This window comes from Nyctereutes procyonoides, unplaced genomic scaffold (genome assembly GCF_905146905.1).
Source record: "Nyctereutes procyonoides isolate TBG_1078 unplaced genomic scaffold, NYPRO_anot_genome, whole genome shotgun sequence".
In the NCBI taxonomy this organism is placed as follows: Eukaryota; Metazoa; Chordata; class Mammalia; order Carnivora; family Canidae; genus Nyctereutes; species Nyctereutes procyonoides.
The window spans coordinates 2,858,996-3,003,174 of NW_026575049.1; positions in this window are offsets into that span (position 1 = coordinate 2,858,996).

Sequence of the window (144,179 nt, forward strand, 5' to 3'; positions counted from 1 at the left end):
TGGTGCCCATGAGACTTACAAAAAATGCCTTAAACTTATAACACCTTATGATAATAACTGATAATAACCGAAAATAGCTGATAATAATTTCAACATAATTTTCAAACTTTACACTTTTACTTCTCCCTCTCACATTTTAAGTTATTGCTATTATAATTTACATGTTTTATGTTGTATAACTAATATTATGGTTATTTATACTACATTTTTTCTCTTAATTTTAAACTAGATTTGTAAATGAATTATGTACCACTATTACCATATTACAGAACCTAACTATGATTATGTATTTACCATTACTGGTAAGGTTTACACCATCTTTTATGTTTTTATGATGTTAATTAGCATTTGTTTACTTCCACTCAAAGAACTCCCTGTAGCATTTATGTAAGGCAAGTCTGGTGGTAATGGACTCCTTCAGCTTTTGTTTGTTCAGGAAAGTTTTTATCTCTCCTTTGTTTCTGAAGGACAGCTTTGCTGGATATAGAATTCTTGGTTAAGAATTCTTTTCTTTCAATATTTTGACTATGTCATCCCATTCTCTCCTGGCCTAAAAAGTATCTGTTGAGAAATCTGCCAATGATCTTATGAGGCTTCTCTTGTGCATGCCTACTCTCTTTTCTCTAGCTGCTTTTAAAATTCTACATTTTGTCTTTGACTTTTGGCAGTTTAATTATACTATGTCCCATTGTAAGCCCTATTTGGATTCAACCTCTTTGGGATCCTTTGGGCCTCATGGATTTGGATGTCCAGTTCTTCCCCTAGGTTCAGTCATTATTGCTTTAAATATTCATTCTGTCCTTTTCTCTCTCTTTTTTTCTCCATCTGAAATTCCCATGATATGAATATTGGGTTTTTTTTGTTTATTTGTTTGTTTTGTTTTGTTTTACTGTGCTCCACAATTCCCATAGGTCTTCTTCACTCTTTTCAATTCTTTTTGCTCCTCTAATTAGCTCCTTTGTGGTGTCCTATCTTCCATGGTGCTGATTTTTTTTTCTTCATGTTTGAGTCTACTTTTGAAACTCTATTGAATCCTTCAGTTTATTTTTCAGGTCTAGGATTTCTGAGGTTTTTTGTTTTGTTTTGTTTTTTGTTTTTTGATTGCTATTTCATTGTCAAACTTCTCATTTTGTTCACATGTTTTTTTTTTTTTTTCTTCTTAATTTTGTTTGGTTGTCTGTATTTTCTTGTAGTTCACTAAACTTCCTTAAGGGGATTATTCTGAATTCTTTGACAGTTCATAGGTCTCCATTTCTTTAAGGTCACTTTTTGGAGTTTTATTAGTTTCCTTTGGTGGTGTCATATTTACCTGACTTTTTATGATCCATATATTGGCATCTATACATTTGAATATTTGGTCTCCTCTTCCAGTCCTAGCAGGTTTGCTTTGGCAGGGACAGTTCTTCACCAGTTTGCTCAGTTTGGGTTTCTGGTTGTGTCTGTTGGTAATGTCTTTGGGTAGATTGGGCTTCCTATTGTGGTCTATTTTTGGTCAAGGCAACTGTGCAAGATTGAGGATAGGGATGGAGGGTGTGCCACTGGCTGAGAATAGTTGGTTAAGATTGATGGTTTTGTTCCCAACCCAAGTGAATCTGTAGGACAGGCTCTGAGGTTGCCTGGATTCTCTGATCAGGCTCACTAGATGGGACTGGGTACTATATTCGGTAGTACATGGGGCTATGAATTAGCTTCCTTGACTTGGCAAGTCAGCAATTCAGTACTCAGGGCCTGTACAGCTCATTGTTAGGGGATCCAAATCAGGCCAGAGTGTGCACTGAATTCCCTGGTCAGATGAGGCCACTGGTTTTGCTTTGAAGATGGAGGAAGCCTGTGAGCTCTACTCTTTGTTCAAGTGCCATTATGTATGTATGTACATATGTATGTATGTATGTATGTATGTAGGGCTTTTGGATGTGCTACATGGCTTCCCATGTACTCTGGTTAGATTCCCTAATTGGAAAGGCTGAAGGCTTTATTCAACAATGAGTGGGGCTATGAATTGGATTCCTTGCCCAGGTGCAGTGGGAGAACCAGCTCTAAAGCTGGTAAAACTGCCGTGTTGGGCAGCCCGGGTGGCTCAGTGGTTTAGCGCTGCCTTCAGCCCAGGGCGTGATCCTGGAAACCTGGGATCGAGTCCCATGTTGGGCTCCCTGCATGGAGCCTGCTTCTCCCTCTGCCTGTGTTTCTGCCTCTCTCTCTCTCTGTGTCTCTCATGAATAAATAAATAAAATCTTTAAAAACAAAACAAAACAAAACAAAAAAAATCTGTGTTAACTCAAGCTGACCTGTACCACAAGTGTTCTGACTGAACAAGGCCACTGGCTTTGTTCTGCAAACTGTCAGCTCTGCCTACCCACCCCTTAGCTCAAGTACCACTGGGCTGTGTAGCTTCCAGGAGTTGTCACCAGCTCTTCTGGTCAGATGGGGTGGGAAGACATTCTCCACAGTGGATGGAGCTGTGTCTTAGCTTTTTAGCCAGGGCAGGAGAGGGAGGAATTATTCTAGACTTACTATCAATTTCCCAAACAGGCTTTCAGGTTAGAAAGGGCTGGGAGCTACCCTCAGCCTTGGTTATGAATTAATCCCCCCACCTGTGTGTAGCAAGGCTTTGCTCTGGGGGCAATCACTTCTGCCCACCTGTTTCTCAGCTTTTTTTTAAAAAAAATATTTTATTTATTTATTCATGACAGACACACAGAGAGATAGAGAAAAAGAGAGAGAGAGAGAGGCAGAGACACAGGCAGAAGGAGAAGCAAGCTCCATGCAGGGAGCCCAATGTGGAACTCGATCCCGGGACTCCAGGATCATGCCTAAGCCAAAGCAGACACTCAACTACTGAGCCACCCAGGGATCCCCATCTCAGCTTAAGTGCCACTGGGCTGCTTTGCTTCCAGTTGTCACAGTCCTTCTTGTCAGATTGGGGTCCAGTGATACTTTCTACAGCAGGTGGGCCTGTGATTCAGTTTTTTTGCCTTGGTATTGGCACACCAGCCTCTGGTGCTGTCAGAAAACCTCATTTGAGGATCTAAATCAGGCAGATCTTCACCTTACTGAGTTCCCTGGTTGAACTGTGCCACAATTAGTTTTATAGATGAGCAAAGGCACCAGTTGGCATTACCCCTTGAGCACTGCAGGTATGTATGTGCTGATTGTTGCAAACTCTTACCCTCTTCTCCATTGTAGTCAGATTCCCTGTGGTTGGGTCCCTCAGATTCCCCTGCATTCCTGTGGTATGAGATCAGAATGGGGCTCCCATGAATCAGCCCACCGTGCTGGGGGGAGGGAGTTGGTTGTCCAAGCAGGTTTTTTTTTTTTTTTTTTTTTTTTTTCCCCCCACTGGAGGAATTGGAGGCCCAGGGGAGACTCCCTGTGTGGTGCTCTGGGGGAGGGAGAATGCAGTCAAGATGTAGCTGCTTCTCTGACACTTTTAATGCAGTCAGTTTTGGTCTTTATGGTGCAGGAAGTACTTCAGCCTCAGTGCCATGTTCTGGGACTCCCTCACTGGTAACCAGTTGTTACTGGTTCTTCTTGTGAGGGAAGAGTGAAGTCAGAAACAGCCTATGACATCTTGATGATGTCACTCATACTAATGTACTTTTTGTTCCATTACCCAGCTCACAATACCACATTGCATTTAGTCACCATGTCTCTTCCAATCTGTGGTAGTTTCTCAGTCTTTCCTTGTCTTTCATGATGTTGCCATTTAAAAAAAAATAGTGGTCAGGTATTTTGTAGGATATCCCCCATTTTGGATTTATCTGATGTTTTCTTATAATTAGACTGGTGTTATGAATTTGGGAAAGGTATACCACAGAGGTGACACAATGCCCTTCCTGTTCCATTGCAATGGGACCTTTGTAAGATTTTTGAAAATGTTATTTTCTCTCAATATATATATTTAAGAAGATACCACATGACTATTTGCAGTGCTCAAACAATCCTTGCATTAGGCAGGATCTTTGAGACATTTTCCAACTCTAAAAATCTAAAACTAATAAGTGTACATCACAAGTAAAATAATCACACATATGAGATGAATACGGGATTTGGGCAGAGTTCAAAGACTGGAAAAGGTCAGCTCTCCAAAGAGTAACCTCCATCTTAGAGAGTAATAGGGTTTTCCTACATGAGGACTGAATTCAGAATGTGATATCTCCATCATACTGGGGGCTTCCCCCCGTATAAAGGCTATATTATAGCCCTTGAAGAGGCATCTGTAAGTACATCTTTGCTGTGTGTAATTAAAGCCACTGAGTTGATCTTGTGGTTTTCCTCTGTGTTACTAAAAATTAAATTGATGTGTAGTTTAGTGGAAAGCAATCTAATTTGAAAGAAAGCAATGATCTGATTCTATGACTGTGGTTCGGCTATGTTAAGTTACCTTTTGCTTAATTTCTCTAACTGAATCCTAATTCTTACTGAAACTTATTGTCTTATACTTGACTCAGAATGTATCTCCAATAGCAGAGGCTCTGAAAGTGATGCTTGGGATTTAACCTATAAGCACACACTTTCCTGTCTCCTTTCCAACTTGAGCTTGGAAGTTCCTTTGCACTGCTCAGTGAAGAAAAGCTACTTTCTAGTTGTTTGATAGGCCCAGGATTGGGAAGGCAAAGGTTTGTGTACAATGGTGCAAACTTCCTATTTCCTTCCTTCTGGAACGTATGACGGATCTAACTAGCCCTTGAAGGCATAGGGTGAAGAACTGCTATCAGGAGAAATTTCCTCAGAATTTTCCAGAAATGTTGATATTTGAAGGTGTAGAAGTACCTTCTGGGCTGAGGTTGTGACCAACCATAAGGAGCTTTATTGTCATGCACCCTCTAGATGCATTCATTCTTTTTAAAACCAATGTTTCTGTTCTTGGTTCGCCAGAAGTGAATGGAGTTATTATCTCTTGCAGGGCAACTGTGGAAGATAAATACTGGTAGCATGGAAAACAGAACAAAATAAAACATATCTCCAGAAATATGATGCCTATCCCTGGGAAATGGGATGTAACATGGCTAAATTAAAAGAGTTAATTTCATATTATAAAGTATAATTTCATTATAAAGTATAATTTCAAGAGCAAAGACACCAGGGGCACCTGGGTAGCTCAGTCAGTTAAACATAGGACTTTTGATTTCAGCTCAGATTGTGATCTTAGGGCTATGGGATCCAGACCCAAGAAGGGCCCCATGCTCAGGGTGAAGTCTGATTATCCTCCTTCTTCTCCCTTTGCCCCACCCTCTGCTCTCTCACTCTCTTGAATGTGCTCTCTCATAAATGAATGATTGAATGAGTGAATGAATGAATGAATAAATAAATAAATAAATAAATAAAATCTTGAGGGAAAAAAAAAAAGAATGAAGAGACCAAGTAAACTGATTTATTTGAAATGTACTAAAGTTTGAAATGTACTAAAGCCATTGATTCTGTATTGCTATTATACCATATGTAAATATACTTAAATTCCTTTAATATTCAGGAAATACTTGATGATTCAGTTTTCCAGCTTGAAAAAGTGATTTGTAAGTATCTTCACACAGTTTGATCATTTCTTTGAAAAATTGATATATTTTAGTTTTTGTGTTTCTAAACTAGATAAAATGACTGCTTTAATCCCAAGGGAGAGAATAGTTTAATTATGAGATTTGAATATTTGACATAGGAAATAACCTTATACATAATATATAAACAATTTAATGAGTAAATTGTCTATCTGCCAAGGATCTTCTAAGTTATTTTATTGGCAAGAAAATGGTTAAGTGTTTGGAAAACAGTTTCATTGTGATAAATATAATCAACACATTTCCTGTACTATAGTTACAGACCTGTTCATAAACAACATTAAAAGAAAAATAAAATGACATAATGTCTGGAAGAGAATTCTCTAATATAAACAGACTCAAGTTCATGGTTTGTGGTTTTGCAAGTACACAATTCCTTTCAGGAGGCCCTCTTTTTGTCCTGATCATAGGAATATCCTGTAGCTCCGCACAAAGGTGGGGTCATTCCACAGTGGTCTGTTCCAGTCTGTTATCCTTGCTGACCAAAGAGAGAGAAGCAGATTACCCAGTCAAACTCAAAACTATACTACAAACTTCCTAGCTTCTCCTTCTGGGACTTTTGCCAGGTTTAACTAACCCTTAAAAGCATAGGGTGAGATACATTTTAAGGATCTTTAATGACACCGTCAGTAAATCCCCCATTACACTGAGAAGTAAATGGGTTTTCTGATGGGCCAGATGGATAATAAGTACACATGTCACTTCACATTAAATCGTAGTCTGAGATCAATCCCAACTTTAAAGTTAATTGCTTTAGGGGCTCCTGGGTGGCTCAGTCGGTTAAGTGTCTGCCTTCAGCTCAGGTCATGATCCCAGGGTCCAGGGACTGAACCCTGCATTGGGCTCCCTGTTCAGTGGGGAACCTGCTTCTCCTTCTCCCTCTGCCTGCCACTCCCCCTGCTTGTGCTCTCTCTGTCAAATAAACTCTTTAAAAAAATAAAATAAATTGTTTTAAAAAATAATGGGGAATCAAATTCTTCATTAGTGGTTTTCTATAATGGTCTTAATGGTTTATAATAAACAAAATAAAATAAACATGTGGACTGCTTTGGTGATCACTTTCAAAGTCAGAATGGTTGCAAACTATATAGGAAATAGCAAAGTCAGACATTTTCAACAGTATATTTGAAACTTGTCAGCACACAGTGAATACAGATACCATACTTCATTGTCAGTTGTATGATAAAAATTTAACAGCTGGCTCTCCAGAGAAAAACTCTGATTTTTGCAGTGTTTGCCCATGTCTGTGGTGTAAATATTTCCACCATGGCCGATGTCAAACTACAAAGGTTACATATATGGAATTGGGAGGAGCTGTGGCAAGGTCATCTCTCCTGAGCCAGTACAAGCAAGCTTTATCCCAACACTGATGAAGCCTGTGACATGAATGGAGAACAAGGAAGAACAAGGGGCAAAGTTAGGGCCACGGGTTAATGAACAGAGAAGAAAATGCATGTTTCCCAGGTTCAGTCAGAGAAGTGCAGGAATTTCACAGACATCCCTGTGTATGTACTTCAGAAAATTGAGAAAAACTTTCCTTATAAAAGAAGATTAAGATCAAGATGTAATTCTTTTTTTGATAAAGGCTTTTTACCACTGTTTTATAAATCGGATTCTTAAGAATTGTGTGTTAAAAAAAAGAATTGCGTGTTTTTGATCAAAATTATGTGTGTAAGGGGCTTCCCTATAAGAAGTTAGAGAGTATTCCTAGGCTATTTGGCATACCAAACCGGAGAAACCACAAGTGAAAAATGAGTGTTCTATTGTTCAAACTCTGAATGAACACAACTCTGTAAATCTTAGCCAGTTCAGCTTCTTATAACTTTGAAGAAAATAAATTTGGGAGCCAGGACGTTGCTCCTATGGGCTGTGCAAGGTGACTTGGGTGCCTTCTGAGGTAATGTTTTAACATAGTCTAATCCCCTCTCTTACTCTTGGTCCAATTAAGCCTCATTTCTATGTGTGTAACCAAAGAGGAGCTAAAACCACTATCCTGACATTTGATAGGAAACACCCTGAAGACAGAACTGATAATGGTGACTTAGTAGTCTTATTTATGAGAGTTTGCATTTCAGTGTTTTATGGTGTTTGCTATAATCAAAACACATATAAACCTGTTTGGATTGCTGGTATTCCTTAAGCGTCTGCTTAAAATACCTCTTCTTCAGACCAAGGATTTTTTTTTCTTTCTCATTTGTGAGAGGGAATGAGCCTTAAGTGTTAGTTTCATGAATTTTTTTTAAAGATTTATTTATTTATGTTGACAGAGAGAAAGAGAGAGAATGTGGGGAGGAGCAGAAGGAGAGAATCTTTCAAGCAGACTGTCCCCTGAGTGAAGAACCTGAGGCAGGGCTCTATGCCACAACCCATGAGGTCATGACCTGAGCCAAAAGCAAGACTCAGAAGCTTGACCAAATGAGCCACCCAAGTCCCCCTGCTTCACAAATCTTTTAAAGATTTTCTCCTGTTTCTTTCTTCCCCACTCCTTTCTGTCCTCCCTCCCTGCCCCTCCATCACCTCTTTTCAGAGAATGAGAAGGATAAACCTAGAAAATGAATTATAATTGAAATACAAATACAGGAAATTCCAGGGTTAAGCTTCATATGGCAAAGTTAACTGGGCCACCAGTATGCTGCGTTTTTTATTCTTCTTATGTACTGACTACATTAGTATAAGGTAACCAGATGTCCTGCATTAGGCAAGACAGTGTCTTAGATTTCAGGGTTTTTTTTTTTTTCCTCATGACAATATTTCTGCACAAACATTCCTATCAGGGCCAGTCTGCTGAGTGGCTTATTTTGATTACAGCAATCCTAAAAGCCTCCCTGACCAAAATTGTCTTCTGGAGTCCTTGAACATGGACATTTGATCTGAGATAAACTGTAAAAGTCTCAAGAAGCAGCTGTAGAGAACTAAATCATTCACTAGTAAGATCTCTTCATCTACTGGATAGATTACCACTTATTGCCATCTAGCAGAGAACATAATCCATAACAAAGGACCAGGAGTTTTTTTCTCTAGAAGGGGGAAGTAAAGAAAGGTGCTTTGCCTGAGCAGCGTCAGGGCAAACAGCAACATGAGGCAAGAGAAAACCTAGATACAGGTGGAAGTAATCACCTACAGGAGGGCAAGGGAAGTGGAAAAAGCAAGAGGCTACCTGTGCACCCTTGAGTTTTCTGACTGCCCCTTAGTTCTCAGAAACTTCTGGTCTTACCCCAATTCCCTGATCTTCCTGTTCTTCACCTTTGCCTTTCTTCAAAATTTATTTGCTTTTGCTGTTCAGGATAAATTTATTTGCTAATCTTTAGGGCATTTATTTCTCTAATTTCCATAATTAAAGAGAAAAGCCCATCCATCTGACTTGATTCATTCTCCATTCTCTGATGATGGTCATTTACCAATTTTACACATCCTTCCTGAGATGGATCTTTTAACCCAGCATACTCCTAATTTGCAGAGAGCATGCATCCCACCCACATCTATGCTAGGAATCTCTAAATCCCATCTCAACATATAGTGACTTTATGCTAGTGACAGAATTCTAGGTTTACAGTTGTGCCATCACATAGTTAAGGAAATAGTGTTTGGTGAAATCCTGTGGAACTTGCAAGTCGTCCATGAGCTGACACACTCTTACATTTGTAGTCTGACCTCCTGTTGTTATCTCCCACTCCCCAAACCTGCGCTCCCAACATCACACTTAATCACCAATGTGTCACATTCTATTCTTTCTGCACAAGCTTTTCTCTTTACTGGAGTGTACTTCTCCCAATGTCACACTTCTGTTTGAAATATGTGTGCCTTTTCATAATGAGAAAGGTAAAGTACAGTTTTTATTTTAGAATGAAAGTATGCTAAATATTATTTAGTAAAATAGGCGAATAAAAACCGGTAGGAAAATTTTGAAGAAGAATAGCAATGGAGCAGTAGTAGGAAATAGCCCAGTGCTATCAGATATTAATAATGGAAAATTAATGAATTCAATTAATTAATTAAATGTTATAAAGGTTTAGAGAGGTAGATCTAAATATACAGAGACATATAATGATCAAGATATAGAGTCTTAATCATGAAACAGCTGTGAATTCTTCCTAAATTAATTTCTAAAATAAATACTATTTATATTACAATTTCACAGTTGTTTTTTTCATCGAAATCACAAACCAGATCTTATATAGAAAAGAAAATGTCTAAGAATTGACATTTTTTTTAAAGAAGACTAAAGAAACACTTACTCTACAATATACTGAAACCTATACAAAGAGTTAATAGTAACTAAAACAGTGTGGGGCTAGACAGATGAATCAGGGAGATACAAAGAATCACCAAAATCGATAATATGTATATTCAGTTTTGATATATGATAAATGTGGCATTTCAAGTATTATGGAATAACTCTACTTTGAAAATAGAAGCTGTGTTTCTATTTCCCACACTTAATAAAAATACAATGTATTAAAAATTTCAAGAAAAAGATACAGAATAGTATCAGTGCCTCAGGCTAGTGAAGGCTTTCATAAAGAAGTTGAAAATCAATTTAAAAAATAAATAATAAATAAAGTTAAAAAAGTGAAAGGTGGGATAAATACATGTAACACATAGCAAAGAGCTGTGGTGTCTATATTTTAAATTTTAAGAACTCCCAAATTTCACTAGAAGACTAGCTGGTAGAAAAATGGACACATATATAAGCAATGTATAGAAAAGGAAGTATAGAAAGGTAATAAAGACATAGAAATATTTTTACTTCATTAATAATCAAGAAAACACAAAACAGAAACTAGCTGCTACTTTTAAACTGCCAGAAGGGCAGTCTTTAAATATTTGCTAATAGCATATTTTAAGAAGAGTGTGGGGAAATGGACACTCACAGCCGAGAGAGCAATGTGGCTCCATTTATTAACATTTAATTGCACATAACCTTTGAGCCACCAGTTTTACTTCTCAGTAGACATCAGAGAGATTTGAACAAGGAAACATTTGCAAAGATGTTCACTGAGCAGTTAATTGAAAGACTGAAACTATTTTATCAGTAGGGGAGTGTCTAAACATAAAGGAACTATAATGTACTCTAGCCATGTAAATCCATCCATGATATATGATCACGTGAGGATATTTAAGTAAGAATAAATTATATGATATTTGATTAAAATGCATATATACTTGGTGATTTCATATTTGTATGCAAATGTATAGGAAAAACTTTGAAAGGATCTACACCAGATTGGTAACTTGGCTAAGGGGACATGCCTTGGATTGGGAAGGTAACTGTTCAGCATTTATCAAAATAAATCCTCTCCTTTTCCTGAAACAGTGGTTCTGGCAATAGGCTATGATGTCTCCATGGAAGTTTATCTTTGCACTTTCCATTTCCCTGCTCAGTTCAAAGGGACAATTGTCCCTTTCACCAAAGCTGTAGGTCCTTCTTGTTATCGGTAGATGCATGTATTGGCAACGCAACCTGGTGGAAGCCCAGAGAGTGACAAAAAAGGTCCTTCTGAAATATGTCCTGTCCTCCAACCTCTGCTACAAGACATGTCAGGCAACAATCTTATAGAGTTTCTCCACTACAGGATCTTCCTGTAAGACTGGGTGACTGCCCTGCTGCATGTCCTCTGAGGAGGCTTTGCATTGAGGGAAAACCAGCACTAACATGAAACTCATATTTTGGGGAAGCTTTTTTTTTTTTTTAAATTTTTATTTATTTATGATAGTCACAGAGAGAGAGAGAGAGAGAGAGAGAGAGAGAGAGAGAGAGAGAGGCGCGGAGACACAGGCAGAGGGAGAAGCAGGCTCCATGCACCGGGAGCCCGACGTGGGATTCGATCCCGGGTCTCCAGGATCGCGCCCTGGGCCAAAGGCAGGCGCTAAACCGCTGCGCCACCCAGGGATCCCATATTTTGGGGAAGCTTAAGCATGAGGCAATGCCATATGGTTAAGGTTACAACACAGATTTGCTGTTATGTTTATTGGTGCATCTCTGAAGGGAATCCTTGCTTTCAAAGTGAATTTTTGGGACTGGACAAACTAATTTTTCATTCCCTTTGCCTTGTCATTCTTTGTGTCTAAATGGGTGCTTTGGGAACATCCACTGAGGCTCCGTGAAGCTATTGTGTTCTTCAAATGGCTCCATAGCGTTCTGAGCCATTGAAGCCCCCCCCCCATAAATATATATATGTATATATATGTATATATATATATATTCTCTATATATAGAGATAAATATATATTTCTACCCCATTGATCTTGAGAGAATCAACATTTAAAGCTTTAGCCATAAGGGATCCAAATAGCCATGGTCTTTGGTCTTAGAAGATTATTTTTAAGCTTCTTAAATGTTCTGGCTTTTTGTTCTGTCCTTAAGTTGATCAGGTGGCTGTAATTACTTGGAAAGAGGTAGGTATAGATAGTTGTTCATTTGGAATAATTGGTGGTGACTAGGAAAATGGCCACATGGAGATTTCTCTCTCGAGGATCCATGTGAACACTGAAGGCATTGAATGTCTGACCCACATACACACGTGGTTGAGATAGGCTTGAACCTAGTTTCTGGGATGTATTCTTCCCCAGACTCTTCTGAATTTTCCAGTAAGTGCTCTGATGCCTAGTTTTTCTGTGTTAGTGGAGACCTGATTTTTGAGGTAGGAGATAGTTATGGCCTCTTATTTAAGGTGGGCCTATTTAAAATGTCAAAAAAGATGCTGTTTAACTTTGGAGTCCTCAGTTCACCTAGGAGAACGATGAGTAACATCATATTTGTTGGAATATTAGTACTTTAGTCCACAAAATAATATCACATAAGAATCCATTATAATTTATATTGGCTCCAGGTTATATATTACGTCAGGGATATTTAATTATGGTAAAATTTCAAATAATTTATTAAGAATGAGCCAGTGACCAGCACCACAATTCTGAGGGGCTAGTTTATGTTTAGTGTGAATTGAAATGTGTGAGGTGAGAATAATAAATTAATTAGTTTTCTAATTTCTTGTTTCTTTAGTTTTCTACTTGGCTTGGTAAAGGTTAAGAACTTGGGAATGAATGGATTTTTGTGTGTGTTTTTGTTTCATCATAAACATCAATTATTTCCTTATCTTTATGTAATAGTAGTTTGTTTCTGCTTTGTCTTTTTTTTTCCTCCTACAATTTCATCTGACTTTGCTTGGGCTTTTATAATGCACACTGCTTATGATTGGATGCTGTGTGGAAAGAGCATGGACTTTGGTATTAGGGAGGTTGAACTTCAAAGTCTATCCCTGACACATACTAGCTTACTTATTGTGTGACCTTGGGCAAATTATTCTTAAGCTTCTTGTTTAATAATAACATGGAGTATTGCAAGGAATTTATGATAATTACAGAAAATTTCATTCGTGCACTAGTGCATACACATATATGTGCAGCTGTGCATATGCATGTGTGTATGTACTTGTGTTTACAACACACAGGACTCTATAAAAGATGAGTTTGTTCAGCATAATATGTGAATTTCTTTTCATGTGTGCATTTGTCTCTACCACTGGAGTCTAATTTGAAAATAGCATTAACTATGTATTATTTATTTGACAGTCTTCCCACAGTACTCAGTGTAGTGATTTGCACAAATTAGGTACCCTTTAAATGTTTGTTACATTTAATTTTTGAGGTTCTTTTTGTAAGAATGAGCTTTATTGAGACCTGAGAGCTAAGGTGCTTGTGAATTAATTTTCAAAAATAAAACACTGTGATGTAATAGCATCTTTTTCTTTCCTAAAAATGAAATCAGCTTTCCTTGTTAAGTTACATGGCTTCCTTTTGTGATTTTTGGGCCAGATCAGGGGCTGGAAATCAAATGGATGACAAGAAAACACAATATACTGAACTATTGTGGAAGGAGTCTCAGCCATCCTAGCACCCAAATGTTTGCAATTTTTCAGCCTCGCTTCATCTGTAAGTGATTCTGTTTCGGAGACCAGGAAGAGAGAAGTTAAAGGTCAAGGGAATCCAGTTCACTGGGGTAGTTTGTAACAATCAGGAGAACACAGAAAGCTGAGGGAAGCCGAAGGTCTTCCTGTCCTGGCTGCATGTACCACATGGAAACTGATTTGTACTACAAAAAGGGGAGTGGTGTAGGGAGAGACCCAAAGATTATAAACAAATTTAGTTTGAAATTATAATGAGAAAGGGGAAAGCAGAAATACAAAGCTAGCAAATACCAATAATAATTTGCATTTGTCTCTAGGTCGATGTTTTGAACCTTGCAGTCTTTTGAAGAATGATCTAAACAAGGGTATTTTTATGCTTCTAATTTTATTTCTTCTAATGCACTTTATTTCTTGTTGGTATAAAGACCTCACTGATGTGAACATTCACTCACCAGGGGTAATTTGTAGCAATCCTAGCAGCTTCATTTGCCTAATTAACGTGATATCAAGGTTATGTTACTGTGCTAAGTTCATGAAGTCACAAAGGCAAGAAGGGGAAGGCTCTGGTTTCTTACATATGTACAGATGGCAAAAGCCCCAGCAATCTTGGATCTAAGTATGATATATGTATGTACTTATATGTAATATAACTTATTATCTGTATTATGTATAAATATGAAAGAAAATAGTCTTTAAAGTATTATTCCTGAATTTTCCAGGGTAAATATTCCTCTTAAAATACAATTTTTACAGTACAGAAATGAGCAAGAGTAGCCAAGGGCTGCATGTTTCATTCATGCAACTATTTTTGAGTGGCTACTACATGCTAAATACTATACTAGGGAAGTAGCATTGAACAAGCAGTATCTTTTTTTTTTTTTTTAGGGTTATTTATTGATTTGAGAGAGAGAGAGAGAGAGAGAGAGAGAGAATCTCAAGCAGACTACCACTGAGCATAGAGTCTGATGTGGGGCTCAAACTCGTGCCCCTGAGATCATGACCTGAGCTGAAGTCACAAGTTAGACCCTTAACTGACTGAGCCACCCAGGCACCCCTGAACAAGTAGCATCTTTATAAAGCTGATAGTTTAACAGAGGAAGATAGTATTAATCATAATACTAATAGCAATATTAACAATTATAAACACATTGTAATAATATTTATAGGGTGTATGCAGAGCACTTTAGTCCATCTACCTGGAAAAGATGGAAAGCTTGGCTGAGAAAAATTTTTCATTTTTATTTTATTTATTTTTTTAAAATTTTTATTTATTTATGATAGTCACACACACACAGAGAGAGAGAGAGAGAGAGAGAGAGAGAGAGAGGCAGAGACATAGGCAGAGGGAGAAGCAGGCTCCATGCACCGGGAGCCCGACGTGGGATTCGATCCCGGGTCTCCAGGATTGCGCCCTGGGCCAAAGGCAGGCGCTAAACCGCTGCGCCACCCAGGGATCCCAAAATTTTTCATTTTTAAAAAAAGATTTTATTAATTAATTTTGAGAGAGAGAGAGGGAGGGGGAAGGGAGAGTAGAGGGAAGGGCAGAGGCAGAGGGAGAGAGAGAATCTGAAGCAGGCTTCCCGCTGAGCATGGAGTTTGATGAGGGGCACAACGCTGAGATCATGACCTGAGCTGAAATCAAGAGTCAGATTCCCAACCAACTGAGCCACCCAGGTGCCCTGAAGAATTTTAAAGTTTAAAATTTTAGCTTTGAAAGCTGCTAAAAAGCAAAAGAACGTGATCAAATTTGCAGTTGGTAATCTTACCTTTTTTTTTTTTTAACTATTCAAGAACTTTATTGGGGCTGCTCTGAGCCCCTCACAGTGTTACAGGAGCCCATAGGTCTTGATGTTGCCTTAGCTCCCTGGGGATTCGGGGGGAGGGGGAGAAGGCAGGAGGACCAGCCTTTCTGGGAGAGAGAAGGCCCTTTTTGGGGGCTAAGACCAGATGGTGGAGCAGTGGGAGACTGAGGATGAACAAGGCCTGTTGGGAGCTGGAAGGGGATGAGGCCCCACTTTCTGGAGTGTGGAGGTCATAGACTGTTGGCTTTGTCATGGGCAAGTGGCAACGGGAGGCACTTGAAGTCAGGAAGAGCAGATGGGCACTGAAGTGTCTCCTGGGCACTGAACATGTGCACCACCCAGGGCACAAGGGCTAGGACAAGGCATGGCCAGAGGGTGAACTTGAGGAAATTGAAGATATAGAAAAGGCTGATCTGAGGAGGATGGCCCAGCCAGTCCAGGGGGCCCAGAAGCCCCATGGCCAGCACAAGGCAGGCTATCTTCTGGCCGTGTCCCAGCTGTGCAGATCATCCTGTGGAGAATAAATTAGGTTTAGAGGTAGGGTCATGCAAGATGAAGGTGGAATTTTTCCTAGCTCTTTGGTTGCAGTCTTCTAGAAACTCTGATCCTTCCAAGCAGGTGCAAACACATCAAGACACTCTGGAAATGCATTCCAGGACTGAATATGCATGTGGGAGTATAGGAAGCAAGATGATTGTCAGGCCTTGTTAAATCCAGGTCTGTGGAGAGTCATTGACTCATTGCTAAGCAGGTAAGATGGAGAAGGCCCTCCTCCTTCGGTGCAGAGTGACCAGGTGTTGGGAGTTCCTGAGTGTCCTCCCTGCCAGCAGCGTGCCTCACCTGACTTGTCCGTGTTTTGACTTGTGATCAGTTTAGACCTTGACCCAACAAACATAACTGTTTTTCCATAGGAGACTTTGCCTCTTGTTTTGCTGCTTCGGCTCATGACCCTCAAGTCTCTAAGCAGGTTTATAACCCATTTGCCAGTTGTAGAAAATTGCCTTTGTGAAATCTAACTTTCTAAATGAAGCTTTAGGATTTTAAATTGCAATGCATCTCAGAAAATCTTGAGAGAAAGTTATTAAATAAAAAGCAAAACAACTTGTCTATTGAAGTAGAAATCTGGACATTAGTGAATTAAATATTCTCTCTAGTTATCCCATTGCCACCCCCATTTTCAAATGTACTCGTACCTCTTAACCTCTTCATTGTGTTGGCACTGAACCTGGTTAGATGCCATTTGTCAACTGCAGATTAACTGCTGCATTGCAGGTGGGCGGCGTATTTCCTCTAGATTATAGCACATGCATGACTAGACAGCTGTTGCGTGACTTCATGCCTAATCCTCCATATGTGCACTGTGGAAAAGCAATATGAAGGGAGCAGAAGGCCACTTCATTCCAGGAATGTCCTAATCCTTAAAGCTGAAAGTGATCATTGAGTGAAATGAGTTGCTTAAAATGGAACAGAATTTAGATATTCTGAAATTCAACTCTAAATGTAAAGTCAGACTTAGGACTCATCATTGAGACTATACTTAAATGCTTGAAAAGTTCTTGCTTTGCTTTATAGTTCTTGATGATCTTTGATACTCGGAGTCACAACGAATTACACTCTAATCACATGTGTACTGGGAGAGAATGGTTTCTCATGCATGCTGATACAGTTAGATTTGACCTTTTTTTCTTTTGGCACAATACATACCATAGTAATCAAAATGTTTGCTCTAATTTTACTTGCTGTGTTTCCACATTTATTTTATTGATAACTGGCACATGATTTATGAACATGTGTACTTTTTCTGCACATATTATATGCTCCTGTTTCCTTTCTTTTAGCTTTCTTTCAGTAAAAGAGCAATTTTTATTTTAAATTATATTCTGCATATGTAGGGCAGAGTTTATTCTCTTTGATAATCATTTTATAATTGCTAAAGTAAGTTGTAAAGTCTTTAGTGGAATACTATGTGAAATTCATAGAATTTTGAAATCGGAACCTCAGTAAGCATTTTTACCTGATATAGAATGATTTCACTGAAAGCAAACTTCTACCTACATCTGTAAACCTGCCTTATTTTCTTTTTATCTTAATTTACTTAAAACTATTGAGTTGTCTGGGGAAATTTATTGCGATTTTTGGTTTTCAGTAGTTTGTTTTGTATAGGAAACATATATAGATTTTTGGCATAATCTTCACACAGTGTTTTTAGATTATGCAATGGATGCCTTTGGGAACATAAGTGCGTATCATTTTCGGACACAAAACCATTTGTAAAGTATATGAGGAACACATTCGAATCAATGCTGCCGTAGAACCTTTTGCAAAGTAAACCATGACTGTTGACTGTCTGTTGTATTTGTTCTGTCTTTCTGGATTCTTCCACTTAAGGATTTTCATAAAAGAGGGCTGTTTTCTTCCAGGAAAGGAGAGACAAATGCCTCTCCTCCCTCTCAGTTCAAGCTGTGATTCTTCAGAAGCATCGTTCCCCGCTCGCCATCTGGTAAAGTAGCCTCTGGACAAGAAAGTATCTCCTGCAGGGAACTCAGTTTTGGCCTCTTCTTTGTAAAGAGGACTTTGGATGAAGCCAGGCCAGGCTGAGAGCCACCCATCCATTTTAAGGTAACCTCTGCTGAATTCACCTGGGGTGACCTTTACATTTATTTGCAAGGGAATTGGAATCTGTTGTGCGTTAATTGTGGTTTCTGAGAGTCACTTCTCTGTCTTCTACACTCTTCTCTTAATATTATTTTCTCTGAGCCAGCCTGTCTAGCCCAGTCCTGAGTATAAATAGCTCCAAGTTTGCATTTCTTGAGCACTAATGCCTAATGCCCTGTGCTATTGCTGGGTTATGTGAAACCCTTTCTTATGTTGAACACAAGAAGCCCATGATTATTGGTACCACAGATTCTCACATTCTTAATCAGTTCCACCTGGCCAATAAACAGTAAAGCCAGGACAGCTTCTCTTCTGTGTGGGTTTTCTACTTTATGGGTAATAAAACTGTCCTCGGTGTGATTTAGGAATCCCTTTGATGCCTGGTCGTTTACTGTATTGATATTTCAGGGGTGTTGGCAGTTCCTGGTGTGACTCCACTGCTGGCATACTCACACCATGGTGGTGAGATGGTGTGGGCAAATCATCGGGGACATCCCGCTGGTAATGCATTATTTTTTTTAAACTTAGGTCCATCAAGGAAAAAATTAGAAATGGTCTCGTCGAAGCAAGCAAGCTTAAAGGTTACTTCTCTGTCTTCTCCTCTCTTCTCTTAATTTTCTTTGAGCTAGCCTGGCTAGCCGGGTCCTGAGTATAAATAGCTTGAAGATTCCTTTCAAACATGGGGAAAGGAAAGAAGGAAGAAAGGGAAAGGAAGGGAGAGAAAAGGCGAAGAGGAGATGTAATGTCGTCTCATGAACTCCATGAAAATTCCACATTGTTAAGTTGCAATGGTATTTTGTTAAAATAAAACCATTGCGAGAAATCAACTCCTGGCCTACAAGTTAAAGAACTGGGCCTAGTTCTTAGCTTTTCTGTATCAAATTAGCTAGTGAGTCAAAGTGCTCTCTGCAATTTCAGGGAAGAGAGAGGTATTAAGAACATTCTCTCTTGGCCCTTTTCCAGCTCCAAGTTGAGGTCTTTCTATTTTCAAAGCCTGGTTTTGGTAATGTGTTAATGTTTCCTGGGGAGGGGGAGGAGCGTGTCGTGGTCACGGTGGTGGTGGTTTTTATGTTTTTATTTTTGTTTTTTTCTGGCTGATTTGTATGAGATATTTGAAGTGGGAAAGACTAACTGGTGTAGGACTTTAACTCACATCAGATCAAGAGAGGCAAACTGATGCACTGGGAAAAAGTGGATGCTTTGTGAACTTTTGTTGGTCGACACTATTTCTTTTAGCCACATTAAGCAATAACTGTTAAATTGAGAACTCCTTTGGACTTTGAACTGGTTGTGTTACATTGTACCTATCCTTATATTAAAATTACCTTTTCCGGTCTTTAAGAAATTATGTAAATCACTTCTTGAATGGAATATATGCCATCACCTCATTACTGTCCTCACCACGTTTTAATCATAAGCAGTATTAATTGGCTACATCTCAGAGAGCTGGGGAAAGTTCTATAAGATACAAGAGAGAACTCTCCTGTGAGTGCCTAGTGCCCAAGGGGTATTTGTCAAATGTCAAATGATAATTGTCATCATCTCTGTATATTTTAGAAGATCCAGGTTTTCTCCTGTAGTACTCCCCCTGCCAAAATCAGTTAATGTACCTTAATGAATATTTTCAAAATATCTCTATAGCTTTCAAAAGATTCTACTGTAAATACTAATCCACTTTGCAGATGGCAAAATAAGCAAGCTACTAGAGACCTCATAAAGCACGTTAAGAATGAGCGAGCAGGATATGTGTGTGAGACCATTTAGCCCACATCTGCTAGATACCATAATAACTGCTGGAACTAAAAAAATAAATAAGGAAGGCATAGTCCCTATTTTTGAGAATGACGTACTGTGATGGAATGATAGATTTTAAAATCAATAATTGTAATAGAAAGGGGCAGAACTGAAATAGAGGCTAATTTTTGTCTGGGGTTGTTGGTCAAGGCCTGGAAGAGGTAACTTTTGAACTGACTTCTAGTGATGAACGAGGGTTTGGTAAAAGCAGGGCAAAGAATATTGCAGATAAAGAGAAAAGTCTAAAAAGGCGTCCAGGAGTGAAAATCCATGATCTTTCTGGGAAGAGCTGGAGTATGGAAAAGAAAGACAAGAATCAAGCAATGTAACTTCTTCCCTCTGCCTAGTTTTTACTTGTTAGCTGCTCTGACAGAAAGTTTATGAGGGAGGAGGTTGACCCTTGTGATCAATGTCCTACGGGTATAAATAATTGAAAGTATTTTAGAATAGAAGAGTGAAAAACACAGCGATAATTCTACACCAAAATGGTGGAGCCTCCAAGCCGCACCTCATGACCTCATGTCTAATTCCTCCAGGACTATTATGCCTGGTCATACGGATTCTTTATGCATGTGTGCACTGACTAATAATGTATACCTAGTCTTTTAAAAAGTATTTGAAATAATAATGATTTGGTAAGTTTATATTATTTGATCACAATTAACACAGGAATTTCTTAGATTTACGTAAAGTCAGCATTTCTAGCTGGTTTTAAAGAAGACAACTCATCATTGATAAAACTGGGTTTCAGTAAATCTTGACTATGAGGGGAAAAGACTGTTTGATTTCAGTTTTTTTGTCTGCCAGGGTTAATATTTATAATACTTTGCCTCAATTTATTTAAATACTAATAAGTTAATGTGCCCTCCTAATTGAAGCTTGGCAAGTAAGAGATGCTCAGTCACCCTCCCCACGTCCTACTTGCCTCTTTCACCCTGGACGCATCCAAAAAAGGAAACGTCAGAATATCTTTCGAAATGCTTATATTTTAAAAGTTAAAATAACACAGAATAGATTTTTGGTGTAGGAAGTGATGTGGATATAAGTCCATCAGAGAAAGATGATTATCATGTGATCTCACTCATATGTGGATGATAAGAAACAAAACAGAGGATTATAAGGAAAGGGAGGAAAAAAATAAAACAAGGCAAAGAGAGGGAGATAAACCATGAGAGACTCCTATTCATAGGAAAAAAACTGAGGGCCGCTGGTGGGGGGTGTGAGGGACAGGGTAACTGGGTGATGGGTATTAAGGATGGCATGTGATGTAATGAGCACTGGGTATGATATAACACTGATGAATCACTGACCTCTACCTCTGAAACCAGTCATACATTATGTGTTAATTAATTGAATTTAAATACATTTTTTTTAAAGGGAATGATGTGGAGTATTGCTGAAAAATACCTTCCTGGACAATTAGAGTTTTCCCACAGAAATATAGTTTTCTATTAAAAATTTAAATATTTAGCCTATATTGCAGTATAGGAAAATTGTTTATAAAAATACAGAATATTACTCCATTTTAAAAAAGAAGGAAATCCTGTAAAATGCTACAACATGGATGAACCTTGAGGGCATGATGCTAGATGAAATAAGACCATCATAAAAAACAAATAGTACATAATTCCACATATATGGAGTATCTAAAGTGGTCACACTCTTAGTGCTAGGAAGTAAAATGGTGGTGCCAGAGGTTGGAGGGAGAGATGAAAGGGGGAGTAGTTGTTCAGTGGACATAGTGTTTCAAGTTTGCAAGATGAAAAAGTTCTAGAGATCTGTCGCACAACAGTGTGCATATAGTTAACGCTATTGTACACTCAAAAATAGTTGAGATGGTAAATTTTATGTGAATGTATTTTTTACCAGGATAAAAAAAAAAAAACACAACAAAACAACAAAAACAAAAAGTATTCATCCTACAATGAAGATTCACATTGAAAGGAATTTTGAGATGTAGCTATTTAGATTCTTGTAATCTACTGTGGACATAGGTTTGAGGCTCTGCCTGGGCACATAACATTTTAATTTAGGTCAGTTAAAATACATTAATTAAAAATGTAATTTGTGATTCATGATATGAAACTTTGCTTTAATTCATTCTTTCATTTTACAGTTGAGCACTTTATAACTTGTAGATGTTGTTCCTTGCCAAATGCATTGTTTCATGCATTTGGGCAGGAAACCATTTCCTTTCCCTGAAATCACAATTCATTATCACCCCATATTTCATACATGGGAAAGGCCTATTCTGACGGCCTTGCATTGCTGCTGGTTGGGCGGGAAAAACCAGGAATGAGGAACCATAAAGGCTCGGACTGTGAGAAGCTCTGGGCTTGCCCCTGAGCAATGCTTCCTTACTGTGTGATTCCAGAGCCATCTCCCCTAAATGGTTAGGGGAGAGATGGTGATGAGACCACCCAACCCGGATGCCGTGTTTTGTTTTTTCTTTACAGCCATGAGGATGGAGCAGTTACAAGTACCCAGAGTTGTACTTGTGATTGTGTTTTCCTGGGCTGTGGCATTTCCTGACCCCACAGGGTGGGTCGGGGTGATGGAGTGTTGAGGTGCACTTAGGAGAGCGCTTCCAAAGGAGTTTTCAGTCAGCTGTTTCCAAAACTATCCTAGTCCCTCCCCCGCCCTGATGACCTCAGCACTAAAGGAGGCAGAAAACCCACAGTAGTTTGCTGATGTGTCCCCTAAGGGAATCCTTAGGAATTTTCACAAGAGTCTTAGTGAGGCCAACCATTTTCCCTGCTTCTTCCCCCACTGTCTTACCTTACAGGGTGTTGCTATTCACCTCCTAACATACTTATTTATTACGTTTTTATCTCTGTTCCTCCAGTCCTTCTAGGAAGATAAGCTCCAAAAAGGCAGAGATCATTTTGTCTGTCTTGTTCACTGATGTATCTCAAGCATCGAGAATGGTGCCAGGCCTGAGTAGATATTCTCTCAATATTTTTGAAATGGAATTGGTCTCAAATTTCAACCTCAAAAGATTTAAAAAAATATGTTCCTTCATTTGACTATTACCAACACACCAGTGACTTACAGATCTCTACGTCTTGTCAGAACTCTGGCCTGATGTTTAGGTTCTTGTAACCAACTACAGGGATGGTTTCAAGGACGCCTAACAATGGGCTGATACCCTGTAATTCAAATGTAGAACTAAATAGTCTTAAAAGCAAGACCATGCTATCATATAGACATGGAAGCCTATAGGTTGTATAACTCTGGATACATTATTTAAGTTCTCTGAGACTCAGTTGTTGTTGTTGTTGTTTAAGCTATAAGAGTGGTACAACAATATGTAATTATTGGGATTGTTGAGAAGAGTTAAGTGATCCTTTGTGCCTGACACATAGTAAGCTCTTAATGAGTGATAGCTGCAAGGAAAAGGAATAATTATTCTGGTAGTTGGGCCTTTTTCTATTACAATGTTATTGAAAGTATTTCTTTTTGTTTTTTCTTTTAAAGATTTTATTTATTTATTCATGAGAGACACAGAGAGGGAGAGAGGCAGAGACACGGCAGAGGGAGAAGCAGGCTCCATGCAGGGAGCCCGATGTGGGACTCGATCCCGGGTCTCCAGGATCACGCCCTGGGCCAAAGGCAGGTGCTCAACTGCTGAGCCACCCAGGGATCCCCAAAGTATTTCTTTTTCCAACATTGGAGTAGGACCAGTGTCATCCTATGGAAAGTCAGTGCAGGGGTCACTTTTCTCATGATATCTTTCACTGGCAGTACCAGGTAGGACCTTCCCAGAATAACGGTTATGCTTTATATAAATCAAGGATCAGTTTGCTATTTCTTATGAATCATCAAATGAATCCCTTGAGAAAATCCAGCTCGTTGTAATGAATGCCATGGAAAAGAAGGAAAAGGCAAGAGTATTTTTTCTACTATTTTACATTTCAGGCAAATTCATAAATGCATTTGAGTTCCTTGAATAGAATTTATGGTAAATAACCAATTTCTTGACAGATTGTTTCAATCATTTTAATTCCCCTAATTTGTTCTCAGAGTGAGTTGTAAAGGCTCTACTTTTACATATGGGACAAGAGTATATACTTTGAGGGCCTTGTGTGCTGACGAGGAGATCCTAGGCTAAAAATGGCATTCCTGTGTTCTTGAAGCCACCAGCACTGTGAGAACTAGTTAGACTATTTCTGGAAGTGACTCCCCTGGTGCTGTCAGTAGTTGCTACATGATATCGGGCAAGTCATTTCTCTTTTTTGAATTATATGATTTTTAATATTTTTTTCATGGTTAAAAAATGCTTTCCCATGGAGCTAGTGTTTAGTATCTCTTTGAAAACTTAATACTTTGCCAGGATAATCATTAATATGCAGGGATTTTGATTCCTAAGCAGTCTGACAAAATGTATATTTGATAAGCCCCAATTTACACAAAAATAAGATGAAAAAGGGAGATGGTATTTGTTAGACTACAATGACATCTGGTAAGCTTCCCAAGTTAAGGACAAGATAGCCTGGGAGCCAATTAATAAAAATTGAGGAAAATTAGAACATGTGATGTCATTTTCTCCAAATTCTTCCCTTTAGCAGAATCCCATGTATTATGATCCTGGCTTCACTTTATTCTCTCTCAGTTGTCCACCATTTCAGGCTATTCTGTTAATTAGTCATAAAAGGCACATGACTTAGGACCTAAGAGCTATTTTAAGGCCCTTTGAAAAATATTTGAATCCTGGAAACAAATGATGTGCTCCAAAATCTGCAGAAGAAAACCATAAAACTAACATTGATCAATGTTTAATTAAATGTCTGCAGAATATAATATTAAATCAACTTCATTAATTGTTAAAATTACTATTCATAAAATTTTCATGACATTTGGAAGTGGTCTGTAGTTTAGATTTCCCTTTTTGTAAGAATTCCTGAATATGCAAGATGTTTAGCATAAAATATAACCAGTTATAAATTTACTGAGATGCCTAGCCAAAGATTTTCAGAAGCAAAACCATAAAAGGCCTTTCATAATTTTCTACAAACAAAACGAACTTATATGTGATTTGAGTATATTTTAACATATTGTTATAGTGAGTATAATAACAAGAGTAATAATGGTTAACATTTATTTAGTTTCCATTATTTGCCACATATTATTGTAAGCTCTTGTCAATTATGGATGTACCACTGCTCCCCCACCTTTCCCTCTACCTCATATCTAACCAGTCTCCAGTCCAACATTTTGCTTGCAATTTTCCCTTGACACTTTCTAATTCTTTGTCTCCATTGACACCTGCCTCTTCCCCCAGCCCAGGACCTCACTGTCTCTTGACTGAACTGCAGCAAAAGTCTCCATGCTTCCCTTCCTGTCTCTGCAGTTCAGCCAGCCACCAGTGGTAGACTGATCCTTCAAACTGAAAGTCCACTTAAAGGCCTTCATGTCTCCTGTCACCACCATGGGAAAGTGCAAAAGCTTAAGCATGACCTACAAATGTCAACCATCTTACAAGCAACTTTTTCTCAGAAGGGCCTTCTTTATGCTCTGGTCAGAGGAATTAGAAGTGTCAGGTAGCCTTCTGCCCCAGGGACCGGGAGAGAGGACACAAGACTTGCTTAAGAGGAATGTGTCTGATACATGGAGGCATTGGGAGTAGAGGAAGACGTATTAAACCGAGGCTACTATCAAGGAGGGATTGAGAACTGGAGAGGACAAAGAAGAAACACATACTTGTTGAGACTTGATGGGTGCTAGGCCTGGCTACGTGCTTTACGTGCATGGTGTCATCTGAGAATGCTCAGCATAGTCCGTGAGGTGAGTGTGATGATCGCATGGATGAGGAAACTGACGTTAAGGTTGAGTTGCCAGGGTAGCACAGCTTGTGAGCATCAGGGTTGGGGTTTGCAAATGGATTCCAAAGCCAGTGTTTTTCCCACTCATTACACCATTGTTGTTGGATCACCCAGTTGCTTCAAGACACCACGAATATACCCAAAATGATGGGCAAATTGAATCCCAGGGTAAGTCACCTTCAGCTTAGGGGAATCACCTTTGAATCAAACCATCTCTCTTTCTCCTAGGAGTTGAGATGGTTCCTGTGGGGGTTGAGTGACTCTATCTACATATATCTTCCTTCACAACTATATTCTAGAGATCTGAGACCATATTAGTAATTTACCATTAGAGACAAATATGATTTTCATATATCTGTATACATAAATTCTTCCAGCAGGGCTGCTGTGAAGTATCATTTTCTCAAAAGCAAAATTTAGCAATTCCCTGAGTACAATGACACAGTATTTCCATGACTTTTAGGAGTACCTGGGTACATTGTACTTTTGGTTTTTATTAGCTCGTACATATAAATATTTTAAAAGTTTCACTTGAGTGAGGCAGGTAACCACTTGGAGGCTTGCCTGGCAGCTGCTTACCACCAGCCAACAAATTTCTCATGCCAAAAGCTTCTTCTTTTGGCAAAGGAGCAGATGAGCATCCAGATGATAGCCACGTGTGAGAGGTGGCATGTCAGCCTCCATCAGAGTTTCTCAGAAGCTAATGCATAATTCTATTTTTATTTGTTGCTTTCTCTCCGCATGGTTTAAAAAAAAATCTGTTTAAAGATGTAACAAAGACTTAGGACCCTTTTAGATCAGTTCTTTGACTCAAATGGAAACTAGCAATGAAAAAAAAAAAAGAAAAAGAAAAAGAAACTAGCAATGGCTGTTTTTTTCTTAGCATTGTTTTCTGAATCTTTAAGCTGGCAACTCTGAATATTTATTTGCACAAGCTACTACTTTGTATCTCCTTATTGAGAGTTTTCATCACGGTGCTCTTGATTATATTTTCTTTCCAATAAATCAGAATTCGGCAAATAAAATATTTCACATCTGATTAAATGTGAGACGAGAGGTAAGGTGTGGCTGTTCGGGAAGCAAGTGTAGGCATGCAGCTGGTGCAGAGGGAAGCCACAGTGGATGGGTACATGGTTTTTATTCCTGGACCTTACCTCTCCCTCTCAACTCAGGTACTGTGAGAACTTCTAGCTCACTACAGATGATGGCCAAAAGCAGGGCTTCTCTGGGATGGGTGAGAACAGTTAGGTGGAAATGGGCTCTGTTGCATAAATCAGATAGACTCATGCCCTCAATACTAAAGTGTGTGATATTCTCTGGACGAGTGCGTGTTGTAGGAGGTAGCATGGAGCAGGGGATGGGAGGGAGAGAAGTATAGATCCGAGTGGAGTTCCATTTCTGCTCTTTTCTAGTATATGACCTTGGCCAAGCTTCTAACCTCTCCACTCTTAGTTTCCTTATCCATCATTGCAGATCATAATACCTTTCCTAGGATTGCCGTAAAGAATAAACTAAAGCAGGTATATTAGGGCTGCCATAGCAAATTACCATAAACTAGGTGGCTTAAAACAGTGGGAACGTATTCTCTCACAGTTCTGGTGGCTGGACACCCAAAGCGAAGGTGCTCACAGAACCACGCTGCTTCTGAAGGCTCTAGGAAAGAATCTTTCCTTGCCTCATCTAGCTTCTGGTGGTTGGTGACCAGCAATCCTTGGCATTCCTTAACTTGTGGTTATGTAACATCAATCTTTGCCTGTCTTCACATGGCTTTCTTCCCTCTGTATCTGTGTTTCTCAAATTTTTCTCTCCTTATAAGGACACCGGTCATTGGATTTAGAGCTCACCCTAATCCAGTATGACCTCATCTTAACTTGAATATGTCTGTAAAGTCCTTATTTGCAAATAAATCGCAATCATGGGTACTGGGAACTAGAACTTCAACAAAGCCTTTTGGGGGACCCAGTGTGACACACAACAGTATTTACAATGTTTAGTCCTCTGACCTTGTATATGCACATTTGGAAGCCTGCTACAGTTTCAATTTCAGGTATGTGAAGCTTATCTTGCTATTGGAGAACTTCCCTTACATCCTGTGGAAGCCTTTTTTTTTTTTTTTTTGAGTTTCAGTTTATTTCTATTTTCTTTAACTTACATTCCATAGTTTATAGACCCATATGTTCCTACTTTTGAAACTTCACAGTGCAGCTACCCCATTCAGCCAGTTTAGGAATAGATTCTAGAGCATCTCTGACAAGTTGTTGTCTAGCTCCTGCTGATATAGCTCCAGGACAGGATTCTCAGAATCATGCAAAGGGCCTATTTCACCTTGTGATTATCAGCAAGTTCTTCTATGCCAAAGGGTTAGTCCCCAGTCCTAGGTCTAGATCTGGGAGGAATATGACAGCAGGTCTAATTCCTCTTCCTTATCTCAGCCTTTCACAGAGTCCACGCCAGGGATGAGACACATCTTACCCCTCATTTTTTTCCCCACTAACCAATCCTGCAGCAGTTGATATCATGAGATCCTCAACATTTTGGTGATGCTCTTATTAATACTCTTCAATTTGTCTATGACAAATAGGGTTGTTTTCCTTGTCAGAACAAATAGTGGAGTTGAGTCCCTTGGAGGTTTAGCTCTGAGGCTGGGTAATGAAACGGGCTCTGGGTCCAATGCCAAGGGAGAATGAATCTGAAGCCGAGCTCCCCAGGTTAGCTAGTGGGCCCAAGGAGGGGACCGGCGGGTGCCGGTGACTCCAACAGTATTTGTAGTATGACATGTATTTCCAGTAATGAAAAAAAAGATGCATATGTACTTTATATAAATAAATATTGGCTGCTGTGAGAGAGTTATTTTAACTCTTTGGAAATGGGACAGTCATAACAGACGGTCCATTTAGACTCCTAGGGACTACATTTCTTCAACTGTTAAGTAATAGGGGAGGCAGAAACTGTGTTTTCTATTTAAATTAATCTACACATTTTTTGTTTGCTATTATTGTCTAGTAACAAATTATGTTTCCGAGTGTTATGTTTTTATCTACTTATTTGCAAGTTTCTACCAACATCCAGCAAACTGATGCACAAACTCATCGGTATCGTTTCCATGCATATTGCTATCATAATATACTTAATGAAAGCCTGCTATATGCATATCATTATGAAGTTCACAATCAGCATAGGAGGCATGTATAACCAGGGTTTCATTTTTTAAAAGATTTTATTTATTTGAGAGAGTGAGAGAGAGAGAGAGAGGACACGGGGCGGGGAGGAAGAAGCAGGACTCTGAGATCATGACCTGAGCTGAAGGCTACTCTTTTTTTTTTTTTTATGATAGTCACAGAGAGAGAGAGAGAGAGAGAGAGGCAGAGACACAGGCAGAGGGAGAAGCAGGCTCCATGCACCGGGAGCCCGATGTGGGATTCGATCCCAGGTCTCCAGGATCGCGCCCTGGGCCAAAGGCAGGCGCCAAACCGCTGCGCCACCCAGGGATCCCGCTGAAGGCTACTCTTAACCAGAGTCACCTGGGCATCCCTCAGGGTTTTAATACATATACACACAAACATAAAATGCAGCTCACAAGGATAGAGAGCATTAAAAAAAACTAGGACTGTTTGCATCTGTTCTACGTAAAAATATCTTGGCTAATTTGAAGATCAAATAATACACTATATGAAAATAACCTTAGCAAGTGATAGCAGACACTTCATGAGAATCACTGTGTGCCATCCTCTGTTCTACAAGCTTTACATATGCTCACTAATGTATATGTCTTTGCAAAAACTCTGTGTGGTACAGGTGAAACTCTGTGTTTCACCAGTTTACAGAAGGGAAAACTGAAACACAGAATGGCCAAGTGATTAATTTAAAATCATATGATGAGCCAATGGAAGGGCTAAGATTCAACTACAGTCACTCTATCTCAAAAATCTGTTCTCAAAACCACTCTGCTTTACTGCTATTTTTGAAACCACACATAAAAATATAAAATAGCCTATTCATGCAGTATATTACAAAATGATATATTTTGCATAGAAATAGAGTTACTAGAAATAGGCAAAATTTAGTCAATTTTTGAAGCTTACATTCTCTTTATTTTTTAGTCTAAAATCAGCAAATTAGATATTAGCCATATTAGGCTAGATCTAAATATTAGTAATTACGAAGTCTGGATTATATTGCAGGTGTTTTTTGCAATATTAGGAAGTCCTTATACTCAGACTTAGCTATAAAAAATTGTCCTCATACCTTCTGTGTATGTGTGTTTGTGTCTGCCCTCTTAGAAGAAAAATTTAAAAGGACCACTTTTTTTTTATAATATAGAAATTATATTCTACTGGTTGGAAAGATTGGTATTTATCCCTTGATTGTTAGAGGATTTATTTCCCCAGTAAGACCAAGATATTCTTAGTTTGCCTTAAATCCCCTTCTCATGTCTGACATTCCAATACTCCTAGTCAGGTGACACCCCTATTGTGTATGACTGTGAGTTTCTAACTTCTGCTTTGTGCCAATTTCAAAAGGAAAGCTGTTGATAAAACTGGGCATCTCCCAAATTCTTCTAGTATTTGTTTGCCTGACATTACTCTTTCAGGTCACCAGTACTTTTGGTGACATTGATAGATGAAGTAGCAGGTGATTCCCAGAAATGGATATCCTTTTCCAAATCTAATTGATTGTGGCACACAAGCCTTTTATGTGTTTGTCCCATGACCAAAAGAGAGGTAAGGAGATTATACCCACTGCCCTCACAACATGTGGGACGGAAATCAGTGTTTGAGGAGCCATCCACATTAGGGGTGGCTGGATAAATAGAGATTGAAAGGAAGATTGTTTATTTCTCCTATTTAACTTTTGTTTGTAAAGAACACTAATTAATATGAGGTCATTGGAATGTAGCTAATGCTGTAGAGAAAGAGTATGACATGATTATGAGCAATTCTATGGTTCTAGAATTATTTTCTTTGAGCTCAAATGCATCTCTTAATGCTGCATAGCTAGATATGTGTTCACAAGCAAGTTACTTATTAACTCTGGGCTTTAGTTTCCTCATCTACAAAAGAGGAATAACTATAGTCGCCATTTCATGGTTTATTATTAGGATTAGCAGTTAATCCTTGTAAAACACTTAGAATAGTAACTGACACATAGTAAGCTCTCAATGAATGTTAGTGATTACCATTATTGTCAATAAAGAATGCCATTATTTCTTCTCCCATTTGTGACTGGCAAAATCCTATTAATTCTTGGATATCACACAATCCCCTCTGTAAACTCTACTCTGATAGCCGTTTGCTCCTCTTTGGGACTTCCACATTAAATTCCCCACCACTTTCCAAGAATATGCTTATATATTTTTCTTCTCCACTAACATTTGAACTCTCAGATAAAAGAAATTATTTAATTTTGGGTGGATACCCAGCACAGTACTTAGTATATTAGACACCTGTGATTAGTAAGTAAATAAAAATTGAGAGTTTGCTGAGATATAGCATAGTCTTTTCTATATTTATTATCTGTCTTTGCTCCTAAGTGTGCTACCAGGTGCAGTTCATTGCCAGAATCCGTTACCGATAAGAGCAAGACAACTGAACCAACCTAAGGAAGAATCCCGCTAAAATTGAGGATATGGTTTTGGAATTATACTAACTTTTGGCAGACTGATAGGAGGTCATGCAAGTTACAAAATTCATACCTGGTTTCCCTGCCTTTAATCTCAATCCTTTCTAAACATTTCTTTTTTTTTTCTTTCTTTCTAATCATTTCTACTTCTTTCCAACAGATGGTTCTTTCTAAAACACTGCTTTCAACATTTTTTCCTGCTCCAAAGCTTACTGTGTTTTCTAATATAATTATAGATATGATAGCTAAATTTTGGGGTGGTTATTTGGTACCAGGTACTGCGTTAAGTATGTCTATGTGTATCTCATGTGATCAACACATATGTTTATTATAATGATGTTCTATTAGAAAGGGAACTCCATGAGAATAACATCCTTGCCTTTCTACATGAAAAATGAAACTATTTCCTAATCAACACTCTCAAAACATTGAGTGAACGAGGTAGGTATTATCATTATTACTGTTTTATAAATAAGGAAAGTAAGAAACAGAGAAATTAACCCAGAAAATGAAAGGTAGAGCAAGATTTTTAACATGTATAATCTGTCCGCCTCCTGGACAGCCTAAAGATTAAACGCCACACTTTTCAGCCTCGCTTTCAAGGAACAGCAAATTCTACTCCACTACAAGTTTTAGACAGGTTGCTTTCATTTTCATTGAACTTGCCATGCTCATTTACAGTGGCAAAGTGTTTGCCTTCCCTAGATTGTCCTTGTATTTTTATTTAATTGTGTTATATGTATTGGCCTTTTTCCTCTAAATGGATTTTAGCTCTTGGAAGGCAATGTGTTTTACTATTCTTTATTATTTCTCATTGGTCCAATTCCAGTAGTCGAGCTTTAACTTTTTTTTTAAATAAATTAATTTTTATTGGTGTTCAATTTACCAACATACAGAATAACACCCAGTGCTCATCCCGTCAAGTGTCCCCCTCAGTGCCCGTCACCCATTCACCCCCACCCCCCGCCCTCCTCCCCTTCCACCACCCCTAGTTCATTTCCCAGAGTTAGAAGTCTTTATGTTCTGTCTCCCTTTCTGATATCTCCCACACATTTCTTCTCCCTTCCCTTATATTCCCCTTCACTATTATTCATATTCCCCAAATGAATGAGAACATACACTGTTTGTCCTTCTCCGATTGACTTACTTCACTCAGCATAATACCCTCCAGTTCCATCCACGTTGAAGCAAATGGTGGGTATTTGTCGTTTCTAATGGCTGAGGAATATTCCATTGTATACATAAACTACATCTTCTTTATCCATTCATCTTTCGATGGACACTGAGGCTCCTTCCACAGTTTGGCTATTGTGGACATGGCTGCTAGAAACATCGGGGTGCAGGTGTCCCGGCGTTTCATTGCATCTGAATCTTTGGGGTAAATCCCTAACAGTGCAATTGCTGGGTCGTAGGGCAGGTCTATTTTTAATTCTTTGAGGAACCTCCACACAGTTTTCCAGAGTGGCTGCACCAGTTCACATTCCCACCAACAGTGTAAGAGGGTTCCCTTTTCTCCGCATCCTCTCCAACATTTGTTGTTTCCTGCCTTGTTAATTTTCCCCATTCTCACTGGTGTGAGGTGGTATGTCATTGTGGTTTTGATTTGTATTTCCCTGATGGCAAGTGATGCGGAGCATTTTCTCATGTGCATGTTGGCCATGTCTATGTCTTCCTCTGTGAGATTTCTCTTCATGTCTTTTGCCCATTTCATGATTGGATTGTTTGTTTCTTTGCTGTTGAGTTTAATAAGTTCTTTGTAGATTTTGGAAACTAGCCCTTTATCTGATATGTTATTTGCAAATATCTTCTCCCATTCTGTAGGTTGTCTTTGAGTTTTGTTGACTGTATCCTTTGCTGTGCAAAAGCTTCTTATCTTGATGAAGTCCCAATAGTTCATTTTTGCTTTTGTTTCTTTTGCTTTCATGGATGTATCTTGCAAGAAGTTACTGTGGCCAAGTTCAAAAAGGGTGTTGCCTGTGTTCTTCTCTAGGATTTTGATGGAGTCTTGTCTCACGTTTAAATCTTTCATCCATTTTGAGTTTATCTTTGTGTATGGTGCAAGAGAGTGGTCTAGTTTCATTCTTCTGCATGTGGATGACCAATTTTCCCAGCACCATTTATTGAAGAGACTGTTTTTCTTCCAGTGGATCGTCTTTCCTCCTTTGTCGAATATTAGTTGACCATAAAGTTCAGGGTCCATTTCTGGGTTCTCTATTCTGTTCCATTGGTCTATGTGTCTGTTTTTGTGCCAGTACCACACTGTCTTGATGACCACAGCTTTGTAGTACAACCTGAAATCTGGCATTGTGATGCCCCCAGATATGGTTTTCCTTTTTAAAATTCCCCTGGCTATTCGGGGTCTTTTCTGATTCCACACAAATCTTAAAATAATTTGTTCTAAGTCTCTGAAGAAAGTCCATGGTATTTTGATAGGGATTGCATTGAACGTGTAAATTGCCCTGGGTAACATTGACATTTTCACAATATTAATTCTGCCAATCCATGAGCATGGAATATTTTTCCATCTCTTTGTATCTTCCTCAATTTCTTTCAGAAGTGTTCTATAGTTTTTAGGGTATAGATCCTTTACCTCTTTGGTTAGGTTTATTCCTAGGTATCTTATGCTTTTGGGTGCAGTTGTAAATGGGATTGACTCCTTAATTTCTCTTTCTTCAGTCTCATTGTTAGTGTATAGGAATGCCATTGATTTCTGGGCATTGATTTTGTATCCTGCCACGTCGAGCTTTACACTTAAGGAATTTAATATTCCTTAAGTTTAAATGTTCATTTAAATGTTCATTAATTTGATGAATATTTATTGAGCACCTAGTTATGTGTGCTTTTGGTTATCCAGATGAAACAATATTTGAAAGACAGAGCTGTTATTTTTAAGAAACTTATATTGGAAGGCAGAAAAAAATGAATGAATGAATGAATGAATGAATGAAATAGAATAAGACAGGGATGAAGATAAGTGCAGTGAAAAAAAATAAAATTGAGGAAAGAGCTGGCAAGTGATGGGAATTGGCAGTGTTTGATGGTGGTGCTGTGGGGTGGGATGGATGAGGAAAAGCATCCCTGAGAAGAGGTACTTGAGGTAGCCTGGTGAGACCTGAAAGAAGGAAGCAGCTATAAAATAATCTGGGGCAGAGTACTCTGGCTTGAAGCAACAATGAGTGGAACAATAAGAATAAGCTTGACATGTCTGAGGAAGAAGGAGGATTTCTCACAAGTTGGGTCATTGTGATTGGAGGCACAGACATAGGCAGCAACTAGAGTATGTATCATCTTACGGGCCAGAGAGAGACTTTGAATTTATATAAAGTGCAATGGAACCCCACAGAATGATGTTAAACAGCAAAGATAATGATTTGCTTTGTATTTTGAAGGATCATTCTATTAAAAAATAATTATGTAGCCACAGGAACTCTCATTCATTGCTGTTTAGAATGCAAAATGATATTCCACTTTGGAAGACAGTTTGGCAGTTTTTATAGAACTAAACATATGCTCACCACATCATCCAGCAATCACACCCCTTGGTATTTACCCAAAGGAGTTGAAAACTTATGTTCACACAAAAACCTGCACACAGTTGTTTATAAACAGCTTTATTCATAATTGCCCAAACCTGGAAGCAACCAAAATGTCCTTCAGTAGGTGAATGGATAAACTGTGGCACATCCTGTCAATATTATTCAGTGCTAAAGAGAAATGAGCTTTCAAGCTATGACATAATATAGGGGTATCTTAAGTGCGTTTTACTAAGTGAAAGAAGTCAACGGCTACAATATCCATATTCCTTTCTGGAATAGACGAAATTATGGAGAAAAAGATCTTTGGTTGCCATTGAAAATTGAATTGAAAATGCTCAGTATGATACTGTAATGATGGATATACATCATCATGCCTTTGCCCAAAACCATAGAATGCACAACACCAAAAGGGAACCCTCTCGTAAACCATGGGCTTTAGGTAATCATGATGTATTAATGTAGATTCATCAGTTGTGATAAATGTACCGCTCTGGTGGGAGGCTGTGCATATGGGGGGATAAATATAAGGGGTACCTCTGTATCTTCTTCTCAATTTTGCTTTGAACCTTCAACTCCTCTAAAGATATAAAGTCTTTCAAACAAGTAATCGTAGTAGAATAAGAGGAGAATAATGGAGAGTTGTTAGTAAACTCTTGCAGGAATCCAGAAGGGAGATGATACAAATGTATTCCAGGGTGGAAGTGATAGAAATGGAGGGAGGGATTAAAAAAAGTCAAGCAGGATATCATTTGAGGAAGAGCCAATAGAATTTATTGATGAATTGTATGTGAAGGATGACAAAAAGAGAAGAAATAGAGATGATTCCTAGGTTTTGGCATGAGATTTGGGTAAATAATGGAGCCATTTACTGAGGTAAGGTTTGCTTGGGAGGCGACAGAGGATAATGAAATTAATCAGTGGATCAAGGTTAATTGGTGGATAAAGAGGCCAATCATAAGTGCTCATTTAGTTTCTTGCCAGTTTGCCACCTTGACCCATACAGGATTTGAATCGTCTTACAATGGTAACACATATTCATAATAATGATAAAATAGGCATAGAAAATAAGGATGAAGGGGAACATAAGCAGAAGTAGAAAGACAGGTGCAGGTTAGGAAAAATATTTGGAGGTGATTAGACTCTAAATAGTTACTATTCTTCAGCCTCAGATTTGGCTCTGATGGAAAAAGGAATCTTGGTTCAGTTTGTTCATTTGATCAGATCAGAGGGAGTATAACCATGCCTCAGGAGAGGCAAACTTTTTCAGGCTTTAAGTTTTAAAAAAAATTCTTCACAGTGAAGCTTTGAGGAGGATGGGCTGAAGGATGCAATGTGAGAATTTTGATTCAGCCCCCATCAAGAGCCTTCTTAGGGAAGGGCTATATTAAAGAGACCTAAAACGCCTATGAGTAATTCAAATAAGTCAAAATTGTGAATAGCAACTCCAGCTGAGGATTGCCTGGCCTTTATCATTTCTAAGCTCAAATTCTCCTTAAGGGCTCTCCTGGCTAATACTGACTGGCTTCAGTAGAAGGACTCAGCTACCGGTCTCTTAGCTGTGTTTAGCTATTGCTGTTTAGCGAGGGCTCTAAATAGTCTACACTAACCAATGGTCTACACTAACCAATGGTCTACACTAACTTCGTACTTGCTGCACAGTCTTGGTTTGTTCTATTAAATCTTAGAATGACTAGGAATTCAAATTGCAAAGGCAAACTTCTCTGTTGTTTTTTTTCTTCAACATTTTATTAAAAAAAAATTCTTTACATGTATCCCCAGAGACAAGTTCTTTGCAGAACCAGATGTAGTGGCATTTGTTGATCAAGAGCATACACTTCTCCAATTCTACGCAGACCAGGTTATCTTGAACTTTGGGCAATGTCTCAAGACACACATGTTTATTTAAACATCTGGTTCATCTGGTAATTAAAAAAAAATTGAGGGGAGCAGCTCTGTTTCTCTGAGATAAATCTGTACAAGCATTTTATCTACAATCTGTGGTTAAGGATGGATTTAATAATTTGAGCATGAGAATCTCCCCTTAAATGTACTACAGATGTAGAAAGAGAATTTTACAGCAAGGAATGTTCTAATGTTCTCAATGTTCTAATGAGATTGTGTTTTTTACAATAAAAATATTCAATCAAAGAGTATGAATATTTCAAAGTATTACCTTTCTTTGTATGTGCAATGAAAATGCTTGTAATATGTAGAAGAAATCATGATGGGAGAGCTGCATAAGATTCCTGGAAATACAAAGTTAGGTTTCATATCACTTAAAATTCCAGATATTAAATATTTAGGGTGAGTGATGCAAATACTTTATACACTTGTCTTAGTCCATTTGGGGTGCTATAATGAGAATACTGGGTGGCTTAAACAACATTTATGTCTCACGGTTCTGGAGGCTGGGAAGTCCGAGATCAAGGTGCTAGCAGATTTGGTGTCTACTGAGGAACTGCTTCCTGGTTCAGAGACTGCTGTCTTCTGGTTGTGTCTTTACATGGCAAAAGGGCTAAGGGCACCTGTTGGATTAGTTTATAAGGGCACTAATCCCATTCATAAGGGCTCTGCCCTCATGATTACCTCCCAAAGGCCCTACTGTCAAATATTATCACATTGAAGATTAGATATCAGCATATGAATTTTGAGGGGATATAAACATCCAGTCTATATTATATTATAATATGCAGATTGTAAAAACTAATGCCAATAGGAACGAAGGCATTTTTTCTGAAAAGATAAGTACTTTCAAAGCAAGGTAATTCCATAGAAGCCAGAAGCAGTATTGAATTGTTAAATTCATGGCAATAATAAGAACACAATATACTAGTATTATGTTATGTTATATTTAATACTTCTCTTTGAAAGACCTCACAATGTATTAGTATATACTATCTTGATTTTTTTTCCTGTGATGGCAGTCACATTCTCAGTGTTTTAAAATCATAAAACACATTAAGATAATTTTGTCCGCTAATTTATTCAATTATACAAGTGTTGATTTGGCACCTATATATAAGGCCCTGTATTAGAAATGGCCATGATGATTTATAGTCTAGTTGGAAGATAGTTCAAACACAACTAACTGTAATCAATGCTTGACTGAAGGACAGGGAGCTGGGAAGAGATTAATATCTGTTACGCAAAAGGTCTTGTGAAGCTGAGAGGATTTTGAGGAAATGAAGTAGACTTCTGCTAAATGGAGGTGAGGAAGTTAGAAACTTACTGGAAATGTGTTAGCATCTTCCATTCTATTCACCTATTATTATTCTTAATAATCTTCAAAAATTATGAGACAATGCCATTAAAAACTGTAAAGAAGGTGTTTTCCTGCTTTTGGCATACACACACCCGCACACACATTATGTATGTTTTTTGTTTTGTTTGGCTACAGTGCATGATCATTACCATTACTCTTAAGGCACGAGGCGAAAAAGTCCCTGTTCAAACACTCACTTGTATTTGCCTTCTGCCTTCTAGAGAGAAAGCACTGGTAAGGATCATTAGAGGTCTGGGGTTTAGAGTTTGGTATCAGAGTACCTTGTCAATTATTACCTTGTTAGCTAAATTGAAAGCAATGGAACAAAGATTTTCCAGGCGAGTAGGAGCCATGTACCTGAGATAAAACAAATAAAAAACAAAATAAAAAGTTTTTATAAGGGACAAAGTAGGCATTTGTAGAGACCATATGTAATCATCTGTGAGGTAGATTGGAAGGGAAGATAACAAAAGGAACTGATGCTCATATAGGAGGGAAAGGAATGGGATTGGGGATAGTGTGTGATGGAAAAAGTAATATGAATCAGAAGGATGTGCATAAGCTAATGCTGATGCTGATGCATGCTGTGTTCAGTTCTACCCTCCCCCCCCCATGCTCAAAAGAAGAAAAATAAAAGGAAGGTGATGGGTGCCCTGAGAGACATACTTTTAGAGAATTAGGAGGGTGGTGAGGGGCCCCTTGTATTGTCATGAAATGTACTTTTTGGCCAGCCTGGGGGGCTCAGTGGTTTAGCGCCGCCTTTAGTCCAGGGCATGACCCCGGAGACCCGGGATCAAGTCCCAGGTTGGGCCCTGCATGGAGCCTGCTTCTCCCTCTACCTGTGTCTCTGCCTCTCTCTGTCTCTGTCTCTCTCTCTGTGTCTCTCATGAGTAAATGAATAACATTTTTAAAAATGTATTTTTTGTCTAATGTTTTGATGGAAAGATATCCTCATAACTACTTAGGGAAATTATATAAACTAGCAAATAAGATCAAGGACTTTGGCATCAAACAGACTTGGGTCGAAATCCTGACTCTACCTCGTGTCAGATTTATGGTCTTAGAGAGGCTGCTTAATCCAAGCTTCAGCTTCTTCTTTTATAAATGGCACCAAGGACCTAACTGGTAGGAATGATATGAGGATGAAATGAGATAATACATGCAAACTGTTTAGTGCTTACTATGTGATCCCTTTAAGAAAGGAGTATGTTTCTTTTCATTTCTCTGATAATGTCTCTAGTCTTTATATCCTCTTCACTGCATATAGAATTCACAGTCAGTCTTGCCATTTTCCCAGTATTTTAGAAACTCAGAATTGCAGAGAAACATGAGACCCCAAACTCACTTTCCATTATAAGGCATTTATTTCCTTAGTTTTGGTTATTTTTGAAATATTTTCTATGTCATTGCATTCCAAAAACTTTGCTGAAATGTATATAAATATGGTGCTTTGATCAGTGGTTTAATCTAGAACATGTGTGACCTTTCAATGTATGTATTTTTGTTTTTCAACTCAGAAAAAAAGTTTATTTTTGATAATTGAATTGGTTTCATTTTTATTGAGGTCTTTGCATCCTTACTCTTTACAAATATTCCGTGCCTGATGCAGTGCACAATCTGATATGTGTATGTGTGTGTTTGTGTATGAAATCAACTTTATTAATTATATTATCCTCTAGGTTTGTTTTTGAATATTAGAGGTTTGCCTTTAGAAGTTTTAATTAGTCCTCTCTAAATGCAATAACTCCTTTCTTCCCCGAGACACAATTTGCCTACTTTTTATAAGGACTTGAATTTTCAATATGTGTTGACTTCACTATGGCATACTGAAACATAAATTTAAGGTTTCTGAATTTTTATTTATTTAAGAATAATTGTCAATACTAAATATCCTATACTACTGTGATTTCTCCTTGTATTTAACAATATTTAATGAACTATAATTTAGAGCATAAAAGCGTGTCACTTCTATAAGCACACACATGGTAAATTTACCCTTTACATGTTAAAATTTCACTATTCTGGGATCCCTGGGTGGCACAGCGGTTTGGCGCCTGCCTTTGGCCCAGGGCGCGATCCTGGAGACCCGGGATCGAATCCCACGTCGGGCTCCCGGTGCATGGAGCCTGCTTCTCCCTCTGCCTGTGTCTCTGCCTCTCTCTCTCTCTCTCTCTCTCTCTCTCTCTCTCTCTCTCTGTGACTATCACAAATTAAAAAAAAAAAAACTTGAAAAAAAATAAAATTTCACTATTCTAAACTGTTTGCTTTATTTTTATTTCTTTTTTTTTCTGGTGTGATTTTGGAACACCTAAATTTATTCTACATTTGCCTAAAATATATTTGTTCATTCTTTTTGGATTTTTTTGACACTTTTTTTTTTTAGGTTTGTTTCTTGTAAACACTAGTTGGGTTTTAATTTTGTTTTAAAGATTTTATTTATTTATTCATGAGAGACACAGAGAGAGAGAGAGGCAGAGACACAGGCAGAGGGAGAAGCAGGCTCCATGCAGGGAGCCTGACGTGGGACTCGATCCTGGGTTTCCAGGATCAGGCCCTGGGCCCAAGGCAGGCGCTAAACCGCTGAGCCACCTAGGGATCCTGGGTTTTATTGATTCAGTTCACAAATCTTTTAACATGGACCGATTATACATGTAATGCTTGTAAATTTTTACATAACTGATGTATATTCCTGGCGTGTTGTCCTTTGCTTTATATTTTATATTTTTTGTTTTATATTTTTCTATATTTCCTTCCTCTGTTGCTCCTTATAAATTTTTGTCTGTTTTCTCTATGGTCTGTGTTTTCTTTTTTTTTTTTTTAAGATTTTATTCATGTATTTGACAGAGGACACAAGCAATGGGGAGTAGTAGGCAGAGAGGGAGCCTGATGCGCGATTCAGTCCCAGGACCTTAGGATTATGACCTGAGCCAAAAACAGATGCTTAACTGACTGAGCCATCTATGGGCCCATGGTCTGTGTTTTCTTTGCTTATATGTTCTCTACTCTTTTTGGGAAGTATAATCTTCGTAAAGTGGTTTCCTTTAAGTTATTCTATTCAAAGTGATGTTTAATCTGTATTCTTCTAGTTTTCAAAGTTGAATAAAATCACATATTTGTATGTCTCTAGTTAAGACATGGTGTTTAATATGTTTTTACTTTCTTTGATCTCATCCTTCTACCCTCTTTTTCATATAACAGGAAATTCTAGATTTACATAATTTTATAATATTGCATAATTTTTACATCATACTTTTTTTAATGAGCAGAATTATAGTACTTTTTAAAGTCTCAGCTCAAGTATTACCTCCCCCTTTTCCACTTCTACTTAATTGAGTCTCTAATTTCCTATCTGGACCTAATCACTGCTTCCTCTTTGAATCTATTACATGTGTTCCTTCCGGCCTGATATCCATTGGTATCATAATTATTAGTTTAGATTTGTATCTCCTCAATCAATGGAGAATTTTTTGCTGTTAAGAACCACCTCATTAGTTCACTATAGGACATAGCATAATGTCTAACATTCAGTAGAAGCTCAGTAGTATTTGATATAAATGAATATGAAATGTCTACATGAAATGTCTAACTTTGTTTCTGTTTTCTTTTTAATTTTTTTATTGGAGTTCAATTTGCCAACATTTAGCATAACACCCAGTGTTCATCCTGCCAAGTGCCCCCTTCAGTGCCCACCACCCAGTCACCCCAACCCCCTGCCCACCTCCCTTCCACTACCCCTTATTCATTTCCTAGAGTTAGACATCTCTCATGTTTTGTCACCCTCACTGATATTTTCACTCATTTTCTCTCCTTTCCCTTTATTCCCTTTCACTAATTTTTATATTCCACAAATGAATGAGACCATATAATGTTTGTCCTTTTCCTATTGACTTATTTCACTCAGCATAATACCCTCCAGTTCCATCCTTGTTTCTAGAACTCAATATGGATTTTGTTAAAGTAGTAAGGAGTTATGAAATAAAGTTTTTAGGTGCCTTTTTCTCTGCTTCTAAGATATCTTCAAATACTTAGATTCTAAATAACAATGCTAGGAATAGCATCTGACTAGCAACTGTATAGGGCTAGAACCTGAAAGCCACAGTTGTGTTGCTCTTAAAGGACATTTGTTCACTGAATCATCAGAATGTTCAACACTTAGTAAAGTCCTACAGTATGCCAGACACTTATACATAATCCATCTTCTCAGAACTAGAGAGGATTCTGAGATGTTACCATAAATCTTGAAGATTGCTTTAAGGTTGATCCACTTTAATATGGTGATAAATTCGTTAAGGTCCAGCAGGTAAACTCCTCAAAAAAATTTAAGTGACTCAACACAAATTTTCCAATCCTCAGCTTGATATTTGCCCAGTAAAAGAAGATCATCCACAATTTGATTGTGAATCCATTTTGCCTAAAATCATTTGGTCATGCATTCTAGCTAGGTGCAAGACATATTGGTAGGCACTGCGGAGGAGTTCTGTAAATTTAAACCACTTTCACAAGTTTTACATTGTTGGATTTGGGTCATATAGCCCTGCTCTCTGGTTAATATTGATTTTACCTAGTAATTTATATAAATTCTTAGTATATATTTATTCTGATTGAAATTGCATTTTTTTTTCTCCTGGATGGGAGATGAGGTATGGGTGGAAGGAAATTCAAATGATTTGGATTTGGGATGAATGTATTAAGTTCATTTTCTAATTGAGCTGCTGAACAAGTAAGATGTTTTCTAAGCAAATCAAGCATGACACTGTGTCCTTTGATACCCTATGCTCAGGTTTCAAACACACTGCAGCTGTGGCTGAAGCCCCCATCATTGGGAACAAATATTCCCTCCCTAAAGTTATTTGTGTTACTGATATTATTTATGATTCTGTATGCACCACTCATTGATAATGCCCTATTAAAAAAAAAGATAATGCCCTATTTTACTCTTAAGAAAGCTAAACTTATTGATTTCTAGGATGTATCCATGATGTTACTAAACTTCAAACTTATGTTTGTCAAAATTAATAGGAAATATCTCATTTCAAATGTAAATAGTGTATCTGATCATTATAATTCCAAGTATTAAATTGAAATGTCAGAAAAATGTATATGTGTATGTACATACACATACATGTGTGTAAATGTATACATATAACAACTAAAAATAAACTCATTAATTCCTGCCCACATCATCTTATTTATTATGCAAGCTATAAAATCTTAGAACACAGAAATGAAACCTTATGATAAAAAAGAAAGAAAAGAAGAGAGAAATGTAGGGAAAAGTAGTAGAAAGTGAGCTTTCTTATCCACACCTTCTCACATCTCCAGTGAACTTCAGTAGTATCAGTTGACTCCTCTCCTTCCCCACTCCTCCCTACCACATTACAAGGCTTTGAAATTCTACTCTCCTGAAAGAAAAAGGTGATATCCTTTGCTTCCATGCTTCCTTAGCGAGGTGAGATAGATTTCTCTCTCTCTTTTGTTCCCATTTGAGTCTTGAAAATACATTGAGACACTAGTTTTCATAGTCATTTGCTTACCTTAAAAATTTCCTGACTTATACTTGTCATGTAAATTTGACTTTTAAATAATAAAAATACATGAGAGTTTCAAATGACATGGCTAATGATATATGTGGAAAGCTCCTTTACTTTTCTTCTCCCTAAGAGAATGATGTAGGGGCTATAAGGGTATATCTTTTTGTCAGGGAATAGTTAAAACTGTGCTTTAATATGTTCTTAATGGGAGCAATTCTTTTGTTCACCTGAACACAAAGGACAGGGCCCCCTATGGAGGGAGTTAGATTGTCTGGTTTTGTTTTCTCCCATCTTTAATGAAGGGCTTAGTCTAAGAAAACTGAGTAAATATTGAATGAGTAATTTTGCACAACTTTATTAAAGAAAGAAGTGGTTGGGAAATAGTATTAGATAATTGTATAATGTATTCCTTACATATTGTTGAATTAGGTGGATTTTTCTACAGGAAATTTTTTTCATACTTAGAACAAGTAAGTATATATTTATTCTGAATGAAATTGTGTTTCTTTTTTCTCTTGGATGGGAGATGAGGTATGGGTAGAGGGAATTTCAAATGATTTGGATTTGGGATGACTGTATTAAGTTCATTTTCTAATTGAGCTGCTGAACAAGTAAGATGTTTTCTAAGCAAATCAAGCATGACACTGTGTCCTTTGATACCCTATACAAGTACCTCCCTGTGGATAAAAGGATATCATAAGTATGTAAATATATTTTATATATATTTTTAAAAACAGATTATATATATTTTAAAAAACAGATTTGAAATATTTAATGAATTGAATATACTTTCACAACTTCTCCTTCCAACCAAAATAAAGTAACCAGGACTGGAATAACTGTTCTGTATGAAACAACCTGAAAACAAGATGAAATATTTGAGAAACATAGAGTCTAAGGGAGTGATGGACAGTGTTCCCTGAGAGATGGAAAACTCATGGTGTGAGTCCTGGAATGGTCTCAGCTCATTGTCTTGAGAGAATGTTGAGGCTGTTGTACAGATAGAAGAACCCAGGCAAACTACTTAGTGGACTCCCTGAGTTGGAGAGATGAACTGGAATATGAAGGGATCAAAAAAACTGGAGTTCAGGGGACAGGGTGCCAGAGGAGAGAGGGCCACACACAGAGAGAATTGAGAGATTCGAGGAGAGTTCCATTTGAATATTCAGCAGAGTACTGGTGGGTACAAGTGTGTGAGGAAAATGCTTGAGGCTTAGGAAGAACCATCTGAGACTATCATAGATAAGAGTGCCTGGCATTCACATAGGGCTGTAGATGGTCCTCCAGTCAGATGGGAAAGCCTCATAATTCATCAGGCATGGGATAGAGAACTCAAAAGAGTCTTGCCTCATTAGTAAGGAATAATTAACCTTATAGTATACCACCAGGCACACAATTACCCAGATCAAACTCCTAGAGAAGAAAACTACAGTTTCTAAGATGAACAATATCCTGGATGAAATTAACTTTCAGATCAGATATTGCAGAAGAAGGAGTAGCGAACTTGAAGATATGGCAATAGAAACAATACAAAATGAAACACAGGGATAAAAATGTACAAAATAATTGAATAGAACTTCATTAAGGTATGGGACTTCAGACACCTCAATGTATGTATAATTGGGATCCCTGAAGGAGGAAGGGAGAACAAATATTTGATGAAATAATGGCTGAAAAGTTTCCAAATTTGATGAAAACTATAGCTGTATATAGATCCATAAAGCACAAAAAATACTTAGCAAAGAAGTATGAAGAAAATAACACCAAGACACATCATAATGAAATAAAAGACAGATAGATTGTAAAGAAACAGGTAAAACTATCTTTATTCATGGATGATATAATTGTCTTTGTAGATCGTTTGGTGGATTCTACCAAGAAAAGCTACTAGAGTCAATAAATAAATATAATGGAATTGTAAGATACAAGATCAATATACAAAACCAAATTGTATTTCTATAAACTTATAACTCAAATCAGAAATTGAAATTAAGAAAACATTGCCATTTATAGTAGCATAAAATATGAAACAGGCATAAATAAACAATAATATGCAAGATCTGTACATTGTATAGTAAAAACTCCAATCTAATGATAAAAAGGGAAAGAGACAAATGGAGAGATAAACCATGTAAGTAGGCTGGAAGATTCACTATTGTGAAATTCTCCTCATATTGACCTGTAGATATAAGGGAATCCCAATCAAAACGCCAGCAGACTACTTTTTAAAATAAATTGACAAGCTGATTCTGAAATTTACATGTAAATAGAAGGATCTCAAATTGCTCAAACACCATTGAAAAAGAACAAAGTTGATGGATTTTCACTACCTGATTTCAAGACTCATTATAGAGCTACGGTAATCAAGACAGAATGGTATTGCTATCAAGATAAAATAGATCAAGGGAACAGATTTGAGTTCAGAAACAGACCCACTTACATATGGCCATTTTCAATAAAGGCACAAAGGCAAACCAGTGCCTTTGAAGGATAAAAAAAGAGTAATCTTTTTTAACAAATGGTGTTGGAGCCATTGGATAAACATATGCCAAAAAATATTTATCCACACCTGGCACCAAATTAAAAAAAAACATTGGGAAATTGGAGTTCATAAAATTAAAAACTTCTGATTTTGGAATGACAGTTAAGAGAATGAAAAGACAGTCATGGACTTGGATAACATATTCTCCAAGCATATTTCTGATAAAGGACTTTGATTCTTTGTATGTATGAATGTATAAAAGAAATCTCAGTATTTAGTAGTAAAAAACAAGCAATCAGATAAAAATGGGCAAATGGTTTGAAGATATTTCACCAAATAAAGTATAGATGACACACAAGGGCATGCTAAAACACTTGCTATCATTAATTACTTGAGAAATGCAAATTAAAATCACAATAAGACTATAGTACAGGCATATTAGAATGGCCAAAATTAAAAAGACTGACTATAACAAGTATTGGTCAGGATGTAGTAGGAATGCACGCTGGAAAACAGTTTGGCAGTTTCTTAAAAAGTCAAAATATATAGCCACCGTATGATTCAGACATCCTTAGAAATGCACCCCATAGGAAAGAAAGCATATGTCCAAATATCTACCTGAGTACTTTTTTAACCAATCCTATTACTAAAAGGCAAAAAACTAGGATCAACCTAAATGTCCATGAACAGATAAATGGATTAAAAAGTTGTAGTATAGTCATATAAGAGAACACTACTCAGCAATAAAATGGTATGAACAATTGACAAATAAAAGGACATGGATAAATCTGGAAATAATTGTGCTGAGTCAATGAAATGAAGCAAGGGAGGAGTAGATTCCGCATATATTGTATATATTGTACCAGATAATTTCATTTATATAAATATTGTTTTAAATACAGTATTTCATTTGGAATATTTATTTAGATACTATGTAAGAATCTCTACACCTCCTTACTAAAATAATTCAGAATATTGATTTTGATTCTTAATTATAAGACTAAATTATTTGGGATTTAGGATCGTTTTTAAATTGGCTTGAAAGAGCATTAACTCTTTTGGGAATCTCTGAAGTTAAAGAATGTGAAGTAGATTTTTCTTTTTAACTCTCTCAAAAGATAATGTATAGCTCTTGCTAAAATTAGATGTATGGTGTAAAAATGTTAAAGTTTATATAGAACATTAACATTGTATGCAATATGACTTGAGAGAGTAATAATGAATTCAACATATTTTTATCTTTTTTAATTGAGGTGTAATTGACAAATAAAATTGTAATAAATTATACAGGGTGTATACAATGTGATTATTTGATATATGCATATGTTGTGAAAGGATTCCTACCATTGAGTTAATTAACACATCCATTGCCTCACATATTTACCTTTCTTTTTGTTGCTGGTGGTGATAAGAATACTTAAGATCTCTCTTAGCCAATTTCAATTATATGATACAGTATTATCAACATTAGTCACCGTATTATATATTTAATCCTCAGATCTTATCTTATAATTGAAAGTTTTTATCCTTTTTCCAATCTCTCCCTATTTCCTCCACCCCCAGGTCTTCCTGGTATCCACCATTCTATTCTGTTTCTGAATTCAGCTTTCTGTGTGTGTGTGTGTTGCTTGTTTTTTTTGTTTGTTTGTTTGTTTTGTTTTGTTTTGTTTTTAGATTCCTTGAACAGGTGACACTATGCAGTATTTATCTTTCTCTGATTGGCTTATTTCACTTAGCATAAAGCCCTTCAGTTTCATGTTGAATTTCCTTCTTTTTTTATGGCTAAAGAATACTCTCTCTCTCTCTCTCTCTCGGATAAATCACTTATCTGTATTTCATTAAGATTGCTTGCTGGAGATTTATCTTTTTCCCTTTTGTGGAACACATTTTTTTTTTTTTGCTTTTGTTTTTTTGCTATAATCCTGTGGCAGTCAAGAATGCAAGCCTTGTTGCCTGTTAGACCTAGGTGATTGGGGGACACGTCTCCTTGGGAACAGCCTTAAAGGTACGGGTGCTAGATATGTGGTCCAAACCCTTCACTACTCAGGGAGAAGCTGGGAGTTGGGGGTTTTCTTCCTGTAGTGTGCTGTGTTAGGTGTGGGGTTTATGGCGATACCATGTCTCAACCTTTCCTACCTATTTTAATGTAGGTATTTTCTCAATTGCTGAATGGGTAGGAGTCACTCAACTAGTTTTTAGATTTGTCTCAGAGGAAAGTTCTCTGTGTGTAGCTGAACATTTAGTATGTCCATGGGAAGAGGGAAATTGAGGAGTCTCCTATGTTGCCCTCTTGATCTGGAGTCTCTCCTTTTTTTCTAACTTTTTTTCCTTAAGGGAAACACAATGAGGAAATTGCACCTTCTATTGTTCCATCATCTGTGAACAAATTTGAGTTGAAAATGTACTTTGAGATGCATATGTCAGTCCTTCAGAAGCTATAAGGACTTGTCTAGATAGGGAGTATATTTTGATAGTGAAAAGCTCTCTTAGGAATGTTTGCAAAGTAGGACATCATTTTGGCATCAGCCTCTGCATAATTTCAAAAATATTTTAAACCAAATTTTATGTTATTTCAATATATAAATGAAGAATAACCTCAAATATACATCAGGGTGAATCCAATCACATTCCAATATGTGACTTGTTAGGGCTCGTTGAGGTTCCTAGACTTGAAAAGTCAAAGAGGACACCTTGGCATGCACTGTATGTAGCATTTATGTATTTTAGGGAGATCATTGCTTATGTAGATTCTTTTTGAAATTGAGATCATAAGGAAGAATTTATGATTCTTTTATGACTATGGTATATATCTTCTTTAGAAAGTCTGTATTATTCCATTGTGCCACTTTTCAAATTTTGTAATCATTAATAAGTTTTCTATTAGCATTCACTGATTTTATGTATTTATTACTTATTTTAAACCAATAAATGATACCAAAAAGCATCTGGGTAACAAGTAAGCCTGAAGGAAGATGTGTAAGCATTGGCAGTTAAGTTGGATACAATGCAAAATGTTCTTTAAATAAATTTATAACGTTAGGCTGATTTTAGGAAAAGAATTAGACAGTTAATACAGTTTTTCCAAATATACATATGTTCATGCTCTGTCCTTATTATCTGACTTGTTGATGGAATAGCCAATTCAAAAGGGTGATCATTACAGTATTTAAATTCCAAAAATAGCCTCAAATTAAAAACAAAAAGACAAATTTGGTGATAGGCTGATGCTGGATAGAAGAAGAAAAAGCTCTCAATCTAGCTTTGTGGGTCATGTTTTTAATAACAAAGATTTCCTTTATTTATATTTAGGGAACAAGTTATCAATAATTCTTTTTGAAATGATGGGAAATGGAAGATCAAAATTGAACGTGATGATGCCATATTTAATTGGATGGGTTTGCTTAAATGATCCTCCGGACAGCAAGATAGCTTTGAGCCAGCCTTGTCAGTGAAAGTTGGGCTCACTCACCAGTTATTGTTGTTGTTATCTATAAGAACTTTTCTTTTAAACCTATCAAAAAGAAAGAAAGAAAATGGTTGTTATTCATACCCCCCCTTTTTTTTTAATGATAGTCACAGAGAGAGAGAGAGAGAGAGAGAGAGAGAGAGAGAGAGAGGGAGGCAGAGACACAGGCAGAGGGAGAAGCAGGCTCCATGAACCGGCAGCCCGACGTGGGATTTGATCCCGGGTCTCCAGGATCCCACCCTGGGCCAAAGGCAGGCGCTAAACCGCTGCGCCACCCAGGGATCCCTACCCACCCCCTTTTTTTTGCAAGTTTCAATTTTGTTGAATTAGAGCAGCGTGTATAGCTGTGCTTTTAGCCATTCATCTGAGTAAACTTCCACAATTGTACAACATGGAGATCATAGAACACATCTTCAAAGCTAATTAAATCAACATGATGGGCTTCCACAGCTGCTTGCTTTTTGTCTGTGACTTTCCAGTATGTAAAGCAAATGTGTGGTAGTGGGATAATAAACCTTTTGCTTTTTTCTGCTCCCCTAATTCCCTCTCCTCTACATATCTTTACATAGCTACCATCAAGCACAATTTCATCAATTCATGCTCTATCTTATCATCTACATTTAACCTATTTTGAAGAATGTGTTTTAGTAACAAAACCAGATTTTCTGTGAACACTTTTATCCATTTTGATTCAATAATAACTTAATTCTTACATTGAAAATGGAAAAAGTCTTTACTGAAATTATGAGCCTGAAGAGAGAGTATAATTTCTATAGCATTGTTAATATTTTGAAGGGTTTTCATATCAGTTTTCAGTAGCCAAACTGCAAATATTTAATGTATGCTTATTATTTTATTGTTAATTCCACAGTAATCCTATGAGGCATTTTATCTTCAATTATCAAAGAGGAAAGTGACAAAGGTAGAGTGATTTCTGGGCAGAGAGAGCTGAGATTAACATCCAGTTTTTTTTTTTTTTTTAATTTCTGCCTTAGTTTTCTTTGCATTCAAGCAGAATATTGGCCCTGGAAAATAATTGGGGTCTTTTCATTGGGAGAATATTTTAGTAGCTTTAAATAATTCCTTTCTATATTTAGTAGCCAGAAAACTGTGAGCAACTTATGGTCAAGTTCTTTTTTTCTTCCTTGCTAACAAAGAAATTGCTTTCCCTACAACAAAAGAATGACTATCCTGACTTATTTCTTTCAGAAGTAAAACTAGTCTTCAGTTATATACATGTAACTCTTGATTTCTTCACTGTTGTCCTTGAAAATAGGGCACGGAGGACAACCCTTATAATTAAAGTCAGAGCAATCTGCATGTGATGAAAAGAAAATAGTTCTTATCCAACCACTTTGGGTTAAGTTTTTCTTACTCTTTTAAAGAAGTATCACGCACTGCAACCATGCACGTAATATACTACACACGGAAACTTGCAAGAGATAGAGTTGAGGTGAAAGCACCAGCCTCAAGTTTCATGGAAGTGTTTTCTATTTCAGAGCAGAGAAGTCCATTCTTCAAAACCATCTGGCTCCTATTAGTGCAGGTTCTGTTGTCAGCATTTACGTAAACAGGGAGAGGCTACGCCTATGTCACCCTAGGGAGCATCATTATGTAGTGGCTGGATTGGGTTAAGTTTTTATTTATCTAATAGGAAAAAATGGTAACACAAATAAGTACTTTTGGAGTTAGAGATGATTCATTATTCAGAGTTTAATCATATTCACTCAAATATAGCTTCAGTTGATCATTCCCATCACAATCTTTATAAAACAGAAGCTATCTTAGTAGACTGTCAAAGCAGCGTAAGACAGGCATTTGACTATTGACACAACGACTAGAGAATACAATTCTTAAATCCTGATACATTTGGTGGTTCCTTTTCCATCCTTACAAGAAATAGTATGGTGGGTAATTAAGAACCTGGGCTCTGAAAACAGATTGCCTGCTTTTGAATCCTAGCTCTGCCATTTATTCCCTGTGTGACCTTAAACAGGTCACTTTACCTTATCTGTGCCTTGGAACGCTTATCTTTAAGATGGGGATCTTCACGTTCATATGTGTTTGTGGGGGATAAATGGGTTAATATATATTTAATGCTTATTGTCTGGTACGTAGTGTTAGTGTCTATTTTATTATAAAGGAGTATATAAAAATGACTTTAGTGTTTTCTTTGAAATGTATTGAATACTTTTTGCCAAAGAAAATTTGACTTTAATAATCATTGTTAGAGTTATAAAGTATTTTTTCCATCTATGCAGTAAAAAAAAAAAAAAAAAGGCATGCAAATTCTTCTTAAGGCAACTCCAGTAATTGGATATTTGGAGACTAAGAAGGAAGTAAGTTTACTTTATAACTAGACCCATTGGGGTTAGATGTAAATTCATTTCAAATTCTTTCAGAAAATTCTACTTCCTCTCTTTTAGTTATTCTCTCCATACTGTGAAGAGAATATTCCCTCAGGGGGTAGAGAGAAGAACTTTAATCCCCATCTACTCCATTTCCTTGCCCCAGTTTTATTTGGTCAAATAAAATCTTCTGGGAATCTCAGTCAATTGCCCTCTCCCTCTCTGTCTGTCTCTCACACTCTCCCCTTCCCTTTGTCTTGCTTGCCCTCTCTCACCCTCCCTCCTTGCTCTGTCTCTTCCATTCCCCCCTCTCCTCCCTCAGCTCCCTTTAAAGCCCTTTCTTCATTTTCCTTAGTAAACCCTTAACTTATTTGCTCATTCTTTAAGGCTCAGCCCCATTCTCCCCTCCACATAAAATCTTTCACTAATCTTCCAGAAAGTGTTGTTCTTTCCCTTCTCTGTATCTTTACCAGACCTTGCTCATTAGGACTTATATTGTACTTATTATTTAATATGTTTATTTACCACACTTGACTGTGGCTTTCTTGAGAATATCGACTTGTCTTATTGACTTCTGTAGTACTAATATCTAGCGTATTGTCCCTGTAAGTTAGGTAGTTGGGCCTTTTCTTATGTAAATGAATTAGGTAGACGTGTGCATCAGGATTTGGGCAGAGTTATTGCTAGATGTAACTGGAGAAAGCGTCTACCCAATATTATTTGTAGAATACCAAGGAACCCGGTCTCTTCAATTTGTCTTTACAACTGGCTTGCTGCTGGCATCTGGAATTCCCTATTAGTGATAACTTAAAGGTCTTGGTATATTTTAACCTAATTAAGACATTACCTTGTCTAGGTAATCAGATTAGTGAAAAGTGACAAACCAACAAACCTATTAAGAAAGATTAGCTTATCAGTGAGTGAAAAGATTGATAGAAATGGTAAATTATGATGTCAATAGTCTAGTGTATGGACTGTTAGAGGGAGCATTGGTCACCAAGAATGACCTGGGATATTGAACACTTTGTGAGTAGGAGCAAACATGGAATGGAGTCCAAATGTCGATAGGAATATTCCAAAGACCAACCTATGTTAAAATTCATTTAAGATCTTGCCTAACTGAGCTTAGTACTCAGAAAAAGGGGCGTTCCAGGTTTATACTTTTCTTGGGCCTGAGTGCAGCCCTCCTTTCTTTCCAAGGCTGAAAACTAGTCCCTTTGTGGTGGAGCTCACTGGCTCATTGTAGTTATACAGGACATGGCACTGCCTACTCTTGGCAAAATAAATAAGGTTCAATAAAAATTTTTTTAAATAATTCAATCCAAGGCAGATCTCCGCCTTATTTCTTTCATGAATCCTTGCTCAGTAGAGTTGCTCAGAAAGTTAATCTATTCACACGCAATTCATCACATCTGTTTGTATTTCAAAAAGTTGTAGAGACGGAAATTATTGGCTTTACAAACCCTGTCTGACTAACTATTAAATCATTTGCAGACTGTCAAATAGTGTTCATTTTGGAGGGGTCGGGAGGTCCCAGAACTGCACTGCCCCCATTTCCTCCACTGAAAAAATCTGTTGATATGTGAAAAATAGGTATTTAAATAAGCTATCTGATTTTTCAGGAATGACTGCAGGCATTTTCAACCATATGTGCAGTTGGATAGGGTACCTCACACTGGTTCCAACTTTGGAACCAGACTTACACAGTGTTTAAAATATACTCTGTCTAGATATTAGCCATGTTTGGAAACTCTGTGAATAGTTTTAAATGAGTACTCTATCACTCCATGGCCAGCTTTAATAGCATTAATTACAGTATCTTCTGATTTACCCCTTTCCCGTCTATTTCCACAGATACAAATAACACTGCCAAGACTACCTTTACCTCTACAGATACACCACAGCAAGAATTAATTTTCTTTGAGTGCCATTTTGATTATTCTATTTATTATATTAAATAAATATATATTTCTTAAATATATATTTGGTATTATATATTTTATTACACAAGTATTTATTAAATATATTTAATAATATTTATTAAAACATTATTTTATAATGTTCTTGAGAAAAACATTTCTCAAGAAATGTTTTATTTTTTATTCTATATACACATGCAGTGGCTGCTCCTTCATATTAAGTCCTCACAAAATTAAATTGTGGTTCAAGAGTGGTTCTCAACATTATAGACTACTCTCTCAGCCACATCCTGTCTTATACTTTCCATTTTACCCCCAAGGCATCTCCTACATATTCCCCTTACAGCTCCTAGAAGTAGCTTATTGGAAACTTTTGCGTCCTATTCTCATTATCTAGAAATTTTTACCTTTTCATCTTAGCTGATGTTTCCTTTTTTTCCTTTAAGACTTTTCTTTGAGGTGCTAATCAATCAGAATAACCTGTGGCTTTTGGGCTTAGTAAACCTTAATGTGTTTTATGAAGAATTGCAATAAAATCAAATCAATGAATTAATCAATTGTTTACTGATCAAAATGTCCTTGTATAGTAAGCATTATAAAGATTACAAAATAATTTTAAAGATAGTTCTTAATTGTGAAAGCCCTTAATTGTGGTAAAATTACCATTTGGGGTATACTCTTAACATAAAAGACTAAATACTGTGATATAGAGACTAATAGTATATGATACACTCAGTGATTTAAGAACAATACTCTAAACCCTAAGGACATTCAAATTCTCAGATACTTTCTTTGCATCAGGCTACTGATGTTCTTCCTTCAGGTATCCTGTCCATGACTAACCCTACCTGATTCTAGTTTTCTGATCTGTCCCATATGGTAACCATTCACCACATGTGGCTAAGGAGCACTTGAAATGTCTCCAGTGTGACTGAGGAACAGGAATTTAATTTTCTTGAATTCTAATTAATATAAATCTGGATTTAAAAACTAATATTCAATTCAATTATTAGAAAACTTTTATATATATATATATATTTGGAATAACTTGGGTTTGTGAGTTTACTTTTCCAATTGTACATTTTATAAATTTAAATATAGGTTAGATATTAGTGAAAATGTATCATCCAAGTTGAGATGTGCTGTGAATATAAAATACACAATGGGCCATGAAGACATAATATGAAGAAAAGAAAGTAAAATATCTCACTAACATATATATATATATATATATATATATACATATATATATATATATATATTAAATTAGTGAGTCAGAGAGAGAGAGTCAGAGAGATAGACAAGCAGGCTCCTTGCAAAGAAGACTGATGTGGGATTTGATCTCCCTACCAGGAGCACGCCCTGAGCCAAGGCAGATAGATGCTCAACCACTGAGCCCCCCGCAGGCATCCCAATCTCACAAATTTTTTATATTGATTGCATGTGGAAATGATAGTATTTTGGATATATTGGGTTAAATAAAATATATATTGTTTACTTTTTTAAATGACTATAAGAAAATTTTAAAATACACATGTGAATTGCAGTATATTTCTATTGGATAGCACTGCTCTAAATAAGTAAGAGCTATACTCGATTACTACAGGAACCTGGACCCCAGGACCAGCTACTCTAGTGATGTTTCTTAATCATTCAGAACTCTAGTGCATTTTGGCTTTCTGCTGATTCTAACATATAAATCTGCAGTTTGAGACTGTGTTTAAAAACACAGTCCTGGGGAAGCCTGGGTGGCTCAGTGGTTGAGCGCCTTCCTTCGGCCCAGGGCATGATCCGGGGGCCCCGGGATCAAGTCCCATGTTGGGCTTCCTGCATGGAGCCTGATTGTGTCTCTGCCTCTCTCTGTGTGTCTCTCATGAATAAATAAATAGAATCTTTTTAAAAAACTACAAAAAAACTAACAAAAACCTCCCATGGTCCTGGACTATCCCATGCTATTGTAATAAAGTATAGACCTCCATTCATGTGGCCAATTACAAATGCATATACCATATAACTTTACTTTGGTGTTTTTAGGTGAATGTTTATTCCTTCTCGTTCATTCCTTTGTGTATTTGCTACAATGGCTTTAGTGTCTGTACTAGAGTTTCTTCTTCTCCTTCCTGAATCTTGTATGAAAAGATTAGTTCATTTTTGGTGTTAGCTTCTTGTTGAAATCATTACATTCTGGAAAAAACTTATTTTACTTGGTAGCTTTGAGCCTTTCTTTCCTACTCTCTCCCCACTGTGTTCCAGATAAATAAACTGGAGAATAATAAGAGCTTTGGGGTTCTATGGGCATAAGTCCATGAAGACTAGTCAGTGTTGTACTCATGATGCTTAGAGTACAAGAGGCTCTGGGCCCCTGTCTTCTTAAATAATTATTCTCCTCCTCCTCCTCCTCCTCCTCCTCCTCCTCTTCCTCCTCCTCCTCTTCTTTTTAAGATTTCATTTATTCATTAGAGACAGACAGAGGCAGAGACATAGACAGAGGGACAAGCAGTCTCCCCATGGGGAGCCTAATGCAGGACTTGATCCCAGGACCCCAGGATCATGACCTGAGCCAAAGGCAGATGCTCAACCATGAGCCACCCAGGTGCCCTAAATTCTTATTTTCTGAAATCTTCTGTATGTTTGCTACAGTAACTGATTATTCACCATTCATCAGTTTAGGTCCAGAGTAGCAAGTTCCTTAGGCATTTCCTCTCTTTGGGAGAAGTCCAGAATATTAGTTTATTTAACATTTTGCAAAATTTGGCCCTAATTGAATGTCTGCCTCTACCTTTAGCACCCTAACTCTGACCCATCCTGTTTCTATCTTTCCTGGATCTCCTAGCATTAATTCTTTATACCACATTCTAATGCAGCTCTTCTTGATTTTCAGTTAATAGCATTTAGTATGACTGAGAGTTGTGAAGCTATAATAGTAGTAATGGTGATAGTAGTAGTAGTAGTAGTAGTAGTAGTAGTAGTAGTAGTAGTCGTAGTCGTAGTAATAGTAATAGGTGGGGAAAGTGACTTTAGAGGATAGAGGGTTTTGGAAATGAAACATTCCATTGGACACATCCGGGCAGTTACTCAAGAAGGATTAGTCTTTTTTTTTTAAATTTTTAAAAAATTTTTATTTATTTATGATAGTCACAGACAGAGAGAGAGAGAGAGAGAGAGAGAGAGAGAGAGAGAGGCAGAGACATGGGCAGAGGGAGAAGCAGGCTCCATGCACCGGGAGCCCGACGTGGGACTCGATCCCGGGTCTCCAGGATCGCGCCCTGAGCCAAAGGCAGGCGCCAAACCGCTGCACCACCCAGGGATCCCAAGAAGGATTAGTCTTGACAGTGCTCTAGACCAAAAGTTAGACCTGCAGGTGAATTATGGCGCACTCCTTGTGTTTTGTAAATAAAGTTTTATTGTTTCACAATCACACTCATTCATTTATGTATAATATATGGAAGTTTTTGCACAGCAATTTCAGGTTGAGTAGTTGTTGCAGCAGCTATATGGCCTCAAAGCCATGTATTTTCCATCTGGTTTTTTATAGAAAAGTTTTCCAACCACACCTGAAGAGTAAATAGACTCTGCAATTAATGTTAAGATTATACAGTAAGAGAAGCGACTATTTATTACTGCCTATCCAAATTACAATTTTTGTAAGACTCCCTTTATGTCGTCTGAGAGGAGATTGGGAGCTCTCTATGAAGAACTAATAGGTTTTTCATTTCCTGTGGCTGAAATCAGCACAACAGCCTTCCCTGCTCCATGTCGTATTGATTCCTTCTATGGCAGGTGTCATGCTGCCAGATACAACTGATATGTTCTTGAGAAGCTGATGTTAATTGAAGTTTGGTACATTGAAACACATTTTCTGTTCTTTTGTATTATAATTTGTGCAATGCTTTTTCCATTTTCAAGGGCCCATGACTTTTAAAGCGTTGTATGGCTGTACTTTCACGCTATCTCACCACGTCCTCAATACTTGCACTGCGGTTTCTGCCCAGGTGTTATTGTTCTATAGAAGGAGATGCATCCACAGTGACAGTGCTGAGGTTATAAAAACCCATCATTATCATTATCAAAAATAACAACGAATGATGAGTGGAGTGCTTACTATAGCACTCTAAGTGCTTAACCTGCATGATCTAATCAACTCAACTATCCTATGAATTCAGCTCCTTTATTGTCTTCATTTTGCAATGTATATTTTGTAATGTCTCCTTTGTAATGTTTATTTTACATTAGTGGAGGAAAAAGTCAATCTACTTGCACATAAAATAGAAGATTAATTAATAGGTTTCTTATATTTTTAAGTGAGTTATAATGCTATATATCGGAGTATCATGCTTTCTTTTTAAAGCCATAGTGATATTTCTAAAAAAGCAAAGAGTTCCTTGAATAAAGACTAACCTTTGGTATATTAGAAGTTATCTATTTAAGACCAGAAAATTGAGAAATGTGAGATAAAAATCTAAATATTTGCGGGTTCATATAGCATTTGTTTTATTGAATAGTACAGTCCATTCCTCATGGATATTATATTTTTAAGCAGGTAAGAATTCAGCAAGCAAGTAAATTTATTATTAAATTGAAGATTGTGAAAAGGACTGCAAGTAACATGAACTGAGTGGTGATATAAAGAATAAAAGATCATACAGATTGGTCAGGTGAAGTTCTTCTGATTGAACTTAAGCTTATAGCTTAAGGATGAAAAAGTGAAAGGATGTAGGAGAGGCTAACCCATATAAATAGAGGGAACAGCATTTTTGAAGAGCTTGACTTTAAACTCATGGATCCATGGGTACCTCTCCCAGGAGAAAGTCCTGGGCCCATCCACCGGTTTACTTTTGCTGGACCCTACTAGCAAAGCCACATACTTATTAAAAACTTTCTTCATCAGAATAATCAGCTGTAGGCACGGGGATGGCTCAGTTCACTAAGTGTCCGACTCTTGATCTCAGCTCAGATCTTGATCTCAGGGTTGTGAGTTCAAGCCCTGTGTTTGGCTCCATGGTGGAGCCTATTTAAAAATAAAATAATAAAAGAAAATGAAATGTAGAAAAATGAGCCATTATTGTAGCTGCGTTTGAAAATAATTATAATACTGATATTACCTAGTGTAGAAAATGTTTTTTAATCCCAAAACTTTGCAGTAATATGAGCACGTGGTGTGCCCCTTAGCAGACCCCTGAAAGGCTGACAGGCAGGTAGTGCTCATCAAGTCAGTTCTCAGCTCAATTGCTTGATGGCTCTGTAAATTTAGATAGTAACTTTTTGAATTTTAGTTTGTTTGCATAACAGAGAGGACAATATATACACATTACTATGAAAATCGATGAAAATATTTTTATAAAGATTTTATTTATTCATTCATGAGAGACACAGGGAGAGAGAGAGAGGCAGGCAGAGACATAGGTGGAGGGAGAAGCAGGCTCCATGCAGGGAGCCGATGCAGAACTCGATCCTGGGTCTCTAGGACCACACCCCGGGCCGAAGGCAGGCGCCAAACCACCGAGCCACCCAGGGATCCCCTGATGAAAATATTTTTAAAGTACCTGGTGCTATGTTTGGTCTGAAGTCAGCATTCACATATCACTCTCAGTCTATGTTATAGATGTTAGTGATAGCAATGATTCCCTTTTTATTGAGAACTTACTATGTACCTGGCACTCTTCAAGAACTTTCAGTGTTCTTAACTCATTTTATCCTTGTAACAATCCTATGGAGTAGGAACAATTTTATATATTTCTTAATTTCACATGTGAGGAACCTAAACTCAGGAAATTACGCAACTCACCCAAGAACACAGAGCCAAATGGCAGAGCTAGGATTCAGACTAGACAGTCTGGCTTTGGAGTGTCTGCCCTTAATACGTTTTTTTTTTTTTTTTTTAGAAAGAAATCATTCAAGAATTGAATCTTGTCTGCCTCTCAGGTAAATAGCAGAATGCAGTCAGTGCTTTAGGGTGAAATCTGAAGCTAAAACAACGTGCTTTACATAGAACCTATGCATTCTATCTATAAATGACCTCTGCACAGATTAAGGCCTGTTTTCAGGAGCAATATAAAAAAAAAGAAAGACAAACTAGCCATTAAGATATACAGCCTGTTATTATAAAGGGTCCTGCATGTGTATCACATAAAGGATTTACACAGCAATTTATTGTCAAACAGATAACAGCATGTAAATTTCCAAGAATCAACTTGGCATCACTGGAAAATCACACTCTTGAGGCCCAGGCATTGTAGACAGTTCCACAGCAGCTGAATCATAAAGACTTTTATAGATCAATAACCCTCAACCTTGATGCATTAAAAAGCATCTTCATCAACAAAGAGAGTTTCAGGGAGCCACAAAGGCACACTGGAATTATTAGAACAGGTGGATTTTGCATGCGTGTGTGTATATGTTATTTTCACAAGGTCATTGTTGCATGGCTACATCATGATTTAGTTTTCCTAAATTTATATTAGGAATATATAATATTTATATTATATATTCCTTATATAATGTAGTGAAACAGTGGGATATCCAGATACATGTTAATAGCTTCTTCTTTTCTGGAGGAAAAGAATGCTTTGCATACTATCCTTAAATCATCAGAGGAGAGATAAATTACTGGAATACATTTGGTTTTGGGCAACAGTCTAAATTTCTAGTCTGCTTCTTATTGATTGGGTCCTTGAGCCTGGTTTCTTTATAAATTTAAAGATTAACAATAACCACTTTATAAAGTTCTTAATTCCCAAAATACACGTCATTGAGCTACTTACCTGAGAAAAATATGAGATGTTTCAATCTGTAACAATTTATTCAAGAAAAATTGAGATTGCTGGTTATCTTTATTATCTAACATGCTATTAGTAAATTCTTTTTAAATTTTTTTTTTGGTATAAGTAAATTCTTACCTCTACTTAATGAAAAAGTTAAAAAGTTTTAAGCATTTTTTAAATGATTACCATCTATTGTAACTGATCATATGGGACAGTTGTATTTGAAATATTATACAAGATGTTTAAATGACATACAAACTAAGGATAATTTTTAGATTTCCTCCATCTAATTGTTGAGTATTGATTAGGACGCTCTCCAGGGAAGAGCTCAATGAAGTATTTATCATGTGGCAGATGGTTTACATACAATGAACTCATGTAAGTCTCACAATAGCTATAACAGCATTTTTGTCCCCATATTACAGAGGAGGTTATTGAAACTCAGGCTAATAACTAGCTAGTTGAAGTTAACAAAGACATTAATTAAGTAGCAGAGCAGAGGTTGGAATGCAGGTTTGTGTGCTTTCCAAAAAAGCTTTCTCTCCACAACCTCACTGCTTCTCTATGTTAACTTTTTGGAGTTATCTTGGCACAATCTAATTGCTTAATTAATAATCACCTATTCTAATGCTTATGTAATCTGGCATCTATATGAATTGAATATGATGTGCTTGATTTGATTTAGTGTATACACACTCAGATGCTTATTTTTAAGTTGGTGCCTGTAACCACAGATGGCATTACTGACTTGGCTGATTAATACAGGGAGGAAAAAAAAGACCTTCAGTACAGTTTATAATTGAATTTACCAGTCAATTCAATTAAAATATTAGATGTAGATGATATGTAGACTAAATTCAGACTAAATATTTACACTTAGATAATAGTATGGAAATAATAAATTATATACACTCTATTCAGTAAGAGAGAACCAACGAATTTACTAGTAAATATAATCAAGTATGACATTAGAGGATTATATTATAATGGCAATGGAGATTATATAAAATCAATTAGATAGACATACTGAAATATTTATGGGTAGAATAGCATGATATCTGAGATTTGCTATAAAATATTCCAGAAAAACACACACACACACACACACACACACACATACAAAAGTACATGGAAGAAGAAACAAGACTGAAAAAATCTTTAAGTTGAGTGACGGGTGCAAGAGAATTATTCTTTTATACGTATGTGGAAACTTACACCGTAAAGAGTTTAGAAAAGCAATCAGTTACTTATATCCATTAGATTGAGGCTCGGAAACAAGAGAAGTTTGAATGTTCTAACTGAATATGTGTTGGGATTTTTAGCTGTTCCATGTGTGGACGTCTGTATCTCATATGTTGGTATAATCACTAAGCATCTAGAATGTATATTCTCAGGAGGCACTGTTCTCTGATCTGTTTCAATAATTTTTGATAAGTTAGATCAATTATTTAAAGGTCATATTAAAATGAGATAGAATATATGACTTTTAATACCAAGAAGCTGGAATTCTTTAATTTTAGGTTTTTCTTTTTCTTTTCTTTTCTCTTCTTTAATTAATTAATTAATTATTGGAGTTCAATTTGCATGAATGAGAAGTTCTCCTTTTTTTTTAAGATTTTATTCATTTATTCATGAGAGACGCAGAGAGAGAGAGAGAGAGAGAGAGAGAGAGAGAGAGAGAGAGAGAGAGAGAGGCAGGCTCCATACAGGGAGCCTGACGTGGGACTCGATCCTGGGTCTCCAGGATCACGCCCTGGGCCAAAGGCAGGTGCTAAACCGCTGACCACTCAGGGATCCCAAGTTCTCTCTCCTTAATTGCTAGAACACTTTTAGTTGTTTGCCTTTTTCCACTGGGTTTCAAAGGCATCTTTTCTTTCAAAATCAAGTCCAGTCACTTCATTTTCTATGAAGCATCTTTCTTTAGCCCTAGGCAAGTTGCGAAGTAAATTTGACTTGGTTTCCCTTTGTGCTTTTATTCTAACCACTTCCGTCTTTTTGTGGCATCTTTTTCTTCCCAGACTCACAACGGCATTTCCCCAGAGTTGAGGCACTTATTCCTTGCTGCTAGCCTCTTCCTTGTTACTGAATCTCTATCTCCACCCACACTTTCCATTTAAAAAAAAAGAGGAATCAATTCAAATAGCCAATGCTCCTAGTCAGCTAACTGATCATGAATGGTTTAAAGGTTAGCATGCAAAAAATAAAATAAAATAAAAAAATAAAAAAAATAAAGGTTAGCATGCCTCAGTATGTCTTCCAGGGAGCGTCAGAAGCACCAAGCCATATGACCGTCATATATCAGTTTTAATCCAGATAAGCCCTTTAGTTTTTCTATCAAATCAAACAGATACATCAGGCAGCAGTAAGAACCATTTGCATGCATTTTAAAGCTATATGACAAGGCTTCAAGGAAATTTCAAGTTGGAGATGGATTGATTTGGGAGTTCCTCTTCAAACTCAGAATGTATGTATTCACCTTTTAGTCACCCCCCATCAGTAAAACCCCCATAGAAAAATTTGAAAAGTGCCAGAACGTGACTCCTCTTATGCACATCGATGTTTTCACTTAATGTGAATAACTTAGCCCATGTGGCATTCCATGAAACAATGGAAATATAGATACTTTGGAATGGAGTGGGGATCTTACTGTTTCCAAATTGCTCCTTTGTACATAGTTACCTTCATTTATAGATTCTAGGGGCTTTAAAACATATGTATTTTGTTTAAACAAAGAGACTTGGCCATTGCATTTAAGCAATGTATAAGCTTAAAGGAAATTATAAAATGAAAGCAGAAATCTATTGCCGCAACAGGGTCCAAGATTAAGAGCTAGTTGGTATTGTGGCTACCATCAGTTCTCCAATTTTCTGTGTCAATTAGAGGAAAGACATTCTTCAGAACTGGACTTTAAAAAAACTCCTTTTCCATTTCCTATGTCAAGTATTTTTAAAATATACTTGGTTCTAAAGCTCATTCTCTATTCTCTTAACTATTGGTTTGTTTTTCGAGAGGGAGAGACAGAGACAGAGAGAGGGTGGGGTCAGGGGCAGAGAGAAAATCTTAAGCAGGCTCCATGCCCAGTGTGGAGCCTGTCAAAGGGCTCGATCTCACAACCCTGAGATCATGACCTGAGCTGAAATCAAGAGTTGGGCACTGATCCGACTGAGCCACCAGGCACCCCTCTTTTTATTATTGTTAAAAACAAATATCTGAAAGGTAAAAAAGTGGTATTAAAAGCAAAACAATGCTTCATAGACTTAACTATTGTACTCTAAATAGTTTCCTTGAGAATACTGAGAGATTTATCATCACAAAACTGGGACTCAGAAATCAATACAAAAAGGAATGAAATGTAGGATAAAATAGGCAAAATGAGCTTTTCAGTGAAACAAATGCCTACCAATGGTAGAAAAATGGGAATCTGTGAGTTTGGGCTTACTTTAGTCCTTTGTATTATAGCTAATATGAAAAAAAATAATTTGAGAGAGGCGGGGAAGGCACCTTACCAGAACTGAGTTCCTTGGGGAAAAAAGCAAAGGAGAGAGACCAATTTAGTCAGGGGAAATTATAATACACCAATCACCATGATTGATCCTGCATGAGCAAAAGGCATATGGAAACAATTTAAATGTTGTCCATGAAACTACTGCTTTCAGACCTAATGGCATTTTATTTATCAGGATTATGGCTTTCAGAGGCACTGTTGAGTTTCTGTCATTCCAGGCAGGGATAAGAGGCTTGGTACCTTCTTCCTTGGAATTAAATGTAGGGAATGTAGACAACTGGTACCACTTCTTTCCCTTCATCTACTGCTTCTTTGAGAATGAGAATTTTCCTCATAAGTTCCTGTATTCAAGTGCTTAATGCAAATACTCCATGTGGGTGAGTTTTAGAGAATTTGGAGAAGGCATTTCCATAGTGTCCAAACCCCTGCCCTCTATTTGTTAGCTAACTTAGTTTCCATCTAGGATGTAGGAATTCATTTAGTTGGGCTGCCTCTATAAAACTACAGAGAAGATCGTTATTATCATTATGTGGGTTTTACATAGAAATACTCTCTCTGTTTTGAAGTATGACTTTTTCTTGGCGTCACTTGAAGGTAAAACAACATATATGCATATGTGCATACTTTCCTTTCTTACATGTATAGAAAAGAAAAAAAAAACATTGCAAAGAAGAGACTTTTTTTTTTTTTCAAGAAAATTTATGTGGTCAATTTCTTACTTACATTCAAGGTAGATTTCCCCCTAGTGTTGGTATTTTGTTTTGAGGGAAAAAAGTCATGCTTTTGTGATGATGGCATTTAGTAAAGGGATTATCTGCTCCTCCAAGGTCATTTGGAACCTTTGGGCTTGGCAGGAATTTTTCAGTATTATGCTAGACTGATTCTGACTGTGAAGATTATAAGCAACTTGTGATTGATTGAAAGGAAAGGAAACATTCCTCTGAGTTGCTAGCAAAATAAGATATTTATTTTTAATAGGTTCACTTTTTTTACAAAAATGATAAAATTGGTTATTTGAATATAATGACTTATTGGAAAGCCCTTCTAGAGATCATATATCTCAGCACATGAACAAATACATTTCTTCAGCTTTGCACTTGGTATTTGAATTCTGACTTCCTTGTTTATTGACCTTGGGGAAGCTTAATTGATGCTGCTAAACTTTAGTTTTCTCTTCTGTAGAAGGAGAATGGTGGTACGATTTGCCTCATAGAGTCGTTGTGTTGTTTAAATGAGATAATCTATGATCACAATCCCCAGCACAATAAACATTAGCTATTATTGTTCAGGTTCATAATAGCACACTTGGATTTCTATTTACCTTTTAGGAACAGGGTCAAAATTCATTATTGCTTATAAAGAGAAAGACAGGGGAGGGCATTCTTCTTCTGTCATATAAATGGAGACGCTTAGACACAGGGAACTCATGAACACAGGTTACCTATTATGTGGCCTCAGTTTCTGTTTTGTTCCCACTGTCCACATTTCCTCCTCCCCAACCTTGCCAAGCTATTTCCTTCTCCTCTTGTGTCTGTTTTCTGGTCCTTGTTTATGCTCCTCTGTCTCCTTGCTACTTGCTGTTCCTTAAACTACCTACCACTTCCTTCTTTGGGCCTTTAGACATGTTATTCTCTCTGTTTGAGATGCTCTTCCCCTCCAGTCCCTCTGCATTGCAATTCGTGTGATTGGTCAAAGCTGCATTCTCTTATTTCTATAAATTATTTTCTGATTCACTAACTGGGTGTTCTTTACCCTCTTCTGAGTGCTAACGGTATTCTGAACCTCTTAGACCATTTTTCTAACTGTGGTCATTTATGTACTTAATTTTATATGTCACCAAAGTGCATATCCTATGTGAATAATTATCTGTAGGAAGTGGTAGGCTACAGAAAAGGATCTGTCAAATAACCATTTAATTGCTTAGACATTAAACTTCTCTTGCAGCTCTTGATTTCACATCTTCCACTGCCAGGAGTTCTAGGGTTCCCCAAACCTGACATCCAGGGTTTCCCTAATAATAGAGCTGACTTGAATCCCTCCTGGGGATAATGATCTAACCAGACAGATGGAATATGGGGATGTACTGTATGCAGCCTACAAATCTATGAATCTCCCACTGCATTTTGTTACCTTCTATGTCCTTCACTAAACAGAATCAGTGTCTGTGGGACATACTCTTCTGTGATGTGGACAGTGAGTAGACAGGTTCAAATCAAACTGTTCCCTTCTTATTTCTGTGTACCGATAGCATTTAGTATTTACACATTACTGTATTTCTCACATTAAATTCTAGTTGCATAACTAACGCTCTCTCACCAGACTGTGAGCAAGATCTTCATTTTTATGATTTCACCTTCCCACACATTTTAGCCATCCTCTTTTGGACAGCCAGCAGTACTTGCTAAATAGTAGATGCTCAGTTTACTAAAAAATAAATGAATAGGGGCACCTGGGTGGCTCAGTTGTTGAGCATCTGCCTTTGGCTCAGGTCATGATCCTGGGGTCCTGGGATTGAGTCTTGCATCAGGCTCCCCATGGAAAGCCTGCTTCTCCCTCTGCCTGTGTCTTTGCCTCTCTCTCTGTGTGTCTCATGAATAAATAAATAAAAATCTTAAAAAAAATAAACGAATAAATGAGAATGACCATGTTTAAATAAGATATTTAATGGACCAAATTAGTTTTAGAATAGAAGTACTTAAATGCTATTAATGATAGTCCAAATTGACCAATTCATTTTATAGAAGTCTAACATTTGCTATAATATAATCACAATGCCTTGATGAATGGGTGGACTCTCAGTATATATACTTTTTTGTATTTTTTTAACAAAACAACAGCAAAGAATTCCTGTTATTTTACTGTAATAACTTGCCTAAGTAAGAGCAGCTATTTTTTTCCTTTTATTTATTTTTTTAAGGATTTTATCTATTTATTCATGAGAGACACACAGAGAGGCAGAAACATAAGCAGAGGGAGAAGCAGGCTCCCTGCAGGGAGCCCGATATGGGACTCGATCCCGGACCCTTCGATCACTCCCTGAGCTGAAGGCAGACGCTCAACTGCTGAGCCACCCAGACGTCCTGCTTCTAAAATCATAAGACTTGAGGTTCTCAAGTCAAAAAACTTAGATTATATCAACAACCACAATATGAAGACAGTTTTTTAAAGTGCAAAGTTCAGAGATTAACAATGCTGATTTGTTGACCTTTGCTAATATTTTAGCTAATGAACTGGACTTCATAGTCCAATTAAAATGCCTTTTCTTTACCCCCTGAAAACCCAAACCCTTCTGTGTCTTTGGAGTGCTCAGTTATAGTGTGATTAGTTAAAAAAACAAAGACAAAAAACAAAAACATGCACATTCATTCACTTAGTTGGGTTGCCTTTGAGTCTTGAGTTTTCACTTTAGATCTCATCTTAAACATTACATAGACTACAGTACCCCACTACTATTCTTAAGTGTTAATGGAAAAAACTTCAAAGACCTGGATTCTTTAGTTAGAAAAAAAAAACAATTGGAAAATTCTCACAGATATTTGAGGTTTATCTGGTGTAACTGAAATTATTTGAGTTGTACTCTTATCTTATTGATTTTTTTTTCTTTTTCTGGCAAGATTACCCATTCCAGACTGGAACTCCATGATATCCAATTTGAGTGCCTCATCTTTCCTCCAGCTGAAAAAAGGACTTTAAAAAGATACTGGTTGAGCATTTTAACATTATCGGAAAATAGTTTTCTCAATATCCAGTATTAGTTTTCATTGCTCTGTCTTTGGGCAGAATTGAAGAGGTACGAAGAAAACTGCTGAAGAAGAGTTAAATAATCAACCTTTTCCGAGCCAAACCGTGGGCCTCCCAGCTTGGGTGAGATCAAATATCAGCAAAACATTTTCTAATTTGTGTTCTTTAAAAGGGTTCTTTTCAGGACGCCAAGAGGAATGTGAGGTTTGGCCTCCTTTTTCACATAGGAGTTGCTGAAAGGAGCACTTTATGTCTTTTATGACTATATGTTTCATGAAGAATTTTTAACTTTGTCACAGTGTATAACTAAAGTATTATTTATTAGCTTTTAGCTCTGCATAGGTGTGCACCTCCATAGCCAGGCCCAGCTACTTCTCCTGTCTGGGCACTCACACGTCCATATCCTTTATTCCCTCCAACCGATTAGTTGCCAGTTTTATGGGTTTCCCACTTAAAATGCTTCTAAAACACACCCCTTTATCTCCTTCAGGCCTTCTGTTTTTTAGTTCTTGTTCTATATTCTCATTGGTTCAAGCCGTGGAGCTCTCACTCAACCTGGAGCCATGGAGCTCTCACTCAACCTCACTCCTTTCTCCAAAGCTGCCCAATTTATTGTATCAATGTGAATTGTTTTGCCTGGTTTCCAAAATGCTCCTTTATCTGTTCTTATCTTTCACGCCCAATTTTTCTTTTCCTGCTCTTTGCGACGTACTCCCAAGTTTCCTGTTTCTCAAAGTAGGGAATTTTTAGCACATGCTTCAGAATCAGAGCTGTTTCTTAAACAACATAGACTGCTGATTTCAGACTTTCTGTTTCCAGTCTGAGGATCTGCATTTGAGCCATTCTTCCAGGTGATTTTTATTTTTTTTTAAGATTTTATTTATTTATTCATGAGACACACACACACACACACACACACACACACACACAGGCAGACACACAGGCAGAGAGAGAAGCAGGCTCCATGCAGGGAACCCAATATGGGACTCGATCCTGGGACTCCAGGATCATGCCCTGGGCCGAAGGCAGGTGCTCAATCCCTGAGCAACCCAGGGATCCCCTTCCAGGTGATTTTTAAAAAAGGTTATAATGGGGATCCCTGGGTGGCGCAGTGGTTTGGCGCCTGCCTTTGGCCCAGGGCGCGATCCTGGAGACCCAGGATCGAATCCCACGTCGGGCTCCCGGTGCATGGAGCCTGCTTATCCCTCTGCCTGTGTCTCTGCCTCTCTCTCTCTCTCTCTCTCTCTCTGTGTGTGTGACTATAATAATAATAAAAAAAGGTTATAATGTATGTATGTATGTATCTATGTATGTATGTGAGGGGGGCAGGGGGTAGAGAGACAGAGAGAGAAAATCTCAAGCAGACTCAATGCTGAGTATAAAGCCTACACACAGCTGGAACTCACGACCCTTGGACTATGATCTGAGCTGAAACCAAGAGTCTGACGCTTAACCAGCTGAACCACCAGGTGCTCCTCTTCAGGTGATTCCTGTGTACCTTAAAGTGAAGAATCTGTCCTTCTGCTTTGCCTGTCCTCTTTGAGGCACCCTGTCTGTAACTGCTAGAAACATGACCCTTTTGCCTGGGATACAGCCTCCAGCACATGTTTTTTTTTTTTTTTTTTAAGATTTTTTTAAATTTTTATTTATTTATGATAGTCACACACACACACACACAGAGAGAGAGAGAGAGAGAGAGAGAGAGAGAGAGGCAGAGACACAGGCAGAGGGAGAAGCAGGCTCCATGCACCGGGAGCCTGACATGGGATTCGATCCCGGGTCTCCAGGATCATGCCCTGGGCCAAAGGCAGGCGCTAAACTGCTGCGCCACCCAGGGATCCCTCCAGCACATGTTGATTGCGTTGCTTTCAAATTCTGTTTCTCCATCTGCAGTGTGACACAGCTTCCTGGGACAGAGGTCACGTTTGTACAGCATGGTAAGGTAGAAAGATCACTGGGCTGGCTGTTGGAGAAACTGGCTTCCATTACAAGTTCTAACTGTGAGGAAAACATGGGTTCCCGCAGCCTCACTTTGCTCATAGGCAAGGGTGAACCAGCAAAGATGATGCCTAAGTTCCCCTGTGCTCTAAAGAGCCTATAGTACCATTGCTATGGAAAGGTTAAGAGCTTCTCTCTCACACCTGCGTTCAAACCTTAGCTGTGCCATAAGCTTCATAATTTTAAGTGAAGAACGATTTCCCTGAGTTTCAGCTTCAGTGGAGCAATAACACATGCCTTTGGAGGTCACTATGAAGATAATATATGTAAAGTGCTAGGCACGACAAATCAAATCTAAAGGTTTTGGTTGTTATTGCTTTTATTCTGTGTTCTCCCACAGCTCTGATAATGCTCAATAAAGACAGGCCAAACATTACTTGTTAGAGAATCACATTCTTTTCTGAACCCTGTGCTCCTTCATAGCTTTCTATCTGTATATAGTTTAGTTTAATGATAAAAGATGAAATTGGTTGGATTCAAACTTGGCTCCACTAGTTAATAATTCAGTGGCTCTGTGTATGTGACTTTAACTATTTTGAAATGAGGATTCTAATACTATCTTTACTGCAAGATAATTGTGGGGCTTAAATAAAATAGCAAATGTAAGTGCCCAGCCAATGCCCAACTCAGGGTGAATGCTAGTTAATAATTCTTGTGCCTAAAGTTAGCCTGGTCAATTGAAAGTGAATTGTTCTGTTAATCCAGAGACCTGCAGTAAGAGTTCTGGAATAGCTCTTGAGTGGGTTACATCATATGCCTATACTTCAGGTTCCTGTGCTACAAAATGATGCTAATAATAACCCATTCCATGAGGCAACAAAAATCTTATCCTATAGATAAGGAAACACGTGGGAAAATATATTCAAAAGGCAAGGAGCTATACCAGGCATTACTTATATTTATTGTTATTTTTTTCCTCTGTATCTATAAAGTGCGGGAATTAAACCAGATAATAGCCAATGTTTATTTAAATTTTGCCATATTACAGGCATCTAATCCTCATACTTAATCCTCACAAATCCACTGAAATAGATTTTATAATTCCTCTTTTATACCATGTGAAAATTGAGGTTCAAAGAAGCCAAGTATGTTGCTCAACGACTCACACCCTGTAGATTGCAGATCTGGAACTGGAAACCAGGAAGGCTGTTACCAAAGAGCAAACATTTAACCACTATCAAATGACCTCTGAGATCCCTTCTGGCCAAGTGATTTTGCCCTTTTGGTTGTGGCTCTTCTATAAAGAGATTGGACATGGTGTTGGAAAAATAAGATGGAGACTTTCAGATCAAGTAAAAGAACCCCTAGGATTTAAAAACAAAGCTGGGTAGTGGTTATATGCCTGAACTTGGCCTTCAGTAGTGGCTCTGCAGTCTTCATGGTGGGAGATGGAAGGCACTGTGGGCCTGCAGCCTGGTTCTTCTTCTTCATGGAATAAGGAAGGCTGAACTATTTAGTTCCCTCACAGAAAGGACTAGTTCCTGCCTCTCCCTAATTTTCTCTATGTCTTGGATCACAACAACACTGTGAGGTATTATTAACCTCCATTTTGTAGATGTGGTTGGAAACTGAGGCTCAGAATGGTTAAGGACTTTGGTCACAGAGGTAGATCTGTTGGGACTTGGATAGATGTCTCTTGACACCAAGTCTAGTATGCTTTTCATTTCACCACTCGCTCCGGATGATGTTCTAATCTCTAACTGGTCTAACCTGCAAGGTGTGATTTACATAAATATTACTGAAATGTTTCATATTGACTTGATGTGTTACAATACATTCCTATCTCATTTGTCTTCACAAAGCTCTTGAGTGAAACTCTTTTTCACAGGTGAGGAAACTAAGGTTCAGTTAGGCTAAATGACTTGCCCCAAATTCAAATAGCTAATCAGAAGTATAGCCAGAATTACATTGGACTCTTCATCATGGGTTTGAACTATGCAGGTCCACTAATACAAATTTAAAAAAAAATAAATACAGTATAGTACTGTTGAAGTATTTTCTCTTTTTTGTGATTTCCTATTAGCAGCTTTTCTCTAGCTTGCTTTATAATAAGAATACAGTATACAATACAAATACATACAAAATATGTGTTAGTGGATTGTTTATGTTCGTAGTAAGGCTTCCAATCAAGAGTAGGCTGCTAGTAGTTAAGTTTTGGGGGAGTCAGGAGTTATACAATGGGGGTTTTCAATTGTGCAGGGGGTTGGCATTCTAATCCCTGCATTGTTAAAAAGTTAACTGTATGTTTCTTTCTTTTTTTTTTTATTGCACAACACCATTCATAGTGACTTGGACAATAAGATACCTTTATCATTATTCATTTTCTAGAAAAAGTAGACAAACCAAAGAATAATATCAAGAACACAAGTCACCAGAAAATCACATTTGAAATTGTGTTTTCTCTTAAAGTAATTGAAGTGACTCTTTTAAAGGCCTGTTTTAAATTTTAAGAATAAGGGTAGAGAGTTGAGTTAAAAGAAGTCAGTACTTTTTTCTTTTAAGAAATGAGAGAATTGGTCTATTATAATATTCACAAGATAACCCCAAAGAGGCTCTCAGCTTTGATTGGGGTCTTAAGCAAATAACTGAAGACATCTGAAACTTATATTCTTTCTGATTAATTCATTTTTTCATTTATTATTCAGGAACTGCATTGTGCTAAGTGCTATGCAACATTTGTTGTACTAATGATTACAAAAGAAATTTCAGATATATTTATAAACAAATCAAAATCAAAAGCGAGCTAAATAGTTTGGCTTTCATGCATAGAAGATTAGACTTTATGTCATTCCTTTATTATTTCCATTGCCATGACAATGTCGATTAGCATCACTCCAGCTTCACTTAATCGAAGCCAAGACAAAGAGATAAAAAGGAGTTCAGCTTGTAGTTGAATAATCCTTATTCTTCCATTTTGCAGGTTTTCTTTTCTTACCTCCCAGCCTTTCTCTGTGTGACTAATTTGTGGTTTATTTTTATGAAAAATTTTGTGTTTTATATGTAAGGATAAAGATAAACATTAAACAAAGCTGTGTTTAAAAAAATTAATCCCACAGTTGTTGCTTTCGATATTTAAATTTTAATTTTTAAAGAGCATTACAATTGGATTTATTAAGAGAATGGGGGTATTTGGCCCATAGGCCAATCCATACATATGGAAAAAACATGCCAATACAAATTAACATAAAAGGGAGCCTGACAGTATGTGTGATCGTGTAAGATTGGTCCTTTCAGAAGCCAGGCTGGCTCACCATCAGCCAGGTTCTGCTGGCTCACGGGGTTCGGCAGGTCTCCTATCATCTCATCAGTTCTTCTGACCCTGCCATTTAGGCGCAGGCTGCCATCCAGCTCAGGAACTAAGCCCATCATTGCACAATTGGAATGAGAAACAAACAAAATCCCTTAGCAAGTCTTCACTTGTCTGATTTAGGAAATAGCATCCCTGATGATCCGTACACATGAGATTGTCTGGAGAAGCTATTCTCCATTTCTACCTTACACCAGCTTTTTTTGGTTACATGTTTAAATGTAGAAGGTAATAGAATCTGGTTGGGCTGCCATGTTAACAGTTTCTGCACGCTCACACTGGGGTTTTCTGCAAGAAATTTCTCCTGTGAAAGTGGAATACTCTTTAGCTCTCACACCACCAGGTAACTAAATCCTTGAGCCTTGGACTATAATCCTAAGACTCCTAAAAACCAAAAGCTGTTTCTTCACTGAAAAAAAAAAAAGTCCATGACCCCAGAATAACTTTCTTTCTTAAGAAAGAATATTTCTCTTTTGACTGTAACTTTAATTAAACTCTATTAACTTTAATTTAATTTAAGCTACTTAAATAGTTCAAATGCTATTAAACTCAAAGAACACATTTTTTTTTTTAAAGGTATTTAGTTCCTGGGCATTTTTCCTCGATCTCAAACAGCCTTAATTACTATCCACTTATTGTTAAGTGTATCATAAAATAAAATATACTGTATAAATTGCATTAATCTCCATAAAAGTAAACTTGAAGCAGAGCCATAAAGTAACCAAATCAGAGTACAATGAAAAGGCAAAGTGTATAAAACATCTCCAAACACTTGGACCTCCATGGATGGGGAACAGATTTTTCTGCATTCTTCTATTATTTCTATGGAAATGAGAACAGGCATTTTCATGTATGGAGTATTATTTTATAATATTTCCATCTATTATGTGATTTTCTTTCTTTTCTCCCTGCCCTATTTTAATGTCTTTCCCCCTAAAGAGCTTCTCTGTATCTATAATAATTTTCATTAGTTTGCCAAGACATTTTTACTAAGAGGAATAAAGTAAATTTGATTTTGGAGGAATACATTTTCCTTTCATAATTGCTCATATAATTATGGCACCCTGGCACATACTAGTAACTAGGGAAGGAAGACTATTTAATTATATTCTAATGAACTTTCACAAATATACAACTTTTCAAATCCATAAGAAATGTAAAAAATTCTTTTCATCAAGCAGAATATTGCTTGAATTCTACTTTCAAAAATATTGTCCATTTAATCACTCTGAGTCAAAATTTTCATTGTCATAGAACTATAGATGTTAACTTCAGAATATAGAATCATTGATTCTTGGGTTTGGAAGCCATTCTAGATGTCTTCAAGTCCAGTTCTTCTATGGCCTGGATAAGAGATGTTTTATTAAACCTTTTCTAATTTACAGTACACAATTGTTCATGAGACATTGCTTAAATACCTCCAGGAATATAATGTTTACCATCAGAGAAGCCAGCCTGCTCCAGCGCTGAACAGTGCTAACAGCAGATATGTCTTGAGCATCTACTATGTGCAAGATATTTTTCTAGATATTATGTGGGATATAATTTGCGTCAGACTTTACTTTTGTACATGAAGTACTGATGCAAGGCAAGGATAGAACATGTTTGTGTGAAAGACATGGCATGATTGGCTGTAGTAGAGAATCTGTGTTCACTCACCCACTGAGATTTCAGGTGCTCTGACCTCCACTAGACAGACAGTTGAGGCAGGACAGGGATGACTCCCTGGCACACATCATAGCATCTACTTTGAACATTTTCTCTCCTGGGCCCCCTACACTACAGCTCCTAGAGTTTCTATCTGAACTTTCCCTTCCTGCCCAACAACTTTTAATTGACAGTCCATTTGCATAAGCATCTGGTAATTGGATTTGGCATTTCCTAGAATCTCTTTGCCTGATCACACTTGCAGTTCCTGTGTCACAATTCATGGACAAGTAGTTCCCACTCTCACACCTAATATAAGATTCCAGGACCCTTGGACACAGTGCTGGCCCACCCCCGGTACCCAGACCTGCTGAAGCCAGTGGAGCCAGGCATGTATGTCATGGAGAATAGCTGGTCTTAAAGACCAGCTAAATAAAATTCTCTTTTTAAAGGGTCCATTAGGAATCGGAAAGCCCTTCTGGTGAATGCAGGAACTACTACCCTTTTCAAAAATGGAGTCACTTTTAACATCTGAAACCTCCTGGCCAGTCATTTGATATAGTTAACATTATTAGTCTCTCTTGATAAGGAAAATATAATAAAAATTAACTGTACTCAAAATACTTTTATATTTCCTACTTGTCTATATTTAATATTTAAAAAAATAACAGCATTTATGCATGTGAGACATTATTTACTCCAACTGCTTGATATATTTATTGTTTTATGAAACTGTCAATAAGCACTCCCAGGGATACATGTTTCATGGAATTTGAGCCATATGATGATAAAAATATAATTATAGAATCATACTGTGCGAAGCAGATTACACATGCTATCTATTTTAGGGATCTGTGGGATCCCTATGGTATCTGTATGGTCACGCTCTATTTTATGAGTGAGAAAATGGAATCTTCCAGAGTATACATGTCTTGCACTGGACAGAGATGGGGTTTGACTCCAGACCTGTCTGCCCTGAGAGCCCCTACCCTATGACTTTGTAACTGGGAAGGGGGTTACAAATGAAGGTGAGAGAGTCTGAGGTGATTGGCTGCAAAAACTGCACCCAGAATTACCACCATGCCCAGCTCAGGCGCCTCTGTTGTGTAAGCTGATGTGTTCACCATTCTCCCAAGCGAACAGGAAGCTGACAGTGAAGGTAACAAGAAAAGTGTGTGTGAGGGGCGGGGGAGAGCGGGAGGTGGTGTTTTCATTTTCTATAGCAGCCACTGAGCTAATTGTTAAAATTTGGTTTTTAGTTAATTCAACTCATCCATACAATTGTGTTTTCTTAGTGTTGCTTTTTTACTCTATTTCTGTGGTGTGATTACCACTTAGATTAGCTGAACACATTCCTCGATTTTACCTCCTAACCAAAGCAAGATAATCATTTAATTAATAATCTGAGTCCTCCAAGTGAACATAAGGACAATAAGAAGTTTCAATAAAAAAATAAATAAATAAATAAGTTTCAATTATAATAAAATATAGGAAGTGTCAAGTATAATAAAGAGAAGCAAATAAAATACTCTAGGAGTTAAGAAGAAGGAAGCATTATTTTAACCTTATTAAATCAGAAGAGGCCTTATGCAAGAGTAAGTTGGTATTTTTTTCAGATAGTTAGGCTTTGGGAGTTTAAAGTTGATAAGGAGACGGGCCTCTATGCAGAGGGACTATTCCGTTGTCATCTAAATCAGGACATGTTGGAAAGTAAAAGGGATCACTTTTAACGATTACACCTGAGCAACAAACCAAACTTGGACTATCCTGGGCAAGCCAGCATATATAGGGGAAAGGGGAGGATAGCTCTACTTAGAACAAGAAAAGGGAATTGTCAAAAATCAAATTAGAAAAGTGCATTGGGACCACGTCGTGAAGTACCTTAAGTGCCAGGTGGTGTTTTATAGGCAGTCTACTCATTGAAAGTTTGTAAATAGGTGGATACATGATGCAAACGGAACTGTCTTTAGAAAGAGTAATCTGACAGTGGTAAGAGGAATGGCAGCAGGCAGACAGGAGAATATTTACTTGATATGCTCATGACTTCTTTACCATCAACAAGTCTTCTTAGAGAATTTGACTTGTCAAAGTTTATAAAAGATAGATCGATGTACATTTATCCATATTTTTCTTGATTACATCTGATAGAACCAGGGTGGACTTAGGACTTTTGCTGGTCCAGTGAAATATTTTCCTCTCCAGAAATTTGTAGTTGAGACCAGAATCCAGCTTTTTTAAGGTGTAGGAATTCATCCTTTTGGAATATTTGAGATGGGCCATGAGCAAAAATGAGGTTAGCAGAGAACTTATGTATGGAGAGAGATCAATGCTGCAAATGTGCAAAGTGAAACAAGTATGTGAGATGGTGTGTGTGTGTGTGTGTGTGTGTGAGAGAGAGAGAGAGAGAGAGATTGAAGAGAGGAGGAGGGAAGGAAGAGAGATGTTGCTTAATGACTTTGAGATCTTGTGATACCTGCTATACCTCATGCTACATGATAGTCTTTTGTGTGATCATTAACTAATTTTATCATAATATAATTTGATTAAGTTTATTTTTCTTGAAAACTATGATGCTCTAAGATAAAATGCTGTCCAGTAAGACTCACCCATTGATTCTGGATCCACCTTTTTTAACAACACAAAGCAAAACTCATGATAGCTTTACAAACACTTTAAGACCAGCATTGCTGTTTTATACAATTTCCTCTTCTTCAGGTTAAATATTTCTCTCTAAGGCAACAGTTGTTTGGTCATTTGTTTCTTGTTAGGAAGGTGCTCAAAATTGAGCACACTGTTTGAGATATATTCCGACCAGTACAAAAACCAGTCAGGCTATTGCTTCACGTGCTTCTTTTCTCCTTGTATCTCTTGACTACAGAGGCAAGAAAATCAAAGCATTCACTCTCCCTGACTCTTCCAGTTATGGGGAGGTAGAGAGGACTTGTAGAATATCCTTAGTTAATGTTGTGCAGCTCGAAGTCTCCACTAAGAACATTTCTTCCTGGATGAACAGGCAAAAATCCTTTAGGAGAAGCATCTTTTATCCTTCTCTTGTCTAGGATGAGGGTAAGATGTCTGGAAGTGTAGCATCCCTCATACAAATATGAGTATGTAGCAAGGATGCTGATGCTGGGGAATAAAAGGAGCCAGGTTCTTAGATTCTATCAGTGAGCTGGACTGCCCTCCATGGACTGCCATCACATCAGTGCTTGTTGCATGAGACAATAAGTTCCTTTTTGCTTAAAGCAGCATAGCATATTTTTGTGTGTGACTTGCATACAAATCTTCATTGGTAAACCTTCTGAAGTCTGGATATGATACTTTTGTAAATATGATTTTAGAGTATATTGGCATTTAAACCCTCCATGTCATATAAACACTGTAATTCATTCAATCCTAGTGAAATTTCTCCTAATTTTCAAATTTATCTTCTATGATATTCATAATTTCTAGCTATAAAGCATAGTTTTTTAAGATTTTATTTTTTTCTATTTCACTTAATAGATAAGGGAGACACACACACACACACACACACACACAGAGAGAGAGAGAGAGAGAGAGAGAGAGAGAAAACACAAGTAGGAGGAGCGGCGGAGAGAAAAGGAGAAATAGACTCCCCACTGAGTGGGGAGCCCAGTACTGGGCTCTATCCCAGAACCCTGAGATCATGACCTGAGCTGAAGGCAGATGCTAACAACTGAGCCATCCAGGCGCTCCTAAAACATAGAGTTTAATTTCATAAACCCTGCCTCTTCTGTATATCTGCTTTCCTCCTCTCTTCTATAATGAGAGAGAGAGAGAGAGAGAATAATCAACATCTAATAAACTGATATAAAAATATGGCAAAAGATTTACAAATTTCTAAGGCTAGAGTTTAGTACTAGATAAAGAGAAGAGTAAATCACAATTTGAACACTATAGGACCAGTGAGGAACTGAAGGCTATACGTGTGACAGGGCCTCCCAGCCCTGCCATCATGAGGTTTTCTAGGAATCTCTTGATGCTGAGAAGCTGCCTGGGGATATAGAAGAAGATACATGGGCTGTGGGATAACCGAGAATAGATATTCCTCAAAATAGACCCGTAAATTGCAAGAAACTAAGCTTTAAACAGAAATCGACTATGTTACCTAGAATGGGTATTTTTTTCCATTGCTATTCAGAGAAACAGAGGTTCGTGATCAAATTATATTCCTTCACATCATCTGATTTACAGTGTGTGATCTGTAAAGTCACTTTAAGTATAGAATACTTGGTTTAAGAAAGTGGTAGGAGAGTTCAAAAGAGGATCTCACAGTCAGTGGATTAAGAGGTAACATTTGAACAAAACCATAAAGGATGTACATGGTTTTTAGTGGAACAGAAAAAAGAAGAATAAAGAAGACCATTTTTTAAAGATTTATTTATTCATTCATGAGAGACACAGAGAGAGAGGCAGAGACACAGGCAGAGGGAGAAGCAGGCTCCATGCAGGGAGCCCAAAGCGGGACTCGGTCCCGGGACTCCAGGATCGAACCCTGAGCCAAAGGCAGGCGCTCAACCACTGAGCCACCCAGGCGTCCCAAGAAGATTATTTTATTTTATTTTATTTTATTTTATTTTATTTTATTTTATTATTTTTATTTTTCCCAAGAAGATTATTTTAGAGTCGGGACATTGGGGCAGAGGAACAGAGCCTGGTTGGGAAAGGCAAATCATCTATAGCTGGAGTGGATCTACATCTACATTGATGGAAGCACAAGTTTCAGGATTAGAAAGGATATTAGAAATGTATATATATTATATTAATAATATTATATATATGTCTATATAAATGTATATATATAATATACAACATATTATATATATATTCATCTGATCTCCTCATTTTATAAGTGAGGCCACTGAAGCACAGGCTAGTAAATGGCACCGTCCCTCTCCTACCAAGGGTGGGCTCAGTCTTCAACCCTGCTCCCCAGGTGCAAGCGAGGGCTCCGTTCTCTACGTACCCTGCAGGATTGCAGAGGACCATAGTATGAGCTAGTTCATACTATGTGGAAATTCACAGACTGTTTTTGAAACAGGATTTAAGAAAAGTAATCTGTCTATAGAGATGAATAGGGTCGATTAAGAGAAGGAACAGGGTTAGATAGATTGAAGCAGCAGAAAAGGAACCTGTAAAGGATCATTGCAGTTGTTCAGGGGAGAGGTAAAAGAGTGAGGGCGTGGCACTGCAATAATTCTAATTTTTGGATTGTAACTATTATTGCTCATTAGGCAATTTCCTGAGGTCCTCTGGTTTCCTGGTGACTAAAATAGTGCTTAGGGACTCTTGAATGAACTGTTGAATGAACGTGGAAACAGATGAAGGCTAGTGATCATAGAAATGCAGAAGGAGAATTCAGGGAAAAGAATATTTCTGAGCCTCATACCATCATCAAGTGGCAGGCTTTGGAGAAGAGATGCTGAGTTGATTTGCACCTACAGAGTTTAATGTAGAGAAGTGACCTCCAGGAGGATTTCTCAGGCAGGCAGTTAGGAAGTGAGCCTGGAGCTCTGAAAAAAGGTCAGGCCTGCAGAGGTACAGATCTCTGGAAAAAAATCAGAAATATGGTGCCAGTGATTGATCCAGACACAGGGCTCTTTACGTAACTAGCAAAACGAAAACGGGTCCCGCTCTCCTCTTATCAAAGTGATTGTGCCCTCCAGTGAAAAATTAGAACTTGTCCCTCATATATTGTTATTGGTCTCTCTCTCTCTCTCTCTCTCTCTTTCTTTTTGTTTCGTTTTGTTTTGTGCTACTTTTGTAGCACACATATGAGTTGACTGGCCTTTTAATTCAGCAGTTATAGTCCGCTAAATCCTGAAACTGAATAATGCATGGGTGCGGTGTTGTTTACTGGGAACAAGTAGTTTATTTTATTGCCTAAATCTCAAATCCTTGAATATGTTTCCTAAGAAGTCATCTGATTTGGACAATTATTGCAAAAATAAAGCAGAGAACAAGGAGTAAACCCGTATCATTCAGTTGACGTGAATTATTGAGTGTTTTTGTTTTTCTAGAATGCTTTTACTAATAGAAGATCAGTGTCTCCCATTCCACAGTAAATAGTGTGAAATATTTAAATTATTAGTTTGAAGATGTGCCAGCATTGCAGCCTGCATGTCTCATCCTGTTCTTCATGGGGAAAAAAAAAGGAAGGAGGGACAGAGAGAGAGAGAGAGAGAGAGAGAGAGAGAGAGAGATTGGAGTGGTAGAATAGTATCCCAAGAAGAAAGTTTCAGCGAAAGGGCTGTATTTCTATGTTTTTACAAGATGAAAGCCCTCACACCAGCAACATTATAGCTATTGTCACATCCCAGGCATTTATTGTCTAGAATTAATAGTGAGGAGCAATGTCTTAGGCGTGGCAGCTGATATGACTTCACAGCCGCCAGCCTGTGCTAAGCCGAGAGCCCTCACAGATCATCCTTTGAGAAGCACCACCCTGATGGCATCAGCACTGACCTCGATGACAAGGGACTCGCATTCTTGTTAGGGCTCTGTCTGTGGCTAACCATATGTCCCGGGGAAAGTCATTTAGCGTCTGCTTCGGTTTCCTGTCTGAATACCTGACCCTTCCTGCTTTACAGAGATCTTGCAAAATGAATTAGAGAATGCTTTGTACTCTCCTAAGAAAGGAGCTTGGTGATTCTAAAGGATTATTATTAATTCACCCTGAATAAAGACTATAAACTAAGCTGAACAATAAATAGGCCTGATGAAAGTGCTGGCAGTTTCCTGCTCCGTATGACACAAATCTCTGCCTTGGCTACTATTAGCACCGAATGAGCTCAGCTGCTTGTTCCAAAAGTTTAATCAGTAATTTTATGTGGTTGCGCATTTGGTGATGTTCAAATGAACGTGAATAGAGATGAAAGTAATGTTATCTGGGGACAGATTGATCCAGAGATGGGATTTTTGTAATTAAGAACAGTATTTTATACGTGGCCACAACAAGCACCCAAATAATTTTCTAAACAATGGGAACAGAAACCGAGTGCCACCTGATGTTGGACTGTTTAGTTTAAAGATTAATCCTGTAAACAGCCAGCAGCAGAATGTTGGCCCACAAAGAAGGACTGAAGTATCTTGTGGCAAATCTTTAATTTGTGGCTAATGACTGAATCTATCCCGTGTAATTTCTAAGTCAGGAAATCTGAGAAAATAAATATAGGAGAGGTTGAAGACCTGAAAATAAAAGCCAGGCAACTTAAACCCTCAGCAGTTAAATTTATATTTAACAGTGATTAAGTACCAGGATCATATAAGGGGCTGTAATTTCATCAGGAGGCATGAAAATGGCTAAGTGTTCATTTTTAACTGAACAAAGCAGATTTAGTGCTTGCCTAAGAAAGGAAGAAGAAACTCAACTGTGAGCAAGACACAAATAATTCTAGTTGACTTATGGTGGGCTAAATAGAAACGGGTTTTTGAGGGAGTCAATTAAAATTATTTTTATTGGGGAGTTTTCTACAATATCCCTGAATCTACAAGTTGGCAATTTATCGATTAGCCATCCAAAGAATGTAAACAGGAACGTTTTCTCCCTGTATCTCCTTCATTAAAGAGTTAAAATGAAAGAAAAAAAAAACATTAATCTGACTTCTGCCTTCCGATTTAACCTCGTCTCCTGCAGCTGCTCCAACAAAGCCTACCATCAAGCCAACTGTGACAGGGTCTCAGAAGCTGACATATCTTTGCTGGGAGTGGGGTGGGGTGGGGGGAGGTGTGCCTCTTTCTGGAATGTTCTTCCCTTCCTCTAGTTAACTCCTGCTCATTCCTAGAGAATCAATCACTCCCACTCTCCCCTGCCTCTCCTGCTGCACCCCAACTGAAGCCCCACCCTCACCCTTTCTGTTCTCGAACTTCATGCATTTGCCTTTATTCTATCCCATACTGACTTTTTTGAAACTTGCTTGGCCTCCCTTTCCCTATAAAGCCAGAGACCAGTAAGCTATATGCTCACTTGTTGAGCAGATTTTTTCTCTTTGTCACTGTCACAGAGAAAGCTCTCCTTCATTCTAGATCCATGCAGTATTACAGGTTTTGGACTTGTCGCCTTGTCTTAGTACCCCACTTAGCCTTTGGATCACTTGAAACATTTTGACTCCATTCACTCTGAAGTGCCTCAGTTCAATTCTGTGATGGTTTTCTGGCCTCCAGCACCTACATTCCGTCTTAAGGCCACTGGACCAGAATCCCAGTAAGATGCAAGTGGAGGGAGAAATGGCAGTTAAGGCGTTTATTATATTGTTTCATAATAAGTGGTCGGCTTGCCTGTCTTCTCCAACTGACAGCAAGTTCCTCGAGGGCAGAGCTTGTATGACGTTCATGTTGGCATCTAAAAGACCTGGCACAGTGCCAATACATAGTAGATGCTTAATGAATGTTTATAGAATAAACGAAGTAGTTGTGGATTCCAGCATGATACTACTTTTATAGTTTAATCCTTACCTGAGATAATTTACTCTTCAGCCAGGACAGAATAGGTTTGTTTACAAAGAGGCCAGATGAAAGCATGTAGATATATTGGTCATAATGAAGACGTCCTTCTCCTCTCTGCTCTTACCAGTGTAAGAGGATTTGACGGCTTTGTGAAACTTTGAAAAATTTCACAATGGCCTAGTAGCTTAGTAGCTTAGTAGTCTACTGATGGCTTAGTAGACTCTGGTCGTCGTGTCTCCTAGTTACTTATTTGTATTCTCTCATTGTCTTGCATGGGGAAGTCTGATCAGAATGCTGGCCTCTGATTTTCCTACCGAGGAGAACCAGAGCCTGGCCCATGAATATAGATCCTTTGCTGGCTTTCTGTTGCCTGTGAACTAAGTTTCCAAATGGCAGTGTCCATGATGTTGATCAGTAAACCTTAATGTCAAACATGATGTCTATGACATAGTAGACACCCGATGTGTGTTTGTTGAAAGGCTGAATGATGATCTCCAAGGTTCCTGTCTGCTGTCTCCTGCCCCAGATCCTCTGTCACAGGCCATGCCCACCATTAGGAAATCACTATCCCACTTGGCAGCTCTCATGTCCTGGCCACGCAGAAACACCAATTCTGAACGTTGCATGCTATATCTGGTGCCTCTGGCTCTGCTTCCTAAATCCACTCCTTTAGAATAGTCAGTGCTTTTAATATTGGTTTCCCTCTAATTCTCTGGGTTTCAAGTCAAAGACTGGCAATATCTTTTTCCTCTACTTTCTTCCAAAGCCCTGAGTTGCCATTAACATTTTTTTTTTTAAATCTGGGATACACTTTATGATGCTCTGCAGCTCTCAGCACCCACTTGGCCCACAAATGTTGGCTGAATAGAATTCAGTTTGAATTTCCATGGCTAGATGCCCATTTCCCTCTGTTCTCATTTACTGTGCATAGTGGGCCTCAATGATAGGGGAGATTAACCTGGCGAGGGCTGAGGTTCAAACCTTTGAGTGCTGCTCTGACATTTTTCCAGATTCTTCATGAGCTTTGGAAGAGGCCACTTAAACAGGAACCTATGTCCTTAGTAGGAAGTTGTCCACTTTTACTGAGATTAAGATTAAAATTTATAATAAATTCAAGCCAGCTCTGTTTCCTAATTATCATTCTAGGTGGTGGCACGTTTTTAGAAATGGGGCAAAGTCATCTTAGTGATTTTATTCACACTGTGGAGAGCCAGAACTCCAAGAGACCCAGCCTCTTTCCCCTCCTCCTCCCATCAACTCATTCCCAGCTGAAATAAGCCATGGCAAGAGATGTTGTGTTGTCTGTTTTGATAGAAGTTTTTAGATCTCTTCTTTCTAAGTTCATTAAAGCTTTTCTTTTTCTCCCCTGTAAGTGTACGTTGTTAGCCTTGGGGTTCTGGCCAAATTCCAATTTGAGCAATTAATTACATTTCAGTGCTCAGCCCTCCCTGCAGTTTCAGAAAGAAGGTGCATTCTTTGTCTTCCTCAGCAAGTAAGTGCCGATGGTGAAGCAGCTGTTGCTGCCTCCCCAGAGGAGGATAGTTTCAGAAGTGGTGAGAAAGCTTCCTGCCTCTTTGAGGGAGCTGCTTGCAAAGTGATCTGGGACAAAAGGCATCCCTGTGAACGTGAGGCATTTTTACTACAGTGGCCTCCAAGCCATCCATCATTCGTCTTTTGAACCACTAGCTTAGCCCAGAACAAACTGGGAAGTGATTGTGTTTTCTTGAAGAGCTGTTCCTGAATGTGATGGCTTCCTTTGAAGCCCTGTCAAAGGGATGTTTTTATTTTGTTTTTGTTTTTCTGAAATCCCTTCAGTTCGCAACCACCTCCTGCAAGACCTCACACCACAGCCTGACATCATGCTCCGTACCTAAGTGGCTGCCTTCACAGCTAACAAAAGCCAAAGAGCACACAGATACAGATTGTTCTAAAGGAGAAACTTAAAGAAATGAAAGGTGTTTTCTTTTTAACTTCAAATAGCAAAAGCAATGAATATTCGTTGGAAAGCCTGGGTGATAACACAACACCCAAATTCACTGGTAGAGGTTCCCTGTGACATGATCTAACAAGTTGGAGATGCAGTAAGCACAGTTACATCCTGCAAGTTATTTTGGAAAGGTATAGGAATAACCCTTTCTAGATGTGTACTCTGTGTTTCACTTGGCCCAGACAACAGTGCCTGATGGAATGATAATTGGATGTTGATGAAAAACATCAATCATCGTTGCATTGTGACTCGGGTTATATTTGTTTAATGTTAAACTTGAAGTTGTGAAATAAACCATTCAAACTGGGGAAGGGTGATTGCGTTTCTAAAACTTCATTCTTTTGACTTACTAGGCAAGAGTGACTCATTCCTCATATCAATAGAGCTTATTGAAAATTCCAGGGCTACGCACCGAGGTTTGAAGCATTTGTCAGGTAAAGAAAAATCCTTTTTTCAGATTGTTGTTCTTACACTATCCTTCCTAGAGCTGGTAGGGTTTGGTGCAGCCCTGTTGCTAACATTCTTGTTGTCCAGGCAAGTTGTTACTCACTTTTACGTTTTTCAAAACATATAACCTGTATATTGCTCTGGGATCCAGTACCTTTTTATTCATGTCTAGGCGATAAATGCCAGTCTCACGAATACGGGTCTCTCCGTGCAAAAAGCTGGTGACACTCAGTCTCCTCCCATGTTTACCCATCACGAAGGGAAACAGTACCCCTTCCCCACCATTTCATTCTCTTCCCCCTTCTGGCTCATTCCCTCATGGGAAGCACAAACAAATCCTCTTATTCCTGTTTTCACCATTCCCAATCCTGTTCATATTTCATTCCATAGATCGTTCTCTCATATGAGCACCCTTCCTGATTCCCTACCCTAACCTTCCCCCATGTCCCATCATCCGGGGAAATCCTTGTCCCTCTCATTCTCACCGGTGCAGCTCAGGGCCATTATTTCAATCTCAAATTATACATTTGTTCTTTAATTGTTCCCTCACTAGACTGTCAACAAGAGAACAGTTTCCCCAACGTCATTGGCTCACTGTTTTTTGTTTTTTGTTTTGTTTTGTTTTGTTTTTCCTACTTCCAGTGCCCAGCATAATGCCTGGAAAAAGACCTTTGTTAGATAAACACAGAAATCATGAAAAAAAAAAAAAAACAACAACCCTCCACATACTTTCAATTTTCATTACTAAACATACTTTCTTTTAGAGTACCAACAATCAGGATCCCTGGGTAGCTCAGCGGTTGAGTGCCTGCCTTCAGCCCAGGGCGTGATCCTGGAGTCCTGGGATCGAGTCCCACGTCGGGCTCCCTGCGTGGAGCCTTCTTCTTTCTGTCTCTGCCTCTCTCTCTCTCTCTCTGTCTCTCATGAATACATAAATAAAATCTTAAAAAAAAATAAAGTACCAACAATTAAGATATTTAGATTTCATGTAGGAATGCAAATTTTATCCCTCATTTTGAAAATTTCCTATGTTGTATTAATTAGGAATGTGCCAACGATGTATTTTCTTCTAACTTATGGTTTCCATTGAGACAGGCGTATTTCAGTTACATGCTGTGGCTATCTAGTTTTTTTTCTTGTGAGCTACTTGGATTGGAACTACTATCTCTAATATCACTTTGATGCCCAAAGGAAACTTATTGAATAGGGCAAAAGTACTTTTGCATATTTAAATCTATTCTATCCTCACAATAGCTGTGTAGGGTTGATACTTTTAATGATCATTTTCAGAAAAGGAAACAAAGGATCAGAGAGGTTAAGTGGCTTGCCAAGGTCACATAGCTGGTTCATAAAATTATCAGGAAGATCTCTAAAGAAAGATGCTTGCTTTATTATATGAACTGACCTATAACTAAATATTTCGAGGCCAAGAAAAGAAGACTTCCTGATTAAGTTCTGTTTTGGATTAGTGGAATCAACCTGACAAAACCAACAATACAAGCTGGACAAATTGGTCAGTAATTGAGCTAAAACTTTTGTTCACCAAATTGACCATCACTTTGCACTGAGAAAATCAAATATGATTTCGGCATCGATGTAGCTACAGGCTGTATTTAAACAGATGTGTCAAACTGCTACAAGCTTACTCATCAGCTAAAACCAAAAATTCAAACTTGATGATGTGGAAGATCAATGGCTAGGGCCACGCCTGGTGAGCAGGTAACGGCGGGCGGGGGGGGGGCGGGGAGAGTTTCTCTAGGATCCACAGAGAATGGGGCATTGCCCCCATTAATATTACCCAGTGATGACCCAGAGTATTAGGGGCTGAGAAATGTGTCCAAAAATATAGACCCCTCATGAAGATAAGCCAGTCACTCCAGCTGAATCGCATCATTTCTACAGAGGGGCAGCATGTCCTACAGGCCAGCAGCCATACAATGGCTCTCAGCTCATGATATGTTCAAAGTGCTGCCTGTCGGTTTTCACATGCACAGCAAAATATCTTTCTGTTTCTGCATGCAGTCTAAACTCCAGTACTTTATAAGGAAAACACACACACATACACACACACACACACACACAATAAATAAATAAAATAAAAGGATAAAACAAAAACACAGATGAAATCAGCAGGAAAAACTATGGTTTTTTTTTTTGTTTGTTTGTTTGTTTGTTTGACTGGTACTGCATGATACATGATGTTAAATAATCAAATTGATTGGATTTTTAAATTTGCAGTCAGTTCCTTTGGCATTGTGCACTCACAGTTCTAGGCAGAATGGATTTGATTAGAGAAAATGGCTTACAAAGATTCATCTCTTATTTGGGCCTCATGTACCCAGGAACATTTTTGAATGGCCAAGCTAAGACTTTATTTACATACTTACATAATTTTCTTTCATCTTGGGATTTCAAAGAGCTTTATAATGTTGCTTTCTGAGTTGATTAAGCCTCACAACTTCACTAAACAGTGTAGTGCAGTATTACAGATGAACCAGGGGAAGAAGCAGGATTTCCGTTTCTTGTGTGCATTTTCTTCGTGCTTGAAACTAGTTAATAAAAAAAAAAGAAAAGAAAAGAAACTAGTTAATAAAGAGGATGCCACATATAAAGGTTTCTTTTTTAAATAAAATTTTCAGTTTGGAATAATTTTTGATTTACAGAAAGATTGTAAAGGTGGCAGCAAATTCCATTATCCTTTACTCAGTTTCTCCTTGATGTTGACACCTTAGAGAACTATGGCAGGACGCCTGGGTGGCTCAGCAGTTGAGTGTCTGCCTTCAGCTCACGGTGTGATCCCAGGGTCCCAGGATTGAGTCTCACATGGGCTCCTTGCATGGAGCCTGCTTCTCCCTCTGCCTATGTCTCTGCCTCTCTCTCTCTCTCCCTCTCTCTCTCTGTCTTTCATGAATAAATAAATAAAATCTTAAAAAAAAAAGAGAGAACTATGGCACACTTGTCAAAACGAAGAAATTAACTTTGACTTAATACTACTAACTTAGAGATTTTTTCTGGATTTCACAAGCTTTTCCATCAATGTCCTCTTAGTGCCCCAGGACTAAATCCAGGACACCACACTGCATTTGCCTGTGATGTCTTAGTCTCCTCTGATCTGTGACAATTTCTCAGACTTGCCTTGTTTTCACGACCTTGCCAGTTTTGAGCAATACTAGTCAGATATTCTGAAAAGTGTCCCTCACATTTTTCTTATGGTCAGGCTGGGCTTATGGGTATTTGTGACAAACACCACAGACATGAAATGTCTTTCTCATCACATTATCATATGATATCAGGGAACATATGATATCAATGTGACTTATCACTGATGGTGTTAACCTTGAGCATTTGGTTAAGAAGTGTTTCCCAGGTTTCCCTATTGCAAGGTCTTTAAAGTTTTTTCTCCTTTCCCTACTACATGTTTTGTAAGAGAGTCACTAATTTGAAATTCAGCTGCACTCAAATGGGAGGGAAGATTAAATAGTGGAGGGACAGTATCTACATATGTTGTTTGGAATTGTTTCATAAGGAAGATCTCTCCCTTCTCTCCCTTTTATTTATTTACTCAATCATTATTTATATCAGTGTCAGCTCATATTTATGTTATACTTTGGGTTATAATCCAATGTCACATGATTTTATTTGCTCAAACTGTTTTCTATTTGACTATTGAGAGCCCTTTCAGATTGACTTCTATATAAAGGCTTGTTCCTAAATTATTCTTTTAAAAAACATACTCTTCAGTATAATTTTATTCAACCGTATATTCCACCAATATTTTGGAGGTTTTTACAATGCCAAAAGTATTATGCCAAGAAAATATTAAGCCATATTTATTGAACTACCACTTGCCAGGTTCTTGTAGACATTATCCATTTAATGATTAAGGCAGTCCTAGGAGGTACTGTTACTCTCCTTTAAGGGATGAGATAGCTCAAGTTTAGAAAATTTAAGCTAGGTTCCTCAAATTGGTAAGTAGCAGAGAATTACAGAAGTGTTATATCCTTTGTAGATTATAACCTAGCATACCTAATGGGAGGTGGTATTTTTCCAAAGATTTAAGGATATGATAATTACCAGCAAATATAATGGGACGGCATATCTTGGCATCAAACAAATCTAGATCTTTTCAGTTGCCAAGAATTTCCAGTCTGCCCTCTGACACACACACACACACACACACACACACACACACACACACACACACTATTCCTGGTATACTTACTTAGCATCCAGTTACATCAGTTACAAAAAGATAGATTACACATATCTGCTTTACAGTTTAGTAAACTTCTGGTAAACTTTAGTAAGGATTTGTGTCTTATGCCTCTACTTTTGTTTGGTACTCCTATTTTTTGATGCTTGAGCAGCTAGTTTTCAAATACAGTTTACTAGAGGGCATTGTGATTTGTCAGTATCCCATTCTCTGTTTCTGAGAATGGTCTGTGCCCATGTTAGGCATAGAACACTCATGGGTTTCTTGAGTGGAAATAGATGATATTCAGTTTGCCATCTCTGTTAACACACCACCTCTACCACACACACACATACACAGGATTGTAATTGAAGCCACTTTCTGATAATAGCAGATGGCACAGTTTTGGAGGGAAGGTCAAACTCTAGAAATAAGAATTGTCAAAAGGTTTCATGCATAAATGAGGGATGCTGCGTTAATGTTTCCTTTGTCCAGGATATGTAAATGAGAAAACTGGTTTACATTAAAGCAAGAGGAATTACAGTTAACTGTAAATAAAGAAGAATCTCTTACAAAACAGGGAAACTGGAATGTAAAGTCTTCATGGTAAAAAATAAACTGGTCTTCATGAGGTGCCTTCAAGAACATCATTTTTTTAAGGATTGCCAAACCCAATATGTGTGGCCACCTATTAATGTGTCAGACCCTTTCTGGGAATTTTGGAAATAAGATGAAGAATAGACTTTGCTTTTAAGGAGACATGAAAATTGTTAGTGGAACAGAATACAGAAAATTGACACATACAAAAAAGTGATACATACACGTGTGAAATTTTAACCAGATTCTGAATATATAAAATATATGTCTTAATCAGCAGGAGCCCATGGTAATAGTCAGTAATCATAAATAAAATAAAGTAAGAAGAACACTTCTAATATCTTAATTTCAAAACACCTTGGTTATTCAAGTGCCTATTGACATAACACTTCTGAAAATTGGCCACTGATTCGGAGGACTGGGACTGAGTGGGTGTTGGGTTTCTGTGTGGCATGGGGACCAAATGACAGAGAACTGATACCCAGCTACCAATTCTCTACTTTCCACTGGCAAGAGAAATATACAATGACACACTTGTGGCCAGAGTGAATGTCACTATTAAGAGAAAGTATAGCATTAGCAGTAGGCTTGTACATTAAAAAAACAGACCGTTTTTTAAAGGTTCATGGCGCTTCTCTGTACGCTTCTGGGTTTGTATGGATTCTTGTCTCTAGTAAAGATGTCCAGTTACCTGAAAATGGGGAATTCAGTAAGTTGGCTTCTTGAAGACCCTTTTCGTTCTCTGATTTTAGAATTTAAAATTCATTTTCATTCCATTCCTATCCCATGTTTACTGTGTAACACGTTATTATTGAGAATTTAAAACGAAAGGTTAGAAAATGGGTTTTCATTAGTGATTTACAATGAAGTGTAGTGATTTTTGGTGAAGAGGGGAGGTAGACATATATATAATAAAATACAGTATCATGCAGAAGAAAAGTATGATTTGGAGAGCAAATATACATACTACTTGGTAGAAATATAAAAGAGGAAGACACTAGAGGATGCTCTTCCAAAAAGAAGTATTTGGAATTGCATCCTGGAGACCAAATCTCTGTGCTACCAGAATGGTGAGCTTCATGTTTAGTTCCTAGGTAGAACCCTTAAGCAGTTCAATCATTTACTGATTACATGGGATAGAATATTTCTTCAGAAGAGAAAACTGGTTGAATTATCTGATTTTGCTTAATCCTGTAATCTCCTGGATTTCTTCCAGAAACAGAATTAGATGGCATATTTGCAGACATGCTTATTCTTGCTGCCTTGTTTCCTATTTACCTTTTCCAAGCTGAAAGTATATTCAATTAAGCTATGTTACACCATTGAATCATTGGCAGTTAGGTCTTGGACGGTGCATAGTTTGTTTTAACAACCAGTTTTTGAGGCCAGGCCATTACACCAGGCCTGCACAGACATGCTTCTCATTAGCCCATCTATTTTAAAGGGAAACTCACTGTGTGCTGAGCTAACTGTATGCTACTCACTGAAGTTTGTAGCAAAATCATCTGAAAACGGCCTGAAGGGATCTCACTTTGGATTTTATTAAAGTTCATCAATGATATATTTTGCAGATACATAAAAATAGATTAGCAATCATAAAAGAATGACTCATGTTTATTATTACCTTGAAGAATAATTGCTTAAGACTCAAAATTAAACATTGCTAAAACTCAGTGAAGTTGAGAACTACTTCCTCTGTCAAGCACAGCAAAAATAGATTTGGGGGGAGAATGCCACATTATATCTATTAGCTGAGCTATTATCATATAAAATTTTGTTGATGATTTTAAGGAAATGAGAGTCAATACGAATCCAGAAAAAAACGATCATGTTACGTAATTTTTGTCCTTTGGGGCTAAAACCACTTGCTGTATTGTTCATTGTCTTGCAGAAGTTGCCCAAGTATTTATGGACAACAAAGTTCGATCCCCTATAGGAAAACAAAATAAAGAGTAAACGTCTTCTTATCTGTTTATAGTTATTATGTGCAAATAAATAAAAATTAAAATAAAATTTAAAAAAAGGGATCCCTGGGTGGCGCAGCGGTTTGGCGCCTGCCTTTGGCCCAGGGCGCGATCCTGGAGACCCGGGATCGAATCCCATGTCGGGCTCCCGGTGCATGGAGCCTGCTTCTCCCTCTGCCTGTGTCTCTGCCTCTCTCTCTCTCTCTCTCTCTCTCTGTGTGACTATAATAAATAAATAAAAATTAAAAAAAACCATTTATAGTTATTATGTGCAGAATTGTGTCCTCTCCCCAAATTCATATGTTGATGTCCTGAGTTACAGTGCCTCAGACTGTGACTGTATTTAGACATAGGGATTTTACAGAGATAAGATTAAAATGAAGCCCTTAGGGTAGGCCCAAAGGAAGATGACTGACCCTAATCAATTAAGAAGTGGGAATTTGGATACAGGTACATACCCAGGGAGATGATAAGAAGACATATGGAAAAAAGATGGCCGTCAGCAAGCCAAGGAGAGGATCCTGGAAGGGGTCTTCCCCTCAAAGCCCTCAGAAGAAACCAGCCTGGTTGATGTCTTGACCTCAGACTTCCAGCCTCCACAACTGTGACAGAGTAGATTTCTGTTTTTGAAGCCGCCCAGTTTATTCTACTTTGCTACAACAGACCTAGCAAATGAATACAGTAGGAATACCTGAAAATTAGCTTCCATTAACCAATCGAATGCTCCCTGTCTTTTGAAAGCCTGTTCAGGCTCTGCCCACTGCTAATGTTTGCAGGACCAGACAAAAGAGAACATATTGAGGCCCCTATATCCCTTAAGAAAAATAAAATATTAATTAATTGATCAAATCATTCCTTTTTAGCAAGAATAAAATAGATTGTTGCATGATAAAGTATTGTTTCACAGTAATTTAAATATTTAACAATTATAAATCTAGGTAACAAACTGTCAAATACAAATGTTTTATCCTTTTGCATCGACATAGCTTTTAATGATAATAATTTAAAAATATATTTCAGCTATGACTTTAATATAACTGGAAGTAACCAAACTGTCAGACAAATGAATTAAATTATTATTGTACAGATACAGATGTTCTGTTGATGAGCTGACGAAGTTTGGGGTAATAAAGACCTATGAAATTTGTAAGTCACGTATTTATTGTATCAAATTTATTTTTGTCTTCATTTCAGCAAAACCACTAATTATTTAACTGTAATCAAGGTTTTTTTCTGATTTATGTTCTATTATAATTAATCTTAAATTGCACATAATTTGAATATATCTTCATCGCAATAGAAATTAAATAAACTGTAATTATTTTAAGTATATACAGCTTGAATACATTATCAGCAGAAATTAAATAGAATGCAAAAAACTAAATTGATTTTCATAGAGTTTTCTTCTATAATATGCAACGTCATCTAACAAAATTAAAATGTAGGCTTCAAGTTAAAACCAGTAAAAATAAAAAGCCTATATCTAAATTATTTAAATAAAAGTATTATTTTAAATATTTAGCTAATTAAATATTTAAAAAATAAAACTATTCGCAGTTCTCATCTTCAGTGTTCATGTAGTGAACCAAGTAAAGAGTATCATAATGTCAGACTTTGACATCTGCAGATAGGGAATAGATGTAAATCTGTATACCAGTTTGAGTAATATCAATAGTTTAATTTTGCAAAATGTTCCTCACCTGCCAAATGAACCTTTGGTGGATACTGTACTAGTTTACACACATTCTCGATCAAAAATTGGATCCACAAATTAAAGCATGAAGAGAGAAGCAAGTAAATGAACGCTGAGAACTAACTGGGGAATAATACTTAACAGTCTGTTTCATTCATGCTATTTGGGAGGAAATATTTGGCAAATGAATGAGTTTCTTTCTTAAGTGTTTGCACCACTTGTACGCTTGCTGTACTCAGAACCAAGGCTGTCGAGGCGCCTGGGTGGCTTGGTCAGTGAGGCATCTGCCTTTGGCTTAGGTAATAACGTAGGATCCCGAGATGGAGCCCAGCAGGTCTCCCTCCCTGCTCGGCAGGGAAACTACTTCTCCCTCTCTCTCTCTGCCCCTCTTCCTTGCTCATGGTTTCTCTCTCTCTCTCAAATAAATAAATAAATAAATAAATAAATAAATAAATAAATTAAATTAAAAAAAAAAAAAAAGAGCCACAGCTGTCAACCCACATACTCATGGTATTCCTATATAGATGCCTTTCCTAAGGGCGTACAACAATACATGAGAAGTATCTCCCTGGAGCCTGATTTGTGTTAGTGGCAGAGTAGGTGTGTGGGCTCATGGGTTGAGCCAGACCTCAACAAGTGACAGAGGTGCCCACCTGTTGTGTAATAGGCGTATTTTTGCATGTGTGTCTGTATGTGTAGCCATAGTTTTGTTTATTTTATGTGAGGCTTTCCAGAAAATGAGGACCAGGGTCAGGATTCCCCCCAAATGTATGTCTACTGAGAATGACATCATGTGACTTATTTGGAAGTAGGATATTTGCAAATGTTGTTAGTTAAGGATTTTGAGATGAAATCATTCTGAATTTAGGATAGACCCTAAATCTACTTCATAAGAAGGGTAAAGGACATAGGCACAGATACTCAGGGAAGAAGGCCACGTGATGGCAGAGAGATTGAGTTATGTTGCCGAAAGCCAAGGAATGCCTAGGACTATTACAAGCTGGAAGAAGCAAGAAAGGATTCTTCTCTGGAGCGTCAGAAGGAGCATGGCCCTGCCGACACCTTGATTTTGGACTTCCAGCATCTCGAAGTGGGAGGGAATAAATTACTGTTGTTTTCAGCTACCTAGTTGTGGTACTGTGCAAATCCCGGGAAGCTAATTAAGAGTGGTATTAGTTAAAATGACCGTCCTCTGACATTGACTCCTGTCTTCTATGAGAAAGAGTAACCCAGGAAATGTTTTCTCTTCCTGTATCCTACAATTATTATATCAGCATGATAGAATCCCATTACAGATTTATTTAACTTAATTAAATTCAACTTTAGAAAAAAGGAGGGAAACAATTTCAACAATGTTGGCAAGTGATACGCTCACCAATCACCTTGCAGTTATCTCGTTTAGAGTGAACTTTAGATTTGAAATTTGAATCTGTGGCTCTCAGTCTACTTTCTCTGTACTTCTCACAGTATCAGCTCCTTCTTTTCTTTTTTTACCAAAGTTATTTTTTTTAAGAGTTTACTTATTTATTTGACAGAAAGGGGGGGGGGAGGGAGAAGGAGAAGCAGACTCCCCACTGCGCAGGGAGTCCGAGGTGGGGCTTGATCCCTGGACCTCAAGATCATGACCTGAGCCACAGGCAGACACTTAACTGCCTGAGCCACCCAGGTGCCCCTCTTTCTTTCTTTTCTGGTAAAATATAGTTCCTAGGTAAAAACAAACTAGCACACTTGTGCTCAACCACTAAGACAGTGATCTACTCCAATACTAGGGGGAGACCTGGCTGCACTGTACTTATTAGTCTCCACTCCGTAAACCAGGAGCAGAATATCATTATTATGTATTCCATAAACTGAATATCATGTTCTCAACCCACTCTGTGCACCTTTAAACACCCATGTCCAAACTGACTAAGATGACATAATCCAGAGATCAGGCCATTCTGGATTCTGCTATGGATGTTGGTCAAGTTATTATTTCCATATTCTCACTGTATTGTGAGAATAAATGTCAGATAGATATAGTTTTCAAAAATGTCTTTCTTTAAATTATTAAAAAAATTTTTTTCTTAAAGATTTTATTTATTTATTCATGAGAGACACACACACAGAGAGAGAAAGAGACACAGGCAGAGGGAGAAGCAGGCTCCCTGCAGGGAGCCTGACGTGGGACTCGATCCTGGGACTCCAGGATCACTCCTTGGGCCAAAGGCAGATGTTAAACCACTAAGCTACCCAGGGATCCCATCTTTAAATTATTTTACACAATAATGTTCACAGGGAAAAATTATGAAGAAATAGAAAATATACTCATAAATGATTGAAATATCTTGTGCCACATAAAACTTTATAAAAAGTTGTCTTAGAACGTGTAGCCTCATGTTTTAATCTCTTCTTTTTCTCTCTCTCTTTCTTTCTTTCTTTCTTTCTTTCTTTCTTTTTTTTCTTTTCTTTCTTCTTTCTTTCTTTTTTCAGAAGTAGGAGAGGGAATGCTATTTGAAGAAATCTGTGTGGTGAACTGGTGAAGATTACTGGCATGAATACAGGTCTGCAGCAGTCCTTTTGCATCTGCAGGGTGGTAAAAACACTTTGAAGAGTGTTAGATGAGTGTGGACATGGGAACCACAAGAGGAAAGAGGAAGGAACCCTTCTTTGTGTTTGTAGGCAGAATCATCAGCACCTTCAGTAGATCCTTTAAACAGTATTTGATATTCAAATAGTATATTTTCTTAATCTCTGAAATAGAAATAATTTTGGAATTGAAGATAACAAGATTTGAAATCCAAAACCATAAGCTTGACTATGTTTCAAAGCTTACTGGATGCTCAGGGTTGAGAAGTCTAATGTATTGGGGTCTCAGTTTCATCTGAAAAATAGGCGAAATAACAGTTGCTCATGGAATTTTTATAAAGATTAATAAGATAGCTTTTATCAACTGACTAGTGCAGTACCTAATATATAGTAGGCCCTGATCAAATGGAGCCTGTTTTTCTTTTTTTAACATTTTGTTTTTATATTTTTACAACATTTACAAATTATACTTTTTTTCAGAACTGTTTACTATCAGAAGGCCTATTATAATTCATAATAGCAATAAAAAAAGAAAATCGTGATTTTGGAGACCTTTGACATTATATTAATTTCAGGTGTACAACGTAATAATACTTCGGCCTTTGTACACACTGTAAAATGATCACCATAAGAAATCTAGTTACTGTTCATCATACAATTGACCCTCTTTACTTATTTCACTCATCTCCAACCTCTGGTAATCACCAGTCTCACCTGTCTGTGAGTTTTTTTTAATTTACTTTCTTTTGTTGTTGTTTTTTAGACTCCACATAAAAGTAAAACCACATGTGTTTCTTTTCTCTGTTTGACATTTCACTTAGCATCATACCTTTAAGATCCATCATGTGGTTACAAATGGCAAGATTTTCTTCTTTCAAATGGCTGAGTAGTATTTCAGTGTGTGTGTGTGTGTGTGTGTGTGTGTGTGTACATATACACACCACATCTTTTTTTTTAAAATAAAGATTTTATTTACTTGAGAAAGAGAACACAAACAAGGATCAATCCCAGGACTCTGGAATCCTGACCTGAACCAAAGGCAGACACTTAACCGACTGAGCCACCCAGGTGCCCCTCCCCTCCACATCTTCTTTATCCCTTAATCCATTGATGGACAATTTGATTTAGGTTGTTTCTATGTCTTGGCCATTGTAAATAATGCTGTAGTGAATAGAAGTGCATATAACTTTTCAAATTAGTGTTTTCATTTTCTTCAGAAAAATATCCAGAAGTGGAATAGCTGGATCATATAGTAATTTAGATTTTTTGAGGAACCTCCGTACTGTTTTCTGTAGTGGCTGCATCACTTTGCATTTCCAGCAACAATGCCTGAGGATTCCCCTCCCCTTTCTCCATACCCCTTCCAATAATTATTTCTGGTCTTTTTGAAAATAGCCATTCAGATCAGTGTAAGGTGATACCTCATTGTGGTTTTGATTTGTATTCCTGATAATTAATGATCTTAAGCATTTTTTCATGTGCCTTTTGGCCAACGGTATGTCTCGTTTGGAAAATTGTCTATTTACATCCTTTGTCCATTTATTAATTGGACTGTTTGAATTTTTTGCTATTGAGTTGAGCCCTTTATATATTTTAGATATTAACCACTTATTGGATATATGATTTACAAATATTTTCTCTTGCTCAATAAGTTGCCTTTTCATTCTGTTGATGATTTTCTTTGCTGTGCAGAGGCTTTTCAGTTTATAGTATTTCTGCTTGTTTAATTTTGCTTTTGTTTCCTTTGATTTTGGGGTCAGATTAAAAAATTCAGCACCAAGAGCCGATAGCAGTGAGTTTACTGCCTGTGATTTCTTTTAGGAGTCTTATAGTTTCAAATCTCACATTCAAGTCTTTAATCGTTTGGAGTTAATTTTCAAAAATGTCTATCCTTTCCCCATTGTATGTTCTTGGCTCCTTTGTCATAAGATAATTTACCAAGTACATGTGAGTTTATTTCTGGGCTCCCTATTCTATTCCACACTGATCTGTGTATCTTTTTATGGTGATACAATGCTGTTTTGATTACTATATCTTTGTGATACAGTTCAGAATCAGAGTGTATGATTCTTCCAACTTTGTGCTTTTTTTCTCACGATTGCTTTGGTCTATTCAGGTTTTTTATTTGTCTGTTTGGTTGGTTTTGGATTTGGGCGGGGGGGGGGGAGAGGCTCCACACAAATTTTAGAATTATTTGTTCTAGTTCTGTGAAAAATGTCATTGAAATTTTGATAGAGACTGTATTATACTGAATCTATAGATTGCTTTGGGTAGTATGGACATTTGAACATATTAATTCATTCAGTCTATGAACATGGAATATTTTTCCATTTATTTGTGTCTTTGGTTTCTTTCATCAATGTCTTAGAGCTTTCAGTGTGCAGGTCTTTCTTCTCCTTGTTAAATGTACTCAGGTATTTTATTCTTTTTGACGCAATTGTCAATGGGATTCTTAATTTCTTTTTCTAATAGCTTGTTGTTAGTGTATAGAAACACAACTAATTTTTGTATACTGACTTAGTATCCTGCAACTCTACTGTTACTAGTTCTAACATTTTTTGTGGCATCTTTATGATTTTTATATATAGTATTGTGTCATCTGCAAATACAGTTTTACTTCTTTCCTATTTGGATGACTTTTATTCTTCTTCTTGCCTAATTGCCATGGCTAGGATTTCCAATCATATGTTGAATAAAAGTGGAAGAGTGGGCATCCTTGACTTGTTCCTGATTTTTAAGGAAAAGTTTTTCTTTTTTTGCCATTAGGTATGATGTTAGCTATGGATTTGTCATATATCACCTTTATTATGTTGAAGTATATTTCCTATAGTCTCACCTGCTCAAGAGTTTTTATCATAAATGAATATTGACTTTTGTCAAATGCTTTTTCTGCATCTATTAATATGATCTATTGAGATGGATTTTATCCCTTATTTTGTTAATATAATGTATCATTTGATTGATTTGCAGATGTGGAATCATCCTTGGATTTCTGGAATGAATCCCACTTGATCAGTGTGTATGATCCTTTTAATATATTGTGAAATTTGGTTTACTAATATTTTGTTGAGAATTTTTGCATCTCTGTTCATCAGGTATATTGGCTTATAATTTTTCTTTTTGGTTGTGTCTTTGTCTTATTTTGATATCAGGGTAATACTGGGCCTCATAAAATGAGTTTGGAAGCATTTCCTTCTCTTCAATTTTTTGGAAGTGTCTGGGAAAGATATATGTTAATTCTTTGAATATTTAGTAAAATTCAGCAGTGAAGCTATCTAGTCCTAGACTTCTATTTATGGTTAGCTTTTTGATACTCATTCAATCCCCTTACTAGTGATCTATTTATATTTTCTATTTGTTCCTGAATCAGTCTTGGAAGAATATGTGTTCCAAATAATTTATTCATTTCTTCTAGGTTGTCCAGTTTGTTGATGTAAAATTTTTCAAGAAGTCTTAGGATCCTTTGTATTTCTGTGGTATCATTTGTAATTTCTCCTTTTTATCTCTAATTTGTTTGAGCACTCTCTTGCTCTCTCTCTATCTCTCTCTGTCTCTTTGGTGAGTCCATCTAAAGTTTTGTTCACTTTTTAAAGAACCACCTCTTAGTTTCATTGATCTTTTCTATTTTTAAGTCTCTATTTCATTTATTTCTGCTCTGATTTTTATTATTTCCTTCCTTCTACTAACTTTAGGCTGTGTTCTTGTTTTTCTAATGATTTTAGGAGTAGAGTTAGATATTTATTTGAGATTTTCTTTATTTCTTGCAGTAGGTTTGTATCACTATGAACTTCCCTCTTTTAATGCTTTTGCTAAATCCCATTGATTTGGGGATTAAAATTACATTTTAATTTGTCTCAAGGCATTTTTTTATTTTCCCTTTGATTTCTCCATCGGCCCATTGGTTGTTTAATAGCATGCTGTAGAATCTCCAAATATATGTCATTTTTACAGTTTTCTTCTTGTACTTGATTTCTAGTTTCATACCAATGTGATTAGATAGGATCTGGTCATCTTGATATGATTTCAATCTTCTTAAATTTATTCAGACTTGTTTTATGGTCTAATATGTGACCTATCCTGGAGAATGTTCCATGTGTACCTGAGAGGAATATGTATTCTGCTGTTTTGGGATGCAGTGTTTATATATATAATATTATATAATATTATATTACATATATATTTATATATAATGTGTATATATTTATATACATACATATAAAAGTCTATCTTCTGTAATGTGTCATTTAAGAGTGATGCTTCCTTATTGATTTTCTGTTCGCATAATCTATCCATTGATGTAAGAGGAGTATTAAAGCTCTTCACTATTATTATATTGCTATCATTTTCTCCATTTAGGTCTGTTAATATTTGCTTTATATAACAAATATAGGTGCTCCTATGTTGAATGCATAAATATTTACAAATGTTCTATTTTCTTGATGGATTAACCCCTTTATCATTATATAGTTCCCCTCTTTGTCTTTTATTACAGTATTTATTTTATAATATAGTTTGTCTCTTATAATATAGCTATATCAACTTTCTTTTTGCTTCCATTTTCTTGGCATATATTTTTCCATCCCTTCACTTTTATTCTGTGTGTGTCCTTAGATCCAAAGTGAGTCTCTTGTAGGCAAAATATAGATGAGTCTTGTTTTTTTAATCTTCTTAGCCACTTTTTGTCCTTTGATCAGAGAATTTAGTCCATTGCATTTAAGTAATTATTAATAGGTATGTGCTTACTGCCATTTTGTTAATTTTGTGGCTCTTTTTTTACAGTTCCTCTCTCTTTCTTTCTTCTCCTGCTCTCTTCCACTGCGATTTGATGGCTTTCCTTAGTATTTTGTTTAGATGTTTTTCTCATTATCTTCTGTGTGTATGCTACAGATTTTTGCTCCATAGTTACTATAAGGTTTACATATAGTTGCCTATATATTTGTATCAGTCTATTTTAAGTTGATAACAACTTAACTTGTAATGCATCCTAAAAAGTCAAGATTTTTGCTGTCCTCTTTCACACAGGGTTTAATATTTTTTTAAATGTTTTATTTTTTTAATTTTATTTATTTATGATAGTCACAGAGAGAGAGAGAGGCAGAGACATAGGCAGAGGGAGAAGCAGGCTCCATGCACCGGGATCCCGACGTGGGATTCGATCCCGGGTCTCCAGGATCGCGCCCTGGGCCAAAGGCAGGCGCCAAACCGCTGCGCCACCCAGGGATCCCTGGGTTTAATATTTTTGATGTCATTTTTTAGATTTAGTGTGTCCTTTAATTATTATAGTTATAACTTTAAATTTTTATTTATTTTTAATGGGGGAGAGGGACTGAGGGAGAGAAAGAGAGAGAGAATCTTAAGCAGGCTCCATGCCCCACACAGAGCGTGGGGCTTGATCTCACAATCTAGAGATCATGACCTGAGTGTAAGTCAAGATCAAGAGTTGGATGCTTACAGAAAGGGAGACAGAACATAAAGACTCCTAACTCTGGGAAACGAACTAGGGGTGATGGAAGGGGAGGAGGGCGGGGGGGGGGGGGGGGGGGGGGGTGAATGGGTGACGGAGGGGGGCTCTTGACGGGATGAGCACTGGGTGTTATTCTGTATGTTGATAAATTGAACACCAATAAAAAATAAATTTATTATTAAAAAGAAATTAAATAAATAAATAAATAAATAAAAGCCAAAAAAAATAAATAAATCTCAATTAAATGATTTTATAAATTGTTCATGTTGTCTATAATCTGTTCCCTAATTTTTCTATTTCTGGCATTTTAAATGATATGCAAAGAAGATCATTATTAAAATATTAGAAATAAAATGTGATGAGATACCATCAAAAAAAAAAGAGTTGGATGCTTAACTCACTGAACCACACAGCGCCTATTTTAGTTATAATTAATTTTACTACTTTTGTCTTTTAACCATTGTACTAGGTTTATAAGTGGTTAATTTCTTGCCTTTACTATATATTTGCCTTTAGCACTGAGATTTTTACTGTCATCTGTTTTCTTGTTACTAATTAGTGGCTTTTCTGAAAAGAAAAGTTTAAAACTGAAAAGTTTAAAAAGGTCTCTTTAACATTTCTTTTAAAATTGATTTAGTGGTGTTGAACTTCTTTAGCTTTTGCTTGTCTGGGAAACCATTTCTCCTTCAGTTCTGAATGATAACCTTGCTAGGTAGAGTATCCTTAATTGTATTTTTTTTTCCTTTTAGCACTTTGAATATATCATGTTACTCCCTCCTGACCTGAAAATTTTTTGTTGAAAAATCATCTGATAGTCTTATGGGAGTTTCTTTGTATGTAACACCTTGTTTATCTCATCCTGATTTTTAAAAAATTTTATTTATTCATGAGAGACACAGAGAGAGGCAGAGACACAGGCAGAGGGAGAAGTAGGCTCCCTGCAGGAGCCTGATGCGACACTCGATCCCAGGACCCTGGGATCACGACCTGATCCAAAGGCAGACCCTCAACCACTGAGCCACCCAGGTGCCCCTCCATTTAAGATTGTCTTTTTATCTTTAACATTTGACATTTTAATTGTAATGTGTCTTGGTGTGAACCTCTTTGGCTTCATCTTATTTGGAACTTTCTCTGCTTCCTGTATGTGGGTGTCTGTTTCCTTTCCCAGGTTAGGGAAATTTTTAGCTATTATTTCTTCAAATAAGTTTTCTGCCCCTTTCTCTCTCTCTCCTCCTCTAGATCCTTGTAATGAAAATGTTATTCTGTTTGATAGTGTTTTATAGATCCCTTAAATATCTTCATTTTTTAAAATTCCTTTTTCTTTTTGCTTCTCTTTATAGGAGTTCCACTTCCTTTCCTTCGAAGAAAGAAGAAAGTATTTCTGGGGTTTTATGTTGTTCTTGTATTTGAAACATATTTCTCTGTTTCCTCATTTTCTTTCTCTCTCTGTGTTTCTTTCCTTGTATTAGGCAAAATAGCTACCCATCCCAGTGTTGAAGGAATGGCCTCGTGTTAGTGATGAATCTTATCGTACAGCCTTGCCCCTAGCTCTTGGTTGTCTCTCAAACTTTTGTGATTTCCTAAACAGTCTGGTTTATTCTTGATAGGTCCTAGTTGAGGTTGTGCCAAGCTCTGTGAGTATTCCAAAGGGAGGAGTGTCAGTCAGCACCTAGATTCAGGCTTATTGGAAGCCAGACCCTCAGGCAACAGTTTTTAAAGTATGCAAACATATACAGTCCTGTGGGACCACAGTTGTAACTCATACTGACCTCTAGACCAGGCAGTTTAGAGCTGTCCCCTTGGCAACATGTGCAAATATCAGGGCTCCAGACTGATGTATATGGTACTTTCTGGAAGGTACCAATAGGCTGTTACAAGGCCTATAGAGAATGCAGAGCTAGCATGCCCCAACCTACATTCCCTGAGAGCGCCTCCATAGCCTCTAGATGTGTGGTAAACATGAAGCCTGCCCCTCAGGCTGAAACTCCAAGACAAGTAAATAGGCCTTTCTCACAGGAAGTCTGGAGCTGTGTTTCAGTCTGCGTCTGTGCCATGCCCTGGAGGGGGTAGCCTGCCAAGAAATGTCTCTCTGATTGTTTCAGTGATGAGGAAGCGAGAAAGGCAAGCTCTCCTGGCCACTAGAGCCAGATGCTTAAGGGACACCCCCTGTGTGGACTCTGTGTACCAGTTTGACAGGTCTTGACAGGGTTGTGGTGGAACCTGGAGCCAGGGCACTTCTGCTATTTGTGGTGGGGCTACAGGGGAGCTTAGAGCATGGGTCAGCCCACCAGCTGCAGTGGGGCCACAGGAGTGTGCAGAGCAGAGCACACTTGCTGAGTGTCACAGGACTGTGGGAAAACCAACTGGCTCAGTAGCAAGATGGAGTAAGAGTATAAAAATGGCACCCGTTAGCACCTTTATCCTTGGAGAGAGTCCCAACAGACCCTTGTGCCTCCAATGGATGCTTTAAGATTAATGAATGAATCTCCTTGAGGTATGGTCTGTGTGACTATTTCAAACTGTTGCTTTTCAAACTACTCCTTTTTGCCAGGCTTCTAGGCTTAGTAAGTTGGCATGTGAGTCCTTTAGGAGGACACTTTCTGTTCCCCAACCCTTTCTGGGTCTCCTGGACATAAGCCTCATCAGTTTTCAAAACCAGACATTTTGGGGGTTCCTTTCTGCCAAATAGGTCCCAAGGGTTGGGGTTCCTCATATGGGGCACAAACCCTTCACTCCTCAGGGATACACTTCTTATTTGTGAGATTCCTTCTGATTGTGGGTTGCTGCACTGTAGATGGAGGTTTGTGGTGAGACCACATCTCTGCATCTCTTCCCCATCTTTATGTGGTCCTTTCCCCATTGTTGCAGGGGAGCTGGTTTTCTGGTCTTTTTCCTTTGGTGTGGGAGGAGGTGAATATAGGATCCTCCTACGCTGCTGTCTTTGGAACTTACTATTCTTTACCCTATGTCACAGAAATGCGTGTGTGTGTAAAATATATATTTGTATAATTTATTGATTATAAAAAAAATCTTAAGATTTTTTTGGAATGAGCGATATCCATCAATAACAGGTGTATTTTGAAAAGATCCTCTACCCGAAGTGATTTCAGTTGGTGCTGGTGATCGCTACTTCTGTTTTCAGAAAGTTTTGTTACATTTGAAATATTTTGGGAACACAGAAGAGAATCTCTATCAGAGTTACTCAGTCCCTATTCTAGTACTGTTTTCTCTCTTCTGAATGCCCGAGATGTAAGTCTTTGGAAAACATACCCAGAGTTGAGGTACCAGTGCTGGCTCTGATGCTCCACATTCATTCTCTTTAAAGCAGAAGATGTGAATTCATCTGTTGATCCACAGCGGAGAGCTTAATTATGTGCTCTCTCGGAGTGGCAAAGCAGAGTATATTTGCACTGAGACCAATTAATATTCTAAAGCCTAGTCTATTTGGTTTTTATTTTTCATTAAAAGTCCCCACCACTTGCTGCTAGTCCCTCCCATCTTGGCCAGGACAGGATGAATTTTACAGGCTGTGTTCAGAGTACAGACAGTCTAGTCTCATGGTGCACTGGAGACAACCACAGTGTTTAGAAGGCTTACAGCAAATTATTTTCCACTTAGTAGTCCTAATATTTAGGGTTCAGGAAACCAATTAATACAGTCTACTGGTAAAGAAAGGGAATCAGGTTGGATTAAGGTACAAATTCAGCACAATTTTCTCTCCTCCACTAGTGCAGAAGACAAAATAAATAATAAAAAAGAAAGAAAAAACTTACACCATCCACTGACATACCCACAACCCATCTGCATATTATATAAAGTTTCTGTTGTTCTGAGGTCTTAATTCTAATAAGGATCTGGTGAATATTTGAGATGTTTTATATGCTGTTGTTTTTATTCAGAACTCAAGTTAGGATCTGTTCATATTTTCGGTGTTTGTTTTGTTTTCTCTTTTTTACTTCAGTAAGCCTTATTGGTCTTGGAATCTTACTGAGAACCACATCTTTTAAAGGACCTTAAATGATGCCTAACCTCAACCTCCTCTATATTACTAAGACCATATTTCACATAAAGTAGGAATTACGAAGAATGTAGAAAATAAAAGCCAGATCATTTTATCTTTATTGTTTTTAAAATCAAATGACGGGAAAATAGGCGTGCTTTTTCACAACACAAGCTGAAGGCTGTGGCTAGGGCCCACTGTGTCCATGGTGTACCTAAAATTCTAGCAGATTCATTCTTGCATTCTGCTGCCTCTGAAAAGACACATGCAAGTAGCAGAAGCAGTGCAGAGAGCAGAGAATAGGGGTGAAAGGACAGCCTTCTTAGTGGTCTGGTCAATGCTGCCTCCGACAGCCTGGTACTTTCTCATTCGCAGGATAGTATGACTTAGCGTTCATATTGCATAGACTATGTAATAAAACAGTGCAAATCCCAGCTCTTTTCTCTTAAATGATTTACTCATTTCATGAACCCAGAAAAACAGCAACAGCAAAATACACTGTAGGGCAACAGGTGCTTAAAAGCACTTTGGGGGAAATACATATATCAGAATGTCATGAGTATGTTGTATACACGTTATTTTTTAAAAATAAATTTTTCCGGGATCCCTGGGTGGCGCAGCGGTTTGGCGCCTGCCTTTGGCCCAGGGCGCGATCCTGGAGACCCGGGATCAAATCCCACGTCGGGCTCCCAGTGCATGGAGCCTGCTTCTCCCTCTGCCTATGTCTCTGCCTCTCTCTCTCATTCTGTGTGACTATCATAAATAAATAAAAATTTTAAAAAAAAATAAATAAATTTTTCCTTCCTAGTCCTGAGGTAGAGTTAGTACCTGCAACTCACAGTGATGCTTTTTACAGGATGCTTCTACTTTCTAGGCATTTTTTTTTTTAATCAAAGCACTGAAGTTTTGTGGCCGTGACCTCCTTTAGAAATTTCCTACATAGCACACTTTTCAGTTAATGTGAAAATAAAGAAACAGAGCTACAGAAACTCATTTTCTTCACTACCTCTCCCACATCTAAACATCCACTTTAAAATAATGTCTGTATATCCTGGAGTACACTCTCCTCATACTCCCTGCACTCATAACTTTGTGTCTCCCTGATACCAAGTTGGAATTCCATATACTACATATTTTCTCAATACACCATAATTATAGAAAGATACATGCTATATAACTTTATGCAGGTTTTCCTTGTGATAAAAGTTCAATGTGCTAACTAACAACCCTTAAAATTTCTCATTTCCTTCACCAAATATAATGGTTTTATGATTTACACAGGGGGCTGCAGCATAAAGGAGGTAAAAACTGTTCTGAATGGGTTATAAAATAATTCTCCATGGTAACTAAGAGTCCATATGATTCTATCCTTCCCCATTGTAAGATTTTTTTCTTGCATGTGAGCGCTTAGAAAAAAGATGCTTTGGTACAAATAGGGTCTTTGGCTTTAGGTTAACAGCTGACATAAACTACAATGATTTTTGGTTTTCAAAAAGAAAATGTGATAAGGGGAATAATGGGGCCAAAAATTGTTGAGTGCTGGTGATGTGGGCCATAGTTAGGGGCTAAATGTATAGATCTTACTGTGTGTGTTTTTCATTTATTTTTAAGATTTTAATTCTGGTATAATTAACATATAATGTTAAATTAGTTTCAGGTGTATAATATAGCAATTGAACAATTCTACACATGACTTGGTGCACATCACAAGTGCACTCTTTTATCCCATTACCTATTTCACCCATCTCCCTACCCCCATCCCCTCTGGTAACCAGCAGTTTGTTCTCTATAGTTAGGAGTCTGTTTCTTGGTTTGTCTCCCTCTCTTTTTTTTTCTCCTTTGTTTATTTGTTTTGTTTCTTAAATTCCTCATATGAGTGAAATCATATAATATTTGTCTTTCTCTGATTGACTTATTTTGCTTAGCATTATACTCTCTAGCTCTCTGTATATTGTTGCAAATGGCAAGATTTCATTCTTTTTATGGCTGAATAATAGTCCATTGCCTATATAATATATATATATACATATATAAATAAATAACATTCCAATTTATGTGTGTATATATACAAATATATATATATTAATATATATCTCACCTCTTCTTTATCCATTCATCTATTGATGAACACTTAGGCTACTTCCATAATTTGGCTACTGTAAATAATGCTTCAATAAACATAGGGGTGAATGTATTAGTGTTAGTGTTTTTGTATTGTGTAATTGTACTGTAAAAACCCAGCAGCACAATTACTGGATCATAGGGTAGTTCTATTTTTAACTTTTACGGAAACTCCATACTGTTTTCCACAATGGCTACACCAGTTTGTACTCCCACCAACAGCGCATGAAGGTTCCTTTTCCTCTACACCCTCACCAACATTTGTTGTTTCTTGTGTTTTTGATATTAGCCATTCTGACAGGTGTGAGGTGGTATCTCATTATAGTTATGATTGCATTTCCCTGATGATGAGTGATGTTCAGTATCTTTTCATGTGTCTGTCTTTGGAGAAATATCTACTCATGTCTACTGCCCATTGTTTAATTGTATTGTTTGTTTGTTGGGTATTGAGTTGTTTTTTTTTTTTTTTTATAAATTAATTTTTATTGGTGTTCAATTTACCAACATACAGAATAACACCCAGTGCTCATCCCGTCAAGTGTCCCCCTCCGTGCCAGTCACCCATTCACCCCCACCCCCCGCCCTCCTCCCCTTCCACCACCCCTAGTTCGTTTCCCAGAGTTAGGAGTCTTTATGTTCTGTGTCCCTTTCTGATATCTCCCACACATTTCTTCTCCCTTCCCTTATATTCCCCTTCACTATTATTCATATTCCCCAAATGAGTGAGAACATACACTGTTTGTCCTTCTCCGATTGACTTACTTCACTCAGCATAATACCCTCCAGTTCCATCCACGTTGAAGCAAATGGTGGGTATTTGTTGTTTCTAATGGCTGAGTAATATTCCATTGTATACATAAACCACATCTTCTTTATCCATTCATCTTTCGATGGACACCGAGGCTCCTTCCACAGTTTGGCTATTGTGGACATGGCTGCTAGAAACATCGGGGTGCAGGTGCCCCGGCGTTTCATTGCATCTGAATCTTCGGGGTAAATCCCTAACAGTGCAATTGCTGGGTCGTAGGGCAGGTCTATTTTTAATTCTTTGAGGAACCTCCACACAGTTTTCCAGAGTGGCTGCACCAGTTCACATTCCCACCAACAGTGTAAGAGGGTTCCCTTTTCTCCACATCCTCTCCAACATTTGTTGTTTCCTGCCTTATTAATTTTCCCCATTCTCACTGGTGTGAGGTGGTATCTCATTGTGGTTTTGATTTGTATTTCCCTGATGGCAAGTGATGCAGAGCATTTTCTCATGTGCATGTTGGCCATGTCTATGTCTTCCTCTGTGAGATTTCTCTTCATGTCTTTTGCCCATTTCATGATTGGATTGTTTGTTTCTTTGGTGTTGAGTTTAATAAGTTCTTTATAGATTTTGGAAACTAGCCCTTTATCTGATATGTTATTTGCAAATATCTTCTCCCATTCTGTAGGTTGTCTTTGAGTTTTGTTGACTGTATCCTTTGCTGTGCAAAAGCTTCTTATCTTGATGAAGTCCCAATAGTTCATTTTTGCTTTTGTTTCTTTTGTTTTCGTGGATGTATCTTGCAAGAAGTTACTGTGGCCAAGTTCAAAAAGGGTGTTGCCTGTGTTCTCCTCTAGGATTTTGATGGAGTCTTGTCTCACATTTAAATCTTTCATCCATTTTGAGTTTATCTTTGTGTATGGTGCAAGAGAGTGGTCTAGTTTCATTCTTCTGCATGTGGATGTCCAGTTTTCCCAGCACCATTTATTGAAGAGACTGTCTTTCTTCCAGTGGATCGTCTTTCCTCCTTTGTCGAATATTAGTTGACCATAAAGTTCAGGGTCCATTTCTGGATTCTCTATTCTGTTCCATTGGTCTATGTGTCTGTTTTTGTGCCAGTACCACACTGTCTTGATGACCACAGCTTTGTAGTACAACCTGAAATCTGGCATTGTGATGCCCCCAGCTATGGTTTTCTTTTTTAAAATTCCCCTGGCTATTCGGGGTCTTTTCTGAGTTGTATAAGTTGTTAATATATTTTGGATACTAACACTTTATCTGATATGTTGTTTGCAAATACATGCTCCCATTCTATAAGTTGCCTTTTAGTTTTGTTGATTTTTTCCTTCACTGAGCAGAAGCTTTTTGTTTTGAGGTAGTCCTAGTAGTTTATTTTTGCTTTTATTTCCCTTGCCTAAGGAGACACATCTAGAAAAATGTTGCTGTGGCTGATGTCAGAGACATTACTCCCTGTGCTCTCTTCTAGGATATTTATGGTTTCAGGTCTCACATTTTGGTCTTTAATCTATTTCAAGTTTATTTCTGTATATGGTGTAAGCGAATGGTCTGGTTTCATTCTTTTGTATGTAGCTGACCAGTTTTCCCAAAACCATTTATTGAAAGACTTTCTTTTTCCCATTGAATATCCTTTCCTGCTTTGTCAAAGATTAATTGAACCTATAACTGTGAGGGTTTTTTCCCCTGGGGTTTTTCCCCTGGTTCCATTGATTTACATGTTTATTTCTGAGCCAGTACTATATACTGCTTTGATTACTTCTGCTTTGTAATATAACTTGAAGTCTGGAACTGTGAAACCTCCAGCTCTGCTTTTATTTTTCAAGATTTTTTTGGGGGGGTATTTGGGGTCTTTTGTAGTTCTATACACATTTTAGGATTGTTTATTCTAGTTCTGTGAAAAATGCTATTGGTATTTTGATAGGGATTGCATTAAATCTATAGATTGCTTTGGATAATATGAGCAATTTTAACAATATTTGTTCTCCCAATCCATGAGCATGGGATGTTTTTCCATTTCTTTGTGTCATCTTCAATTTCCTTGATCAGTGTTTCATAGTTTTCAGAGTACAGGTCTTTCACCTCTTTGGTTAGGTTTATTCCTGAGTATCTTATTATTTTGGGTGCAATAGTAAATGAGATTGTTTTCTTAATTTCTCTTTCTGCTGCCTCATTGTTAGTGTATAGAAATGCAACAGATTTCTGCACATTGATTTTGTGTCCTGCAACTAAATTCCTTCATCAGTTCTTTTTTTTTTTTTCCTTCATCAGTTCTAATAGTTTTCTGGTGGCATCTTTCTCTTGTGTATTATTTCTTTTTCAAAGTATGTATAGTTACTTATTCTATTTTATTATGACTTAGGAAATACCAGTGAGCAAGTATTTGGCAAAGGTGAGTCCATGTCCTTCCCAGCATAGTTTGGCTCTAAAAGATATTCTCATTAGGTCTCCAGTATACTGGGCCATAGAGTAGGCTGCTGAAAAGAGGAAGTGGTTGATAGTCTTAAGAGATAGTCAACAATAAGGGGCACCTGGATAGCTCAGTGGTTGAGCATCTGCCTTTATCTCAGGCCGTGATCCCGGGGTCCTGGGATCAAGTCCCACATTGGGCTCCCTGCATGGAGCCTGCTTTTCTCCCTCTGCCTGTCTCTCTCTCTCTGGATGTGTGTCTCTCATGTATAAATAAATAAAATATTTTAAAAAATAGTCAACAACAACAATAATAATAAATAGTCCATAATTATATCATTCAATATATTTTTTTTAATTGCTGGTGTCAGAAGTCCAACTCAATTTAGCATGAGCAAGTAAGAGTGGTTTATTGGTTCTTGTAACCCAAATGCAGTTTGCATAGTCATGGAACTGGACTTAAGGTTGATGGAGACCATGGAGGTCATCACCTTTGAGACTCTTCTTCTGTGTGGCAACATGACAAAGTATAGCAATTTATTACTTATTTTGAAGAATAGTTATCCCACCACATAGCCACTGAATATCAAGTTCTGACCAATTAGATTAGCCATTCCTCCCATGGTTTGGAGGCATGGTAACAGTGCTCCTCAAACACTGCCTTCTCATGAGGTGTATATGTTCTATATCTTTCAGAAATCTGAGGAGGAGGAGAAATATTTCTCTTTTCCTTCTCTAAAGAATAATCCTGATTGGTGCAGGTAAGGTCACATCCTTCAACCATTCATTGAGACCAGGAGAATCAGATGCTATGATTCATGCAATGTGGGATAAGTATCTGTATTAGGGCTGAGTGGGGCCATAGGAATTTTATCACAAAGACAATGGATGTGGGTTTTATTTTTCAGACATGTCCACCAATAGTCATTTTGAGCCATATAATCCCAAAGTAAGGATAAAAGGGTAGGTTGGAGTGTTAATTTGGAAATCTTCATAGAGAAGTCAAGATATCAGATGCCAGATTAAGTGAGAGACAGACCATATGCAAAATTATCAATGAAAAATATTAAGAACTGGTTCCATAATTTTTAATCCTCTTAGATACTTTATGAATATAAAAGTATAAGGAAAGTGGAAAGGAGAGGAGGGTTTGCAAGATTACTTTGAGGACAGCAGATGCCTTGTAAATCTGCATGTTTTACCCCAAGGTGGGTCCCTAACCCCTGAAATTATGGGGATGTTTGTGCTGCCAGCTTCCTGGTAAGCTTTGCTGGTATAAGGACAGGTTGAGAAAGAAAGTTGCTGCTATTTGAGGAATTAATGGTGGTCCTCTAAAATGACTGGTCAAAGTTACGTGGAATCCAGGGAACAGATATAGAGTCACTGATAGAAATTTTGGCCTGAAGTTGTTTCTGTCACAGTGTAAAAGGCCACAAAAGAGAGTTTGTGGGGGGTGAGCATAGGAGAACCAGAGATATAGGGAGGATAGGGGATGTCTTGCTGGAGACATATCCCCATTAACATAGGAGTTGAAGCCAGACTGGGTGATAGTCTCCAGTCCTGTTTACCCATATTCAGTGCCTCTCCTTGCAGAAGGATTATAAATTCCTGCCCTGTTGAACTCCATGTGGCCAACAAAAGGTGAATATAGTACTGTGTATCTCTGTGGGCAGATGTCGTTAGAGCCAATGCTTGTTTCTGGGCTCTTTCTCTGGTGCCTTGGTCTTAGAAGAATGTGTTGTGATGTGGAGCCTTCATTAACCTAAGTCTCTGAATTACTACAGTAAACAGACCCTGCTTGTGCACTCACTCTTAAGGTACACATGGTGAGTGAGCAGAAAATAAACTTCGTTCTTTGGGGCCAGTGATTTGGGGGGGGGAGTTATTTGTTAGCACAACATAAACAATTCTATTCTAACTGAAGCAAGGGACCTAGTGTGGGAGCCTCCAAAGGGCTCTTAAAATGAGTCCTCAGCCTCAGCCTTAAATATCTGCTAATCCAAGAGAGGGAGGCCAGATGTCATCCAAGTAAGAATTCTTTTCTCCTATTCCTTCACTGCTTCATCTCTTCCCCTGTCCTGGAAAATCTTGGCTGGCAAGAGTGAGGTGACGGGCATCTAATGATGTTAATATTTTGGATTATTATCTGGGATAAGATAATATAATGATTGAATTGAGATTATGTTGGAGACTTAATGTGATCATGGGGCCATTTATTGCCTGCAAGTGACCAGAAGAGACAGGATGCTGCCAGGATGTTGAACCAGTGGCGAGAAAAAACTTTTCCCTACCCACCCCGGTGCCACCAATTAGAAAGCTAAACTAAATTAAGCAAATCAAAACAAAATAAAACAACCCAAAGCTTTTCTCCATGGAACAGAAATACAGGAGAGTGGGAAGCCATACAAAAATGAGAATTTTAAACATGTCTTATGCATAGTGCTTGTTTAACATACCAGCTACATAAATAAATCTAGAGATGATAAACAAATAGGCAAAGGGAGAAAAAAAGAGAGAGAGAGAGAGGCAAACCAAGAAACAGACTCTTGCTATAGAGAACAACCTGATGGTTAGCAGAGGGGAGGGGGTGGGGGATGGATTAAGTAGGTGGTGGGGATGAGGGATGCACTTGCTGTGATGAGTGCAGGATGATGTATGGAAATGCTGAATCACTATGTTGTACATTTGAAACTAATATTACACCATATGTTAACTAACTAGAATTAAAGTAAAAACCTTTAAAAAAAAGTTGATTTTAAAGTGAAGTTTTTTTTTCAAAAAGATAGTTAATTAATTAATTAGTTAATTAATTAAAGTAGGCTCCATGCCCAGTGTAAAGCTCAATGCAGGGCTCAAACCCACAACCCCGAGTCAAGACCTGAACTGAGACCAAGAGTCAGACACTCAACTGACTGAGCCACCCAGGCACCCCTAAAGTAAATTTGTAAACTGACTTCAGAACTAAAGTGTATTTTTAAATGCAAATGAACGGATAGAACTGATACATTGCGTTTATATATAAGAACAACATTAGGGGATCCCTGGGTGGCGCAGCGGATGGGTGCCTGCCTTTGGCCCAGGGCACAATCCTGGGGTCCTGGGATCGAGTCCCATGTCAGGCTCCCAGCATGGAGCCTGCTTCTCCCTCTGCCTGTGTCTCTGCCTCTCTCTCTCTCTCTCTCTCTCTCTCTCTCTCTGTCTTTCATGAATAAATAAATTAAAAAAAAACATTAGACATTAAAATTTGAACATTAATGTCATGGTTTGCTTTTGCCAATGTGTGTATCCTACGGTAGAAAGAAACTGAAACACAGAATTTCATAGTGGGAAGATGTGACCCAGTTTCAAGCGCAGCACTGAGAGTCTGACATGCTTGCAGTCTTACCTTCACTGTTTTGCCTTGTGATTTGGGCAATTCGCTTAACTTTCTATATTCCAGTTCCCTCATCACACAAAAAGAATAACTTCATGAAGTTTATGTAAGGAATATCTAACTAGTGCCTGAAAGTGTCTTGAAAATGCTCCGAAAATACTAAATGGTGCTAGATACACATGTTCTTTGTGAAAATTATAGGATTATTAAAATTTGAAAAGTCTAGAATTTCATTCCTCCAATATGGGAAGGACCATACTCCAAATAGGGAAAATCACAGAATATTTTTTAAAAATATACCTTAAAATTTGAAAATTTGATTTTATGCTCACATAGATGATTTCTGAAACATTTAGTCAATTCAAAATAAAAATATGCTGTGCATATTTGCAGTAATACTGGTACAAATTTCAAAGTGCTTCCATATTTCTTACTTTAATTGAATCACAGAATTGTAGGTTAGGAAGAAATCTTAGCCAACACATAGTGTACTTCCATTCTTTTTTTCCAAATTTGTGATCTGAGATCATGAGAGCCTCAATAACTTCATTAGTTGTCTCACAGATAATTAATCTGATCATCCCATAAGTCCTCCAAGGTAAGGAGGGGATTTTATTTATCTTCATTCTCTAAATAATTTATCTGATGCAAAATGTTTTGGAGGTTTTAGAGAAAAGCCTCAATTTTGGATTAAAAAACAGCAATGGTGAAGTGAGTTGGCTTGAATGTAGGGTTATGGACAGAATTGGCAGGAAAACCCAGGCTTTCTGACTCTTAATCCTGGTGTTCTTTCCACTCCACCTAGCTACAATTAATCCTTCCTGTCACATTAGGCCCCCAAATAAAGGTCTGAACTGTGTAGCCTGCAGTTTAGGTTTATATCACATATCTTGGGGCTGGTAGAGTTTGACAGGAAAAACAAATGACTGGCTTTGTCTGGCTTGGCACTGTAGAAGTAAGATCCCGGAGCTGTTGGGAAATGACTCAGTTTTTAACCAGAGAGAGAGAGAGAGACAGAGAATCAGAGAGAGAGAGAGAGAGAGAGAGAGAGAGAGAGAGATGGAATGCAGTAGCTTAATTTCAAGAGTAGGCACATGTAGGTGAAGGACAGTTGGAGGCCTTGAGGAAATGCTTAAAGTTTCTGGCCTCATTTTCTGTGAAACTGTGTCTGAGACCTGAAGGCAAAGGAGCCAAGGGAAAAGAACCACAAGTAATAATGAGGTAGCACTTTCTCTGTGAAGACACGAGGACAGTTGCACAGAGGCTAACTCTGGTGTATGAAGTGTGTTTCCTTCTGCTCTTAGATGCAGAGAGGGTTAGAAAGGAAATTTGAAAGGGGAAAGGAGAAAAAATGAGTGGAAATATCAGAAAGGGAGACAGAACATGAAAGACTCCTAACTCTGGGAAGCGAACTAGGGGTGGTGTAAGGGGAGGAGGGTGGGGGGTGGGGGTGACTGGGTGGTGGGCACCGAGGTGGGCACTTGACGGGATGAGCACTGGGTGTTATTCTGTATGTTGGCAAATTGAACACCAATAAAAAATAAATTTATAAAAAAAAAAAGAAAGAAAGGAAAGTTGATTGCCAGAGTGGAAAAGAGAAGAGCATTTTGCTGTGGTCTGTGGATCGCTCAGATGTTGGTAGTCGCTTGCCTGTATTCCACAGGGTATGGGGCATAAAGAATGGATTGTCAGGCATCAGACACAATAGGTCATCGCAGGTGGAATCCATAGTAACTGGGAAGTAAGGAGATCGTGTGGGAAAATACGGGATGGAAGTGTGTAGACACAGTGTGGACCACCCCGTCTACTTACTCATGTTGATATAAAGGAAGAGGCCTTGAAGGACTAGTCCTAATGATTTAGTTGTTGGAAGGAGCCCACAGAATAACAGCTTCTCAATGTTTGCACATGGAGAACCGGAAGCCTATTACACCCCATCGGGGATACTGATGTCGATGGTGTGTTGATGCTGATAATGGTAATTTTTATCCTCATTTATCAGCAGAAATGTAATTTGACCTAAAATTATTTGAAAAATAAAAAAAAAATCTAACCATCTATCTTTCTTAGCATATTGTGAGATTAACTGAAGAAGAACCCTGGGGAAAAGAGGTGGCTTAATTTTCTAGGCTGTCTTACTCCTGGCTGATCTTTCCAATGGTTGCTTTTCATTTCTCAAGTTCTCCGTGCCCTCCTGTGTGGGCCCCTTGAGATGGATGGTCTACACTTGCAGGTAGAAGGCTAGGGTAAGGGATGAGCATTAAAGACTGTGGAACATAAGAAGATCGACTAGTTAGTATTAAGAAAGAACTGCTTACAAAAAAGAAAAGAAAAAAAAGAAAGAACTGCTTAGTGATAGAGCACAATGGTCCAATCTTGAAGGAAGTAGATGCTATAGGTTCACTCATTTTATTTCGTCAGAAAATTTTCAAGTTACTGAGTTTTTGTTTGTCTCTTATAAATAAAAGTCAAGAACAAAATGCTCCTATTTGTAAGGTTACAGGTAGGCTTCTTACTATTTGCTCCTCACTCCTGGCTACTCTTTGAACCATCTGATTTCCAAAGATATGTTTAAGGTCATAACTAGGGTAATTAATGTTAAGAATAAATATTCTATTAAGCAGCATATTTGTCATAAGTATTTCCTTTACGTACCCCTGCACTCTCTCTATAAACCATGAGGTTTATTATTAAGTGACCTTAATTATCAATTATGAATTAGTAATCAATTACTTTAAAATAAAATGTAATTATATGTTTCTATCATGTAAATATATTTTCACATATATATCCACGTTAATGTATGGAATTATACAACTAGTAGTCTGACTGTAGATCTCAATAACTTTGTGCATTCTTTTTAAATCTCTGTTGTTGGGGATGCCTGGGTGGCATAGTAAGTTGAGTGTCTGACTCCTGATTTCTGCTCAGGTGATGATCTCAGGGTCAGCATCTCAAGATCAAGCCCTGCCAAGTGCTCTGCGCTCAGGACAGTCCGCTTGAGACTCTCTCTCCCTCTTTCTCTGCTCCCCCCATCCTGCCTTGTTCATGCACACTTGTGCTCTCTTTCTCTCTCTCTCTGCTCTCAAATCAATAAATCTTCAAAATCTCTGTCTTTGTGTGTAGAAGCCATGCTGCTAAAACAGATATATTCTCTAGGGTTCTATAACCCGTTGAAGTCCTACAGGGCCATCAGAAACCTAATGTGTGCTGTAGTTGCCTGGAGGCATCCTATGATTGTTTAAATTTGTTTCCTGGTACTTGGGAAAGAGAAGAACACACTTCTAAAAAAGATGGGTCATGGTACATTTTATTTTATTTTATATTTTTATTTTTTTTGTCATGGTACATTTTAATGAAAAGTTTTTTTAGGGGGATCCCTGGGTGGCTCAGCGGTTTAGCGTCTGCCTTTGGCCCAAGGTGCGATCCTGGAGTCCCGGGATCGAGTCCCACGTCAGGCTCCCGGCATGGGCCTGCTTCTCCCTCCTCCTGTGTCTCTGCCTCTCTCTCTCTCTATGTCTATCATAAATAAATAAATCTAAAAAAAAAATAAAAGTTTTTTAAATAGAAGAAATTCTAATAAAATACCTGAATTCTAATATGATCAACAGTATACAGGGATCCTCAGAGGCTTTAGTGTTCTGTGCTGTGGCCACCAGCCAAAGAACAGGTAACGAACATATTAGGCACTTTATGGATTATGCCAGGAGATATGCTTTGACTCCTGTTTTAGCTGAATTCATGCCATTGCACAGTGCTTTTAATTGTCTTTTCTTCTGCTTGCTTCTTGGTTACAGATAATTCTACTACACCTGGATTCCCACTTCCAGCCGTGACCCAGTTTGACTTCCTAAGTGACCCCACCCCCACACCCCGGCTCAGAACTGTCTCTCCTACTGGCTGGCACAGTAACTGAAGTTTTTTTTTATCATTAAGCTCATTCCTTTAGGATAAACTTCATTGTCCTTTTAAAATGAGAGGGTAAAAAATAAATAAATAAAAATTAAAAAAATAAAATGAGAGGGTATTATCTGGGAAGGGTAACAAATTAACATATGAAATTTATTTTCAATAGGGGTGATACTGTGATATGGACAGCTGCCACTCACTTCCCCAGAATGTCATGTGACCCTTCGTAAGAAGCCACTCTGCTTCTGCTCTTGCTGCCTTTGCTCATTGCAGTGATATTTTCCACCCCAAGTGCAGGGAGTGTAAAAATAAAGGAAGCAGCCCCCCCTTATCCATTTCCTTTGGGGGAGAATTAGTTACACAAAGCATGTAAAGTCGGGAGAAATGATCAAAACTGATCGTTGGTAGGGGGAAGGAGAGAGCATGCAGGGGAGTTTTAGTCCACAAATAGCTCCTTCAAGAGGGCAAGTTGGATTCTAGGGAGTGAAACCCCTAACAGCTGTGTGGTTAGCATGAAAGTACCAGGTGCCTGGAAAAGGAGCCCTTCTGGGTTGGAGCGGGGGTGTTAGGGAGAGTGAGATGCCAACACAGAGTAGACCTACTTCATAGTTTTGAGCTTTCTTTCAGTAAATAGTGTATAATAGAGCCAGGTGGAGGAATGAGACAGGGGATCTAAATTATTTATGGGAGGATAAGACTTGAAGAGTTTAAAGCAGGAGGTAGAGACAAGTGAGGAGAGACTGAGGGGAAAGGTATGAGCAACAGAGAGGGTCTTAATAGCTTTTTTGAGGAAGCAGTGATGTCAATGGCACAGGTGTGGATCCAACTTAGACACCCTGTTCTAGTGTGTAAGTGCATATTTTCTTTTTACACGGCTGGGTTAAATTACTTCCTCTAGGTCATCCAATTAATCACTTGGAGAGCAAGGAATAGAATTCAGCATTCAAGGCTCTCATTTCACATCTGGAGCAGGGAAGCCAGGCTTCTCCTTCCTGCAGCACCTCTTCATTTAAAAAAAAAAAAAGTCTTTTGCGAGTAAGGGAAGTTTTGAGCTCTTTTATAGATAATTTGCGAAACCTTCTTTCTATTTGTGTGATTTCAAAGTAGGGCACTGTTAGGAGGCAAAAACACTATAAATTGCTTTCTGGTTTATCTTTCATTCAAGAATTTAAAATATCTATCAAAATTATTTTGAATTCCCCTCCCCTCTCCTAGCTTTCAAGCTATTATTCTGGGGAACAACAAAAAAAATGAGTTACAGATCTGAGAAAGCAGTGTGTGTGGAGCTTAACTGCTCCATGACTGATTGTGTGATATATTGCTCTTTTCACTAATAACCACAAAGCAGGTAGAGGCATGGCAGGCTAATTGGGTTTATATGTCCAGCTGTAAGGCTAGACACTGCATCATTCTTTTCAGAAACCAGTGACTTTAGGCATGTGGAACTCGTAGTCATGACAACAATAAACCCGCTTTGAGTCTGAGTTTCAGCTCAGAAACTGCCTTGTCTCCATTACTTCCTGCTCATGACCTGACTTTTCTTACTCTCTGGGGCTGGGGGCTGGGGATTTATGAAAGATCTATTGAATAGAGCTCCAGTATATGTTTAATGCTTAAAATGTCTGGGTTGAAAGTTTTGCTTGCACAGATGGCTACAGGCTGGAAGGAGGATAGATCAATCATTATTATAGCTAATGACACGGTTATAAGGGCATACACAAAGGTGAGCTGACTTGGAAAATGGGAAAAGGCAATGTGAAAATAGTGACTTGGAATCCTTTCTTTGAATAACATAAAAATATCTATCACAAATAAAATGTTCTTTTAAACACACAGGGGAATTATACTATGATTCTACGAGTACGTATCCAAAAAACACAATGAGAAGTAGTGAGGCAAAAGTTAGTACACAAAGTTGAGCGTGTGTGTGTTGTGTGTGTGTGCATGTGGTATTTTAAGTCTGAAGACACAACAGATGCTTATGACAAAATCCACGAGCGACCATGTTTTGTCCCATATGTTTAATGGATTTAATGGTAACCACTTTAGGAGATGGTATAGCTCAGTGACAGATGTCAATGGCCTCCACAAAATGGAGCAATATTGGAAAGTTTTCTAACTATACAAAGTCTCTGGCTATTCAGCTGTGAAGAGAAATGACATGATTTGCCCTGTTGGGTTGTTGAGAGATGGAATGAGATAACGGAGACAAGTGGATCCTGGTGCCTGGGACAGGGTAAGCACTCAGTGCTGGTAACTGTCACTGTTGATGCTGCTGGTGGTGTTGATTTGTCCAGTAATGGAGATCTGTCCTTCATGAGATTAAAATGATTGAAACCTTCATTGTTATAGAGACATGATCACAGAGATTGGAAGACTTTTTTTTCTTTGGAAAGATGTTTTGCTGGCTTTGCTATTTTCTCTGTATAATCTGCATTTTAAGGAGAATAGAGAATTATTGGCTGGAGAAGGCAGGAAGTGCAGGGTGTGAATTGCTAACATAAAAGATATATCTGGAGACTTTTGTGCCTTTTTACTGCACACCCAACCCCCCACAACAGGAAGTCAGAAATTCCAGCATCATTTTTGTTTCCTATTCCTCTAGCACATTGACCTAGTTTTGTAGGATTACCTTTTTTTAAGCTTCTATTTTCCAGCAAGTCGCTACCTCAAGCCAATAGGCAGAGAAATAAGACATAGATCAAATCTTAGAGAGCAGCCAAATGCTTCCTTTCTTTTCTATGTACTGAGAAGTGGAATGATTTGCTTTCCTCAGAGATCAACTTCATGATTTCATGATCATGTAGTTAAACTTCCTAGTAAACGAGATGCTGCCCAGAGGCCATGTTATTCTCTGTGACCTTGTGGAGTGTGGATCACCGTGTAGAAACCTGAGAAAGTACATTCATTTGTTAAGTTATAATTTGAGAAACCATGAACCACAAACTGATTATGTATTTTTTTCTTATAGGAGTTTAGTGGTGTTGCAAATAATTTAATTTCTCTTTGCATTGTCCCCTGACTGGCAGTTACAGTTTACAGCCATGTAAAGTTATTTTTTTGAGATAACACAGATCACATTTTTGTCTTACAAAGTTTATGAGAGAAATAAATTTTTGTATGTCCCTCATTAGCATGAAAGAGTTAATATACCTCCAGAAAAAGAGAAATGTCTTCCTTTTCTCTAATAATTATATTAATTTTTGGACATTTTATTTTTTTATTTATTTTTAAGATTTTATTTATTTATTCATGAGAGACACAGAGAGAGAGGCAGAGACACAGGCAGAGGGAGAAGCAGGCCCCATGCAGGGAGCCCAATGCGGGACTCGATCCCAGGACCCCAGGGTCACGCCTTGAGCCAAAGGCTCAACCACTGAACCACCCTGGTATCTCTAATTTTTGTACATTTTAAATTGATTTAAACAATGAGCTGATTAATATGAAAGAAATTTAAACATTAACAAGTAGGACATTTGGAAGTATAAAATAAATATACATTATATAATTACTGTATTGCAGAAAAGATGTGATTGAGTGAATAACTGTTCTGGATATTATAAGCATTAATGAAAAGTATCATTACAAGCTTACAAAGGACTATTACAATAACAGTACTATAAAAACAATATTTTTCATCCAAAATGGGTTTGCGGTGATAGTTTTTCACCGTCTTTTAATTAGATTCAGATAAAAATGTAGCCAAACTTTGAAGAGTTTTCCTCTTGTTTCACAAGACCTCATAATTTCATAAATATTGGTCCTAAAGTTTCCAAGCATTAGAGGGGATTTTGGAAAGCACAAGTCATTTCTTTTTACAAAGTTAGAATGTTTAGTCTATGCAAAAGATAAATCTTTTGAAGATTCAGAGTCTCTAAATATACCCAGAGGAAACAATCGTCTCCTTAGGAGTTTCTTCCTGGAATATTTCTGTCTCTTCAATATTGGTATATTTTTGTTATTGCTCACAAATGTTGCTGATAAAAGCATTTCGAGAAAGGGAATTGGAACAATGGAAAAATAAATCTATTCCTTAATATGTAACAGAAGGCTGATTCATCAAATGTGGATTAATGTTTATGATGTGCTTAGCAGCAGAAAGCTCCAGTTTTTCTGGTGGACATATAGGAATATTAATGACAAAAGGCCAGATTCTTCCCCTTTGAATTCTCCATGGATCACGCTCAAGTACCAGGGCAGAGGTGAAATCCAGGAGTATAAATACAGAGTCAGTCAAGGTAAACTGCTGCTCCAGGACTTGGTTATATAATGCATTTATGTATACATGAAATATATAAAATATATATTATATATATAATAAATAAAACATATAAAATAAATATATGTATTTAAAGATATTCAAGATTTTTACTAATGAGTACAGTAAATCAGTTGATTTGTATTTGCATAATATCCAAGTTATTCAATTCACCGGCCAATTATCTCAATTTGGGTTGGAACTAAAAACACCATATCACCTAATTTACAACAAACTTTCTGCAAAGTTAGATACTGATTGCAAAGATTCATCATAAGTTATTGCCAAGAATTGATATACGATAGCTGGGCTGATTTTTTTGTGGTTTATGTTGGTTTATATTATGATATCATTTACCTTTTATCAGGGACTCATTATTTATGTATCATTGTTATTAATAGTATCATTATGCTCTGAAAACTTTCAGATGATTTTCTGTTTATTATTTGTTGTCCGTCTAGGGTTATCACCGTTAAATGTGAAATACAATTTGTTTTCTTCTCACAGACTTTATCTTTTACATATTCTGGTTATTTTTGAACCACTAGCTTAAGGATAGATGCAAAAGTGATGAGAGTTTGATTTAGCTTTGGCTTTTATTATCGGATACCCACAAGGAAATAAAGCTTTGATCTACTTCCTTGGAAAGTTAATCCTAGTGATTATGTGGAGATGTGTGCAGTGGTAGCTACAGGGATATACATCTTTAATCTCTTGGTGTTGAATACTTAATCCAGTTTGGATTCTTGGCAAGGAGATTTAAAGAAAGAACAAAATAATTACACTCTTCATGGGCTTTGTTTTCTGGAATGAAAATTTGGTAGCTCTGCTTGCTCTTTTACGTTTAACAATCATGCTTAGGAAAATAGATTTAGGCTTACATAGAGAGTTGTAAAAATTGATGATTTTTGTGGTTTTCAATAGGTAACTTTAACGTGCATCTATTAACTATGGGCCAGTTTAGGTGGGGTTCTTATTATTCAGCTTGCTTACTTTGGCAGGATGAAGGCTGAATAAAGAATATGCTCCTTTCAGTGGGATAATTTTAACATTATTCGAGAACTCAAACCATTATTATTAAAAAATGCTCATCTTCCTTTATTTATAGAAACTTTGTATGCTGGTGTTGGCCATAAAACGGCCACTAAATTTAAATATAACACAGTTTCATTAGAAAATGTACTTAAGCCAAACCCAATTATTTTCAAATTGCTATTCCCCTTTGTTGAGAAAATATGTTAGGTTAAAATATATTTAAGTCAATTTTGTTAGTTAATCCACTTGTTAAAATAATACGTGTTATCTTTCAATTTACATTACTTATTCTAATTTATAAACTACATGTCCAAAAGGAAAATTAAAAAATAATCAAAATCTCAACGACCTTACATACACATTTAGCATTCATGATGTTTTAATGTAGTACATATACAAGTCAGTATCTTTTAAAATTAACATTGTTTATGTATTTTTTTCACATTCTTTCTTATGTGGAAGCATAAACATAATCTTACACTTTTTTAATATGCCATTAAGTGTATTACCAGAATTCACTCAACTACACTCCACTCTTTTTTTTCTATAGTGAATAATACCAGAACTTATATGTATTGATCTGAAGTGTTGGCCAAAAAAAGAATGTCATTTTATTACTAAATCTTCATTCTTGATTAAAATGTTATGAATAGAACTGTTAGAAATTAATTCTGATATCAGAACAAAGCTAAGATTTTGAGTAGGTCTCACTGATTTTCAACCTAATAATTAATAGTTGTAAATAAGTTGATATATAAAGCAAATATTTAAATTGTGTGATTATCCCTTAGAAGTAATTTTTGGTCAGTGATGTATATTAGCAGTTTGATAGTAATTCAAATTCAGGCATCTGTGTCAATTTATCATAAACAGAGGTGACCTGACCCACCATCCCTTCCTGAAGTGCAGTTCTTGTTTTTTCTGTCACTGGGGCCTCCAAATTTTGTGGCCTTTTTAATAATCTTGTAAAAGTACATGTTCCAAGTGAGGTAAGATTTAATCTTCAGAACTTGTCTTAGTAATATGTGGATGGCAACTGGCAATAATTGAAAAAAGCTGTCTGCATCATTTGGGGGAAGACATGTTTGTGTTTACAATGTATCAAAATGTACTTTTTAGGAGTTTCTAAAACATTCCCTGAAAAAATGTGAAAAAATGGATCCAGTTTCCATAGAACCCCCCAATTTTTTTTTTTAGCATGAGCACATATAGTTTAAGAATATACTTGGGGTTTGTATAGAGCCCTCCAAAGGAGAATTCAGCTAGGTGTTTAAATTGTACTTGTTTTGTTTTTGAAATAAATTGATAGACTGTCCTGGCATTAGGTAGACAAAGGATAAATTCTGTTTGCAATCAGCTCTAAATATTCCTTAACTTACATATCTTTGCTTCCTGTGCTTTACTACTTTGTTCCCTCATTCAATTATGAGTCTGGGTGACCTTGGTACTTTCTCTGTTTATTATACAGGAACTTTCTCAAGCCTACAGAGAATAAAATCCTCAGGCCAAATTTTTTATTTGGCATGAAACCTTCTCCCCTACTTCCTTTTGCAAGCTAACCTCAATATCGTAGGTGACACCTGGCTGCGGCAAAATTGCTTCCTTTTTCTCTTGATCCCAGGCTATTGGTGTCCATGTATGAAAGGTGTGTGGCAGCGGCAGGAGAGGAGAGGGAGCTGGTAGGGATGGAGCCCTCGTGTGTGGAGAAGAGAAACAAGATTAACCTCATTCCTAGAGAGTATGTGTGCTTCTTCACCACAAAAAGAAAAATCAGTTCATTGATTAGGTGAGTGTCAATCCTTGCGATCCAACCTTTTGGGAGTCACAAGTTGTAGTGGTTATTTGGGTACTTTTCTTCTTGTCTGTATATTGCAAAAGCTCTAGTGTACCCAGATTTCCAGGTTAACTCTACAAGAATTTACTACATCAGTGTCACTCAACATGGGGTTGAAGGACGCATATGGGTCCTAGAACTGTTTGTTAGTAATTCAGGATGAGATAAGGAGTTGGAGCCAGAATGTCAGTCAGCCAAGTTGCTAAGTACGTTGTTTAGTTCACCTGATGCTTTTTATGTAGCAAGACTTTCTTGATTATTCCTGGAGTGCTGTTAATAAACAGTTCAAAGACAGACGACTCTGAGTATTAATGTTAAATATGTAAAAACATTTAAGTACTTGATGTGAAAAATGAGTGTTTGCTGATAAAATTGGACAGCTGCATGAGAGGGAGGCGAGGTGTCAGAGAAACTGGGTCTTGGTTTAGACTCTGCCATTTGCCAGTTATGTGACCTGAAGTGAGTCATTTAATCTCTGTGAGTTTGAGTTTTTCTCATTTGCAAAATGACCTGGAATTGTTCTGCATTAAATATTTTAATGAAATGTCACAAATTTAGAGAAACTGAGTGCATTTATGCATCACATTCTCATATCTAGACCTCTGTTGTTAGCATATGAAAACGAACTGTTGATTAAATAAGACAAGTGCTCAGCATGTTACTTTAAAAATTCTACTTGGACAACCTCACATCTCTCATCCCTAAAATATTTCCCATCTTTAAACACACACACACACACACACACACACACTTTCGTCTTTGATAAAGTCTCCTTCTGTGGCCATAGTGTGTTTTCACCGCATATAATAATAGTCTGGAATTTAACCTCCGGGTTAAGAAATATACTGTAGCCAAAATTCTCATTTACCATGACAACATCTGTTTTATGTACAGTCACAAGACCTAGCAACCTTCATTTTTAATTTTTTTAATTTGTTGCAACCTTTAGATAGGAGAATACATTTAAAATTGTCTACTTTTTCCTACACTTTTATATATGGACCTTATTCATTCTTATTCATGACAAAAACATTATAAATAGATATTGTAGGTATTTTAGGGATAGTTCAAAGTCTTGTCCACGAGAAAAGCAATACTAAATACATACAGTGATAATACCATACAGCAATACTAAATACAAACAAAATTAAGGAAAGATTTTTTCCCTAGAAATGGAAATGGCATCAAAAGTGAATTGTTTGGGGGAAAGCTTGCAACATTACCAGAAAAGCCCCATATATTAATTTCCTCCTTCCTATTAAACAGGTTTATCATTCAGTAAGCTGGCCGACTCACATCATTCTGATTTGCAGGGTAGAGGGAGATTTTCCCTGTGTGAGTGCCTGCACATGTGCATGTGCATGTGCGTGTGTGTTTTGCCATTACTGTGCTTCTTCTTCCATTTTTCTCAGTCACCACCCTCTGAGTTTATTGCATTGGAGTCTCTCTTTAGCACCTCATTCCAAATAACTCCACAGTATTATAGTATATAGTTATTTCTCAGCTTCTCTTCTCTCTACTTCTCTAGCATCGTATAACTCAAAGTAGATCAGAATCCCAGATCCCTTCTCTTACTCCCTATCCCTTTCCTTTAATCTCTCCATCTAGAGCCTTTTGTCTAAATTGACCAATTACTCCTTTTCACATTCGAAGTTCATGAGCCATCATCAATTATATTTACTACTGCATTTGGATAAGGTAGATGCTTAAATAAATATTTGTTAAATTGTATTTTTGAAAAACAATATGACGGGAGCTGGGCCAGTTGCCTCTTTCTTTATATCAATTTGAGAACTTTCGATGGACGCTATTGCTGTCTCCCTTAGACTCCTAGCACTTGCTTTGAGCCTGTCTTGTACATCGCTTAGTGTAAAAATATAGGCATTGTTGTCAAACAGATGAGAGTTCAGACTCTGGCTTCTACCTAAATTTATAATCTTGAGCAAGTTGCTTGATCTCTCAGAAACCCATTTTTTCTACCAGGTGAGGATGACCATGTCTATGCTATTGTTTTTATGAAGCTTACATGGCGTAATATATGTGGAAAGTATTTTGCTTTTAGTAGATATTTAATAAGAAGAAGAACTAAGGCTTGTATAATACTCATGTTCCAAGCATTGTTTTAAATGCTTTATATTTACTAATTCTTTTGTTCCTCAGTACAACACAGTGATAGAGGCATTATTCTCCCCATTTTGCAGATGAGGAAACTAAGGTATGGAAGGGTTAATTATCTTTTTAAGGACACAACTGGCAAGATGTAAGAGTCAGGATGACACCAGAGTGCCTGACTTCTGCATTAACCACTTTGCTGTGCACCTTTTCAGTATGTGTGTATTATTCCCTTCTTATTATGAGGAAGAACAGAGTGTAATGGAAAGAGTCATAAAACCTGAATTTTACTTCTAGATTATCAACAGCTCTTTACTCATGGATGGGCCACTTATTCTTTTGAGGCCTCAGTATTCTTATCTATAAAACGAAAGAATTGTGAGACAAACAGCTTCTTTTTGTCTACCAGCACTCTTTTCTTTTCTTTTTTTTTTTTTTAAGATTTTATTTATTCATTCATGAGAGAAACAGAGAGAGAGAGAGAGGCAGAGACACAGGCAGAGGGAGAAGCAGGCTCCATGCAGGGAGCCTGATGTGGGACTCGATCCCAGGACTCCAGGATCGCGCCCTGGGCTGAAGGCAGATGATTAACCGCTGAGCCACCCAGGTGTCCCCCCAGCACCCTTTTCATTTGGGAATTATCCCTCCCCCAGCCTATTCCAGAGGGGTTGTCAGTCACAGGGTCACCAGCTTCCTTACTGTGGAGCCTCCAGAGTTTTCTGTATTCCCATGCAAGGTGACTAGTCCATGACTGAACATGTGAACTAAGCAAGGTTAGAATACTGTGTGTGTGTATGAACCATATTAAATGAGGAGAAAAGTGAGCCTTTTTAAATTTTCAAAATATATACGCTGAAATAATTATGAAGCCATAAAGCTGCCAGGGACCATCTTTCCCACCAGGTGGAGAGAATCTGCTTAAGACTAAATCCAACCCAAAGAAAGAAGGGCTGTGAAACTGGGATTTGGAAAGAGAGGGAGGGAGAGAGTATATAAATGACAAGAATGGGCATAATTATTTTGGCACCTGGATTCAGCTATATCTGGTAATACCTCTTATTTAAGTTTTGTTATTCAATAAAATACTTTCTCCACCTTACTACTACTTGGAGTTGGCTGTCACTTACTAGAGGAGTAGTTTGTATTCACACACATTTCAAAGGATGATCTCTTTTCTAACCATAACATTCTAACCATAAATCTCAGTATATCCTCATAATACTGAAGGAATATATTTTTTGAACAAAGCAGAAACTAAATAAATATTTTTAATTAAATTGAATTGTTCAACTTGCAATCCAGGAAGAAAACAGGTGTGCCTGGGATTAGGAGCTTGTATTTCAAATGACTTATATATTTCTGGTGATTGACTACTTTGATAATCATCTAAAATAAGTAAAGCCAATCTTCCATTGGCTTAGAGATTACTCCTGGACCTCGTTTGGAAAGCCAGCTTGGGGACAGATTCAAATAAAAGAATGACAAAGATTAATCCATTCCTGCAATTAGCAAGCAAAACATAAGAAGGACTTGTTGAGGGATATGTAGGATGTAAAGACAATTTTCGAGTATCATCCCTAGATAATAACATAGAGTCGAAAAATTCAAAGAGGCTCTTGGAAGAAAAGAACAAAATAGTTCTCTCACTCGCAATCATATCCACTCTAGGTTAGATCCACTCATACATTCCCACACATACACACACAAAACACAATTTCATATTCACGAAGATGAAGAGACATTCAGATGCAATGTGTGAGCAACACATAAGGGTATAAAAGACTGTTTTATCAAACCACACACACGCACGTATATCTACTGCTTCTAATGTCCAAATGTCTGCATATACATAGAACCACAGGAAGATATCCCCTTGCAATGATCCACAGTTGAACCCTCCAAAAAGAAACCAGACTCTCTTAAATCCATCCCATGTGCCAAGAAGTATGTTAGATGCTTTGTGCATTATCTCATTGTCCTCTTAACAGAGATATTAGAGAAGTAATACCATCATCCCCATTTTATAGATGAAAATATTATGGTTTTGAGAGTTTAAATAACTTGGCCAAAGTCTCACACCTGGTGAATAGTGCAAGTCTTTCTGACTTTAAATGTTCACCTTTAATCACCACACCTGGGCTACCTCTCCCAGATCTGATTAGTTTTATTGATGAAAATGCAGAGATATGGCTCGCCTGACGAAAGAGGGGGTGAACAGTTGAGGTGAGATAGTGTAATATTGTGGGAATGGGGGAGAGGAGTAGGTGTGTGGTACATGGGAAAAGAATCAAATTCTAAACATTTCCCGAGCTAATACTGGACAAAAATAAAACTAAGACTCACAATCCCTTCCCAGGTGATAAATCCTTTCCATTTACTGTGACTCGGTTCATTTCATGTAGATTCTATGTTTAACATGAACTCATGGTTTCGTAGCTCAAACCTGCTTGGCTGCTAGCAGCCTCCTTAGGGCTCGGCCAGGCAGAAAGCATGCGGTGCTGCCAGCAACAGCAAGGCAGTGCATGCTGCAGCCTGCCAGATGTAGCTGCTGAAATTCAGCAGCAGATTTAGTGTTTCCTGTAGAGGCTTTCTGAGAAGGAAAGTTCCCAGCTTGCTTGTAGAGGACTAGCTTGTGTTTCCATGATGCCTTGAACCATGGCTTCTGAGGGGTCACTTCTTTTCATAAACATTGCTCTGACTCTATAGGGAATCAGCTACATTCACACAGGCATGCTTATGGAAACAATGACATTTGATTTTTGAGTGGAAAATATATTGTTTATTATTAGCTTACAAAAAAAAAGAATTTTCAGAGTCATGGAAAAGATTAGAGCAGTGTTTGGTGCAGTGTTCACCCATTTACAGAGGTGACAGAGACAAGGTAATGCTCGCTGATGAGATAAAGCTTTCAAAGCTTCAGAAATGTGGGAGGTCTTTGTAAGAGGATGCAAGGAACCCCGTTTAACACAACACACACAGTGTTAGCTGCTCACATCTGTATGTAGCTGAAACAGAAATGGTGGTGGCCTCTCTGAGAGCCGGGGATCGGTTATGGCCTCCCTCCAAAGAGTGAGATAAGCTGTGGGGAATAGCTTCAGTGGGATTGCCCATGTGATGCCTTTTTATGATGTCAGCTGAAGAGTTGATTCAACATTACTGAACCTTGGAGTTTTGGCTCAATCATTTCTTTAAAAGTTCAGGAGATGCAATACCTCTTTATACCTAAAGTATTTGTTACTTAAGCCTCTGTAATGAATTGGGTCATGTGAAAAATATTTTATGTTTTTACTTCACAAGGGTATTGATATATTGAGATATTTTTTATCAATGATATTTACTGAAAGCTTTCCATATATTAGACATAGGATATCTTTCACTCCCTATTTAGCCTTCAATACATTTTATCTCTTTGCTTTGGTTATTGCTGTCTCCTCTTACTAGAGTGTAAGCACCACAAGGGAAGGGAGTCTTGTCTGTTTTATCCATTGCTAAATCCTAAGCACCTACAATCGTGCCTGGCTCCATTAGATTTTCAATACATGTGTTTCACATAAATGAACTGGGACTGGAGGAAAGGTTTTATAAGCATATCTTTCTGAATCTCCATATTAACCCATTAAAGCATTAAACCATTAAAGCATGTTATGTTTCCATTTCCCTTTTACTGATGAGGAAAATGGGGCTTTGAGGATTTAAATAGATTTCTCAAGGCTATATAACAGATAAATTACAAAACTGGGGTTCAAGTATAGGACTCTGCCTTCAAATATCATATTCCTAATCTCTGGCTCATGCTTTCCTCCTGAATGATTCTTCATGAAGTCTGAGCCCACATGACTAAAATATCTGACCCTCTTCTGGATAAAGTCCTGGTGGGTGGGTAGGAGGTGAGAGGCAGAGAAGGTCATCATGGTCTCTCAAATCTCACCTGTGTCTGTCAGTAGACAAAGTCAGAGATTTCTGGAATGCATCACTTTTTAAGCCACCTATCTGACCATTAGAAGTCTGTGGGAGAGGTCACCATCTTGGAGTTCCTTCTTCACATACCAGACAGACAGTGAGCCACCTATATAGAAGAGAGAACCAGACCCATTGTGAAGTATTAAGAAATCATTCAGAGCTCTGTCTCTCAACTCCTCCGTGTGCCTGGGCGTTTCCCCTATTCTAGAAAATGCACACGTTTGTACAGGGTGTGTTTGTGGTTTGGGTTGAAAGGAGAATGAGAGAGCAAAAAACAATAGAAGCAAAAAAAAAAAAAAAACAAGGTAGGTAAGGACGCTGAGTGCCTCCAATATGTGGGAAGAGTAAAGTTTTAAAGCAAGCACTGGGACACCTGAGTGGCTCAGTCAGTTGAGGGTCTGCCTTCATCATGATCCCATCATGATCCCATGTTCCGGATATCTAGCCCTGCATCAGGCTCCCTGCTCAGTGGGGAGACTGCTTCTCTCTCTACCGCTCAGCCTGCTTGCGCTCTCTAGCTCTTTCTTTCTCTGTCAAATAAATTTAAAAAATATTTTTTTTAAAAATAAAACAAATGCTAAACTGGTATCTTCATTGTAAGTTATTATCTGTCTAGAACAGGAGAGAGGTTCACCACAACACTGGAGACAGAAGATACAAAGACAAGTCTTCCTAGAGCTCTGGGGTCCTGGCCTGAACCCAACCACTTGCCACTATCCTTCTGACCCACCCATTAGTCTCATCATTCTGGTCATTCTCCTTTACCTCATATCAGCCCTGTGTTCATTGTTTTGCTTGTAAATCTGAGAGGTGATTCAGACATACATAAGACCTATTTGGGGGGGGGTCAAGATAAAAAAAGTGATATGTAATCACTAACTGTGATGCTTCTCCTATACAGAAGTGTTTCCTGGGATTCTGTGTCAGAAAATCCTGAAGACGTTTGCCAGTGAAGAACTAATGCCTAGTACCCTGATCCTCATTTTGGAGACCAAGATTTAGACTGAATATTATCTGTGATCTTTTAGTTTATCTATTGAATCTAAACTGAATAGTTAAAAATGTTTGCATTGAGAGCAGTATTCTGAAAATGAAGTGTGTGGTGGGTGGTGTGGAGAATGAAATAAGTGGACCAAAGGTTATAATTTTTTCCCCTGCAACTTACATTCCCGGAGAATATCATATCACTTGTGGTGGTAATATTTGGTGTGGTACTGTGACTGTCAGCACTTACTGCCCCTTGTAATTCCCTGGGGAACTTAAAAAAAAAAATACTATGTTGGGCCCACCCCAAACCAATTAAATCAGAATCTCTAGGAGTGAGGCTTGGGCACTGAAAATTTTGTAGAAGCTCCCCAGGTGATTCTACTGTGCAGCTGGGACTGAGAGGCACTGGACTAGAATCAGAGTGTGATAGGCCTGTATGAATTGCAGATATGCCACTTTTTGTGCCGTGTGACATTAGGAGAGTTTTTGCAATTTCCTAAGCTGAGGTTCTTACCTTGTCAAATGGAGATGGTGTGCCTTCGTCAGAGGATCGTTTTAAAGATAAAACGAGGAAGTGTATGTGATACAGCTAGTACAGTGCCCAGCATATAATTGGTGTTTAATAAATTAGGGTTATTATCATCATCATTATTAGGCTTGGAGAAGACCATTAGTTCTATATGTAAACCTGCATAGTAATAGAGAAGAGCAGGCTCTCACCAGAGACCGCTCCAGCCATCTGCTCTTTGTCAGATGGAATATCGGACTATGATTCTTTCTGTTGCTTTATCCAATCTATTTTGAGCCCTAGTGCAACAATGGCTGAAAGTATCCTGACATTTCTACTAAAGGATCAAGAGTTCTCCAAGTGAAGACACTTTTTCCAACATTTATGTTTAATTTATTCATTCTTATTTTGGTTCTGTTGTTCTTTCTTGTTGCATCCTTTCCATATGCTGAATATTTTAAAGCATTTATTCTATTGTGGATTGCTCTTCATCCCCTTTGGCAAGATCAAGCACCATTTCTTTTCTCGATTTTCCCTTCAAAATAGATAAGAAGCCATACTGCATTTCTGGTTTTTGTTATAGCTTTTTTTTTTTTTAAGATTTATTTATTTATTTATTTATTTATTTATTTATTTATTTATTCAGAGAGAGCAAAGAGAGAGGCAGAGACACAGGCAGAGGGAGAAGCAGGCTCCATGCAGGAAGCCCAATGTGGGACTCGATCCTGAGTCTCCAGGATCACACCCCCAGCTGCAGGCGGCAGTAAACCGCTGCGCCACTGGGGCTGTTTCTGGTTTTTGAATAACAACTGGCTCTTGAATCCTTTGCCAGATTCCCCCCTCCTTTATGTAAACCAGGCATTTCATTAGCTACAAACTTGCAGACTGGATTAAACCCATCATCAAAAATGGTAAAAACACAAAGTATACAAAGTACTGTCCAGTGTGGATGTGGCTTACTTGGATTATGACAAATCTTGCACAGAACAAGGCCTCAGATGACTGTTAATCGAAAGGCAATACTCATTGGTTTAACAGAAATAAAGTGGTTTTCCTAACAATGCTTTGTGTATTTGAGACATCTACAGATGTGTCAAGAACAAAGGTTAACACCCATTTTCCATATTCTTGTAAGGCAGATACCCTGTGACAATAACAGATGACACCAATATCTATTTTTTTTAATTTTTATTTATTTATTTATTTACTTATTATTTTGACACCAATATTCTTGCAGGGCCTGTTTTTGGAATCATTCATGACTGTGCCCAGGAAACCCAATAGCTTAGCTGCATAGGGTCCACCTATTACATATCTCTTCGAGGTTTTGCTTTTATCAGTTACTAGCTGGCTTCTAATCTTCATTACCCTCTGCTTCTTTATCTTTTAGTCTGTGTACCTGCCAATGCTTCCTGTGCAATGAATCCAAATAACTCTTCTTCATTCCTTTATTTATAAACCTTTAAAAAAAACTCCCTGCATTTCTAATAAAGTCCAAATCATGTGGGGCAAGTGGAAGGAATTCAGTTGACTTGAATTTAGAAGCACACAGCTCTGGGCAGCCCGGTGGCTCAGCGGTTTAGCGCCGCCTTCAGACCAGGGCCTGATCCTGTAGACCCGGGATCGAGTCCCACGTCGGGCTCTCTGCATGGAGCCTGCTTCTCCCTCTGCCTGTGTGTCTGCTTCTCTCTCTCTCTCTCTGATGAATAAATAAATAAAATCTTAAAAAAAAAAAAAGGAGCACACAGCTCTGGGTTTGGGTACTGGCTTTATGGCGTTTTGGCTTTTAGTTGTGTGAATGTGAGTATATTATTTTTCTACTCTAAGCCTGTTTCATCATCTGTTACATGAGGATACAAATAATTACCTTAGGGTTCAATAAGCATTAAATGAAATAACTTCTGCACATTACCTAGTATAGTGTCTGGTCTCCAGTGAAAGCTCAATTAACATTAGTCACCTCTGACACCCTGATTCTAGACCTCACTGACCTACTGTTCCAATTTCATCTCTCACAGCACTGTCTCTCTTCGCATGTCCTCATCTCCCTTCCTTGTCTACTATCACTATGCATATGTCTTCTCTTCCCTTGTTCCTATGCCTTTATGCATCTGTATATTCACGTGATTCTCTTTGCCACAAATGCCTTTTTCTTAATGTCTAGTTAGCTCTTCTACTTTCCTCTGAGACCGCTAGTCAAAATTAATCTCTGGAATGCCTGGGTGGTTCACTTGACTAGGTATTGGACTCTTAGTTTTGCCTCAGATCATGATCTCAGGGTCATGGGATCGAGCCCCAGGGCTCCCTGCTCAGTGGAGAGTCTGCTTGAGGTTCTCTGTCTTCCTCAACTCCTCCTCCTACTCATGCTCTTGCATGCACTCTCTCTCTTAAATAAATAAATGAACAAATAAATAAATAAATCTTAAAAAAATTGATCTCCAACCTCCTCCTAACAACTTTTGTTATAGCTTTGCAAGGATCTTTCCATTCTGCATTGGGTTTCATTCCATGTCAGTGTTTTGCATCTATTGCCTCCCCTGATTATGAGCCTGTCTTCTCTTTGTCTGCACCTGCCCAACTCCACCACATGTTCCTGAGGGCCTAGCAGAATTTCTTGAAAAAGAAACACTCACATAGTTTAGCGAATGTATTAATTATTTAATAATTTCATTGTATTGCTAAAACTATAAAACACTGATATATATAAGGTAGTGATACTATTTTTATTGATTATATTTACGTGGAAAAATTAATCAAGTCTTCCAAGCTTAAGTAACTTCCTGAAGTAATACCATGAATACAAATTTTCATGTCTTGGGAGCTGTTATAAAAACCCTTCATAGTTCCCAGGGACTAAAGTATGGCCAGCAATCTCACAGCAACACAGCACTCAAAAATACTAAGATTAAGCAGCAAAAGAAAAAAGGCAAAGCATTGAGATACAGGCGAAAACACTCATGACTCAAGAGGACTGCTCGTTTTAGGCTAATTGAAGAAGCTTCAGTCGTGTTTATTATGACCTTTAGAAGCTTGTGGGACAATATTCTCTTCTTTCTCACTTATCCTATTGGCCAGTAAAGAAACAATAAATAGAGGGGAGGACTGAATTCTGAGCTTAACGCAAACCAACACTCCATCTGCCTTTATAGCTTGTATTAATTATACCTTTTCCTTCCTCTTGTTTAGATGTTTCATATGTAATGGATCTATGTAAATAGTATATACTATCCATTTAGTATATTTCTCTGCCATATTTTAGCTCACATAATGGCCACCTTTGGTTTCTCCATTTAATGAAAACATCATAATTATTCAGTGTTTCCTCACTCAATCACAAACTTTTTTCTATATTTTTTCTATATTTTTATTTTTTAATTTCTTTAAAGATTTTTAAAATTTATTTATTCATGAGAGACACACAGAGAGAGAAAGGCAGAGACATAGGCAGAGGGAGAAGCAGGCTGCATACAGGGAGCCTGACGTGGGACTCGATCCGGGGTCTCTAGGATCAGGCCCTGGGCTGAAGGCGGCACTAAACTGCTGAGCCACCTGGGCTGCCCTTTTTCTATATTTTTAATGTATACTTAGCTGATAAGGCGATCAGCCAGCCTGGCTTACCAGACACTGAGAGGTTTCCTAGGACGGGAATTTCAATATTAAAATTGGGACAGTATCTGGGACACTGGAAAAGTTAGCACCACACGAAAGGAATTTTCAGCTTTTCAGAGAGAAATATAAGGCATTGTTCTTTTCCACAAGGTGTTTGTAATGTAGTTGAGGAAATAGGATGCATGAAACAAAATATGGATAATTCAAGAGGGAAAGAAATCAAGCATAAATGTGTATGACACAGGGATCCCTGGGTGGCGCAGCGGTTTGGCGCCTGCCTTTGGCCCAGGGCGCGATCCTGGAGACCCGGGATCGAGTCCCACGTCGGGCTCCCGGTGCATGGAGCCCGCTTCTCCCTCTGTCTGTGTCTCTGCCTCTCTGTCTCTCTCTCTCTGTGACTATCATGAATAAATAAATAAAATCTTAAAAAAAATAAATAAATGTGTATGACACAGAATATAATGGATTCCAGTGTTTTGGAACCCGAAGTGGAAAGGTGATGATAAAGGGAAAACTTCTTTGCAGAAGTGAGCTGAGATCGGGAATGTAGATGGGATAGGACCTCAGAAACTGAAGAAGAGAGGGGTGAGGGGTAAATGGAGAAGAGAGGAGGCGTGAGTGTGGAGCAGCCTGACCTGGGCTGGGGGGGATGCGCTGGGGTGGTACAGAAATGCACGTTGGGATATAAAATTGAAATAAAATCGGACGAGTAGCTGCAGTTGGGGGTGAGTTTCTTCTGGCCCTCCAGAATTTGCTGGAAGTTGAGAATTGACTACAATTAATATTTACATTTGGTTGCTCGAAAGTCCTGAAAAGAAGAATTTATGTGTCTCATGAAATAAGCGAGCATGTATGGTCCTGATGCTCGTACCTGCTTACATGGTATTGGCTGTTGTGCAGAAGCCAGAGAAAGAGGCAACATCTTTCCTGTTTTGTGTGGTGAGATTCTCTATAGCAAAACCAGAATACTAGAATGAAGAAGTTTCAGCAAAGAAAATAAATAACTGCTCTTTTCACATAGAATTTGCCCTTTATCTGATATTGGCAGCCCCAAATGTTTGGCTTAGAGGAGTACCCTTGCCATTTGTTTTATTGCTTCTCTGCAAGTTATTTGTCTCCAATTTTAGCAGCTGAATTATTTTTCTAATCCTTCTCAATTAACATGCCTTCTGCATCATCAAGGAACTGCAGTGAAAGAGGAAGTTACATGGGAATGGCATTCCATCTTTCCTGGAGAACAATTTTCCTGTCAAAAATTCAAGAGGAAGAATGTGAGATTTTTTTTCTTCATTTGTTGCCAGTCTGTACTTAAAATTCAGATGAGCTGCCTTTTCTCTGACTGGTTTTGCTTTAATATAAACTCTGTAAAATATTCCATTTTCTTCTCACCACCCCGTCCCTCTCCTCAAAAGCAAGATTCCGCTTCTCAGAGTAAACAGGCCCTGCTGAGCAGAGCCCATGGCCCATAGACAGCCCACCCCTCCAGAAGGAAATCAGATCCTTGGGCAAAATAGGTGAAGAAAAAAAGGGCAGCTGTTAAAACATTTAGTCTGTTTTTCTCCTCCACCCCTGCTGGTCCCCTTGCTTCCCAGCCCCCACCTCCACATGATCTTTTCCATCTCCTTTATGTGCTGCAAATGCAGGACCCTCAGCTTGGAGCCAGGCTAGGAAGGAGAATATTCCCCGGCCTCCGCATCCTCACAGCCATCTCTTGCCTCTCCACCCTCCTGCCACATTCCTGGAGGATAGTCCAAAGATTGATTGGATGATTTTTTGGCAGCTCTTTACAGAGCCTGCAGCCACAGCTTGGTTTAATTAGGGAATCAGCGTTTCTTTTATGTAGGTCACATCAGGTTTTGATTCCAGATCTCATATAGCTGTAACCTTTCTAAAAAGTCAGAAATGCATGTGCCGTTGTAGGAAGATTTTTTTTCTTTTTTAAAAAAGGGGTTTTCATAATTCTCACCAGAGTCGTTTATGCCAGTGTTGTTGTGGTCTTTCCCTTTTGTCTAATTATCGGAATAAGGGTGCATTCTACAAAGCCTTTTCTTCCTCAGGGCTCCTGTTGTCTGAAGCACATATGCCCACATTATAAAATTATGATCAAGGATCTGGTGGTGGGGAGAGAGTTGATAGTCTTTTGCTTGTTTCTTTTTTTTTTTTTTAATTTTTTCTTTCTTTTTTTAAATTTTTTTCTTTCTTTTTTTTGAATTTTCTTTCTTTCTTTCTTTCTTTCTTTCTTTCTTTCTTCTTTCTTTCTTTCTTTCTTTCTTTCTTTCTTTCTTTCTTTCTTTCTTTCTTTCTTTCTTTCTTTCTTTCTTTCTTTCTTTCTTTCTTTCTTTCTTTCTTTCTTTTTTTCCCACTTGTTTCTTTGTGCATCTGCACCCTGGGTTCCCTAACTATGGACTCTAATACTAAAGAATCTATTTGAGGTGACTTTAAAAACATTTAACCAGTTAGGCTTTGAGATGTAGTCAGAAAGAAATACAAGGTAGTAAGAGAGATAGCCGGCTGAGCACTATAGTGACGCTTCATTAACTGAATCCCTATATTAAATATTCTCAGAGCGTAGGTGGTGCTTAGGAAACTTTGTCAAAGAATTTGTAATGAACAAAATATATTCCTTGGCAGGTGGCCACGTAAGAACCGCTAATGATTTCAGAAGTCTGAATGATGAACATGGATCCTGATACTGCCTTTGAAAAATTCTGAGCTAATACCATTTGCCTTTCAGAAATTTGTTATAATTAGGGCATGATTTGATTTAAATTGTTCTTCGGATACCACATTTTATGTTTACCTTTGCTTATGGAGATTGTGAAATTTTAGCAGTCAAATACAACATAAATACTACATATTCAAATACTGAAGGGCAAGGCAACTACCTTAACTGCTACCTCCAAAAAAAAAATCACATGTATAAATTGATAAAGACCATGCATACTTAGCTAACTAATGCGACCACGTGTGATCTGCTGCCCACAGATAATTAATTAGGCTACTCGGTGAGTGTCATGCAAACAAGTGAACATTACAAGCTCTCAGGGGTGTGAAGCAATGTCCTGTTTATGTTTCCTGGATGGTAAACGAAGAGCAGTGTGAGACCCTGAAATGAAATACCATGAGCCATTTCAAGTTGTGCACCTCTCAAAATGTTAAGAGGGGCTATTATCCTTCAAAGGCTGCAGGCCCAATCAATTTCAAATTGTTAGAAGCAGCTGGAAGGAGATGCCATCAATGGAGGAGGTGTCTGTGGGAGAAGCTCACCGACTCTTGTGCTCATTATTTTCAGAATGAAAAGGGAACCACAGCTGTCTGTTCTGATACTTTTGATTAAACTGCTCGACGGAGGGTCAGAGAAAGATCGAGGAACCTTCGTTGAGTTTCGCAGCCAATAGTCTGGGTGCGCATATTGACTTTCCAAACTTCTTATTGGGCAGGAAGTATCACAGTAATAGGACTTGCCATGAGATCTCTGGAATGTTCATTGTTGCAACCACATCATTGAAACTGCCTGTCTCAGGATATTTTACTCTTGTTCTCCTTGCCTGTGACTCTCACCCCAATGACTAATATCCAGAAGGAATAAAATGAAATCATTATGGTTTCAAATTGCCCAAGGCAGAAACTTTGCCTTTACTTTTCAGAGAGTTAACAGTGGTACCAAGTACCCAGGAAGGGTGGGGTTTGTATACTTCCAAATCCAATTTAAGTCACCGGAGGTCTGTTGGCTGCGATCTTAAATCTTTGAAGAGAGGTTTCTTGACCGTAGCTCTTGAGTCACCTCTGCTTTCACTAACTTCATCCTATAGCATATAGAGTTTCATATTTTTGTTATGGCTGGACTTAAACTACAGACCTTCTTGAATTTGCAGTTGGTGATAGTTCAGTACCCCTAAATCAAAAACAAAAACAAAACCCCAAACAATCCGTAGGGTATTCTACAGAGCTGCAATGCCCCCTCCTGTCTGCACTGCCTCTGGTGGAGAAACTCACTTGGGTTTCTGGGAGATGGCTGTGGCAAGTGCAATCTGGGTCTACATTTTCCTCCACCACATGCCTATGCCCACCTGGGGGGCTGTAAAAGCCTGATCTGTTGGTAGCGACCCTGGTCTTGCACATTCTATTTCATTTCCTGACTTGGCTTGCACATCTCCAGGAAAGGAAACACAACACTCAAGGTGGCTGCCCTTTCTATTCAATTGTCCAGTTGAGTCCAGTTATCTTTGTGGCTGGAAAGATGGGTTAATAATACCTTGTTGACTCCCACATGTAGGTAATCCTAACGTGTGGTGTAGATAAACAGCCATAGATCTTTTCCAACCAGTAAAAGCTTTGATGAAAATGACTGGCATTACCTGATGTCTGTATCTTCACTAGGACTTCATTTGTTTATTGCATAAAATGCAGGCAACAATTTATAAAAAATATTCTATACAGGTCATATCTTCACTCCCAATAACTTCTCAAAAAGTAATTGGTGAGACCAATAGCCAAGACTAATCAAAGGAAAAAATATGACTGATTTGGCCTGTCGTCCCCTTTTCCACCATCAGTTTGGCATTGCTCACGCCACTTTTCTATGTCCCTCACACTCATGCCCCCACAAGCTCTGCATGCTCTGGTTGTTTCCCCTGACTAAGGCTTTTAATAAGTATTGCAAAAGATTCTCAAGACATCTTACTGCATTTGTCCAAAGTTCAGATTTTCCATGGAGTCTTCATCAATCATATTTTTAAAAGAGGTTTATTGAGAAAAAAAAAGAGGTTTACATGTTTCTAATATATTCTGAAAACCAGTTCGAGTTCTTAGTGCACAGATGGAATATATAGGTCTTCGCTTAAGAACTGCAGGTGTGTGGGGGTGCATCGTATGTGTTTGGGTGTGGTGTGTCTGTGAATGCGAATTGCGTTTCAGTCGTTGAAAGAGTTTACAAATGCAGGCTTTGTGCTGGGAAGAGAGAAATTTTTTCTGTGAAGCGTAACCTAAAAAAGAAAAAAATTCTTCCCTGTTCCATAAAAATAACAAATGCTGAAACTTCCTGCACACCAATATTCTCCTCCCATTTAGATTTTCACATGCCTTTAATTGCACTGGTGACAATAATTATAAGGTTGGACCACTTTTAACCTACAAAATGAGCTGGTTGATTCTTGTATATTTTGTTTTCAAATGAAGTTAGGCTTCGAGCCTTCACATCATAACTTCTTTTGGGAGCTGGGCTACAGTGTAAAGCTCTCCTCTGGGTACAGGAAGATGTGTGTGGAGGTCAAAGCACAGGAGGTCAGGCCTGCTTCATAGTTTCCTTCCTTGTTGTACACTTTGAGGGCATCACAATATTAGTGAATCTTAGTGTCACTTGGATGGCAGCAGAGATGCAGAATGAAAAGACTGCAGATAGAAGGAGATGGCCTCTTGATACCCTATTTTCTTTAGCTTCTCTCTGTATTGGATAATCACTGAAAGGATTATAACCTAGACATGAAGCAGTAAATACTCTCCTTCGGCTCACTGTATATCCATAAGAGGTTTTGTTGGGTAAGGCTTCAGGAGGAGCCCTTTCATGTTGAGATACCTGTGTTCTGATGCCACTGATGAGTCAGCTCTATCTCTGGCTGGCTACAGGATTCTTGGAAAAGACATTAATTCCTGTCAGATCTTCCCTCTGGGTCTTCCAACTAGTACTCAATCAGAAACAGTGACCTATTTTTCTTTACCATCTGGTAAGTAGAATTCTTTAAGATGCCGAGTAGCTGAATCTTGGCCCAGAAAGTTACAACTTTTCTGAGTCATGGTGAGGCTGAACCCAAAGTTGAAATTATAAGTGGGAGGGTTTGACAAATATTTAAACACCTATCTGACTATGTGAGTTTTTAGAAGAAAGAAAGTTTCAGCTTGCTCTGTTTTTATAGTTCCTAATGGCAAAAGTTAGACAACTGCAGTCTCCCAAACCGTATCTCAGGCAATTACGTTTAGAATACTTTAGGCACAAAGGAACAAAGTGTGAAAAGTGGCACTTGGAATGAACAGAGAGGAAGCCCATGAATATACTGGCTCTGTCATACGTAAAGGTCTTAATCACCAACAATCTTTTAAGAAAGTTCTGTACATGGGGAGGGATAAAGTAGCTAGGGAAGGAGAACTAATTAGAAAAGAAAGAGTTTAGCCATAATTATGCCAGCTATATTCAGAGTCAAAATAAGCTGTTCTAATATGGAGAAAAAAAATGAAAATACTGCTTTTAGGATATTTGTCATCTTTAAAATGTATTTTCACTTCTAATTAACTGCTTTTCAAAAACTGCATATGCTTAAGATATTCTCCCCTCCTCCTGAATATTTTGAATTTTAATTTTTGAAATAGAGTCCAAAAGTATTATAATATGTACAAAAAAGTGGTGAAAACTGAATGTTTTATGGCAATTACTGGGTGCTGAGAAATATGCTGAGAACTTTCCAAGTGTTTGCAAAGAATCCCAATCATTATTTGTTCTGAAATTCTTTGTGAATCGACCAGTCACTTAAAGTTACTGAATTATCGATAGTCAATCAACATCACTTATTGACTATCTTGGTTCTTCACTTGGTTCTCCCATAGTTTTAATGAAGGGAATCTGGAACTTTAGTGATTAGGATCATCATAAAAAATCATCATAAACATAAAAAACTCAAGTCGCCCACCTCTTTGAGCAATTCTTGGAGGTTAAATATACCCCCATTCCTTAAGTGTGGCTGTGCATAGTGAAGTCCTTCCAAGGAGCAGTATGGAAAGGGAGAGGGAATGAGTAGCTTTGCAGTGGACAAACCTGGCAGATGATACCTTATCCAGGTGATGAAGGTCAACATCAGCAGTGATAAGTCATGTGATAGTATGTGCCCTTGATATGATGTCATAGAAATGGCACTTTATCTCTGTGGCATATTACCGCAATCTAATCATGAGCAAACATCAGTAAAATCCCAGGTGAGAAACATTTTGTAAAATACCTGACTAGTACTCCTCAAAACTGTCCAGGTCATCAACAATAAGGAATGTCTGAGAAACTGTCATAGCCAAGAGGAATCATAAGGGACCTAATGACTAAATGTCATGTGTTATCCTGGTTGGGATCCTGAAACAGAAAAAAGGACATTAGGTAAACATGAAGAAAATCTAGATGAAGTATTGACTTTAGTTATTAATGTATCAGTATTGGGGCACCTGGGTGGCTCAAGTGGTTAAGCATCTGCCTTTGGCTCAGGTCATGATCCCAGGACCCTGGGATCAAGT